General features: G+C 43.0%; 1 protein-coding gene across 2 annotated transcripts; it reads left to right on the top strand.

The window, feature by feature from the left end:
- Nucleotides 1–29,445: 29,445 nt before the first annotated feature.
- CDH17 (cadherin 17) lies at nucleotides 29,446–100,272 on the top strand. 2 transcript variants are annotated; one of them, XM_046022033.1, is made up of 18 exons: nucleotides 29,446–29,529; nucleotides 47,562–47,632; nucleotides 52,728–52,826; nucleotides 59,561–59,695; nucleotides 60,607–60,745; nucleotides 62,853–63,011; nucleotides 63,121–63,320; nucleotides 65,761–65,892; nucleotides 66,193–66,343; nucleotides 70,435–70,650; nucleotides 74,719–74,795; nucleotides 76,688–76,879; nucleotides 85,784–86,028; nucleotides 89,230–89,360; nucleotides 93,338–93,577; nucleotides 96,784–96,900; nucleotides 97,004–97,117; nucleotides 99,384–100,272. In XM_046022033.1, the coding sequence occupies exons 2-18, from the start codon at nucleotides 47,585–47,587 to the stop codon at nucleotides 99,482–99,484; spliced, it is 2,496 nt and encodes an 831-aa protein (XP_045877989.1). In that variant the 5' UTR covers nucleotides 29,446–29,529; nucleotides 47,562–47,584; the 3' UTR covers nucleotides 99,485–100,272. The 2 variants fall into 2 exon arrangements, with proteins under 2 accessions (XP_045877989.1, XP_045877980.1); XM_046022024.1 differs by lacking the exon at nucleotides 29,446–29,529 and adding an exon at nucleotides 38,197–38,329.
- The last annotated feature ends 43,907 nt before the right edge of the window (nucleotides 100,273–144,179 follow it).

Below are 144,179 nucleotides of genomic sequence, written 5' to 3' on the forward strand. Positions count from 1 at the left end.
TGAAAGGTGTTTGCAATCTTATATACATATGCATACACAGACCCGTATATACAAACGTATGCAACCAGACCTACGATGCACGTGGATGGGTACACACACACACACACACACACACACACACACGTCCACATTTACTCCAGCCTCATTTAAAGGCAGGGAATACTCATAGTACAGATGGCAGGGGTTTGAAAATAAAAATCTGAGGAGGGAATTACAGCCCGCTCGGGAGCATTGACAGAGGCTGCCTTACCAGGCGTACCAAAAGACACAAATGAGGAGCACGTGTGCAAATAGCAGAAAATGGGTAAAGCACAGGGTTGTGAGGAGTACAACACCCGCTGTCAGTTGGGTTTTACAGGACTGAAAAAACCCATCATCAGATGTACTTAAAAGCAGTCATTTCTTTTTTTTTCTTTTCTTTTTTTTGGTTAACGTCAGACCAGAGAAGGCCATGAGGTAGAAGTGGAAATCCTATTAAAAAAGTCCAAAGGAAATCGCCTTGTGATTCATCTATTTGATTATGAGATGGAGCTGGTGACTGGCCAGGATGTGTTCTACAATTTGGAAATAGCAGCTTGGGGGCTTGGGTTATCTGAGGGATGACTGGGCAGAAGTAGTTCTGAGCCTAGATTGGGGGTGGGGGTGAAGGAGGTAGGGGTGAGGGGGGTGGGGTGGGGGAATAAGTGAAACCAGTCCCTCCAGATGTCTTCCGGATGTGAATGGCCATGAATATGCAACACGAGTGAGCTAAGTAGCGAGGGGCCCATTTGAACTGATTCTCTGAGCCACGGCCCAAGTGGAGTATAGGATGCCTGGTAGGGAGCCGCAGTTCAGAAACAGACCACAAGAGAAATTGGAACAGAGCTTTGCACACGTCTGGACGAGGCACACAGCACAGCAGGCCTCGAGTGGCCACTTGGGGAGTCAAGGCAGGTGCAGATAGAAAGAGAGGCAGGTCCTCCTCCCCCGGGGCATCTGCCTTTATTAGCGTTTTATTAGTCTTCGGGGTTCTGAGCTAACCAGACTTGGCTCTTCTCAGGACACCTATCAAAACATACTTGGCTTAGGCTTAGGCTTCCGGCGGCTGAAGGAATTGTGTAAGAGGAATTGTGTTGGTAAGTCTAAATATCTTCCTACGCCTTCGAGTTAAAAGGCTTGGGTTCTAGCCCTGGCTCTGCTAATGACTAGTGAGCTTTAAATCAACTCACATATAAAATAAGAAAAGTGATACCAGCCTCACAGGGTTTTTAAGATGACAACATGTGCCAAGTAAAAGGGATTTTTAATCCTAAAGAGTATTCAAATCTCCGCAGGGTTATTAAAGTGTTGTGCACGTGGCATTAGGACTTGTTTGCCCATCAGTGACTTCGACAATGTTTGAGGGAGAATTTCAGTGTGACCGGCACGGAGAAAGGTCTTTTGAAGAAGGTGGGTCTCTCACTGCCCTCCCACAGGCTTACCTCTTGGATCCCAGCCTACAGACACTCACCTACTTTGCTGATATATTGGGCTGGCCCTGATCACCGTCTCTTGGAATGTATAAAGCCAGTTAAAAAACATAAGCGGTTGGGAAAATGCCAATGCTATCTCTTTTGGCAGCAAAAGAAGGGAACTGTTAATTGGATTTCCTTAATCGTGTCTTTGAGACTTTCTGTACAGACACTGGGCAATGAGAAATGCTACTTTAGGTGTTGAAGATGAGGACGTTTGACTCATAAAAAGATTGGGTTGATCGTGTCCTTGTCTGTTCCCCTGCTTTTACGTGGATAAGTGCTCCATCCAACCGATAAATGGGACTTGAGGGTTTCACGGGTGTTTCTGATTGTCCTTGTGTGTATGAGGAAGAAGACGGAAGTGGACACAAAGAATCCACCTCCTTTGTGCACGAGTGGGAAGGGGCAGAACGTGCAGCCCTGTGCACCAGTGGCTGGAAAGACGGGGTGAAGTGGGCAAGAAAACTGTGGGTTCTGGAATCCGGTTGCCTGGGTTTCAATCCTGGCTCTGTCTATTCCCAGCTGGGCAACCTGGACAAGTAACTTAATCTTCCGTAGGCTTAGGTTTTTCATCTGGATGCAGAAATTGAATAAATGAATTAAAAATTTATCTACTTCTTAATTGTTGTTTAACAGGAAATGGGAAAATGCACACAAAGCCCAGTCGCCGGCCCGTGATAAAAGCTCCAAAGCTCTTAGCTGTGTTTTTTTATTTTCTTTAATCAATTGAAAACCAAGAGGCTTCAGAGATGAGTTTTAGGAGGAAGCCTGGAGTGAGGGAGGGGCTATTTAACAAGAGACTTCTCTACCACAGGTATCCTAAATTACCATCTTTTTGTTGGGCAGTCTCGGTGCCATTCTGGTGAGTAATTCTGCCTGGATCCCCGGGGCAAAAGGGGGCCCAAACTCCCTGCCAAAGGAGATCCACTTAGCAGCTGAGAACAGGCTAAAATTTCAAAAACTTTTTTTGAGTTCTGAGGTTGCTAAGCAACCTGAGTTCTGCACATAAACAGTAGTCTAGAATGGTGGGGGTAAGCCCTGGTCCCGGGAGTGCATGCTAGGGCGCGTTGTCTCAGGCCTCTGCCTGGCTTTCTTGTTTCCAGCCTTCGGTACCTGCCTCCAAGAGAGGGTTCCTCTACGTTCTCCGGCTTGGGAACTGCCTCACGGATACCTTGATCTCAAGACCTGGAGAAGCAGATGCCTCCTGTGTGGCCTGCTGCTGAAAGCTTTCCTTCTCCATCCTGGTTTCCTGACATGAGGCCATCTTCCTTCCCTAGATGACTGGCCCACTTTTTCTTCCCTGTGTTAGGGGACACCCTTGCCCTCCTCCACCGTGGGATTTTATCCTCGGAAGTCCAGCCATACTGTGACATGCCAACCTTTCCCCAATTATGTTCTCTGGGACCCTTGCTTTCTGTGGTGGTCTTCTGAGTTCTGGGGAAAGGGAGAATTCCAGGCCACATACATCCAGGGAAAATTTGCGTCTAGGAAATGAGATAGGCTTCTTTTTTTTTTTTTTTATTGGGATGAAGAATAACACAAGGTGAAATTTACCATTCTAAACACTTTTAAGTGTAGTTCGGTGGCATGAAGTATAGTCACATTGGTGTGTGGCCATCACCACCAGCCATTCCCAGAACCTTTCCATTTTCTCCAGCTGAGCACCTGTCCACATGTGCAATGCCATGCCATGCCCCTGTGGAGGTGAAGAAAAACAGGCTGTACCCACCCCAAGTCTAGCCTTGACATAAGTACAGCCATCTTGGCCCCGGCAGCCATCTTAGGTCTCTGGGACTGGTAAATGACCCCTCGCTCCAGGAAGACTGACTGGAGCAAACACAATGATCAATCAGGAATAGGATGGCTTTCGTTGTAATGACTCATGTCAGGAATAACATGGCTTGACGTTCTAATAGATCATGTCAGAAAGAAAAAGGGAAAAACAGGAACAACATGGTTTGACATTGTAATAGATCATGTCAGAAAGAAAAAAAGAAAAAACAGGAACATAGGACTAGGAGTTGTGGCCCAATCACCTACTGACATGCCCGCTCTGCCTTTAAAAACTCTGACTGTAATCTGGTTCGGGGTCCAAGTTCCTACTCCGCTGTGTCGGGTATACTTGGGCCCAAGTTTAAGTTTGCTGAATAAACCCTCGTGTGTTTACATCGGTGTTGGCTCCTTGGTGGTCTCTCGGACATGAAAACTTGGGCATAACATTTGGAGGCCCACCGAGATCTGGAAGACTCTTAGGACCCCAACCCGGATGGTCTTACGCCGACTGGTGAGTGCACATTTTTTTTATCTGTTTGCGTGCATACCTTCAGGGAGCTCCAATCTGCACTTTTACCTGTAGGAATTCCAAATCTGAGTACGGGAGTCGACATTGGCTCAAGTGGATGCGTGGCGGGCCGTCGATCGGGGGTCTTGGGAGATTTCCCTTTGCTCCTGCCTGGAGGCCTTGCTGCTGTTGCGGTTGGGGCTTAACTTCCTTCCAGTTTTGTCTTCACAGCCGCGTCCGATCGTATGTCTTTGTGAGTGTGTTTCTGTTAATTGTCGTAAGTGTATTTGTCTGGTTGTGGACTGAGGACGTGATGGGACAGACACAGACAACTCCTCTGTCTCTGATGATTGACCCCTTCTTGGACGTTAGGGAAAGAGCTCATAACCTGAGCACGGACGCACGAAAGGGAAAGTTTTGGACTTTCTGCATGTCTGAATGGCCATCCCTTAATGTTGGATGGCCCCGGGAGGGCCGCTGGGTCTGCGGTTGTTTTGTCCTGTCTTTTTGTTGTCTGTTGTGTTGTTTGTTGTGTTTGAAGAAATGGGGCAAGCAGAGAGTAAGGGGACTCTAACTTTCATCTCTCCGTTCCTCCTAATAGATGTGGGACTTCTCCCTTACTCATTTCTTGTGTTAATGGCTGGCTATACCTGGAGCCAACTGGGTTGGTCTAACTCGAGACAGAGATCATAAGGAATATTCCCAAGCAGCTGCCAAAACCCCCTTTGTTTCGGGAAGATTCCCTGTTTTCTCTGGCCGGACATGGACTGCCTCACCCCTTCCCCCTTGCTGATGGAAAAACATGGCATCTGCTCCTCTGTTGGAGTTGGTGAGCTCTAAACCCAGGAATCCTTTCTCTGCCTTTTGGCAGTGCTTTGTTCTTCCGTCTCCCCCTTCTGTTTCTGCACCAACATGCGTGCGGCCTGCATAACTGGCCTCTAGACCATCCTTGGCGCTTCCTGCACCACGGCTCCTTCTCTCTTCACTGTCAAGGAGCAAAAAGAGCACCCTTGGACCTAATACCCACCACTCCAGATCTTCCCACCGTGTCTCAGGTAAACATTCAAAGTGGAGTGGGCCCAGGTGGAACGTAAATCAGTATTTGAACTAAGTTAAGTTTGTTGGTTTAATTAAGATATACATGTCTTTTAAGTTATCAGCAGAAAACAGGAAACTTCAAAGTCTACTGAAGGTCAAATAAGCTCATGTTGTTTCTTAAAATCTGTTAGCAAAGAGATGACTAAATTGATGGTTAATTGTCTGTCTCAAAGTTGTAATGGGTAATTGCTGAGATAGCTTTCAAAGTCTTTGGTAACCTGAAAGTTTAAAGTTTTGCTTGGATGACAAATGGAATTAAATTTGCTGGACATCTAGGTCTTTTCCAAAGAGGATAAAATGCTAAGTCATTGATTACCGAACATAGGTTTGTGCTTTTGACTTCTTACAGCAAAGAAACTAAGAATATTTAAATCTGTTGGTAAACATGTTTTGTGTTTAACTGATTCATAAATTGGCATCTAAAGAATTCTGTTATAACCGTTCACAATTGGTTAATAACTGAGTGGAGGTTAAGGTGTTTCTAAAAGTACAAAATTCTGCTAACTGTAAGACTGACGGAAATAAAGAAAGCAACTCTGTATGTAGGAAAGTAAGAAATACGGAAGAAAGGAATGGAAATGCCTTTTGTTGAAGGTTTAAAAAAAAAGAAAAAGAAAAAAAGAAAAGCAACCCTGGGGCCACTGTCTGAGCCAGACCCATTCGTAAAGAATGGAAGGGGAGACTGATCACCTCCCATTAGCCAGGGATACACAGAGTGGGGGTGTCCAACCTGTTTGAATCTGAAGAGTGCCTGGCTGCGTGAATCTGTCTGTATGGCTTTGCCGCTTCGGCTACGGAGTCTGAGTGGGCTGCACCCTGAGTCGTGGGGCGTCATATGGCATCACGGTCATCTACTCCACAGAGCAGCCTGGTCCGGGGCTTATACACAGACCTTAGCTAAGACGCTCCTAAGTTCCCACAAGGGACGCAAACAGGACAGCATCTGAAAGATCCCCCTCCCTTTGTCTGCGACATCATTCATGATGGGAGAGAAACCCAGTAAACCCACTATCTGAGACTGCATGCTTAAGAATAAAAAGGAAAGACACTGGTATTTCAGTGGGTTAAAGCCTCTGCTTTCAGCTCAGGTCATGATCCCAGAGTCCTGGGATCAAACCCCACATCAGGCTCTCTGCTCAGCAGGGGGTCTGCTTCCTCCTCTCTCTCTGCCTACTTGTGATCTCCTTCTGTCAACTAATAAAAATCTTAAAAAAAAAAAAAAAAAGCTGGTTTTCTCTCTGTTTAAAAGGGCATAGTTTTCTTAGGTTAATTGATCTGTAAATGGTTTTCTCTTTGCCTGCCCAGAGTTGTAAATGAGGTCTCTTTGACTCATAAGGCTTTTCCTTGATATGCTAAGTAACTCAGGGAGGAGTACTGCTAAACCAATGATAAACCTTGGGTTACATTTGGGTAAATGCTGTAACTACTCTAGAGGTTCTATACATTTCCTAAAGTTTTAATGTTTTGATAGGGTCATCACCTGGTAATTTAGCCATATCTATACTGAGTTTTTGTCATTTGTAGTTGTTTTTTTTTTTTTCATTTGTAGTTGTTTTAAAGCTGCATTCCGACGCAACCAGAATTAGTAACATGGAACTAGATGAACTGAAAGATTGTAATGTTGTGTCTCTTAATGTTTTGTCTTATTTTAAGCATTACTGGTTCCGTAATGTTTACTCCTCCAGACTAGGGAAACTTTTTTCTTAAGTTATCTGTAACTTACAGATATGTAAAAGTATTCATTTGTAAACAAATCAAGGCATTCAACTTTTCTCTCTATCTGAACCCTCTGAAACAAAAAGGTCTCAGCAAGTATTCTTTCTTCCATGGCAATCCGTCATTTGCATAAGTTCAATAAGAATCTGTTCTCCTTGTAACAGGACACCATTGGAAACACTGGTTATTTTACCAAGGCTTTGACTGGAATGTCATATTTGAAAAGACTCAGATATGACCAGACGGCTTTAAGGAACTAAGGTTGACTTTTTGAAACCTGGAGCCCTAAAGCCCTTTGGAACTGTTGGCCTGATACCTTGCTTGAGTTCCCAGCAGCCTCACCAGGTGAGTAAAGGATGTCACTCCCTGGCAGGTGCAGAGCCTCAGGATACTTTGGGAACCTCAGGGAGAGGAATTCACCCAAATCCGACATGTATTGCAGGCATGTCTGATGGCACGTATGTGGCTTGACTTTTGGCCCTGAGAGGCTACTAAAAGTTCCACCTAGAGATTCCTTATAAGAAGTTCCAGCAAAGCAGATTCTAAAAGATCTATATGATCACACTCACTGTTCTTGCTGAGCTTATGTAAATCATTAGGCCAAGCTTGTTAAAACTGGACTTGTTTTTCAAATAAATTAGTCCTGATTTGGCTATCTCTGGAAATGAGGGTTATTTTAGAGAGAAAAATTATGTTTTAATGACACACCTTTATGGGCATTAAATTCTAAATTTGAGTGTTTTTATATGTTTGTTTACCTAAGCTAGACAACTTGAGGTAAACTTCAGAGAAGTTGCACCATAGCTCATTTAGATGATCTTACTTTTGCCAGTCAGTTAGCCCCAGATATAAGGAGCATTTTGGGAATTACAAACAGCCTTACTGAGTGCCCCAGCATTGGCCATCCCAGATGTTACCAAGCCCTTCCACTTGTATGTGGATTAAGAAGCAGGGGTGGCCAAAGGAGTTTTGACTCAGACTCTGGGGCTTTGACAAAGGCCAGTAGCCTATCTTAGCAAGAACCTAGATCCAGTAGCGGCTGGGTTTCCCCTTGCCTCTGCATAATTGCTGCCATGGCCTTCTTGGTCAAGGATGCAAGTAAATTGACTTTGGGTCAAAATCTCATCTTGACCACCACTCACGTTATCGAGGACCTTCTCCAGACTCCACCAGACCGGTGGATGACAAACGTCAGAGTGATGGGGTCTCAGGCCCTCCTCCTTAATGATGACTGATCAGTCTGTACTCCAGTCACTACAGGCATTACAGTCTGTCTAGCCCATGCAGGGATCCTAACTGCCCACACTGAGACGGAGATGGAGCTGGAATCACATCCTTACCAACCCAGGGACTGGATTTGGATGCACTGCCGCCAAGTAGAAAACATAGAGCCTCACTGGAAGGGACCCTACATCGTGATCCTGACCACTCCCACCGCTCTCAAGGTCAATGGGATTACTCCCTGGGTCCACTGCACCCACATCCGGCCAGCTGACCCACATGCCATTCTCAAGGACTTTGTTCCAGAATGGAAGAACCAGCTGGACAAGGACAATCCCCTAAAGCTGAGACTGCGCCCCTCTCACGTACCCCACTAATGTTACTTACACTATGCCCTCTTCTTACATCAGTGTGGGGAGTGAAAAATAACCCTCATTATCCCCCTTCTCCTCCTTACCTTTGGGCCCTGCATTATCAATAGATTAGTTACTTTTGTCAAAGACAGTCAGTACAGTTCAGCTCACAATACTCAGACAGCAATACCAACTGCTGGACCTTATTACTGAGGCCAACTAGGACCCATGGTTGGGTCCTTCCTTAGTTTCCTCTGAGGGGGGAAATGTGGAGGCCAAGAAAAACAGGCTGTACCCACCCCAAGTCTAGCTTTGACATAAGTACAGCCATCTTGGCCCCGGCAGCCATCTTAGGTCTCTGGGACTGGTAAATGATCCCTCGCTCCAGGAAGACTGACTGGAGCAAACACAATGATCAATCAGGAATAGGATGGCTTTCGTTGTAATGACTCATGTCAGGAATAACATGGCTTGACATTCTAATAGATCATGTCAGAAAGAAAAAGGGAAAAACAGGAACAACATGGTTTGACATTATAATAGATCACGTCAGAAAGAAAAAAGGAAAAAACAGGACCATAGAACTAGGAGTCGTGGCCCAATCACCTACTGACATGCCTGTTCTGCCTTTAAAACCTCTGACTGTAATCTGGTTCGGGGTCCAAGTTCCTTCTCTGCTGTGTCGGGTATACTTGGGTCCAAGCTTAAGTTTGCTGAATAAACCCTCGTGTGTTTACATCGGTGTTGGCTCCTTGGTGGTCTCTCGGACATGAAAACTCGGGCATAACATCCCTTTCTCCCTGTCTGTGGGCCACCTTCTCACTTTATAGTGTCATCTGCTGCACAAACATTTTTAATTTTGATGAAGTCCAATTTTTCTTTTCATTGCTTATGCTTTTGGTTTGTAGCTAAGAAGTCATTGTTGAAGCCAATGCTCTGGAAGGCTTTCCTTCTAGAGTTTCTTTGATCTATTCTTCTAGAGGTCTTTGATCTATTTTGACTTAATTTTTGTATATGGTATAAGGTAAGTTTCCAACTTCATATTTTTGTGTGTGGAAAATGGGTCTCTGACATCATCTAGAGTTCATTGGTGGCAAGCAACAGAAACTGAGATAGGCTAATGGGAGTAGTTCTAGATCATTCATAGAAATTAAGGGAAGGGGCACCTGGGTGGCCCAATGGGTTAAAGCCTCTGCCTTCAGCTCAGGTCATGATCTCAGGGTCCTGGGATCAAGCCCTGCATCAGGCTCTCTGCTTAGTAGAGAGCCTGCTACCCTTCCTCTCTCTGCCTGCCTCTCTGCCTCCTTGTGATCTCTGTCAAATAAATAAATAAAATCTTAAAAAAAAAAAGAAATTAAGGGAAAATTGGGAGGGCAAAATCTCTGGAAGTAAAGAATATGTCTCTGCTCCAACAATCTTTCGTGTGTGTATGTGTGTGTGTGTTGAAGATGAGGCAGCATGGTCACTGAATGGTTGCAATAAACAAGACTGCATGAAATGTAGGCTTGGGGTGGGGCAAGTGGGAGGGAAGGAGTGTTTCCCCAAAGGTAAACTAGAATGTTGTTATGAGAGTGGGGGAGGGGTACTGGGCAGGCCAAACAGTAAATGCCCACTACTTTTCTCACTGAAAACTTTCTCAGAGCTGTTGATACTGCACTGTGAATCTCACTCAGGTCCGGAGGACCAGAGTGTGTGATGTTTCTCACAGCATTTGCCCAAGACCACTCTGGCACATTTTACAGAATTCATGTTCCACAGAGTGATTTGGGAGATGCTCTCATCTGCTAATAAAAATAACTCTGTACTTTTATTAAGAGTAAGTTCAGTCCTGGTTGAGTCTTTTCTTTAGTGTGTAAATTAGACCCACCTTATGCCAAGGGCACGAAGACACGTACATACCAGTGCTGAGCTGCAGTGGATTTGAACTTCCCAAGCTCATGCCGGGAAACTAGGAATCAGAACTGAGTAATTCTTTCATAAACTCACAGCTTGAGTGATGACCTCACAGAAGCAAGCAGAAATACAGCTTATGACTTTTGATAGACAGGCTATCTGTGTGATGGGTACACATTTCTCTGTGATGCTGAGATATGAGGAATGACGCATTTGTTTATTTTTTAAAGGAAAATTAATTCTTAGCCCAGGCCCTCCTCAGCTAGGGCTGGCCTTTTTGGGGAGACCTCCACGCCTTTGGACTATTCATGACACCATGGGATTTCTGGTCAGAAGAGCTGGCTTTAAGGGAATGGCTACTTTTATCACTATTGTTCTTTTTTTTTAAATTTTTAAAAAGTTTTAAACATTTTTTTGGAGATTTTGTTTGTTTATTTGAGAGCAAAAGAGAGCAAGTGAGCATGAGCAGGTGGGAGGGACAGAGGGAAAGGGAGAAGCAGACTCCCCACCGAGCAGGGAGCCCACTGCAGGACTCAATCCCAGGACCCTGGAATCATGACCTGAGCCAAAGGCAGATGCTTAACCGACTGAGCCACCCAGGCCCCCACCGTGTATTGGGCTGATATTCTGGGTGGGTTCCTGAGATGACCTCTTCTCTATTCTTCTCCCCTGACTTCAAGCTCAGCACAGGGCTCTTCATATGGCTCCCCAAATCTCTGAGCATCCTGCCTCTGCGGACACCCATGAAACCAAACCCACAGTGAAGTATGCCGGCCTGTGGGGTGGCACGGCGGAAGGCTCGGATCACCCTGCAGGAGCCCCATCTCCTCCACAAGCTCTGGAACACCAATTCCATTTTACAGCGAGTCATTTCTGCTTCTTACCTCCACGCATCAATGCCTCTCTGCCCTCTTGTGGAACATAGAGATCCAGCACGACCCTCGGGGTAAGGGCAGTGCAGACCATGAGTTGGACTTCAGTCCCCCAGGGGGTTTTAGAGATCCCGGGGCCCTGACCTCAGAGGCTGTGCCTCAGTGTCAGAATGGGGCCCAGCACCAACTCCCCAGGAGAGGCTGATACAGTACGTCGTCTGACCACACTTTGAGCAGTGTTGGCCTAGACCTGGGGACAAAGGCCTAACACATCTCCCGGGGGTAGAAAGAGCTCAGTCTTTGAAACTCCACAGCTGGTCTCCCAGCTTCCGAAAATGGAGTACTCCTTTCTTCTAAAGGAGCAACAGCATACAGACAATACAGTTCAGTTTTCATCTTCTGATTTAGTTTGCCATGCCTCACCCCTGTGGAGCTGTGCTTTGGAAGTCCCTGTAAACCTAGAGGGGAGAGTCTGGTTACTGTGGCCTGGCAGGTGTCGGCATGACCTTGGCGAGTCTCCTGGCTTGCTAACTCTTGGTGTCTGACAGGCTTATGGCTGAAGTGATCAGGGGCAGACAGATGTGGGGGCTGGCAGGGGCTCATCTTCCCCAGGGCATAGCTGGGAATCCCGTCACCAAACTGGGACTCTTTTGTGACTTTCAGAACCAGTCCCTTTTATTTTCTGGTGCTTTGCCAAATTCCACGCAGGCATCCTTGTTTCAGTCTGTCACAGATCCTGGTGTTCCAAAAATAAGGGGCTGTTCACCAGGACTACAGCAACCTCATCAGTTCCGGGTATGGTGGGAATGGCTGGTTTTTCAGCCCAAAACTTAGGGCCAATTGGCCTGGTGATTTGGGGCCGTCTGTAGACAGGTGTCAGGAGGGAGTGATTGGGGCGTTGGTAGGAACCTCTCAAAGCTCTGACCAGCCTCTATTTCAAGGGGTCAGGTTTAGGGATGAAGGACATGCATGCTGAGGGTAATAAGCTAGGACCAGTGGGAATGGGCAGTGGGAATGTTCCTGGTGCTGAGAATGGAGGTCTCTAGAATATGAACCAAGAGGCAGGAAGCTGGAGACAAGGGACCTGCTGCTTCTTCCACGAGTGTTGGGTCACGTCCTCTGAGCGTCAGGGTTCTTTCTTTGGTCAAGTGAAGAGGGTTGGGCTAAATCTTTTAATTAAAAAATAAACATTTACTGAGCTTTGATTGGGCACCAGGCTCTGTGCTAGACAGATGTGTCATTAAATAGAGTTCATGTCCTTGTGAAGATCTCTTGTGTGAGTCTAATAAGGCCTGGCCTGCAACTGCCGCCGCACACCATGCTTTCACGCGCTGTGTGACCGTCGTCCTTCCCACCGCATGGGAGTCGAGTGACTGGTCTAAGGTTGCATGGCTACAAAGCCACAGAACTAAATATGACTCTAGATCTTCTGGTTCTCAGTCATGGGGTCTCTGCTCTGTGACCTGCCGTCTCTGACCTTCCTTACTGTCCATGATGCTCCCACCTCCCAGTTTTTTCCACCCAGTGGACAAAAGCTCTCATTTGCCAAGCACTTGCCTTAGGTCCTGCCACCTGCATTCTCAGGGAAATCTCACAGCAACCTCATCAGGTTCTGTTTTTGTCGTCTTACAGAGGAGGAAGCTGGCCAGAGAGGCTGAGGCCTCGTGTGAAGCGGGCGGCATGTCTGTGGAATTTGGTTTCAGGCCTGTTCTGGGGGCGCTGTGCTGCCCTGCCTTCTGGGATGGTGGGGAGAGAGCACTGGGAGTCCAGCGGGTTCAGTGCTCTCCTGCAGAGCTGAAGGCCGGTTGGGTCCTTCCTGGGCTCCCACTGGAAGATGGGGTAAGAGCCAGAAGGCTCCAGGGAGCTGGTTGTGATGAGGCCTTGTCCAGGGCCTGCTTTTGGTGACAGACTTCAAAGGCCTCAGGGACCTCCCAGGTCCCATAGATGCAGATGTTCTAGTAGGAATCAGCAGAAAGGCAGGCGCCCTGCCGTTTTCCAGAAGAGATGGTGTGCACCGGCTGGGGAAGGAGACTCTCCACCCCCACTGTGCCCGCCACCCCAGGCTCCCTGCTCCCACCCTCAGGCCAACTGCGAGGACTTTCCTCTTCTTCAAGCCTGCGGGTGGTGCTCTCTGTCCCCCCAGCCCTTGGAAGTCTGAAGACAAAGACTCTGTGACTGGGCGGTGCCATCAGCTTGGGCTCCTGCCTTGCCTGGTGCCATTTAGGAAGGCTGAAAAATAGTGGGGTGCACCCCTAATGCACAGATGGGGAGTGTAGGTTTAAAGGAGTGAGAACTTGGTCCCCTCATGAATCACTGACAGGGGGAGCTGGGCCAGAAGCCTTGACCTTATGGTTTCCAAGGGCAGGGTGCCCAGCTGGCCCAGCAACAGGGGAAGCGTCCCTCACACCTGTGTTTGCCTTTTGGCACTTTATCTTAAATACAACAACCCTGGGAGGTAGGCGGGTCTCCACTCGACAAAGGAGGAGCATTAAGCTTGGAATGGTTAAGTAATTTGCCCAAGGCCAGTTGGCCAGAGGGCAGGACTCAAAGTCAAGACCTCTCACCTTCTCCCCCTTTCCCGACCTGTGATTCTTCAGACGTGTGGGGTTCCAAGGAAGGCTGAGTTTCCCAGGGGAAGTGAGTGAAGCACAGATCGTCTTTTATGGTGGGTAGCTGGTAACTGGGGTCCTATTTGTCCGTCAATAGCTGACCCTCCAGGCGCCGGATTTTAATTATCTTGCAAGCTGCTGTGATAAGCTCAGACTCATTTGTTAGCAACAGGAAGTGTGTGGGATGTGCAGAGGCTCCAAGGGACCTTTTAAAGTAGCCAGCAGCTTGGAAACGGTTCTGGGTTGACTAAGCAGAGAGCAGCCCAGAGATGAATACACAAGCGGTGGGGGGCTTGGAAAAGGGGCCTCAGAAGGCTGGTGAAGTCACCCTCCGGTGACAGATGCTAATGGACCACAGTCAGAGCCTCTGCAGAGATGGGTGTGAGGCAAGCATGTATGAGTCACTGTGGAGAGGCTCCCAGGCACTTTCGGCAACTGGGGGACCCTAACCTAGCTCTCACCACAGCTGCCCTCCCATGAAATACGTGATTAACGATGATGAAACCTTCTTACAAATGTGAGGCTTGAACCTGGTTTTGCATTAGTGTGAGGAGGAGGGCTGCTTCACATTCAATTAATTTTTTTTTTTAAAGATTTTATTTATTCATTTGACAGATAGAGATCACAAATAGGGAGCGAGGCAGGCAGAGAGAGAGAGAGAGGAGGAAGCAGGCTCCCTGCCAAGCAGAGAGCCCGATGCGGGGCTCGATCCCAGGACCCTGAGATCACGACCTGAGCTGAAGGCAGAGGCTTAACCCACTGAGCCAACCAGGTGCCCCACATTCAATTAATTTTTATCTGACCTGCCTGCTCTCCTATGGCAAGGCTCTGTTCCTGCTCGAAGGATTACATTCTCTGCCAGGACCTGAGGGGATAGTTGCTCCGGATCCTTCCAGACTGGAGAGTGAGTGTATTTGTGAGGTGGGCGAGCAGAGCTGATTGGGGTCTAATGAGCTTAACTCTCCTCTTTCCCACCCCCTGTCCTTTTGGAATTTGAAAGAGAAATCAGGTGGCACAGTTTTTTCTCAAGAAACATAATTCTTAAAGGAGGAAAATTCAAGTGTACATGGATGATTTTGACCCTGCGCTGGCAGAGAGAGAGAGAGACAGAGATAAGCCATTGATGGGACTTTTTCTGGATGCCCCATATTCCCTGTGCCCCCGGCTTTAGCGTGCCCACCTTTTGGTTTTTCCACCTGAACAATGCGGAGGGTCAGTGAACACATCGAGTGGGTGCTTGAGGCTTGGTTCCAGCATCGCAACCCCGCACCAGCTCTGGGGAAGCAGTGCCGCACCTTGGGACAGGATTAGATCACTGGAGGGAGCCTGGACGCCGAAGTGAGTTCAGGCTGCTCCCAGCTCCCCATCTGAGCGCCTGGTCCCCCCAGGTGGTCACAGGGACCCCGAAGCACTAGCTCTGGCTCTAAACAGGGGGGACTGGAGCCATTTACTGGAAGGAAAAATCCCAGGGGACTGCTTGGGGTGGCATCTGAGTGGGACGGGAGGATTTAAATCTGGGGTTTGTTGTCACTTTACCCCATCTTCAAGTAAGGCCAGCGGGCCACGAACGGCCACGTCCCTGGCAGCCTGGAGGCTTGGAGTTTTAGGAATAAGCGCTCAGAGTTCTCACCACCTAATTACCCAGAGGGCTCTCAAGTCAGCCAGACCAGGTTCCTCCTCTTCCCTGCTGAGTCATCTTGGGGAGGTTATTTCACCTTGTAACCCTTAGCCTTACAATATGAAAGTCACAACCATCTCCCGGTTAGGGTGATGTGATGGAATGATAGCGACAGACCCCTGAGTCTGCTAAAGGTGTGCTCCTGAGCCAGCCATCCTGCCGTTTCCTCTGGTAGCCCCATGGGCTCCCTTGAGGCTCTTCCACATTGTTCCATCTTCTTCCTTCATAGCTCTGAGTTCTTGGTGGGGAGGAGGAAGTTTTCTCCTAATGGCTCCCCACTCTGATTTCCTGCTTCTGCAGGATTCCCGAGCCCCTCTACCCCTCCCCTGCTGTGACTGTCCTCCTGTTACTCACCACCCCCGCCCCTTTATTCACTAGGAAAAGTGTCATTAAGCAAGGTGCCTGTGTCTACTGTAGATGTGGGCCTCCCTGGGGCTGGTGAAAGACGGTTTACAGCACAGACCAGACAACAACCTAGAACTGAGGGTTCGATATCAATCCTCTAGAGGCCTTCCCTTGTGCTGAGGGCCAACCCGAGCCATCTGCATTAGTTAGCTGTTGCTACATAACAAATCATCCCGAAACGTTGTGGTCACAGTTCTGTGCCTTAACAGGTGAAGATCAAGGACATGGTTCTTCTGGTTTCAGCTGCATTCTCATTTGGATCTTGAGTTAGCTGTGGGTTGTTTTGGTGATCTCCGCTGAGCTCTCACACATCTGGCGGCTGAGTGGGGACACGTGGGCTCTCTTTCATATGGTCTCTCAGCTTGCAGAAGATCACACTAGGCTCACGCACATGGTGGTGAGTGGAAGCTTGCAAGGTCTCTGCCATCTGGGCTCACCACAGGCACTGTGTCACTCCTGCTGCCTTCTTCAGGTCGACACCAGCCACAGGATTGGTCCAGATTCTAGAGCAGGGGAAAAGGACTCTCTTTTTGGAGGAGGGGAGCTGCAAAGTCGTATTGCAAAGGGTGTGCATCTGGGCGAGAGTGTCGTATCCATGTGTTGTAACCCAGAACACCACCCTTTCCCTCAGGGTCTCGCCCGCTCTCTTGTGGGTGGATCTCTGGTCTTTTCTTCTGGACTGTCTAGATCTCCTTCCAAATATTCCCTTCTCTCAGTTCTAGTGTTCCCAACTCTTCTTCCTACCTGAAGAGGACTCCAAAGTCTCCTGCCTTTCTAATGCAGAATAGTTTTTTTCTTTGTTGACATCTTTTCCTTCCCAGTCACGTTCACACCAAAAATGGTCCCAAATGTGCTGATTAAAGTAAACCAGTGGTTCTCAACCTGCCTGGTGTCAGACTCACTGGCAAAGCTCTTAAAAATGACTGATGCCTGGATGTGAGGGGGACATCTGTCACTCCATTGACCGTCGTGGTTGATTTGGCTGGCCGGTTGGATGTCCCCTCTTCCCTCATTCATCCTTGTTCATCCCTCCAGAAGCTGCGTGCTTGGTCCAAGAGGATGACCTTCCCCAGTAGACGAGGATTGTTTTATGGCCAAGGGTATATGAGTAACTGGTGCTCCCCAGCTAGAAACGCCAAACAAGCTCTCAGGGTCCATTTGTAGGAAAATGTAGAGTAGTCAAGTTTCCAAGACTCCAGGTGCCTCCAAATAAGGTGTTTCATGTACTTTAAGTACTGATCATTATGAAATGATCTCTCCCCCAGTTGATCTCCCCCATATTGACTTTCTGTGTCTCTCTACTTCTTGATCCTACTAAATTAATTCAACAAGGGAACCAGTAGGCATAAGCAAACCAGAACCTAAGCCTGTAATGAAACCCTAGGGATAACCAGTCACAAACAGCCAACTATCCCAAAGCCTAAAAAAAAAAGATGAGTGATTTAAAAAAAAAAAATTAAAAAATTTTCCTTTAAAAAAAATTCCTTTCTTTAAAAAAAAAAAAAATGAGTGGTGCCTGAGTCCCATTCCCAGAACTTTGAAGGTAGGTTTTGGATATTGCGAGTCTTTTTTCTTTTTAAATTTAAAGGAGGCTCCATGCCCATTGTGGAACTTGAACTCACAACCCTGAGGTCAAGAGTCATGTGCTTTACTGATGAGCCAGCCAGGTGCCCCTGGATATTGGTATTTTTAAAAAGCTTCCAGGTGGCTCTAATACATAATGAGGATAGAAAACCACTGGAATAAACAAAAATACCATGTATCTCTGAGATAAATTTTGCTCCTTCCCTAAAATGTGGACATTTTAGAAGCTGTTTCTTTTTTATTTATTTGTCAGAGAGAGAGAGAGAGAGAGTGAGCAAGCACAAGCAGGGGGAGGGGCAGTGGCAGAGGGAGAAGCAAGCTCCCTTCTGAGCAAGGAGCCTAGTGTGGGACTCGATCTCAGGAGCCTGGGATCATGACCTGAGCCGAAGGCAGACGCTTAACCAACAGAGCCATCCTGGCATCCCCAGAAGCTCTTTGTTTGTTTGTTTTAATGAGCAAATTCCCTCTTTGTATTACATTTGTAAAGTGCCCAGTGCATTGCACACACTCACTAAATATAAACTATCATCACTGTGACTGTTACCATCATGAGCACCCTAGTGCGCTGGTAAGGAATGTGGGCTCTAAGAGCACTTCACTTCTCTGCCTCAGTTTTCCTATCTGTAAAATAAGGATAATTAAAATTCCTACTTCATAAATAGTACGTATTTTACAGTATGATCATAGGTATTGCTTAATATGTCTTAATGATTGTACTTAGACACAACGTAAGTGTTCAATAAATGGAAGATAGTATAATTATCATTGGATTTATTCAGCACCCCATAGTTTACTCACCCCTGGTTTACTTTCTCTTTGATCCAGTGTCCAAATCAAATGAGATGACAATCGGCAGTGAGAAGTGGTAGTGCAGTACCACTTGAGCATACTCATGCTGGACGAAGGCAAAGACAGACATTTCCATTGCTTGGAGGAGTGCTCAGCTCTGCCAACTCCAGATTATTAAAAGCATTAAGAAAATTCTCTGGCACACTTGGGTATCTTTTTTCTTTTCCAAGCAGAGTTTTCTTCATCCCAAACATTCATTTTAACAGAGGCAGCCTCAAATTTGTGCAATTACTTGAGTAGAGCATAATTGGCACATTTAGCTCAATTTGGATGTCCTGGAGATAACGGATGCGAGCAGGGATGCCAAAATCTGGCAGCAGTCTGGGTGTGGTGGTGGTGGGGGGTGGTAGAGAGCACAATGAGGGGCACGGGTGGGACAGAGGACATCTTGGAATCACAGAGTCAGAGTCAGGAGGACCCTTTGATATCTAGACCAACATACAAGGAAATAGAATTCTAGAAGAATCAAGAATATCCAAAGTCGCATGACTGGTGACTGGTAGAACTCAGACCATGGAGAACCATGGGGATTTTAACTTTCATTGTGTCCCTCCTTGTACTGGGCTTGTGTTGGGTCTTTATCTTTATTATTTAGGTATATCTTCTAACTCCAAGAAGTAGGGATTATGGGCTCCTTTTTGCAGTTGAGAGAATGGAGTCTTCAAGAAGTTATGATGTCACGGCAACTAAGAAGTTAGATCACAGCACAACCTATGACACCATGAGAGCAGTTTAAGGCATTGGAATGGCATTAAAAAAAAAAACTCCTATAAAATTTTTATTCACTTTGAAATAGATTGTTCACCTGTTGCCAGAGGTCAAATGAGATTATTTCCGTGGTATGGTTTTAGAAGACCCTAAGTAAAAAAAAAAAAAAGAAGAAAAAGAAAAAAGAAAAACCCACAAACTTTCTAAAAAATGAAATGAGAAAACCCACTTACTTCTGTTTCCTGTCATCTTACTCACAGATATGTGAAAAAGAAATTAGAGCTCAATGAAACAACGTAGTATGGTGGAAGGATCTCATATTTTACATAAACAATTTAGGTCAAAATTTGACCCACCACATATATGGAAAATGCTAGAGGAATAGCACAGACAAGAGCTTATTTGGTGGAAAAAAAAGTCCAAATTATGAAATAGTTAGAAAATACACAATTTTACTATAGTTTCTATGAGAAATACATGTGATATTATAATGCAAAAAAAGTGAGAATTAAAAAATGATAAATCCCAACAGTCCGGATAACTGTCTCATAATCACAAAACAATCACAAAGCTAGAATGCGGTGTAGCAGAGTGGTGGGTTATGGTTTTCAACTTGGGAGTCAAACTTCCTGGTTTTGAATCCTGGTGGGACCAACTTTACTAGTTTTGTTACTGTGTGCAAGTTTACTTAACTGCTCTGGACCTATCTCCTTACCTAGAAAAATAATCACAAAGACTATGGAAGTACCTCCTGGTGTCATTTTGAGATCTGAATGTGTCAAAGTATTATTTTCTTCTCTTTGTAGGAATCCGGGTATTACCTTATTGCTAGTAACATGTTTTTTGAATGAAGGCAACCACTTTCCTGGTTTCTGGTCATTATCGTTGCATTGGACAGTCTGTTGTTATCTCTCATCTCCTCTAATTTACTACTTGCACGTGGCTTCCCTGGGGTGGACTAACAGCTCTTGCATTGTTTTTCACATTAGCCGTGATTTTCAGAGCTTTGGCAAATGTGCAGGGACTGGCTCACTGTTTGCTATAAGAGGCACCACAGAAGGAAAGGAGTTTCTCCTTTCTGGTTCTCACTCTCACTAGAAGTCGGCCATGATGGATGTGCCTTGCCCTAGATGCACCTGTTGGGTGATACTCTATGGATTGGCATGTTATTTTTATGTCTGTATCTGGATGGCATGACTGTGGCTCTGCCTAGCACTCAGCCTCTTGTGCAGTCCCCAGGCTCCCAGTCTTACTTGAGATCAGGCACTGAACAAAAGCAGGAGTAAGTTTGTCTGGGGGGCATAGGAAGAAGAAACAGATTTCTTTTTCTAGCCCCAATACTAACACACACTTTAAAAAGCAAACAGCACAAGGATTATATTCCAATCTTCTTCTTACGATTCTCCGGCTTGGTGTGTTCACTCTTGGAACACCCAGCCATAAACTAGGGTGGATCTGAGTGTGAGCCCAAGATGTGGTTCCCCAAGGGGAGCCCTGGAGTGGGTCACCAGGGGTGCTAGCAGGGGCCAGCTAGTAATCAAAGAACAGCCTTGCCACTGGCTGCCTGTCTCTCAGCAGCAATTTGGAATAGCTCTGCCCAAACTGTGAGCCATCATTAGTCTAAGTTTGGGGTTGGAGGAGATAAGAGACCAGCAAATGGCTGATGTGGGCCTTTCCAGGGCCTCAGTGAGAACCTGCAGCAGGTGATGGTCATCAAGTGGGTGTGACAGATTGGGAAATATGGGTGTGTCTTGCTACCAAAAGCATCTCTTTAGATGATGAGGTATAGGGGTCCACCTGTGTGGCTCAGTCGTTAAGCATCTGCCTTCAACTCAGGTCATGATCCCAGGATCCTGGGATTGAGCCCCTCATTGGGCTCCCTGCTCAGTAGGAAGCCTGCTTCTCTCTCACCCTCTCCCCCTGCTTGTGTTCCCTCTCTCCCTGCATCTCTCTCTGCCAAATAAATAAATAAAAGTTTTTTTTAAAAAGAAGAGGAGGTTTTCAGTCTATTGGTTTTCAGTCTATTGGCTTGGATGTACATGTGCATGAGCGTTCCTCCCCACAACTCCCCTAATCCCACATGAAACCATGGAACCACATATAGTGTGACAGACTGACTCTCACAGGTTTCTTCTGTTACAGGCATTTTGTCTGCACTTCATGCTTTCCTTACTTCTGGCACAGGCATAAAGAGAAGTCACAAGTCATATAGAATTTGCAACTCTGCATTCAGACTTAGATTCTTCTATTAGCTGATAGCTGCTAAGGCAAATCACTTAACTGAAAAGAGGTTCTCCGTCTATAATTGGGAACATAATATTTAGCTCATGGGTTTGAAAAATAGTATCTTAGATAAATCATGCCTATTTTCTCAATCAATGGATTGTTTTTCTCATTAGAGAAGAGATAAAATCATACCCTCGAATTGATGCAGTGATGTTCTCATTGGACACATGGTTTCTTTGGAGGTTTCTACAAGAACCTTGGTGCTTGGGGCACCTGGGTGGCTCAGTGGGTTAAAGCCTCTGCCTTTGGCTCAGGTCATGATCTCAGGGTCCTGGGATCGAGCCCCACATTGGGCTCTCTGTTCAGTGGGGAGCCTGCTTCCTCCTCTCTCTTTCTCTTTGCCTGCCTCTCTGCCTACTTGTGGTCTCTCTCTGTCAAATAAATAAATAAAATCTTAAAAAAAAAAAAGAACCCTGGTGCTTGACATCACAACCTAGATGCTTCCTTCCTCACTTTGGGATGAATCTTGCTCAAGATATAAGAGAAATGTATGTGAGTGAGTGAGAGAGAGAGATTGTGAGGGTTAATTTTATGTGTCAACTTGGCTCGGCATGATGCTCAGATATGTGGTCAAACAATACTCTGATATTTCTGTGAGGGGGTTTTGGGGTGAAATGAGCATTTAGATCAGCGAACTTGAATAAAGCAGATTGTGCTCCCTAATGTGGGTGGGCCTCGCTCAATCAGTTGAATGCCTGCATAGAACAAAAGACTGATTCTTCGCCCCCACCCCCTACGCCCCGACCCCCAAGCAAGAGTGAATTCTGTCAGCAGATGATCTTTGGACTTGAACTGTAGCATTGGCTCTTTCTGGTTCTAAGCCTTTTGGCTTATCCTGCAGATTTTGGATATGCTAGCCTCCATCATTGCCTGAGTCAATTCTTTAAAAAGAGATCTCTTTCTGTATAGATATACATCATATTCTCTTCTGCTTTACATCAGCTGAGGGACTCCACTGGACAACCCAGCTCACAGCATGTTCCCAGGAAGATTTTGCATTTTAGGGACGGTCTTTTTGTTCTTGTGCCTGCTTTATGTGTATTTGCTTATTTGGGATAAATGAAAAGCAGCAAAGGAGGAATAGCATGGTGGTTATTAGATTGCACTGTGTTCAAGTGAATCTGAGCTCAAGCTAAGACCAAATACATACACTCACTCCTCTTCTGAGGGCACAGCCCACTTTACATCCATGTAGTTCTATTTTAAGGACCTACAGGAGGTGTAGTAAAATATTAATAATTCTAACATGACAATAATAACCATAGGTGTCAGCTAGGAGCCCTTACCGATTATGCACATACATAGGACTTTACGTATATTATTTCCTTACACACGATAGATTTGGGAGCCTCCCCTTACGTACTGGGCAATCATTTTCTACCATATTCTTTCCAATTCAGTTTTAAGTCTGTTTTCTCCAAAATCTTCATGTGATGGAGTAAATATTTTGGTGGAAGTCATATTTGTCTAGATCCAAAGGCAGGAAAGCCAGTGTGGCTTGGACAGAGAACATGTTCTTCTGGGGAGTCGAGTATTCTGGATATGTAGATTTCACATTGCCGTATGCAGCTGAACATTTATCAGATAAATTTAATCCAATATGAGATATATAAAGCTCTGCCTCTCTGGAATATAATTGCATTTTGATGAGTCATAAACCTCTTCAGGACATTTTGCTGCCTCTGGGTCATCTTTACGGCAATCAATACTCATTGTATCATACCCCTCCTTTCTAATCAATATGATGCTAAATAAATGAGCTCTCACTGCCTTACTTGCCACAGGGGAAAAGGGACTGCATCTGTCTTTAAAAATATCATTCATGATCTATTTAAAACTGATATAAGGGGATGGGGAAAAGGAGATCTGAGATATAATTCCTTTTTATTCACTGCTCGCCAGCACCCACCAGGCTTTCAGAATGCTTTTGTCCTGGATTTGCCGCCTAGATAAATGACCGAGGCCATGAGTTGTCTTCTGAACTCATTTGCCTTCTGTAACAAGATATTCATCCTGTCCCAGGCAGTGCTGTTACCTTTATTTCAAGGGTTAGGATTTTTGCCCAGGAAATGCTCTGTGAATGACCCCGGTGCGGACACCTGCCATCAGTATCCACCAACTGCTGCCCTGGGGCCTGCCAGACCCAGACAGTGGAGAAAGGGACATTAGAATTTTCCTGTTTCATTCCTTCACCCCCACTCTTTAGAAAGAACCGGTTGTGTCAAACAGGTCCAAAAATTCTCTTAAATTTGTTTCAATCTATAGGCTTCTTCTCCCTCCTCCACTTCCCTTTTTCAATTTAGACACAGAAGAACAAGAATCATTTGTCCAATAGACTCTCATATTTCATAGTTTGCAACCTGAGATGTCATTTCATCCCTAACCTGTTCTCTGACCAGCATTTCCCGCAAACAAGTTGTTAGACTTACATTCTAGAATTGGAGATTTGATCTGAGGCATGTACAAATTTTCCTTGAGAAGTCTTCATAGGTGGTATCACAGAACTTCTCTCAGAAGGCACATAGAGACCAGCTGCCTGTCTGTTCTAGGTCATCATCATGTGGAGATCCAGTATTTCAGTAGGGGTTGCAAAATGAAAATATTCCTTCATTTATTAGCTTAGAAGACTTCTCTAAAGAGAAGCTTTTCCTTGAAAAATATTTGGTTACCCTGAGACTCAGTTGTATAGGAAGTGCAGGTTAAATCCTTGATTCTTGCCCTGTATTTACATGTTTTCAGAATAAAACATTGGTTCTTTACATCTTCTGAAGGTGATGAATACATTTTTTTTGTGGATCTTACATATTTCATGTGATTCATATTGTGGTCATTATTCTTACTGGTTCTCAAAATTTTCCATCTTTTGCTTGTGAGAGCTTCTTGCTGTTGGCTTCTGAATCTTTGATACAACCACTGTAGTTTTTGATAACTTCCTTGCTGTCTGCTATGACAAATTTTCTAGGCACATTTTGTAGATTTCTTGCTACAAACCTAGAATCAGCAATTTCTCCAAGGAGGCTTAATTCCTTTTGGGAAAAATGATATTTAAAGATCACAAACTGGTTGTAGGGCTGGCCGTTGCTTACAAGTTTGTCATTGTTCCCAGGCTGTTTCAGTAGACAGAATGATAAAAAATATTTAGCATAAAATACATCATGAGTTCCAGCTAATATTTTTGAATTTGGATTTAGTGAGAAAGGTTTTTTATTTAGCTTCTTTGATTTTATATTTGCATATTTTTCTCTCTTCTGCCTAAAATCCTGGTTCCAAACAATATTAACATAATTACTTTCTGCTTTACTATGTTTCAGAATAACAATAATAATATCATTACTAACAGTATGATGTCTGAAACAGTTTAAGATTCTTTAAAGTTATTTTTGTCCTTAAGATCTATCCCACTAGGGATACATAATCAAATGAGTGTTTTAAAATTACTTGGATTAATTCCTTTCAGTGTTTCTGTTGTCAGCTCAATACAAAAGTGAAGTTCATTTGTTTCATTTGCTTTCAATTTTTAGGAATTGCTTTCTTTTCATTTTGATTTAAGATTATTTTTTAACTGTGTAAAGAATTGATGTGATTCTGATGTCAAATCTATACACTGAGTCACACCGAGAGAATTTCTAGCTCTAATTCTGCACTTTGATCCCTCTCTTCCCTGATGGTAACTATTTTTGTAAGTTTTTAAAAACATTTTTATAAGTAATCTCTACACCCCATGTAGGACTCAAACTCATGACCCTGAGATCAAGAGTCCCATGCTCTTCCGACTGAGCCATCCAGGTGTACCCCTATGCCATGGTAACCATTAAACAAATGTGGTTTATTCTTCTATTTTCTAAAGTACAGATGGTTCCAGACTTATTCTGGTTCAACTTAATGATTTTTCAACTTTACAATGCTGCAAAGGTGATACACATCAGTAGACATGGTACTTCCAGTTTTGAATTTGGATTTTTTTCCTGATATGCAGTTCGATCCTCTCATGATGCTGGGCAGAGGATGTCACAGCTCCTAGTCATCCAGGAAATCATGGGGGTAAAGAGCCAATGTACTCACAACCATTCTGTAACCACTCAGCCCTTCTGTTTTTCATTTTCACTACAACAGTCAATAAATTACATGAGATATTAACACTTGATTATAAAATAGTTTTTTTTGAAAATTTTTTTTTTTTAGATTTTATTTATTTATTTGACAGATGGAGATCACAAGTAGGCAGAGAGGCAGGCAGAGAGGAGGAAGCAGAGAGCCCGATGTGGGGCTTGATCCCAGGACCCCGGGACCACAACCCAAGCTGAAGACAGAGGCCCCAACCCACTGAGCCACCCAGGTGCCCCCTTTTTTTTAAACTTTATGAGTGATATGCAAAATTTTTAAATAAATTAATATTAAGTTTCTCAATGTTTTCATTGTTGTTTCTTGTTTTGAGTTAGGAAAGTTTTTCCATTTCTTGGTCGTACAGGAATTCACTTTCTAGTACTTATATGGTTCTTAAATTTTTTTTAAAAGAAAGTTCCGATCTATTTGAAATGTATTTTGGTGTGTGGTATGAGGAATGGATCTTTGCCATATTCATGCAGGTTTTTGATCAGAAGTGGGTAGCAGCCACCAGGCAAAGACTCAGCTATTTGATTTGGACCTGGAAGGTGGTTATTCTGAGTTGTTAATACAGTCTTTTCCACTCAGGAAATTCTGTGGTTCAGAGGTAGAACTCACAAACTTCTGTGGTTAAGAGCCAAACTCACCAGTGTCTGCAGTTAACAGATGAAAGTTCCTCAATGTTGTCTACCACCACCTAGAGATGTTAAAAGTAATTTGTATGATGTTGAGCACAAATAGAGGTGGAAAAGGCTCCAAGAATCCAACTGGTCTGTAAGCAAAGGAGCTTCTATACTTCAAACACCAGTAGTCAGGCAGAGGGCAAAGCTGACAGGATTTTACCAGCCTCGCCTATTATTCTAGGTAAGGGAGGACCTTTCTACCTTCAGGAGAGTTGACCAGAGGACTGTCTCCAGACAAGATCACCATTTTCTTTTTTCTAAGAAGCTGGTTTGGATGCTCTGGGGTGGAGGATCACGTGGTTCAAGGGAGGCAGAAAAGAAACAAGGTTGGACATGAGGTGATCATTGCTGAAGCCGGGTGGTGGTCCATGGGGTTCATAACATTATTCTCTCCACTACTGTCTTTGTTTGAAATTTTCTATTACAAAATGTTAAAATGAAAAAATTCAAGTCACACACAATGGCCAGGATGAAGCCTTAGGTATCTGACTATAGACTACAGATACTTCTGTGGACCTTCTACAACCTTCTGTGAGTCAAATTAATCACTAGGTGGGATTTCATTAGTTTAAACCCCTGCAGAAAAGCCTTTATTAAATTACATTTTAATGCTGTATCTTTTGCTTTTGTCAATGGTGGTTGTAAAAGTTATCTTTATAGAGAATGTTACTGTATCTTCTATGCAATCAATGCCAAGAGAGCTTACATTGTTGGCTCTACACTCTAAAGTAGGAGGTTTGGTCTAATTCAGGTACATTTTTTTTTTCAACATGAATCCTCCATAGACAGTATTGCATACTTCTACCAGAAGGCATATGGTGACCAGTTTATCTCTTTGTTATTTGCCTATACTATTCCAGTAGGGTTAGCAAAATGGTAAGATCTGAATTCTATCACTCATTTCATTTATTTATTAAAAGATGTCTATAAGAGAAACTTTCCCCTGTGATGCTAGCGTTCTTCCCTGCCCAGCACAGCAGATGTGACTTAAGTTTGGAAAATGCTAAAGGAAGTGACCACCAGTTGTTACCACCTCAGGAGGATCTTGGTGAGGCCAGGAGGCTTCTGAAATGGAGAGCTCTGAATTTGGATAGAGTACTCTAGATGAATTTATATAAATATGTCCTGGCCAGAATATAGGAGCATATGAATAAATAGGACTGGTTTAACATTGCCTACTTAAATATCAGAGAGTTTGCCCAAAGCAACAATTCTAGTTTTGGCATAAATTCCCCAGAGCTGCTCTTCAGATTATTAGAAAACAGAGCTGGGTGTATACTAAGGCCTCTTCCTGTTAGTGGCAGAGGAGTCACTGCAAGGCCAAATGATAAGAGAAAGGAAGTGGTCATGGTGTCCAGAGTAGAAGCTGTAACTAGGATGTCCCTGTAAATCAGGAGCAGTGTCCACAGTGGCAAAGATCTCAAGTTACCACATCCAAGTCCAAATGGTGGCTGGGTCATCTAGCAGCTATGTGTCTGGAGCAAGATATTCGACTCCACTGAGTTTCCATTTCCTCGGTTGTAAATGGGGCTTGGAGACCGTGATCTACTTTTCAGACTTGTGCACATTAGAGATTACATAAGCCAAGCACTTTGCCTGATGCCTGGCACAGAATAGATAATTCTCTAAACAGAGATAATCAAAATAGCTGTTTAGTTCTCAGAGTAAATAGTGAAACAAGAATCGGGGCTCATCCTAAAATCCAGTAGATGAACATGTTTGAATTCAGTAGATGAACAGACGGTAAAATAACTTGTGGACGAATCAGATGGGTGACATTTGAAAGTTGTGCCAAGTTCCTCAAGGGGAGAATTGTAGGCTCCACAAAAGATGAAGCTGTTGCTACAGGGCTGTAGAATCAGGGCAACTATCCAGTCAGCTACTGATAGAAACCAAGTTCCCGCCATACTTCCAGAAATCATTTGGTGAGAAATGCTACGTCCAGATTATGTCTACTCTGATGTCTCATGATTCATCTCAAGCTTTCTCACCAATGTGTGTTGTATTTTAGCTATTTTTTAAAATAGATTAGCTTTTAAAATAGAACCTTACACGAAGATTTGAGCTTAACTTTCTGTGACTTCCTTCGTATTTTGTTTGGTGTGGTAAAGACACCAGATTTTAATTTTAGTTGTCTAGCAGTCTCTGATACCACAAGATAGGGTGACTAGCCTCCTAGTTACTTAGGTTTGTGACAGATGAGGCGAATTGTTCTTGGTTTCTGGTCTGAGTGTGGTTGGCAGGAGCAGATGCTTAAGGCAGGTGGAGTAGAGTTGAAAACCTCCTTAGAAAAGTCACTAATGGGGGCGCCTGGGTGGCTCAGTCATTAAGCGGCTGCCTTGGGCTCAGGTCCTGATCTCAGGGTTCTGGGATCGAGCCCCGTGTCAGGCTCCCTGCTCTGTGGGAAGCCTGCTTCTCCTTCACCCACTCCTGCTGCTTCTGTTCTCTTTCTCGCTGTGTCTCTGTCGAATAAATAAATAAAATCTTAAAAAAAAAATCCCTTCTTTAAACAAACAAACAACAACAACAAAAAAGTCACTAATGTAAAATGTTGGGAATCTTCTCTTTCCACCTTCAACATACACTTAAATATCATGGTACCATTTTTAGACAGAGTTCGGAGCTCTCTACAAAGACTTCTAATGCACCTTAGTGTTTCACCCCTTTGACTGGGCCACTGAAGTGATGAGCACAGAGTTGGGTATCAAGGGTCTAGTCTAAGATTTCCAAATTCATGCTAGTGATGCATATAGAAGTCAAAGAGTAGCATTTGAACTGGATTCAGATCCCAACTTGCCAGTTTCTGAAGTCTGTCCTCTTGAAAACTCTGCCTTAAAGAACAGTACACTAATTTATCATGGAGTTGGAGAAAGATGGGGAGAAATAAGCTCTTACTGCCTGTGCCAGGCTTGGGAAATGTGCTACTGACCCTGTGACCCCAGGACGAGTTCCCTGGCAATCTTCTCCACATTCCTTTGCTTCATGACCAAAAAAGAAAAGGACCAAAAAGCTTTGTATTCCAAAGAGAGAAGAATATTAATTTTCATAGCCCAAGGTCCCTGTAGACTCATGTTAAATTGAAGAACGAAGGTCCACAAGTCATCAAGGCTGTATTGGGAGCCACACAATAGTCTAATAATGGACAGAATATTCAGTCACTGAAGGGAGGGTAGCTTTTAGAAAGCCACGAAATCAGAGGTAATTCAGCTGTTGCTGGGAGCAAGAGGGGCCTGGCATTATGTATAACTCTGAGCGGTATTGGTCACTAGGCTTGGCTTGTGTGAGCTGAGCTACAGTAAAGCTAACCACTTCCTAATTAGTTCTGGGAGAGGGGAACTTCCTCCAGAGCAGCTGAAAGACAGAGAGACTGAATGCGACTGAATCCGAGCCAGCCAGGTGATGGTAGTGTTCCACGACAAGGGGGACCAGGAGGAATGCTGAGGCGTCAGCGGGGAGAAGATTGGGGTGGAAAATGCTCTGTGAGACAAAGTGGTCAGTGTTACTCTTAATGGGAACGAGCCCTGGGCAGGTTGCTCAGTGGTGACAGGATTCCTGGTGACGTAGGAAAGGGCACGTGGGATGGGCAGCTGATGGGAGCTGTATTGGGGTGCAAAGGGCTGCTATTTCGGCTGTGGATCTGCGGGCTGATCCGGCTGCTTGGTGAACTTGAACCTGTCTGAGTTCTGTACCTTGTGGGTGAGTAGAGCTGGGCAGAGATGCTGTCTGCAGGTGGGAACAGTTAGCTGAGGGTAGCTATTAATTGCTTGGATTTTCTTCTTCTATTCTTACCTGGATTTAAACCACGGAGAGTCTATTTTTACCTTCTTTGTTCCTCAATTTTTTTATTTGCACAGTAGTAATAATAATAGCCATCTCAGGGTTGTTGTGAAGATTAAGTGAGCTACTAGAGAACAGTTAGAAAAGGGCCTGGCATGTGGACATGAGACCCATGGGGCTCCACTCAGCAGGGCCTGGCACCACGGACGACTTTCAGGATGATTGCTGGCAGCTTTCACCCAAGACCCACCCATCAGAATGCCTGCAATTCTCAGCAGTCGGGTGTGAGAACTCCTGAGCTAAAAAATACTTTTTTTTCTTTTTAAAACTATTTATTTATTTGAGAGAGGAGAGAGAGAGAAAGATGGTGGGGGGAGGGGGACAAGCAGACTCTCCAGCTGAGCTCAGAGCCTGCCATGGGCTTTCATCCCAGGACCCTGAGATCATGACCTGAGCTGAAATCAAGAGTCAGACACTTAACCGACTGAGCCACTCAGGCACCCTAAAATTTATTATTTGTATTCAGATAACTCTTTCCAAGATTAAAAAAGAATGGTGAGTTTGGGCAGACTTTTTGTCAAGCCTTGTGTTCTTCTACGTTTCTGGTTTTCTTTTGTATAAAGTGGAGACTTAAGGCAGGTACAGCTACCTCTGTCTCATAAACCTGCTTGACTATAGTTCTAGTTCCAGACAATTCCCTCTCTTTCTCATGTAGAGGCAGCAGCCCTGGGAGGATTCAGGAGTAAAAAGCCCATTTGGAGCAGCCTCTGTGAGATGCTGGTCAGGCCATTCAGATTTCAACCGAGGGCAGCTGGGGAAGCGGGCTCCAGCCATTTAAGATGCTCTGCTGGGTCTCCCCCATGCTTTGCTAGAAGGGTGACCTGGCGCCCTGAGCACTTGCTGATGAGGCCAGGGACTCTCCAGTAGATTCCATACTTATCACTTTCCCTCCACCCCCTCCTCTGCACTGTGGGTTGCTTCTATGCACCCAGTTTCCACAGGGCCATTCAATGGATCACAGAGGTGAGATTTTGGTTCCTGTATTTCTCATACAGAAACTGGGAAATTCCAGGCTTAGGATAATAGTGTTTTTTCCCAGCCATTCTAAGTTGTTAGTGAGACTAGACTTAGTGTTATCCTGAGCGGAAAGACCAAAGAGAGGAGAATTTTTTCCTCTTCGTCTCTCGAGTTACTAGGTTTAGTAGAAAGACAATGGTGAGGTCAGAGGTGTATCTAGTGTTGAACTGGCTGAGCCGAAACCTGTTAGATCCGTTATTAAACGAAATGAGACTGGGGCGCCTGGGTGGCTCAGTGGGTTAAAGCCTCTGCCTTCAGCTCAGGTCATGATCCCAGGGTCCTGGGATTGAGCCCTGCATCGGGCTCTCTGCTTGGCAGGGAGCCTGCTTCCTCCTCTTTCTCTGCCTGCTTCTCTGCCTACTTGTGATCTCTGTCTGTCAAATAAATAAATCAAATATAAAAAGAAAAAGAAACGAGACTGAGACAAAGTGAAAGTTATTTAAAGTTTTATTTTATGATAAGTATTAGAAGTTAGACTGATCGGTCAGGGGGATGAGACTGAGACAAGGTGAAAGTTACGCAAAGGTCTATTCTATGTTAAGCATTACAAGTCAGACTGACTGGCCAGGGCTGTCTCTGAAGAGAGCAACCATCCCCAGCTTACAGGCTCAAGAATTGACTGACTGGCCGGTCAGGGCCGCCTCCGAAGAGGGCGACCCCTCCCCATCTTACAGATTACCTTTTATAGAGCAAAAGTCTGGCCACACATAGGTGGCCAATGAGATTGTAGTCATGTTAGGTCACACGCAGGTGGCCAATTGAATTACAGGTTAACCTATAGTAGCTGTTTGACCTAACCTATTACTCTGGTCAGAATTGGTGCTCAAGGTTGGTGCCCAAATGGCGGGGTTTACATTCTTTGTTGGTTAGGGAAAAAGTATGTGTGTTTCTTACTGATTGGATGTCTCCACCTGGCCAGACTCGTCCCTATATTCTGGGCTCTGTTTTCAGGAACTGGCTGACCTGGCCTTGTATTCTGGGCTCTATTATTAGGAACTAGCTGACCATATTTTACTGGTTTCCCAGACTTACTTCTAAGTAAGTTTCTCTGGGGGGAGGAGGGCAGGGTCAGTTTCAGTTTTATTGCACAAACAACAAAATGGCTTTTAACCAAGAGGTTGCTCTGGCTAAATAGGTCCTTACAAAACTCTAGGAGATGGAACAAAGTGCCCTGTGGGGGGAGATAAAAGGGGAGATAAAATAATAAGTAAGACAGATATACGTAAATGAGAATAAAATAATTTTAAAAATTCCAAAGTATCTGTGATAATAGAACACAAATAATCTGTTTTTAAGGGACTGGATTGAGGTGACAGAAAATGTTTAGCCTATGTCTTGAATATTCTTATTAGGGTGGGATTGATTGCAGGGAGTACTTCCTTTTTTTGGTAACATATTTACTGAGATAAAGTTCATATGTCATAAAATTCATCCTTTAATGTATAGAATTCAGTAGTTTTTAGTATATTCACAGAGTTGTGAAGCCATCATTGCAAAGAATTTTAGAATATTTTTATCCCCAATAAAAGAAACCCAGATCCTTTAGTTATAACCCTCCAACCTCCTACCCCACCCCCTGGCCCCAGGCAACCATTAATGTACTTTCTACCTCTATGAATTTGCCTATTCCGGACATTTCATATGAATAGATTCGTACGGTGTTTGACCTCTTAGGTTTGACTTCTTTTACCCAGAATAATGTTTTCAGTGTTGCTCCATGTTGTAACCCACATCACTACTTCATTCTTTTTTGTGTATGAATAATACTCTGTTTTCTGGGTGAACCACTTTGATCGAACCAGTCATCAGTTGATGGACACTTGGGTTGTTTTCACTTTTGACTATTATGAAAAATGCTGCTATGAACATTCATGTACCAGATTTTGTGTGGACATACAATTTCATCTTTTGTGGATAGATACCTAGGAGTGAAGTCACTGGGTCGTATGGTAACTCTATGTTCAAGTTTTTGAGGAAATATTCATTCTTGTTTCCCAAAGTTGTTGTATCATTTCACATTCCCTCCAGAAGTGTATGAGGACTCTGACTTCTCTATTTCCTTTCCAATACTTGTTATCATCTGCCTTTGTTATTATGGTTACCCTAACGGGTGTGAAGCAATAGCTTACTGTGGTTTTAATTTCCATTTTGCTGATTAATAATGACATTGAGCCTCAGTTCATGTGCATGTTGGCTATTTGCATAACTTCTTAAAAAAATGTCTGTTCAAATCCTTTGTCCAGTTTGATTGGGTTTTTATTGTAAGATTTTTTTTTTAGCATGTTCTAGATTCAATTCCCTTCTTAAATAAATGAGTTACTATATTTTCTCCCATTCTGTGAGTTCTTTTCATTTTCTTAATACTGTTCTTTGAAGCAAAAATTCTTAATTTTCTATATGTTCAATTTTTTTTTCTATTGTTATTTGTGTGTTTGACGTCATATCTAAGAAACTACCCATTGACAAACCCAAGGTCATGAAGATTTACCACTGTTTCCTTCTAAGACTTCTATAGCTTTAGCTCTTACATGTAGTGCTTTGATCCATTTTGAGTTAGTCTTTCTGACTTGTGTGAAGGAGGGGTCCAACTTCACTTTTTTTGTGTGTGGGTGTCTAGTTGTTTCATTACTGTCAAAAAGACTATTTTCCCTCCCTAGGAAATACTTCCTAAGGACGAAATTTTCAGAGGCAGTCCCAACATTCTGGTGCCTAATGAGCAACCCACCAACAGAGAATGGCAAGTGCAGATTCAATGGGATAGAGGAGGCAGAAGCCAGACCCTACGGTCTGAAGGTGAACCGAATGTGAGCAAAGGTTCATATTGGTGAAATCTGATAAGGGACATAGAGATAGTTCTCGGGAAACCAACAAGGTTATTGTAATTTCTTGGAATTTAAAGAAAATCTGAGGTCTAATACAAAGTTCCATAGACCCAGAAAAAGTGTCGGAGAGAAGATGTGCATATTTGGATCTTCTGGATCCAATCTGTAGGTATGATATCAAACCAACTGCATCACTGTCTGAGACAGAATCTGCAGAAATGGATCCTAAATCGTAGGGGAAAATTGATCTCAAGTATGGGCTTTGCTATCTATGGACAAATAAAGCACAGGATCCCTAAGCATGTGTTTCTCACACAAGGGGTCACATGATCACTTGCATCAGAATTCCAGAGTGCTTTAAAAATGTCCACTCCTGGGATGCCTCCCAGACTTAGTGAACTAGGATTTGATGGTGGAAGGCCCAGTTTTAACAAACTCTCCAGGTTTAGAAAGCTCTATAAGACCTTTGTCCACTGTATGGCTGATGATGGGGATGTTTACTAGTCACTCCATTCATAGGATTAGTCAGCCATTTCCTGACACGGTAACTAGAGCCTGATTAAGGACATCGCCTGTTGGGCCGTTGCCAGGAGCAACCAGCTACAGATGGAGTTAGAGTATTCTTGGAAGAAACAACTATAAACTGGGTCCATGTTTGTCCAAGTAGTGAGGGGAAATACCCCAACCTCTGCTAGCCTCAAACTGTCTTTTTTCAATATTTTTAGGATGAGCACAGGTGACTGCCAATGAAGTTTTGCGACAGCACGATGTATGGTTTAGTGTTTCTTACTTGGAATTACTGATGTATTTGAGCTGAGTCTTAAATCATTTAATAGTTCCTGAAAGTGTTCTGCTTTGGAAAATTGCCCCCCTCCACCGCCACTGTAAATAGCAGTAACAACACAAAAATCCAGACTCAAGCAAACCTAGACACAAGTATCCGAGCTATGTGAAGCAGACCTTTGTTGCTTGAGTTTGTCAGAAAATGGACGCTGTCCTGGTGAAAGTAACCAGGGAAAATCTTGCTTCTCTGCCTAAAACATTCACTAGCAGAAAATTAATTTCACCTCGTTTCACTAAATAAATCTGAAATAAAGGATGTAAAATATTGGTTTGAGGGGGTGTGAAATCCTTTACTTGTTTGGGTTCCTGTGAGCCTGCATGTAATCCTGACTCTTTAAAATTATTGAATTAAGCAACTGAAATGAGTTTGATTCTAAAAAGTGTTTACTGAGTGCCCGTGGAGGACAAAGTTTGTGCCATCATTAAGTTACCAAGAGCAAGACAGATATTAAATAAGTAACTGAAAATATTCTTGTACACTTCTGTTCGTGAGGCCTGTGTGTTGATAAACTCATTATAAAATGCTCCCAAATACAGGCTATATAACACACAAAGTAGATGTTAAAATGCAAGTGCATGAAAGATGGAGAAACTTAACATTCCTAGATCTCTTTTACTTTGAGGTGTCAAGAGTAAAAATATTAGAAATGTAACATACTTCGAATTTTAAGAATAATTCCAAGTTTTCCTGGAGTTTTTATCTGGGATGCAATCTTAGCTTTATTCCCTGCTAACTCACATTGTCAATAAATTACAACATTACTGATATATTTTCTAGGGCTAATGCCACAGGAACAGTTAAAATGTTAGACAAAAGTGGTTAAATGTTTTAAACACCATGCATCAGTTAGAAGCATCTGCCCAGATCTTTTCAACTCTTCATTTGTTTCTTTCATATATATCATTTATATCTCCTTTGCTTCGATAAAGGGAATCAGTAATGTACCAATTAAATTTTCTTTATTCCCATTATTCCTGAGTCTGTGTTAAGCTATTGAACTAGCAATGTTTCATTTTTGCATGAAAATGAATTCCTAAAATGCAGTGGTGTTCATCCTGAAACACAAGGCAGAACATATGAAATGATAAGATCCAGACAATTTTATAAATTATAAATATGTATAATTCATAATGGTGAAACACACAGCTCTCAGAACCATGCTAATCCTTTATCCTGGAGAGCAGAGGAAAAGCCTTTTTAATTTAGAGATGTGATCACCTGTGGATTTTTCTAATGGGTGCGTGGTTTTGGCCTTTTAGAGATCTACCAACCTGCTTCTTTGACTTGGAAGCTAGAGGCTGGAAGTAGCATAAAATGTACAGGGAAGCCCAATTTAGGATCTTGGCTATCTTACATCAGGAAAGGTGCTATATAGGGAACTTTCTTCCTATGGATTTCCTTTTCTTTTCTTTTTTTAAAAATTTATTTATTTATTTGACAGAGACACAGGGAGAGAGGGAACACAAGCAGGGGGCGTGGGAGAGGAAGAATCAGGCTTCCCGCTGAGCAGGGAACCTGACAGGACCCTGGGATCCTGACCTGAGCCCAGGGCAGACACTTAAGGCCTGAGCCACCCATGCACCACCGCCCCTCCCCCCAACCATGGATTTTCTTATTACTCAGACAGAACTAGAGGGACGATAATTAGGTGGATTCTATAGTTGTGGTGAGTATGTTGGACTCTGAATCGTCTAGACTGACCAGGACTGGAGTCCTAATTCTGTAATCACAGGCTGTGTGACTTGGGCAAAAGGTAAAACTTTTGTTTTCTCTATATAAGATGGAATCTACTTTGTGAACATGTAAAGATTAAGTGAGAAAGCATATTTTTAAACTGATAAACCTATTACTCAGCTATCAGAAAGGACAAATACCCATCATTTGCATCGACATGGATGGAACTGGAGGGGATTATGCTGAGTGAAATAAGTAGCAAAGAAAATCGATTATCATACGGTTTCACTTATATGTGGAACATAAGGAATAGCACGGAGGACATTAGGAGAAGGAAGTGAAAATGAAGAGGAGTGGGGAAGTCAGAGGAGGAGATGAACCATGAGAGACTATGGACTCCGGGAAACAAACTGAGGGTTTCAGAGAGGAGGCGGTGGGGGGACCGGTTAGCCCGGTGATGGGTTTCATGGAGCACTGGGTGTTGTGTGCTAACGAAGAATCATGGAGCACTACATCGGGAACTAATGAAGTGCTGTATGGTGACTAACACAATATAATTAAAAAAAAAACCTGATAAGCCAATATGCCATGAGCATAGTTGTATTATTATTGCTAAGAAAGGATGACTAAAAGTGATACATATATATACTTTTAAAAAACACTTTATAAAGGGGCACAGAGTGGTTTAATTGGTTAAGCATCTGCCTTTGACTCAGGTCATGATCCCAGCCTCCTGGGATCAAGCCCCCTCCTCCCCTCCACCATTGTGCTCCCTGTTCAGTGGGAAGTCTGCTTCTCCCTGCTGCCTCCCCTACCCCTGCTCCTGCATTTGCATGTTCTCTCTTTCTCTCTCTCAAGTAAACAAATAGAATCTTTAGAAACCACATTATAGATTTAAAAGTTCTTTTTTACATACATCATTTAAAAGTTTCTAAAGAAGCAAACTCCTTTTAGAGCAGTGCTGGTGAGAGTCTTGTCATTGATTTCAGGAAGTGAAACATACAAGGGAAGATACTTGATTTTACAGAACAAGGTCGTTTTATTTAACTAATGGGTGGGTCGAGATGTTGTGAATTTGCGAATTGCTTAGCCTCGCTGATCTCATTTCCTTATACAGTTATGTTGGCTGTGAGACAAAGGAGAAGGATTTTTCCTAGACCTGTGATCCACTGAGTATGCTAAACCATTGGCATATGACGAGATGGTTTCACTTTCGAAGTTCTCAAGATAAATGAAGCTTAGAGCCATTGGGGCTTCTTAAGAGATTTGAGAAGGAAGTTCATCTAGACAGTGGGTTGTGCTCTTGTTCTTTCCCTGTGTTATGCACACCCAGACACAAATGGAAAGCACAACACAGCTCAGGAGAAGCCCAGAAATGAGTATCAGGTCAACAGAATCAGGATCAAGTGTGACACATTTGACACAAAAGTGACATTGATTCTCCAGTGTGAATTTCCAGAGTGACTGAATGATGGAAATCAGAAATCAGTCTAAAGGACAACTTGACTTAAGAAATCTGGGGCTATTGGCTTCTATTGTTTAATTGGAAACCTCATTTTGAGTGGAAGAAGTAACTTGCTTTATAGGTAAATCTCTTCTCAGAATTGTGAAGAGAATTGTGAAGGACTTGTTTGTGTTTGGCAGCGGGGGAGATGACTACTGGTCGTTTCACACAGACTTTGAAGAGGACCCTTGAATTTCAGAAGCAGGAACTACCAGATTGCATCTTTGGCTACACCTTCTGAGTTATTTCTTCTGTCTTTCCAGGCTAGTTATCAGTGAACTGCTTCATTGCTCAGAAGTAACGCCCTGCACTCTGTGTTTGAGATGGAATTTACAAATATTTGTTAATTGTGTCTTCTAGGCAGACACTATGCTAAATGCCAGGTGTATAAAATATGGCAAGCTGTCTTGATGTCATGGAGCTCAAACTCTAGAGGCAGTTGGATCCATAGAAAGTTTGTCCACTTAAATTTCTTTTTGTCTCTAATTTACTTCTCTGCATTCAAAAATTCAGACACCTGCTTGGAGATGTATTGGGTGTGAAATGGCTTCTTTTGGGACAAACCCACTTCTTTTCTGTAGTGAATATAATGATAACTTTTATGACATCTGATGGCTCCTGAGAATCAATAAACCCAGTTGATGGTTAATGTTTGACCGAAGGTGAGGGGAGAGGCTGGGCCAACAGCAGTGCACAGGGAGTGTTCTCCGGGGAGATTCTCAAGTCCCAGCAAGAGTCTCAACAGCTGAATGGAAGAAAATAACTTTTAAAACCATTTTGTTATTTACTTACAGAAAGGTAAGTGTTGGCATGTCTTAACTATGTTGTTAAGGTACTTCTTCAAGAATGACAAAATAGATGGTGAAGGCAGAGTACTTAAGAAGTTGCTGGACAAATTTATTTCCTTGAAGGGTGCTATGTGGCTGCTAAGGGAAGGGAAGTTTATTCTTGGTGTGACAAGTTTTACCTATGGAGCACAGTTTCTTTTTTGGTTTCTTTTCACTAGTCTCCCCAATTTATACATTTATTTAATGAAGTGGCTTCTTTGGATCAAGGTTGACAGTGGGATTAAAGGAAAGATGGAATTTGGGGATGTTGAAATGAGTGTTATATCCATTCCTTGCTATTAAAATCTAGAAGTGCCTCGTGCTAAGATGCCCTGGGGCTCTAGATTCTAGAAATCAGAGCTGGAATCTCATTCCTACAAAGTGTCATCTCTCAGATATGGTCTTCAACAAATGAACATTCTATCTACTTCTCAGAGAATGCGATTCAATTTAGGGTTGTTAGGACTGTCTGGGACCCAGTGGGGGAGGGGAAATGCATAGAAGAAAAGAAACCCTTTCTTTTTTTTCAATATTTTATTTATTTGACAGAGAGAAATCACAACTAGGCAGAGAGGCAGACAGAGAGAGGAGGAAGCAGGCTCCCTGCGGAGCAGACAGCCCGACGTGGGTCTCGATCCCAGGACCCTGGGATCACGACCCGAGCCGAAGGCAGAGGCTTCAACCCACTGAGCCACCCAGGCACCCAAGAAACCCTTTCTTTAAAGTACTGGATGTGAGAACTGAAACCAGAGAGACAGACCTGCCTTCCTACTTGGGAGAGCAAAACTTGCTGTGTGTGTTGGTCAGCTTTTGGTGGATGTTCCATCTACTGACAAGTGATCGTTTTGAGATGTCAAGTTGTGTACAGCTCATTGTGTCTTTAAAGCTCCAGGCTCTGCCTCGGTCTTGGTTGTTTCTTCATTATGGGTGACCTTTTGGGGGACTGATGCCCTCTGCCATGGTGTGGTAGGGGTTCCTCAGCTGTAGATTGGAAGGACAATGCATTCTCTGAAATTTTCTTGATCTAATTTTCTTTAAAAACTTAGATGGCAAGTGAAAAATAGTTTAAAAGAAAAAGAAAACACATTTAGGTGACAAGGAAAATGGACAATATTCAGCTCTCACCAGGAAATGAAGTATCTTTAGCTGAGTGAGGGTTTATTGCAGACTGCAGGGTGTAGAGTTTATGAGTCTTCAGGGCTGGGCAGATGGGTTAGGTCAGTTTCATCATTTACTGGCCCGTGGGCACTGAGCCGATTGCTTAAGCTCCCTGAACCTTAATTTTCTCATCTATGAAATGGAGATACTTGCTTAACCAAACAGTTGTGAGAATAAATTAGATATGCTTGTAAAAAGTTCAGTATATTGCTTGCCATGGGGTAGATGTTCAATGAATGTTAGCCCTCCTCATCTTTAGAAAGTTCAAGTGTTAGGGGTGCCTGGGTGGCTCGGTTGGCTAAGCATCAGACAATTGATTTCAGCTCAGGTCATGATCTCAGAGTTGTGAGGAGATGGAGATTTTGTTTTCTCCAGCTTACATTGTTGTAAGAATACAATATATAATACATATAACATAGAAAATATGTGTTAATTTGACTGGTTATGTTATCAGTAAGGCTTCCTGTCAATCGTAGGCTATTAGATGTTAAGGTTTTGGAGAGTCAGAAGTGTATGCAGACTTTTGACTGCACCGGGATTTAGTGCCCCTAACCCTTGAGTTGTATAAGGGTCAACTGGAGAAGTCCTCCGGTGAGGTGTGGGTGTGGTGTCCTTTGAAACTTACCTGGATGACCCCTGGGAAAAGTCATTGCTATTCAAGATGAAGGTTGCCTTTCCTGTGCCTCCTCCCTTCTTCCTCTTTTTTTTTTTTTTTTTTTTTTGAAGATATTTTTCATTTACTTTAGAAAGACAGAGAGAGAGCACTTGTGAATGGGAGTTGGGGCAGAGGGAGAAGATGGGAATCCTCAAGCAGACTCCCTGCAAAACGAGGAGCTCAACAAATTCGAGGACCATGAGATCATGACCTGAGCCGAAATCAAGAGTGGGACGCTTAACCAACTGAGCCACCTGGGCACCCCTTTTTCCTCTCTTTTATAAAAAACAAAATATATGCTGGCAAAAACTAAACTTCCTAATCTGTTGTCAAAAGAACTTTCTGGAAAAGAGAATGTGCCCCCACTTTTCTTCCATGTTAAGAAAGATGACTCTGAGATGGAAAGCTGAGCATGAATCATCATACCCCTTTCTCCAAAGGCCTACATACAGGTGCTTTTATGAGTCTTAGTTTACATGGATAGGCATATATAGATTTAATTGTTGGCTTAAGATTGGATTCATTCAGAAATCCCTTATTTCAAACTTAGATTGGGGCTCATTCTGTGGTCTACTCATTGATTCAACAAGAGAGAAGCACCTCAGTTTGCTACAGGAATATCTATCTACCTATTTGTTACTTGTGAGAACAAACAGAAATGTTTATGGAGGTACACTAAATATAAATGTAATAAAAACATATATACTTAATGGTTGAAGTATTAAAAGAGGTTGATTTTTCACTTAAGCATATATCACAGCCCAAGCTCTACCTGGTTATTATGTATATGGCACAAAGAAAACTCAATTTCTCTTAAAAGATTCTGGAAGACTCCCAACTATCATTTTGTTCAGGGTTGTGCACTCTGTGTGGCTCTGAGGGGAGCTTCCTCTTCCCTCACTCACTTCTAGGGAGTGTTGGGTGGAATGAAAGCTAGCCAGTATTAAACTTAAACACAGGTCTCAAAATATTCCTTAGAGCTCCTTTTTTCTTTAATAAGAATAATTATGGTAGTAATTTGTATTTAAATTGATCATATAGATTTAAAACTTTTTAAGTCCTGTTGGTGGGGGGGGGGCATACATGTATCTCTCATGAGCCTGTTCATCTGACCATGAACCTATCGATACAACAAATAATCACCCTCAATTTTGTATGTGTGTAAATCCAGATTTGCATATACCAAAAAATTGGCACATCTGTATTAAAAAAGCTTAGTGAGAGACCAAAGTGCTTACATTTGTGTGTTGGGGTGGGGGACCTCCTTCCCTTCTTGCCTTCCTTCCTTCCTCCAAATTCAGTCTGAAGTACAAGAGAGCAGACTTGCTTTTATGCCTGCCTGTTTATTTCTAACTTATTAATGGCCACTCTAATTGGGTCTCTAATTTGTCAAGAGTGCAAGTTGGTCAGATCTTCCTATGATTTTTCTAAACTGTAAGAGATGCAATTGGTGCCAGAGATTTGTGAGTGAGACCCAAAAGATGGGCATGATTGATCTGACCACTACTTGATGAACAATGGTGCGAGCAGGCTTTTTAATCTGATCTTTATTCCTATCTGGACTTGCTTTATAATTTATGCTGATGTTAGCAATATGCAGTGCAGAGGTACAATAAAGGGTGCACAGGGTATGTAGTGCTGTTTGGTCCTGGTGGTATTATGAATTCTAGTCACATCCTCTCCTGCCCACATCACCTATGATATTTGAAAATAAATTTTCTAGTCCTCTCCTCCTGCACCTTCTTTGTTCTTTGGAAATGCATAGTTCAACCTTTGAGCAGGGTAAATTACTTGAATTCAAAGCCCTTAATGCCTTCTATTTTTTTTTTTTAAAGGATGAGAGATGACTAATCTTTTTAAGGTTTGCCTATCATTGAGCTTTTTGCAACGGGGAGAAAAAAATCGATGCTTGTGTGTTGAGTTATTGAAGGTTTAGAGACCTGGGATATAGGAATTCCATGTCCTTACTCAGATAAATGGGGAAATGACAAGAGTGTCTAAAAATGCCTCTTGGAGGAATCGGAACCCAGCAGGAGAATTAATCAAGGTTTGAGGGGACCCCTGAGATGCCATGGGCATTGCATGTGTGATAACTGAACCCCGCCCTGTCCCAGGTCACCTCTATCCTACAAGGGCGGTGTCTTTCTCACTCAAAACCAAACTTCCTTGGGGTAAGAGTTTGCTAGGGCTGGTGTAACAAAGTACCACAGATGGGGGTGGCTTGAACAACAGGAATATGTTGTCTCCCAGTTCTGGAGGCTAGACAACCAAAGTCAAGGTGTCAGCAGGGTTGGTTCCTTCTGGGGGTCACAAGGGTCTGTTTGTGGCCCCTCCATCCTGCTCGTAGATGGCTGTCTTCCCCCATGGGTCCACATTGTCTTCCCTCCCAGTGTGTCTCTGTGTCCAAATTTCTCCTCCTCAGTGGGGAGTCGGCTTGTCTCTCTCCCTCTGCCCCACTGTTCATGCTCTCTCTCTCTCTTTCAAATCAGTCAATCAAATCTTTAAAAAAAAAAAAAAAGGGTTGCCAGGGTGGCTCAGTTGTTGAAACACCTGGCTCTTGATTTCTGCTCAGGTCATGATCCCAGAGTCATGAAACTGAGCCCTGTGTTGGCTCCACGCTGAGCGTGGAGTCTGCTTGAGATTCTCTCCCTCCTTCTCCCTCTGCTCCTCCTCTACTCACATTTTCTTTCCTTAAAAAAAAAAGAAAAGAAAAAAAAAGAAATAAAGAAATAAGAGAAACATTTTTTAATTTTTGGAAGGTGTGTAATGAATAAAGTGATACCAGATGTCTTGTTATTTTTATGAATAAGAGCACAGGTGTAGAACTAGCCAGGCAGTGTGATCTGAGGCAAATCTCTCAACTTCTTTGACCCTCACCTTTTGATTTTTGCTCTCTAAGAGGCAGACGTTTCCATAGTCCCTGGTTCATAGGGTTCTCATGAGAAATCAGTAAGGTAACACATAGAGAAGTCGCAGCAGGTGCCAGGCAAGTCGTTTTCAGTGTGTGTTAGCTGCTTCTGTGCTGTTGTTCAGGCTGGACCCAGATGCAGGGTGCGGGGAGATGTGTGCTTTGTGGGTTGTGGTGAATCAGGGGCATCTGCCGAAGCAGTAAGGCCAGCAGCCCTGACTATGTATTTTTCAGTGGTCCACAGTTAAAAGCAAGTGGAAGTGGCTTTTCAAAATCCCTTCCCCACCCCTCAAAAACCTTTGACCTATGTTGCTAAGGATGTGCTTGGCCTCTCAGATAGTTGCCATAGAAACTGTCTGAATTCAGTCCTTGTGCCTGAGGGAAACCCCAACAAACAGCACAAATTCCTAGCAGATGGTTGTACCAACCATTTCAGGGAGTTCAGATAAAATGTCACTGAATTATCTAGAAACATACTCCAGTCCTTTTCCAAGTGATGTTGGGGAGGAAATCCACCAAGTGCGGGTGGCTTGGTGATTAGGCCATTTCAGTCACAAGCTGTGCTTTCCCTTCAGCAATAGTATGATCCAGGATGTGACACCCATTAGTGGAATGATGTCCATGCAAAGAGGAAATAGAGGCAAGACCTGTTTAAGAGGCTAAAATTCCCTTCAGGCATAATCCCTGCATTAGCGTGGTTTGCCCATATGCCTGGAGATAAAGGCTTTGCCTCACTGCTTCACTGGGCCATGAGGACTTGCCGCCATGAAGACTGCTTCTTGGGTCGTCTCATTGTCAGGGCCACTGACAACCAGGGACTATGGAGGGACATTCCGTAGGACAATGTTCAAAGTTCTGGCGAAGCACACAGGGGTGGCAGATGAATTTTTATTTAATAAACACTGTTCAAAACAGGAACTCATTGGACCCCATAAATCTCACAGGGAGGCACCCTGAACATCCCTGCTTAAGGATGAGTAGACACAAGTCCATGAGGGAGCCAACTGGTCAAACCCCGGGATCTGTGCTCCCAGTGGTACCATGCTGTAGAATGTTCCGCATATGAATCAAGGAAGCCTAGGTGGAAAAAGCAATCACCACCATTTCCCCCTGGAAACCCCTCTGTGAGGGATGAGACTAACTGTAAACGACCAAATAAAGGAGAAGTGCATTGCTATGTTCACTTTTCTGATTCCTTAAAACATCCCAGATGGTGGCCTGAGCATCTGACTAAAATAAGGCATTTATTGTATCTGTATGTGTTTTTCTATCGCTCAGAATATATGTCTTTGGGAGATTAAAAGCACTGAAAAATCAGTTCCAGGAGAGATGATATATATCAACCAGTTCTTAACCCATTTACTGCGCAGAAATCTGTTAGCATATTTAAAAGAGAAGAGACCCTTTTCATCGACAATAAAAATCTATGACTTTGCATCAAAACAAATCTTTAAATCTCAAATTAGTTTCCTTGAACATTTTATGTTTATTCTGGAAGCTCTTAAAGACTGGGTAAATTCATAGACTATCACTGTTGGATAATTAAAATGTTTTAGAATTTAACAAACATCTGTTGAGGGCTTAATATACGCAAGGCATTGCATGACAAGCTGCGAGAGGTTCAAAAAACTTTTTTTTTTTTTTAATTTATTTATTTTTATTTGCTTATTTACAGCATAACAGTGTTCATTGTTTTGGCATCACACCCAGTGCTCCATGCAGTACGTGCCCTCCCTATTACCCACCACCTGGTTCCTCAACCTCCCACCCCACCCCACCCCCTCCCACCGCCCCTTCATAACCCTATGGTTGTTTTTCAGAGTCCATAGTCTCTCATGGTTCATCTCCCCTTCCAGTTTCCATCAAAAAACTTTTTAAAATAAGGCCTCTGCCTTGAAGGATTTTGCTTTCTAGTGCAGGTGATAACACAGATACATAAATAAATGTTTTTTAAAAATGCCGGTATGAGGGGCTTCGAGAGGAAGACACTTGTGGCTGGAAATCAGGAAAGATTTCATGAAGGAAGTAGGATTTGGTTCTACCTCCTTGAAGGCAGACTCTGTACCCCTTATTTGGTTATCCCATGGCTTAGCACAGAGAAGCTTTTTATAATAATTCAATGCTTTTAAAAATCAAAGAACAAGTTGGACCGAGGAGGTAAGGTATGACAAGTAGTACGCATAGAAGTGAGGAGGGACAAGCTCAGTCCCACTTCCTGATGCAAATATTGACGGTGCATCTCTTCCAGCTGGCCCTGTGTTGGGTGGGGTGGGCAGCAAGTGTCAAAGCAGGGAGGCTGGAAGGCTCAGGGTACAGAGTCCATCTAGTAGACCGGGTGACTGAGCGCGGGGAGGGAGTGGGAGAGAAGGCTGGAAGAGTAAGTTGGGGATCGGTATTTGAAAGCTCTTGAATGCCGAGGAGCTTGAGAAGAATGAGCCCCAAATGTGCCATTAATGTCTCTATTCCTACTTCTCTTAGAAGCTAATTACGTGTATTTTGCAAGGTCAGAACAAAACAAAACAAAAACAAGTTAGACTGAATAATTTCTTCATTTACATATTTCATACTGCAGTATGCTAGAGCCTGGCATTGTTATTTATTTTCATGTGTCTCTACACTATATCATCAGCAGTCGAAAGCAGTAGAAAAATGTCTTGTTTGTGTTTAAGATAATGAGCCAATTCTGAAATGGTGTTTGAACGCAACGACCAAGTTAATTCTGTTGCAAAAGCTAATTTCTAAACATTCACAGAATTTATGAATCTGACTGTCCTGAAGGGTTTTAACCCTAGCTCTTCCTTAAAATAGTTAGAGAACCTTGGGAAAGGTTGTTTCATGGACTTAGCATGTAGAAACAATATATACATTTTACATATCTGTTTCTCTTTGCCCACATCCATATCCCTGCAGCTCCCATACTATGTACAGTACCACAGAAAGAGTTCAAAGAGGTTTGGGTCTTTGGGATCTGACAGGTCTGGCTGGAAGCAGGGCAACGTCCCTTCCTACTTATGTACTGAGCGAATCACTTAACTTTGAACCTCCATGTCCTTCTATATAAAATAAGTATAACATTTCCTAACTCACTGTTTCTGTGAGAAACTTACACATTTATTATTGAGCAACTGGTATGTATTTTCTGTTTGAGGAACCTGAGGCACGGGGAGATTAAGTGGAATAACCATGGCAGCACAGCTAGTGAAAGGCAGAGCTGGGTTTCTGGTCCAGGCTTTCTGACTCAGAATCCACTGACCATATACTATTTGCGAAAGCCCCTTCCCATATCTACCTCATAGCTGATACTTAATAAATGCTTTATTTCTATCTTTATCTCCCAGGGCATTTGTGGCATTCGTGCAGCTAAAACGGGATGAACTTTTTCAAGTTCAAATATAAGCTATTCAAATGTAAAGAATTAAAAAAAAATTTCAAGGGCTACATTTTTAGAGTGGTTTGAAATACAGTAACCATTTACCACTTTTTCATGCTGATTGTATCAGTAAGTTAAAGGAGGGCATATTTTGCCTGCAGCACTGGGTGTTATACACAAACAATGTATCTTGGAACACTACATCAAAAGCTACTGATGTATAGTGACTAACATAACATACTAAAAAAAATTCAATGTAGAAAAATGTAAAAAAAAAAAAAGAAAGAAAGAAAAAGATGAAACAGGATTGTCCTTAATCCCTAGAGATAATGAAGTGATTGGAATTTTAGTGAAATGAGTGCATTTCTCATTTTGTCGATTTTTGGTATTGTTTTGGCAGTCCAGTATTATGAGAGGCAACAACCTTGCTTTATAGCCCATGTGGAAAATTTATATCAGAGCTTAAAATCAGTTAGTCATGATGTATCTCAGGGTGAAAGTTATAATTTCTAAAAAATGTGAAGCCTCAAGAAAGAAAAAAATAATACTGAGCAGAAGAGAATAAGGACAGAGTTTGGATTCTTATTTGGTTGCTTTTGGAGTAATATGATACACTTTTTCCTCAGGAGTATTGCCTAGTTAACAACAATGTTTAGAAGACCTAAGTCTGGCTGGTGAGGTCTTTGAATGAAGGACTCTGAATATTCTTGTGTTCTTTCTGCTTGAGGAATCTCATGTATTTGCAGCTTTGCATCAGAACCACTAAAATTTCAGGATCTAGTTATTCTGGCATTTGCCAAAACATATCTTTCCCATGTGTATAATAAAAGTAAAGACTATACTTCTTTTCTATCATGTAAGACCTATAAATGGAGAAGATTATAATAAAGTGAAGCAGTTAAAGAAATGGAATTTCCATGAGCTTCCTTTGAGATGTTGACTTGTGGGTTCCTGCACATGAGGTATCGTGAAGCTTCTGGAAGACTGGGTTATTCCCTAAAGAGAAGAAGCTGTCTTATAACTGGATATTGTCCAGTGATCCTTTCTGGCTAGAAAGATGTGATTTGAACAGACTGGTAACTAATTGCTTTTATTCTCTGGTTTATTCACAGGAGTTTCAGTACAGAAAACCATAATGATGCAAGCCCAACTGAATTGCTTGTGTCTCCTTATGCTTTATTTGGTAAGAAGATGTTCTTTATTTAGTTATTAGAATATTTTCTGACCTTTTACTACCTCATATCAGGGAAACAATAATTATTATGACTTAAAAAAAGTCTGTCAAAATTAAATTGTATACAAAGGACCCGTAGTTTATCCTAATGTGGTATTTACAATGAAATGGCTACAAGTCATATGTCTATCCTTCAACCAGGGAGGTACTTCTTTTCAGCTCTTAAAAGCCAGTACCACTTAATGGGCCAGGTTTAAAACAAATCTAAATCATATTTAGACCTTCATGTACAGCTGAGAGAACTAGAAAGAAAAGTATACTGAAGCATAAATTAGTATTTGTATGTGTATTTGTATATATAGTCTATGTATGTATGTGTATATTAGTTTATTTCCCTTAATCTTGGCTTTTTTTTTTCCTTTGACCATGAAAAAGTACCACTGAAATATTAAGGAAAGCATTTTCTCTATTTCCAACCCTGTTCTGCTCTGTGCTTTTCTTCCCATATATGGTTTGGAGTTTTCTGGTCAGAGTTGTCTTTAGCCGTTTGTTGAGCCAACCCTCTCAATGACAGTCTTCTACAGGTTGGAGCTGGATGGAACCTGGAGAGACCCAGCCCTCAATCTTGGGTAGATAGTGGGGTGCCAGATTTGTTTTATTCATGAGGCTCAAAAGATCATATACTTGCCCAACAATCCATTGTGTTTTGAAGCAAGCTTATGGGGAAGGATTTGGTTCTCTTAGAAGGAAGTTACTAGATCCTCACACCTCAAATCTTGGCTCCTTTCTTCTGGGACCCCAAAATAACATTGAATTCTGAGTTCCTGAGAGCCCTCTAGATCCCTCACTGTTTAGAATATTTATAGAATGAAATAGAGCCAAACTTGTCAACCTACCAGAGCCTTCCTCCTGGGGGTGGGGCAGGGGGCTACAGTTCAAATTTTATGAACAAAGTGCCTCTGCACAGACTGGGGGCTCAAAGCTTGTCACTAGGACTGTGTACGGACTAGGTCAAACATCCCCTCTTGACTTCTCTCCTTTCTCATCCCTCAAATGTCCTTTGCTATCTGTATTATCACAGCGTAGTAGCGAAGTCAGTCCTGGGTACAAAACTGGCTCTGCCGCTTCCTAGTGATAGGAGCTTGGGTGAGTTACTTACGCTCCGAACCCCAATTTTCTGCCCTGTGAAATGACTCTAATAAGAGTACTTGCCTTATTGGTTGTTGTGGCAATGAAATGAGACAATGCATCTAGAAAGCCCTTGGATCAGTGGCAGGCACAGTCTAAGCACTGGAAAAATATTGACTATTATTATTATTGGCTGTTACTATTATTACTATAGCATTTTACCGTTACTTTTTTTTTTTAAAGTAGGCTGCCTGCCCAGCATGAGCCCAATGGGGACTTGAACTCATGACTCTGAAATCGAGATCTGAGTGGAGATCAAGAGTCAGACACTTAACTGACTGAGTCAATCAGGCGCCCCGTACTGTAGCATTTTAAGTAGTCAGTGTCTACACGCATATGGACTTTGACTTCCATGAGGAGGACTATCTTTCAGTCATGTTTTGTAGCCTCAGCACATAGCACCATGCCAGGGGGAGGGTAGAAATTCAATACATAATTATGGACTTATATTAGGAAACAATGAGATCTAAGAGAAGATTCTGTCAAAATAATTTGATATTAGTGGGCTTATCTTGTCTGAGAATGGGACATGCGTTGTTTTTTTTTTTTTCCTGGTTAGAAGATGGGATGTAATTTTTCCTTCTCTCTAATCTCAACGCAGTGGGACTTCTACCTAGAGAAAGAAATAGTGTCCAAAGCCCCGCTGGCAGCAAGAGCCTTGCTCGGGACCTAGCCATGTGTGCAGATGTGTCTGGTGGTGGGGAGGGGGTGTTGTTAGCTGTGGGGTGGGATCATAGGGGCATTAGGATGGAGTCACTTCTCTCTCCTGGCTCCAATCACCCCTGCTCCCAAGCCCTCTCATATGAAGACTGGAAGTCTAGTTGGAGCTTTCCTTCAGCATAAGGCTTTATTCAGTAGAGATAGCGATGTAAAATGATGACCAGTCTTTTATCCCATACTCCCAGTGGCTCTCCTGTTCTTTTCTGAGCACTGGTTTCCACGGGGTGAGAAACACTGCTTGAATATATTGCAAGGGCACTAAAGAGAAAGCGAGAGTGATCCGGGTTTGGGAAAGGGTGCTGAATAGGGAGGCAGAGAAATCCAGGAGAAGCCACCTACTTTAGAGTTTTGCCTGGGACTATACTTTTTCTAGAAGGAAGAAGAGTTTGGCATAAATACTTTTTTTTTTTTTTTTTTAACAGAGAGACAGAGAGAGCACAAATAAGCAGAGAGGCAGGCAGAGAGAGAGGAAGGGAAAGCAGGCTCCCGCCCAGTAGAGAGCCCGATGTGGGGCTCGATCCCAGGACCCCGAGATCATGCCCTGAGCCGAAGGCAGAGGCTTAACGCACTGAGCCACCCAGGTGCCCCTGGTGTAAATACTTTCTAATCCCTGCAGAGAAGTCTTGCTGGAGAGTGTGATAAGGACGGCTACCAGGTAGGCAGATCTGGCAGCCGCATGTGTCCTTTGCTGGCCAGGAAGGCAGGGTAACAGTGTGGCTCAGGGTTGGGGCTTGGTGGTTCAGCAGAGCTGGTTTCATCCCACATTATCTGTCTCTGCTGTGGGACTTCTCTGGAGATACTTGGAATCGGAAGAAATGATATGTGTGTGTGTGTGGCGGGGACTGGGGGGGCATCTAGTCGCATAGCTGTGGCACAGGAAATATTAAAAAGTGTCAGTTCCATTCCCTTGCCTTCCTTTTATCTCTTTGTGCAAGATGGTGGGCATTATCCCTCCAACTCCCGCATGGATCCTCTCTCTCTTTTTTTTTACAAGTTCCCCCCACACCGTCCTTCCCAGTTCTGGCAGTATGACTTGATGACTCATGACACGCAGGCGCATTTTGAAATCTTTATAGCTCAGATAGCCACGTTAATGACAAGAAGGGAGATTTGCTGCTCTGTTATGAGAACTCAACTTTGAACCTTGCCACTGAGAGAGACTGACTAATGCGGGTTTTGTCCAGATGCCATCGCTGACTGGTGTGAACTGCTGAATGACTGGCCCTTGCTGACGTGAGCTGAAAGCTGACGAAGGCAGTTTGCTGTTAACTAGTGGCCTCACAGGAAGGGCCATCCTTGTCTTGTACCAACCGTGGCAGTGCCTGGGTATCTGTTCCCAGCACTGTGTCCCGCCCTCCAGAGAAGGCGTGGAAAAGAAGTACAGGGGAGAAAGAGACCCCAGAGCACAATAGTCCTTAAAAGGAGTTATGAGCTAGAAGTCTATAAAATTATTTTGTCAGTTAAGAATACTTTTGGTATAGGCAACAGGAAGTTCAACTTTGGAGCAGCTCTAGTAAGGAGAGTTCATTTTCCTCAGATAACAAGAAGCCACAAGTGGGCAGTCCAAGGTGGGTTTTGCATTTCTGTGATATGACCAGGGACGTGAGCTTCTTTCTCTTTGCTGCCCCATTATTTGAGCTGATTTGTCCCCTCATGGTTTCATGATGACCACCACAGCCATAGACATGAGGCCCATTGTCTGAGCAAGAGCAACAGGGAAGGGGGTGGCAAATTTAGCCATATCTGTCCTTCTTCATTGGGAAAATAAAAGCTGGACCAACCCTCCCCACCCCCCACCCCACAGCAGATGTCACCTTTTGTTTCATGAACCCAAACTGGGTCACTTGGCTGCCCTGACAGCTGCAGGGGAGTCTGGAAAAGAGACCTCTTGGCTTTTCAAGGGAGGGGAAACAAGCATCAGGTATGGGTGCTGAGTCCTTCATTCTAGAGGGTATTCTCTGTGGGTGGGTTGATGGCTAGCTGAGCACCCCCCCCCCCCCCGCCCTGCCACCGTGTGCTGCCTGTCATGTTCAGCTTCACTTTAGAGTGACAGTTGTGGTGGAAGAGGGAGGGTGGCAGGAGCTGCTGTGGTAAGTTCCCCATCCTCCTGGGCTGGGAACAGTGGGAGTGATGCCCCTGTATTCCTGCCAGGTTGTCCTGGCCATTTTTTGCTCTCTCTGGTGGGTAGTGAGGCATGGCGGCAGAGAGCACCCATAGCAGAGTCATAGGTTTGAATCCTGCTTCCCGTCCCCACCTGGGCAAATTGCTTCACCTCGCAGCATCTTGGTCTCATCGCCTGTAAACCAGAGCTAACAGTAAGAATGTGTCTCCAGGCTGTTGTCAGGATTAACTGCTTAGGACTGAGCATAGCACATACCAATTTCTGCTCTCCCTGTCCCAGCCAGCACATCTGCTACTCCAGCCTGGATTTGGGGGTCTGCAGAGTCTGCTTGCCTGTCAAGTTCAGGGGCTTTGGGCTTTAGAAACATCGTAGGGCTACTGCTTGAAGTAAACGTTTTGTTCTCTTTTTTTTCTTCCTATATGAGTATAAATTGCTAATCAAATGTTAAAACTGTGTTTCTTGAAGTCACAGTTCAAATTCAGGTTCAGATTTGATTAAAATCTACCATGTAACAGTGTGCTGAGTAAGCACTGGGCTCAACACATCTACCTATTTCTCTCCCTTATAAATTCAGTTGTTCTTGAAGTGACTGTGAACTGTAGGTTGCTGGCAATCTGCCAGAAATGTTCTTATAAACCAACAGGAGTAGAGGAGAGGGGATTGAAGGAGCTGGTATAAAGCCATTGGGTATGTAGAAGGCAGAGTGGCAAACTTCTTTTCCGTCAGATCCCTGTGTGTGTGTGCCCCATCAGCCACTTACAGAATTTATTTTGGGCAAGTAGCTTCACTTCCATGAGCCTCACTTGTAATATGGGAGCATTAATATTCTCCCCACAGGGTGATTGCTGGAACGGTTGAATGAGAAAAACAGCACAAGGCTCATGGCAAGCCATCTTGACATAGTAGAAGCTCAGTAATATCCCAAATCTCTTTCTACCTGTTTTGCATTGTTTTGAGCTAGGTTAGAATCGTGTGTTTCCTGTATCAGTCCTGGAAGCAGGAGGCATGTGTCTATTCATAAGGATGGGTGTGCCAATTTTCTCTTTGTCTTTCCTTTTTTTTTTTTTTTAACAGACAACTGGATATAGCCAAGAGAGGAAGTTTAGTGGACCCCTGGAACCCATGACCTTTTCCATTTTTGAAGGCCAAGAAGCGAGTCAAGTCATATTCCAGGTAATGGCTCCTCTTGATCACTGTTATCTTGATTTTACAGGCTCTCACAGTGGACTTTACTCCTTAATCTACTGTATAGCAGGAAATAAAATAGAGGCAAGCCAGATCTCATTATAAAGAATGATTTCAGAAGCTCAGTTAAACAGAGAGATGGGTGGCCTCGGTCTTGTGAGAGGTTGTGCATGACATTCTCGTTCAGACTTCTTCAGTTGTGTCTGGGGGGAGTGCTCCCATCCCTGGGGTGGGGAACTTGATGCCTCTAGGTTCTGCCTCTCCCCTAGGGTGAGAGTGAAATGGCCATCTGACTATCTGTCCAGTGAGGATGCTGCTTAAAGCACTGGAAGAAGCAGGTTCTTTGGATTAGCCCTGGAATGGTGAGCTTTTCCTTACTCGCTCCTCTGAACCCATCCCCGGGCCCTTGCCTATGGGTTGACCATGCTGGGAGGTGGTTATCTCCTGTAGTTAGAAAACTGAGAAAAGCATCAGATTGAGGGGTGGCCTATAGATGGGAGTAAGAGACCCCAGCTTTCAAGGACACTGAAAAAATCCTGGAAATATCATGGGGAGGGAGAAAAACATACTCCTGAATTTACCTGAAGTTTGCTGGGAAGTTCACTTGGACTTGGAATGGTTGAGGATGCTTTGATGAGCCTTTGGGTGCCCATGACCTCCACTCCAGGTACTGTGGGAGCAATGGAGGGTTGCTGGACTACCTCCTAAGGGGGATGCCTTCAGTTAATGGCCAAGCATTTGTTTTGTTGGGCAGTTCTGTGTACAGAGGAGAGACTGAAGCCTGCCTCACTCCCTTCTTTCATTTGGTACCAGATTAGTGCTGGGGCCCCCAGAGTATGAGCTGGAGTGGTACACATGTGCCTCTCTCCACCAGGCCCTGTAGCGTATTAGAGAGGCCTTGACCTCTCCACTCAGGGAAGTCACGCACTGAGGGTATAGCAATGCTTCGAGAGCTCTGGAGTCTGAGAGGAATTCACTTGGTGAGGAAGGTTGAGAAGCGGAGCTCAACAGAGGCACCGCGTGGACACCTGCTGTGTGCTGCCAGAGGGAAAAGCACGTACTGAGGATGGGGAGTATCGAGTAGGAGTTCTGTGAGCACAGGTCCACATTCTAGGGAACCGAATCAGGACCACAATGCCCCAGTCACAAATCTCACAGACCTAGTAACTGGCTGGATAGCATGATTTCAGTCTCTGAGGATCCCATCCCTTGGGCTGCTTTACTTCTTTTTTGGTTCTTTTTCCATTAGCCACCTTACAAAGCCTATCTCTTTTTGGCCAGAAATGATAGCCCAGTTGCCATGGCTGAATGTTTCTTATTTATGGGTGAGTGTGTTGGAGTAGAGGAGTAGGAGATGAAGGTGATTTCCTTCCGAAGATCTCAGAATCTCTGCATTAGAAAAGACCGAGGAGACTTTTGGTACCAACTGCTTGTTTTACAGATAGGGAAACTGAGGCTTAAATAAGTTAACAGCAGAGCTGAGGTTAGAACACACCATGCCCTGTCCATCTTTGTATGGGGAGAGGATGCAGCAAACCCAGCCATGGTAAGATGTGTTTTGAACTCCTCTTTACAGTGGTCGGGGGAGTTGTATAGATCCCCTCATTTAGCACCAGTATTCTTGCCTGGAGTTTGGGAGACACACAGCCAGCTCATTGCCCTGTGAGACTGGTCCTTGGGTTAGTAAGAGATCTTAAAAAACAAAACAAAACAAAAGAACTAAATAGCCACAGACTTCCTTCATTGAGGATTTACAACTGACTTCAGCTCAGTATTCTAGGCGTTTCCAGATCATAAGATAGCGTAATATAAATCTGAGCTAGGTCATTTTTCCCCCTCTTTCTAATGAGATTTAGCTTATACATCATAACATTTACCTTTTCAAATGCACAAATCATTGATTTTTAATATATCATGAAGATGTGCAACCATTAACACTATCTGGTTCTAGAACATTTTCATCAGCCTCAGAGTAACAGTGCCCATTCTCCCCTCCTCCTCGCCCTGGCAAACACAAATCTACTTTCAGTACCTGTAGATTTGCTTATCTGGACATTTAATGTAAGTAGAATCATACATGTAACATTTTGTGTGTGGTTTCTTTTCCTTAGCATGTTTTCAAAGTTCATCCATATCATAGCAGGTATTAATACTTCATTCCCTTTTTGTAGCTAAATAATATTCCGTTGTATGGAAATATACCACATTTTGAATAGCCATTTATCAATTGATGAACATTTCTGGCTATTCTGAATAATGCTATTATGGAAAATCATGTACAACTTTTTGTGAGGACATGTTTTCAACTCTCTTGGATATATACCTAGGAGTGGAATTGCTGGATCACAGTTAACTCAATGTTTAACTTTTTGAAGAACCGTGAAACTCTTCTTCAAAGCAACTGAACTATTTTACATTCTTGCCAGCATTGTTTACAAGTTCCAATTTCTCTACATCCTTGCCAATGCTTGTTTTTATCTGTTTTTTTTTTTTAAAGATTTTATTTATTTGATAGAGATCGCAAGTAGACGGAGAGGCAAGCAGAGAGAGAGATGGGGGGAAGCAGGCTCCCCGCCGAGCAGAGAGCCTGATGTGGGGCTAGATCCCAGGACCCTGGGATCATGACCCGAGACTAAGGCAGAGGCTTTAACCCACTGAGCCACCCAGGTGCCCATTTATCTGTGTTTTTTAATTACAGCTATCCTCATGGGGGTAAAATAGTATTATTTTTGTCTTTGTGGTTTGGGTTTGCATTTCCCTAATGACTAATGATGTTGAGTATCTTCTCATGTGCTTATTAGCTATTTATTTATCTTCTTTGGAGAAGCCTTTTGCCTATTTTTAAATTGAATTATTTGTCTTTTTATTGTTGCAAGAGCTCTTTATATATTCTTCATACAAACTCCTTATCAGATACAGGATTTGCAAATATTTTCTCACATTCTATGGATTATTGTCTCACTCTCTTGGTAGAGCCATTTGAAGCACAAAAGCTTTTAATTTGGATGGGATGTTTTTCCATTTATTTAGATCTTTAATTTCTTTCAACAATGTTTTATAGTTTTCACTTTACAAATATTATATTTCTTTGGTTAAATTTATCCTGAAGTATGTTATTCTTTTTGTTTGTATTAAAAGTGGAATTGTTTTCTTGATATCATTTTTCAGATTGTTCTTTGCTTGCCTATAGAAATACAACTGACTTTTTATATTGCTATTATATTCTGCAAACTTATTGGACTTATTTATTAATTGTAATAAAATTTTTAGATTCTTTGGGATTTTCCATATATAAGATCATGTCATCTGTGAACAGGAGAGTTTTACTTCTTTCTTTCTAATCTGGTTGCTTTTTATTTCTTTTTCTTGCCTAGGACCTTGAGTATGGTGATCCATAGAAGTGGCGAGATTGGGAATTCTTTTCTTGTTTCTGATCTTTGGGGGGAAAGCTTTTATTTTTTTATTTTTTTAGATTTTATTCATTCATTTGACAGACAGATCACAAGTACACAAAGAGACAGGCAGAGAGAGAGAGGAGGAAGCAGGCTCTCTGAGGAGCAGAGAGCCGGATGTTGGGCTCCATCCCAGGACCCTGAGATCATGACCTAAGCTGAAGGCAGAGGCTTTAGCACCCACTGAGCCACCCAGGCGCCCCTGGGGGAAAGCTTTTATCCTTTCACCATTAATTATAAGATTTGCTGTGGGTTTTTGCAGACACCTTTTATCAGGTTGAGGAAATGACCTTCTGTTCCTAGTTTGTTGAGTATTCCTTTTTCAATCAAGAAAGAATGTTGCATTTTGTTAAATGATTTCCTGCCTTTATTGAGATATTCATTTGGTTTTATTCTTTATTCTATTAACATAGGGTATTAGATTAATTGATTTTTGTATATTGAACCAGCCTCATATTCTGGAATAAATTCTACTTAGTAATGCTATATAATTGTGTTTATATGTGGCTAGATTCAGTTTGCTAGTTGAAGATTTTTGCGTTTATATTCATAAGAAATATTGGCCTGCAGTTTTATTGGGTTGTCTCCTGATTTGCATATCAGGATGATACTGTCCTCCAATTGCAAGGTCTTGCAATTGGGTGAGTGAATTGGGACATATTCTTTACTTTTTGGTAACATTTGTGAAGATTTGGTATTAATTTTTCTTTATGTGTTAAGTAGAATTTGCCAGTAAAGCCAATTGGTACTGGGCTTTCTTTTGTGTAAAGTTTTTTGATTACTAATTCAATCTCTTGTTACAGTTTTATTTGGATTTCCCATTTATTTTTTAGTCAGTCTTGATAGTTTCTGCCTGCCTGAGAATTCATCCATTTCACTGAGGTTGTCTCATTTGTGGGGAAATAATTACTTATATTCTCATTAATCCTTTTTATTTCCATAATGTAGGTAGTGATGTCCCCTTTTACATTCCCAATTTCATTTATTTCGATCTTGGTTTTTTCTCATTTTTAATTATTGTTAAAGTTTTCTTTATTTTACATATATAGAGAGAATGTAAGCAGGGGGATAGGCAGAGGGAGAGGGAGATTCAAGCAGACTCCTCTCTGAGTTCAGAGTCTGATGTGGGGTCTAATCTCAGGACACTGAGATGATGACCTGAGCTGAGTTGGATGCTTAACCAACTAAGCTGCTCAGGCACCCCTATATTGGAGATTTTCAATGCCTCCTAGGGTCATCTTACATCCCAGATGAACTCTTTAAGTATTTTGGTCAGCTTCTTGTTTGTGTCAACTGTTATCACTGCCTCAAGCAACTGCAATTTTAAACAATGCTGATGATTATTTTTGACAAATTTACCAAGAGAAAAACTGTTTGCAGTGAGTGAACTATGAGGTCAGATAAAGACAAGACCTTTGAGTAGGTCTTTCCAGGGAACTCTGGATAGGTCAGATAATAACAGTTGTCTGGGAATGGGGATTTGGGGAAATTCCAAACCCTTTCTGTCCCCTCCATAGTACTGTGGCTGTGAAGCTGTTGGATTTCAAGGCTACTGCATATCTTGAGAAAGGACAATGGAATTAGGGCAAGTCAAAGTAATCACAATGTTTGGTTCTTACTCATCATAATTTTCTTAAATAAATACTCCTTGGGTCTTGCAAACATTTGGTTAATTTCCAAGGTTCTGAAAATGTTGATATTTATTTACAATTTATTTTCCAGTTTCTCATTGCTCTTATGGAGGAAAAGTTTTTTTCAGATCGTCATTCCATCTTTCCCATATCTTTAAAACACAAAATAGTAACACTTTTATTTATTATATAAACAATATAATATCAACAACCAAACACAAAAAAGTATTCACCCAGTTCTACCCACTTAACAGATTAACTATTATCTTACCCATATAACCATCTAACCATATCTTACCCACTGACATGACTGCTTTTGTTACTATTACAATCATAGTTTAGATTTACTCTTACAGTCCTCTTTTGTTACTTTCCATAATATCATTTTTTCTTATGCTGCTTCATAATTTATAGAATAAACATTTTAATGATTAATGTTCTATCGACTTTATGTGCTGGAATGATTTTTTTCACCTTTAGTTTTTGATCATTCAGGAGTTTTCAACTTTCCAGTATTATAAATAAGGCTACTTATACTACGAGCATGTAGTTTACAGTTTGAAAAAATATTTCTTTAGGATAAATTCTGCTTAGTGATGTTTGCTATCAAAGGTTACATTCTATACCTCAAGTGATTCCCAAAGGGAACTTTGTATTAATTGAAATTTCCTTTAATAATATGTTCTTTACATCTTTTACAACATTGGTTGTTATTGATTTTTATTTATTAATAACAATTATAACAATGTATTAAAATTATTAATGAGGTTGAACTAACTTTTATGTCTGCTCTATTTTGTGTGAATTTTCTATTCTTGTGGTCTTAAAAGCACCATATTATTATTCCATGAGTAATTATTGAAATTTTCCTCCCTTCTGAAAAAGTAACTAAGAGATTGTCATATAGAATTTTATCAAGTTAAAGACACTTTTAAATTGCTTTCCTTAATATTAAAATGTCTTAATCTTTGTCAAAATATTTAGAAGTATCAGATGACATTTTTCAATTTTTATTTTTTAAAGATTTTTATTTATTTATTTGACAGACAGAGATCACAAGTAGGCAGAGAGGCAGGCAGAGAGAGAGGAGGAAGCAGGCTCCCTGCTGAGCAGAGAGCCCAATACGGGGCTCGATCCCAGGACCCTGAGATCATGACCTGAGCCAAAGGCAGAGGTTTAACCCACTGAGCCACCCAGGTGCCCCTCAGATGACATTTTTTATCCTAACAATAAAGTTATTTCTTTTCATGTTTCTTAGAAACCAGCAATGTTAAAGCTCTCAGATATTCTCAGAAAAATCTCATCTAACTCCAGCTACAACTTAAAGCATCAATTGGCTTTCGTCAATGAATTAAATTATACCATACATTGTTTCTTGAGGGAAATGTATTTTAGAGGTTAAAGACCTGAGCAGGGAGCCCAATGTGGGGCTTGATCCCAGCTCAAGAGCATGACATGAGCAGAAGGAGATGCGTAAATGACTAAGCCACCCAGGCACCCCTAGAATGTATCACTTTAAGAGCTCAGATCCTACTTAGTGATTATACAAATGAAAACATTACCTGAAATTTGTGACATTCTACAAATTCTACAACATTGTTTTTCCTTATAACCTAATCTGATTTTTGCTTTTTCCCAGTTTAAGGCCAAACCTCCTGCTGTGAATTTCAAACTAACTGGAGAGACAGATGGCATATTTCAGATACAATCAGATGGACTTCTGTATCATAACAAAGCCTTGGATAGAGAAACAAGAGCTGTCCACAGACTCCAGGTGAATTGAGAACAGAAAAAGGAACCTAACTCCAACCTCTCTGGGCACCCTTTAGCATTGTCCTGGAAGTATCACTAGTACCTTCATCTCTTTCATAGAACCCCTGAGAATCTTTCATAGAATCCATCTCTCTTGACATTAATGGCATGCATTGCAAATCTTATTTGTTCATTTTTTACCAATGATAAAGAGATACCCTTTGGGTATGGCAAAAATACCTTCTTCTTCAGGCTTTTTAATCAGAGTAACCTCATTTGAATTGCCAAAGCCCTCAGATGGCATTGTTTGTTCAAGTATGGCCATGATCAAGCACTTGGATCAAACCAAGCCAATACTTCTCTGATATGTCGGTGGTATCTCCTTGTGGCTATTGTGTGGGCTTTAGACCCATAGAGAAGGCAGCATCAGTATGGGGATGGAGGTCCTGGGGGTCTTGCAAGAAGCAGAAATATCCAATGTTCAGAGACTCTAACTAAAGAGAACTTCTCCCTCTTTGTCCTCCTTAGTTTTTCGTGGTAGGCATCTGAATACACAGGAATGGTAGGGAGCTAATCGTAGAAAAAAAGGAGCAAGCAAAACTTTCCATCTGGTAACTTCTATTGACTTTGCAGGTTGACATGCACTTCCATAGCCTTCCATAGTCAAAATGTTCTTATTTCTCTATTTAGAAAAGAAGCATGTCCAGTGTCTAGCATACCATACTGCTGAAAAAACACAGCCATGATAAACAGAGTTTAACTGATTGGGTCCCTGTTTTAGTAACTCCCAATGTGGGGCTTTTATGGGTGTCTTTCTCCCCTACAGTCACCAGGTTATTGGCTTTTTGGCTCTAATTTCCTTCAACTGGCTTTTTGGTATGTGATAGGAAGTTCAGACTTATATAGGTGGTTTCCTTTTCCTTTCTACACCAGGTCTCAACCCTGGATGCTCAAGGAGCTACAGTGGAGGGCCCAGTGCCCATCACCATAGAAGTGAAGGACATCAATGACAATCGACCCATGTTTCTCCAGCAAAAGTATGAAGGCTCAGTCAGACAGAATTCTCGTCCAGGTAAAAGACAGTATTCCAGAGCTATTTATGGAAAGATGGAAGGATTTCAGGCAGAAGAGCAGATTTGTGTGGCTACAAGCTGCAGCATCACTCATTTAGCACTTCCTGTCATACTTAAATTTCACAGCAGTTCCCTAGGAGTTATTATCCTCATTGCTCTAAGACATGGTTTCTCAGCTTTGGCCCTATTGACATCTTGGGACCAGTAAGTCTCTTTTTGTCAGGGGCTGTTCTGTGCATTGTAGGGTGTTTAACAAATTCCCTGACATCTACTCACCAGATGCAACAACGAAAACGCCTTCAGACATTGCCAAATGTCACCCTGGGGGAGAAATCACCCCAGTTGAGAACTATGATTCTAGAACAAGCTTTAGAACACTTTAGAGCTCTAGGACATTCAAGAATACTCTGGAAAGGTGAGCTCACTTTCCAAAATTCTCTCAGAAATCTTCATGCTCCTGGTCACTTTGGGCTCCCAGTTCGTTTTCTTCTCTTACTTACAACTCCTACTTACAGCTCATCCCTTCACTTTGCTTCTACCCTTCATTTCCATAAAAACCATGGGTGTGTGACTCTGTTGAAGATTTGGGGAGATGAAGGAGCATTATGTTTTGATATGAATATGAAGAAAATAAATGTGAATATCAGACTTCGGAGTTCTCAGAAATACTCTTGGCCATTTCTACCAACTCACTGTCAAATTTCCTTCTATTTTACTTAATCTTCTCTCTCTCTTCAATGCCCACTTTCAGTAACTCAGGAAGAAAATTCCTTCTATTTTATTATGTAGAGCATTTCCATTCCTGAGCTTACAACCAAAGACTCACTTATGAATTCTGCTAAATAAGAATCTTTCAAGTCTTACCCTTTCTCTCTTTACTAATAGGCTCTTCTAGATCAGTGGTTTCCAAACTTTTTGGTCTCAGGGCTCCTGTGTTTTTTTATTTATTTATTTTTAAAGATTTTATTTATTTATTTGACAGACAGAGATTACAAGTAGGCAGAGAGGCAGGCAGAGAGAGAGGTGGAAGCAGACTCTCTGCAGAGCAGAGAGCCGGATGTGGGGCTCGATCCCAGGACCCTGGGACCATGACCTGAGCCGAAGGCAGAGGCTTTAACCCACTGAGCCACCCAGGTGCCCCTCCTGTGTTCTTTTAAAAATTATTAATAACTCCAAAAAACTTTAAAAAATATATATGGGTTCTATCCAGTGATATGCTGGTAAATGTTTAATAGCTGTCTCTCTGAGGAGAAAAGCTCTGATCTGTAGGATTGTCCAATTTCTGTGGTATAAATATTGCCACTATGGCTTATTTAAGCTACCAATGGTGTTAATAATTGGCTCACAAAAATTTCTGGAAATTCAGCCATTGGCTGTCATGAACTGACTCCAGCACATCACTAATTATGTCTACTGATATTTACCTCATTAGATTTAAAAAAATTTAATTTGTGTAAGTAATTATAAACACATTTTAGTGAAAATAAGTATTTTCAAGACAAAAGGAATGATTAAGAATGGCTTTGTTTTAATCTTTGCACATCTCTTTAATGACTAGAGTAATTAACTAAGAACAATTGGATTCTTGTGTCTTTTTCTTCATCCATTCTGTTGCCATATTGCTGTTTGGGTTGAAGCATATGAGGCAAAACCGGCCTCACATAGATATGTGGTTGGAAAAGGGAGGAGTATTGTAATAGCATTTTCAGATAACTGTGGATATTCTTTGATACTATACCAGAACTTAAGAAGTGGTGGGTTCTTAAAAGCTGGTGACAATGTGAAATCTGAAACTATATCAATGCCTTTTTTGGATATTCCTTTATGTTAAAATTCATTGAATTATATTGTGCTGCAGTGGATCTTTTTACACATGCATGAATTTTGACTCCATCAAACCTAAAAATAATCTCAAAGATGCCTACAAGGCCCTGGACCATACTTCGAGAAACCATCTTAGTGAAAGGAAGTAGAATAAAGATTTATCTCCCCACTAGTATAAATTCCCCCATTCCATCCCTGCCTCTTAGAAGATGAAAGTGTCTATGGTTGGTCTGGATTTCAATTAACATCTTTTTCCCCCTCTGGGGATATTTTGTTAAACAGGAAAACCCTTCATGTATGTCAATGCTACAGACCTTGATGATCCAGCCACTCCCAATGGTCAGCTTATTTATGAAATTGTCATCCAGCTTCCCAAGATCAACAACATCATGTACTTTCAGATCAACAACAAAACGGGGGGAATTTCACTTACTGTAGACGGTAAGTCGAGCGACGCCCTCATGGGACTGTCTGAGTCAGAAAAAGGAACCTAGATCTGTGTTACCTTTGGAGACGTTTCTTTTTTTTTCTTCTTTCCTACATCCCATAGGATCCCGGGAATTGGATCCATTGAAGAATCCTTCCTACAATTTGGTGGTCTCAGTGAAGGACATGGGAGGCCAGAATGAGAATTCTTTCAGTGACAGCACATCCGTGGATATAATAGTGAAGGAGAATATTTGGAAAGCACCAGAACCTGTGGAGATTATAGAAAACTCAACTGATCCTCACCCCATCAAAATCACTCAGGTAGTGCCCAAGGAGTGCTTTGAGGTCACTAGATAAATGGCCTTACTTTGTGGAGGTCCACTCTCATGGTCTTCAGTGATATATTTATTTGGTACATTTACATAGCATAATTATAAAACAAACTAAGTAGACAAAGTCTCTGGCCCCAAGACTCTGGAGTTTATTAGTTTATTATCATGGGTAAACTCTGGTCTTTACCAGCCTGGGTTCAGATACACACACACACACACACACACACACACACACACATGCATGCGCGCATGTCCACGTGCACAAACTTTAAACTTTAGAACTTCACTCCCCTTCCCCTTCCAAGTAAATACCACTAATATTTGTTTACTGTCAGTAATATGGTATAGTCAGTAATATAGGATATGGCTGCACTGGGGTGGGTTGTATATGGTGTACAATGTATGTACATATGTATACATATTGTACATATATGTACATATATATGATTTGAATAGAAATTTGTAAATATTTTTGAAAGTTTGTTTCTTATTCTTGTGAGAAGACTTTATCCAGTAGACCCATGCGATCATAGACTGAGGGACAGACATATGACTGGCTAAGAGCAGGAGTCAAGTAGGCAACCTGTACCCTTGGTACCATCCTCCCACAACTCCACCTCTTATGTGCCCCTCCTTTTCGTTCACATGTCTCCCTCTTCCCACCCCCATGGTGGGAGCTCTTACCCTGGGTCCCCTCCTACCTTCCATCCTAGAAATCCATTCTTAGCTTCACCCAGCTCTTACCTCTTCTGGAAGATCAGGAAGCTCCTTGACATGAAAGCTGTGGGTTAGTGAAAGAGCACTGATTTAGAAGCAGATGACCAAAACCATGTGCCTGCTCCATTATTTTAATGATTGATCATAAATAAGCTATTTAACTCTTCTGAGACCCAACTTCTCATCAATAAAATAGGGATAACAGCACCTCTCTGGTTGTTGTGGAGATTAACTCAGAGGTAATATCTGTGAAAGTAGATAAAATGTATCAATGTTATGAGTCTCAGTTTGTAGTTCTCCTAACATTTTTCTGAATCGGTGTTGTTGTTCAGGGGGCACTGGAATGGCCCATCCCATCATATCTATTGTCTATCTTAAAAGGATTTTTAATTGTTGAAATGTTGAATTAATCAACTTCACTTTAAGGGCATGGGTCGGGGGGAAGAATGAAAGCAAGAGGTATTCTGCTTTACCAGCTAAGAAAATGTGTCAGGACTCGCAGCCATGAGAATTTCAGACTTAAGCCTTTACTAAAGTCTTATTTATTATTTAGGTTATCTCCAGAAGGACTAATAAATGCTAAAAAGAACAAACATATTTATTTGCTCTCAAGGCTCTTGAAGTAGAGAAATAGTAAGGTGTTACACTTGATATTTAGGCCTGGGGGAAAGTGCTTTGGGTGTCTTGAATCCCAAGAAGAAGAATGGAGGGGGACAGCTCAAGAGAAAAGAAGTCAGACTGGATTTTTAGGATAAAGGGGAACTCCCTTAGAAGCAAGAACACAGTCTTTGGCTTGGACAGAAGTTGGTGCTTAAATAACTAACAATGGACCAGGGTGGCTCCTCGATACCCTTCCTGAGCTGGTCTAAGAGACTAGTTCATTCAAATAGTTGTAGTGCTTGGGGAAGTCACTTAAACATTGTGGCCTAGGTTCCTCATTCATTAAATGGGTATAACAACAGTTTCCATCACTCTACCTCACCGGGCTCTTTGAGAATTTAATGAGATAATACTTAAAGGTGTTTAGAATTGTATCTGGCTTGTGGCAAACCCCCAATAGGTGTTATTATTAGTATTAGAGTATCAGAGAGGCTGGGCTTCTGTCTCTAGCAAGTGGACTGATCTTACTATTGAGTTTACTTATTTTTGCCAAGTTGTTTACAAACAACACTAGGGGTTGGCAATTATTCTTACCTCTGAAGTCTTTAAGACTAAATATTCAGGTGAGGGATGCACTTTCCTTAGGTACAGTTTGTCTTGCTTAAATCATGGCATGGAGACAAGGTTAGAGTGTCTCCTGTTGTTCTGATCATCTTCACTGGGGAGTTTCAGGAGCTTGTCATGCATCTCGGCTTTGTTCTCAGATAGTAGCAGCTGCAAACTACATTTTATTTCTTAAATGGATGTTTCATGGATAGGAAGTCTCCACAGTCAGACTTTCTAAAGAACAACCTACAGCCCCATTAGAGGGTTCAAAAGGAATTTCTTTAGAGAAGAAAAATACTCCTGTATTATTTTTTTGAGCACTATAACTTGGTAAAAGAAGAAGAAGAGGCTTATTTTTAGTTGAATATGAAGTAGTTATAGAAAACCACAGATATATAAACAAGATTTTTGGAAATTTCAAATTGAGAACCAGAGAAGTGTTTCTTCCTTTCCAGTTCTCTTGGTCCTGATATGTCTCTCCTGACCACTCACTGTGGGCCTTATAGGTGCAGTGGAATGAGCCAGGTGCACGATACTCCCTAGTTGACAAGGAGAAGCGGCCAAAATTCCCATTTTCAATTGACCAGGAAGGAGGTATTTATGTGACTCAGCCCTTGGACCGAGAAGAAAAGGATTCGGTGAGTAGATCTGGGAAGAGTTTCACGGCCAACAGAGGCAAGACTCCTGTGCCCACAGACAGCTCAGGGCAAAATTGATTTTACTTAAAAATGACAACAAAAACCCCAAACTGTGTTCTGAACCCCAGCACATGATTGCTTTCAAAGATAAGAGAGCACCCCGCAGACCTGACCCATTTTATCTTGTTTCCCAGTTCAAAGTAAATTGAAAATAAAAGGGTAGATTAAATAGCTGTTTTCTATGCCTTTTAATGAGAATGATGGAGGAGTCCTGTCTTAACACTGATCTTCCTGTTGTAGTATGTTTTTTATGCTACGGCAACGGATGAGGGTGGAAAATGGCTTTCAGTACCACTGGAAATTCGTGTGAAAGTTAAGGACATTAATGATAACCCACCAACATGTCCATCTGCAGTGACCATATTTGAGGTCCAGGAGAATGAAAATATAGGTAAGATATGGCTGCTGCTCAAAGCCATGGACAAAGCATATGGACTATCCTCTATATGTTACCTCTTCAATCCCCTTCTTGTCTCTACCAGGTAAAAGATAGGGAGGTAAGTGTGATCGGGGATCATCTGTGCATGTCTGGCACAGCAGAGAGATTTGAATGCACTCTTGGAACCACACAGGTACAGTATTTCGGCTAAAAAATATATCTGGGAAGTGTTCTTAAATTGGAGCTTTTGAAACTACTACCACCGCTCTGCCCATCATTACTTCCACTACTATTATTGTTACTAGTACTACTACTACTACTATTATTACTTCTGCACCCTTACCACTACCCCTGGTACCATAACCACTTATGCCAGCATCTTGTATACATATATAAGGTTATCTCACTTGCAACGTTTCCCCGTAGATTCTTATTTGCCTTCTAACAATCTCAGGAACAGATAAAATCTCATCAAATTTGCTAAATAATTCAGATAAATATTTATATCCAATGTCAGATACCCTGCAGTAAGCAAGCACCGAAAATGCAAGTTGACTTTTGACCCTTGATCTTCCCTCTCTAGGAATCAAATTAATAGTTCAGGAAGCTAGTTGACGAAGTTCGAGTCCTACCTCTTTTTGTCCTTGCAAGTCTTTTTGACCTGCTTTGTTGGGTGTCGCATGGTAGCTACTATGAGAGCCACTCCTAGGGCTCTGCTGTCCTTCTGAGTAGATCCGTCCTCCCATGCCTTGTGGACATTCTCACCATTTTCTTTTGATCGTTCTACTCTTCTTCCTACACATTTTTGACACAGTGGGTGCTGCTCTGACTGCACCTGCTTCTGTGGCTTGTCTGCTCAATGTGCATGTTTTAGTTTGTTTTGCTTTCTTGCTGTCAGGAGTCCTATAGAGGTGACCTGTTGTCAGTGTGTTCTGTTTAGGGCCTGTCTTTTTCATTTATTCTAATGCTCACAGCAGCAGGAAAGGTTACATGACAGCTTGAAGGATTTTAGTTAATTACAAGGAAGAATCTTCTAACAGTGATGTTGTGCAAAGATGGAGTGAGTGGCAATAGCCAAGAAATACTTGTGGCATCACCCCTTTTGAAAACCTCCCAAATTTCTGGTCTACCATGCTGAATGAAGGCAGAATTGAAGAACTTTCCAGATGATCCCTCAAGTCTCTGTGTATAGGGCCCAACATTTGGTATATTCGTTATCTATTGTTGCATAGGAAACAGCCCCCAAACGTTGCAGCTTCAAACAAACATTTATTATATCACAGCATCTGGGAGTCAGGAATCAGAGGGCAGCTCAGTTGCATACCTTTCATTCCGAGGGAGAGCTTAGCGGGAGTAGGGGGCTGGCAGAGAGATCTTGAAAAATGGTGAGCAAGATGAAAGGCAGTATTTTTATAACCTAATCTCTGAAGAGGCATCCATCATTTTCACCATATTCCATTGATTAGAAGTGAGTCACTAAGCCCAGCCCACACTCAGACAGAGGGGGTTACACCAAGGAATCAATTTGCGGGGGATCACTGGGAACGATTTTAGAAGCTGCCTACCTTTGGGAAGAGGATAGTACTAGTTTTCTGAGACTGGTGAGGAAGTCATTGTGGTAGAATAAATTGTATAGGGTCCCAGAGAGCTATTCGCCTCTCTGAAGGTGAGAATTTATTTTGTGACAATGTCTCACCAAGTGTCGAATTGTAGACTTCATGGGCCAGGAATTCTCATAAATCAACAGAGATTGAGTCTATTCTTTATAATGAGCCTAAAAGAAGTACAAAACCAGGACGCCTGGGTGGCTCAGTTGCCTGGGCTCAGGTCATGATCCCAGCATCCTGGGATCGAGTCCCATATCGGGCTCCTTGCTCAGCAGGGAGCCTACTTCTCCCTCTGCCTCTGCCTGCCTCTCTGCCTACTTGTGATCTCTCTTTCTCTAACAAATAAAAAAAAAATCTTAAAAAAAAAAAAAGAAGTACAAAACCATGTCCCTGTCCTTTGGGGGCTTACTGTCTAGCTCAATAAAATATTAAGTTATTCCCTAGTGTGTTGATATTCTCCTCTTTGGTGTCTTTTATTAGCCAAAACCTGTGGGACTCATGTTCCCAAGTTTTAGCAGTGCCGATATTAATTCTGAAATGCCACTCATTACCAAATCTTATGTGTTCATACATAAAATTTAGCTTCTCATAAAAACCCCACATCCTAAAAGTATTTCTGAGTGCCCCCAAGGGATGCTGTAAATACCTCTGAGTCAGTTTGGGTTGCCACTCGTTCCCAGCCTTTGTCCCTCAGAGACCTGGCCTTCCTTTTACTTCTGGCCCATCCAAAAAAGTTCTCTGCTCCCTTGGGAGGCAGCCTCCCCTGGATTTTCCCTGGTCACTGATGTCAACAGTCCTCATGGTGCCTCTGGCAATAGAAATTTTCCTGAGAGGTGGGAGAAGAATGGTGTCCTCTGTGTCACACTCACTTGCTGAGAGGAAAGGTCCAAAGCAGGGCTGCTCCGACTCCAAAGGATCACAGAATTTAGTAAGACGCTCTTTGATCCCAACACAGACCCTTAAGGGCAGGTGCATGCCACAAAGGTGACATGGTTGTAGTTGATTCAGCAAGAGCAGCTGCTACTGTTAGATAAATATCTACCTGTGCCCTGTTGACCATTATGCTCCCTCCCCAGCCCACAGGACACATCTCTATGGCTCCAGCTCCATTACAGACATAACACAGGCACTTCCTTACCTCCACCCTCAAAAAAAAAAAAGCCTCCAAATTTCCACGTAAGGTAGTGAATGCAAATTGACTGGGGAAGGGATGAAACCTAAATCCACAACTGGGATATATTCACGTTTTAGCCCCACGATGGGATTCTTGCTGCCTGTTGGAAAACCACAATTGTCATTTCACAGAGCAAAATGACCCAGAACCTATTACAACTCATCCAGGACTGGGAGGAGCCGTGAGTCATAGCCTCTGCCTTCTGGAAATCCCTGGACCGAAACACTCACACGGATAAAACACATGGGGCCATAGACCACAGCAGGCAGGGGATGTATGCCTGTTCTTTGCCCTATGTCATCTTTGGGCTAGGGTCAGTCCCTGCAGTTGTTGCATACAGCTGCTTAGAAGCAAGCCACAGTTGGCTTTTCCTCATCTAACACCAATTGTCTTATCTGTCAATGTCCAAGGATGGCTGTAACAAATCACTACAAACTTGGCTTCAAACAACAGAAATGTATTCTCTCACAGTTCTAGAGACCAGAAGTCTAAAATCAAGATGCTGGCTAGTAGAGAATTCTTCCCAGCCTCTTCCAGATCCTGGTCGCTCCTAGCATTCCTCGGCTGCTTATGGCGTAACTCTGGTTTCTGCCTCCTCCTTCCTGTGGCCACTTCCTCTATGTGTGTCTCGTGTCATCTCTTCTTCTAATAAGAACGTCACTCTCTAGATTTAGGCCTACCCTAAATCCAGGATGCTTTCGTCTCAAGATCCTTAATGAATTACATCTGTAGAGACTTATTTCCAAATAAGGCCACATTTGAGGTTCCAGGTGGACATGAATTTTTGTAGGATGCTATTTGTTATGGGCTGAATTGTGTCCGCCCCTAAAATGCATATGGCGAAATCCTCACCCTCAGTACCTCAAAGGGGGACTATTATTGAAAGTTAGGGTCTTTAAAGAGGTGGTAATTTAAAATACTGTCACTAGTGAAGGTTTTAATCCAATATGACTAGTGTCCATCTAAGAAGAGAAAATCTGGACTGGACACATATAGAGAAATGACCATGTGAAGACACAGGGAGATAGCCACCTACAAACTGACCTCTTGATCTTAGACCTTTAGCCTGCAAAAACTGTGAGAAAATATATTTATGTTGTGAAATCTACCCAATCTATGGTACTTCGTTATGCTGGTCCTATCAGACTAATAGTATACTGCTCAACACACTACATTATGGAAAAAGAAGAACCAAATAAATGTAAGAACTTGAGTGACTCACAGCGCTTTCTAGGGACATGCTTATCCAGTGAAACCCTTTTGAATACAGTGGATTAAATAGAATCTGTAATGGATGGATTCCTTCTATTCTTTCTCCACAGGGAGCAATATTGGGACTTTTATTGCCCACGACAAGGATGAAGAAAACACTGTCAACAGTATTTTAGGATACAGAATTGTGGATCAAATCCCCAAATTTCCCAAGGAAGGACTCTTCCTGGTCCAAACCTACTCAGGAGTGTTCCAGTTAGCTGCGCAGTCCTTGAAGAAGCAAGACACTCCGCAGTACAACCTGACAGTAGAAGTGGCTGACAAAGGTTAGTGTCACATTCGCTGTCAAAAGTGGAGATCCCTGTTGTCCTTCTAGTTGTGCTTTGTTAGGCTGCCCTGGTGCTGGGCTGTGTTACAGGATGCCATCCGAGAGCTCTTGCTTCCTTTGTAAGACACACATGGAGCACAGAGGCACTTGGTCCAACATAGTGAGGCCAGACTTACAGCTCAGGCAACATTATTGTGTTGGTTCCAGTCCTCTGAGAAGCAGATGCTAAGAGGGGATTAAATGTATAAAGATTTTATTAGGGGGAAAAACCCATGAGAAAAAAATGGGGGGGGGGTGTCTGGAGAGGGCTGGGGGAACCATCAGACCATGGTACAAGCCTAACCCTGAGTGAAGGAAGTCTGGTGGGAGTACAACAGACCACTAAGAGTTTAAAAAAAAAAAAAAATTGGCCAAGGTCACTGGGAAGTCCAAAGTTGTCCATCGAAGGAATCTCTGATCTCCTAGAGCATGCCTGTCTTGGTCTGCCTGCTTTGCTCAGACACTGGCTGGGGGCAAGCCATGGAAAGAAGGCCTCCTTGCAAACATGTTGCTGGATTTCAGAGAAGAGTAGGGCGGGGGGCATTGTCAATTAAGTTCCCTGTTGTTGGAGGTTGGCAAGGCCCATTCTCATGGCTGCTGTGATCATGAAACAGAATATTAATTGTGTTTTCCAATTCTCCCTTTTGGACTCTAAGGACCCTATTAGATGAAAGTGGAGGAGAAATGCATCTTTGGGGGAGTTCTGTCTTCTATCAGCTCTCAGTGGGCCATGACTTCTATACAATTTCAAAGCAAGTGTTTCTTAATCTTTGTTAGGTCACAAGACCCTTTGAAGATCTGATGAACACTGCATTCTCTAACGAATGCACACATTTTAGGACAGTTGTGTACAGACATGCAAAAACACATGTATTCAGAGCCAGATTGATTTTAGGGACACACACACTCCTAGGTTAAGAATCTTTCTTTGAGTTAACAAGCACCCAATCTTAGATGACCAAATAGTCAGTAATCATTGTGCTAGGAGTCACAGATTATATAGGTAGGAAGAAGAAAAGAGCATCATTTCACATCACTCCTCCCATTTCCCCCTTCAAACAGATGTTGACATACTGAAGATAACTTTTTTTTTTAAATTTATTTGACAGACAGAGATCACAAGCAGGCAGAGACAGAGAGAGAGAGAGAGAGAGAGAGAGAGAGAGAGGAGGAAGCAGGCTCCCTGCTGAGCAGAAAGCCCCATGTGGGGCTTGATCCCAGAACCCTGGGATCATGACCTGAGCCAAAGGCAGAGGCTTAACCCACTGAGCCACCCAGGCACCCCGAGAACTGGGTTTTAACAGGCTCCCAGTACAGACTTTGGAAGCTAGTAATTTGGCAAATAGTGAGGGCCCAATATATGTCTAGAATTTTGTTAAGAGGTACAACAGAAGTGAGTATAAGTCATCCCCTCTTATGATGAATGAAAATTTCACACCACTAGCCAACCATTCTTTCAGCAAATAGTTACTGAGCACTTACCTTGCATGAGACACCATTCAAGCTATTGAAGAACACAGGTGAATAAGACCCAGGGTTTTTCCTCAAGGAGCATTCATTGTAAAAAGGAGATGGACATGTGAATAAATAAATTACAAGAAACATGTACAAGGTAGCCTACGAAGGAAATGAGGGACTCAGTGGAGGGAGAGAGCAGGTCAGGCTTTCTGGAAGAGGTGTCATTGAGCTGAGTTTTGGGGGATGAATATGATGTGTTACAGAACAGTGCAGGGCTTATGGAGGAGAAGAAATTCTGTCTGCAAATGCATGGAGACCTGAAGTAAGGTGAGGCTCTAAGAGCATAAGGTAGAAATCAGATTACGAATTGTCTATGTTTGTGAGTGTATCTATAGAAAATAGGGAGCAAATAGATTTATACATAAGTATATATGCGTGCAGAAGGAACTCAACATTCAGTTGTACACTACTATAGCCTAGAGACTGGGCTTAATTAATACAGTTTTACATAAAATCAGGGAGGGCTCGCTACCCAGGAGGCCACGTGACTTACCCAAGTGAGTTTTTTTGTTTTGTTTTGTTTTTCCCCAAGTGAGGTTTTTTTGTTTTTTGTTTGTTTGTTTTTTTAAGATTTGATTTATTTATTTGTCAGAGAGACAGAGAGCACAGGTAGGCAGAGTGGCAGGGAGACGCAGGAGAAGCAGGCTCCCCGCGGAGCAAGGAGCCCGATGTGGGACACGATCCCAAGACTCTGGGATCATGAGCCAAGCTGAAGCCAGCCACTCAACCGACTGAGCCACCCAGGCGTCCCTCCCCAAGTGAGTTTTGTGCAGAGCAAGGAGCCAGTGAGTTCAGGTCCTGGAAACCTCTCCCAACCCCCAACCCTGCCCTGACCCTTGTTAGTCATTCTTGTTCTGAGGACTGACCCCTGCTTTAATCAGCATCCACTATTATAATTCAATTAGATCACAAGCCTGGCCTCCTGTCTGGTGCATTGGACACCATCTCTGGAGTTAGACTGCCTGAGTGCATCTGTCAAGATCCCAGCAGGAAGCAGTTCCTCAAAAGGAATAACCAAGAAGAGTTTAAAGAAGGGATTTGTAAAGGTTGTAGGCAGGGTTAAGGGAAACCAAATGGAGGTGTGAAGTGCAAAGGACAGCTTCCCTCCACTGAGGTGTGAAGGGACAATCGAAGGAGCATTCCCCAAAGGAACATGCCCTCTACTTTTGCCTGCAGAAGAGGCTGCTGGGGGAAACTACCCCTAACCTCTCTCTTCCTGCCCCTCCTCCCATCTCCTGGTTAGGGCTACCACTGGCAGCAACCAGGATGTCCAGATGCAGTTACTTGGGTTAGTCTCCAGGGACACGGAGTGGGGTTGAAGGGTGGAGAGTGGACAGAGAGGGCAAAGGGAGCACATGGATTTGAATTCTGGCTTGACCACCAGTTAGTTGTGTGACCTTGGTCAGGTTACCTAACTTCTCTATCCTGTACTTCCTCATTCATGAATGAAATGAGGATGATCATAGTGTCTAAGTCATGAAACTCGTATGACAATGAAATGAATAATGCTAGTAAAGCACTTAATACAGTGCCTGGTACACAGAGAGTGCTGACAATTTGTATTAGAACAGGAACCCCAGTTCTGTTGTTATCTACATTTTATAGATAGACTAAGGCACAGAGAACTCAAATGACACACAGTCTGATAAGCTCTCAGGTGTTTGGTAAGTGGCAGAGACAGAATTCAACAGTGGGACTCCTGAGCCCTGAGTCTTAGCTATTATACAACACAGTATATCATGGCTTAGAGCCACGGTGACCCCCAGAAAGAACCTGTGATGTTCTTTCTCATTCTGGATATTTCCCTGGGCACCCCATCCCCACCTGTATTTTATGCACATCTTGGACCTAGCTTGAACCTGCTCTCTCCGACTAGATCTTTGAATTGTCAAACTCACCCCTCAAAGCCTGTGTCATTTTCTATGAGCTCCTTCTGACCCTCTCTTGCCTCCCACCATCTGGGTAGCCAGGCCTCTTCAAGGGGGTTAACTGTATCGCTTCCTCCCTCATTTGGAGGAATAGGCACCCAACCTTCCCAGTGTAGAGGACAGAGGAGATGCAGCATGGTAAGGGCTGGAAGTGTTCAGAGAAGGAAAGACAGCTGGCTGGGTGACTCAGGGAAGGCTTTCTGGAAAGGCATTTTGCATTAGGTTTTGAAGGCTACATAAGTTTCACTAGTTAGAAAAGAGAGGTTGCTTCATGGGAAAAACAAAAACAAAAAACGAAAACAAACAAAAAAACCTAACCAGTCTTGATGAGGAACAAGCCTTACCTGGGAAGGGGCGGATGCCCAGGGAAGCTTCTCTTAGAGCTTTTCCAGCCTCCTTTTGCTGACCTGCTTGTGGGGAGCAGGTGGGGAGCAGAGAATCCTGTCCCCACAAACACTGCATGTCCATGGCAGAATTGTGGCTGTGACTGTCACTTCCCTTGCCAATGTGTTTCTTATAGATTTATTGTTTTAACACACAATGTTTGATGAAGATTTTTGTGCTATGACTTTGATTTTCAGATTTCAAAACCCTCTGTGATGTGCAGATCCATGTTATTGATATCAATGACCAGATCCCCATCTTTGAAAAATCAGATGTGAGTAGTTTTTATCTGTTGTTTTTTCTTTGTTCATATTACTTGACCCTCACTTCTGGGATGAAGTCACAGTGAGTAGTTAGGAAAAATTCCAGAATTTAAAGGTAGCTTCAGTCAGTACAGTGGTGACAAACCCAGACACCATCTTCAGTGGAAATCTTCAGGGAACAACAGTATTCACTGTTAGGGTATCTGGGAACATCTGCTTATAAACTTCTACCAATGGCTCATTTCTTCCAAGGGCTTGCTTAAAAGCTGCAATGGCCATCTTTGTCAAATTTAAAGGAATTGAATGGCTACTTGCATTTATAATTTGTGACAGTGAATGGATTACCGCTAGGTCTCAAACAAGCATTTGTAGTCAAAAACTTAATATTTGGAATACTGGTGATTTAAACTCTTTTTGCAATAACTGGGTAAGAAAAAGAGAGAGGAAAAATTGACCTCTCGGTTAAGCCAAAGAAGAATGTGCTTAAGACATTCGCAAGAATTAGGAAAATTGGGCAGAAAGAGTAGGAGAAAAAAAGATCAGTTGAGAGAACATCAAGAAAAACATTCTCTTATTTTGATGTGGGTCTAAAACTTTGGATGGTTTTACCATAGCTTCCCTTAAAAGGGAGGTCTCTATTTCTTCTGGAGCAGAGAGAAACCCATTTGACTAGATTGTTATGTCATGTTTGAAGTCATTTAAGGGACAGCCCAGAACCTTGTGATGATGATTATAAATCAAAATAGGGACAATGCTGTGACAAAGAAAGGGAATTGATTTATGAGAGCGTTTGGGCAGCAAGAGGTGTGACTGAACGTCAGGGGTTGCAGGTGCTGGGGCCTCTCGGGTATGAGCTAAAGAGCCCATGCCTTCTCAGTCTCCATGAGCCCTTCCTTGGCTTGTGGTTTTCTCACGTTCCATCAGCATAGTGGTTTTACACTGAGCATAAGAATATCCTGCTTTGGGAGTTGGAAAGCAAATTGGGCCCTAGAGAGAGCAGGTAGGCATCTGTCATTGCTCCAGGCGTCCCTCTGGGCCCTGCCTGGTAACATCTTTAAGATCATGATGCCGACATAACCTGGGGGATTTTCAGTGCAGTGGTGGGCGTTGGTGTGGGCCAATGAACAAGAACACAGGCTTTGGAGTTGGACCAGCATGGACCTGAGTTCCAATTCTCAGCCTCACTAGTTGTGAGCTCCTGGCTGGGGTTTACTTCTCTAATCCTTTGCTTTCCTGCCAAATGGAGATGACTTGATAGGGTGCTTTGTTGCTTGTCTTTCCTGAGTCCTTATTATGTGCCAGGCATTCAGGAGGGTTACCTGCTTTATCTCTCTCAATCACCCCAGCAAACAGGATGTTGGTTGTATTGCTCTTATTTCCATTGAAAGATGATGAAACTGAGACTTGAGGAAAGGAGGTGACTTACTTCAGGTCACCGGGCTACTAAGTGGCAAGCCGAGAGTTCATCCCCAGGTTGTTTGATTCCAAAGTTCAGGCTCTTAACCTCTCTTCCTTGGTGGGTTACAAATTAACTGAAAGAATATATATGTGAAGTGTCTGTGCAATTTAGGTACTCAGTACATAGTAGCTATTGATTTATATCATCACTAGTATAATAATTGTAGTTAATAAACATATTGGATATGAGAAGGGGAATCTGTATTAAAATCCTACCAATAGCTCCCTGAGATATGTTTCTTGGTGCAATGGATATCAGTCTATGAGGATGACTGATGTCAAAATCAATGGCCACATATTTATCGGTAAGAAAACATGCTTGGTAAATGTTAATGCAAACTATGATTTGTGTTCATTGTGAATCCAAAGAGACAGTTTTGCCCCTTGGCAATTATGTTTGATGACCATGGACATTCTCATTTCCTTCCCCTATTTTTTTTCTTAGTATGGAATCTTAACCCTTCCTGAAGACACAGCTGTTGGGTCTACCATCTTGACCATCCAGGCCACAGATGCTGATGAGCCATTCACTGGGAGTTCTAAAATCCTATACCGTATTATACAGGGAGACAGTGATGGACGACTGGGGGTTGACACAGATCCCCAAACCAATGCTGGATATGTCATAATTAAAAAGGTAAAGAGCCCCTTTAATGGATTTTCTTCTTTATTATAAATCAAGTTTCTTATGATGGTGCAAGGATCGATAAGCAGGGGTAGTGGATTAGCCTTAACCTCTCAGGTGTGGTGAGGGACTCCTAGCAAATGCATTCATTCTTGTCCTCCTGAAAGACAGGCGGCCAAAATTCTAGGTCTGGGTCTGTTGCTAACTGAATAAGTAACCTTTCCGGAGAGAGGTAGTGTTGCCATATAAAATAGATAAAATATAGGATAGACAATTTAAAAAAACTGTTTTTTACCTAAAGCTCAAATTTAACTAGGTGTTCTATACTTTTATTTGTTAAATTCTGGGAGTGGGGAGGTTTTGTTGAGGGTTTTACTTCTCCTTTTACAAATGTGGGGGTATTAAACTGGATGAGCCCTATGAGCCCTTAAGGTTATAGACCCTCTGTTCTAATGTGCCTTTAATAATGACTGGAAATTGGTAGATCTCCTTTCAAGGTTTAATAGACTTATCCTTTCATCCTGTCCTTCCTGCCAACCCTGTACTTTCATCTTTTAGAAAGTTGCTCAGTTCACTGGCTCTCACATTATCTCACCTTCTGTAAGGACTAGGAAGTCTAGAGCCAAAGTCTTGATTACTATAGTACATGCTTCTTTGTGCAGTATCTTTCTAGCCCTCCCTCAATCTACTCCCACTCCCCACCATACACCTCTAAATATTGACCTTTTTCCCCATGGCTGCCTCATCTATGCTTTAGAACATGTAAATGGTTTACCAGATGACTCAACAGGAAGCATTACTCAATGTCATCTGATATATTCAGAACTATAAGGGGTCAGAGTTATAGCAATAGTGGATCTGTAGGCATGGTTGGGTGTTGAAGGTTTATAGGGCAGTGTGCTAGAGGCTGCAAAAAAGGCTCAGGAGGAAAGTTTTGGTTCAGAATCAAGGAAAGCTAATAAAAAATTTAATAAAAAAAAAAAAAGAAAAGCTGAAGAAGAAGACAAAGTAGAATAATTTCACAGAAGATGGATAGAAACACGGGGAGAAAAGTGTTAGTGCCAAAGTAACCCAGGGGCAGAGTGTTGGGTTCTGATCCTATTATTACCATAGACGTCACTTCCAACAAAGGTTTCCAGTGGTGAGGTCTGTGTGAGGACCGACTGAAACTATTAGCATCCTGTGTCAGTCTGACATTTGGAAAAGGACCGGGGATCACTCCCCCATCCTGTTCACGGCTATCTACGTGGAGAAGAATTGCAGAAGGATCAGATAAAGGAAAGGGCAGTTTTCAGAGTTGGCAGTGGGTGGTCCAGGTAGCATGCTGGATCCTTTCCCAGAAGGAGAGGCAGACAGCTCCCAGTTTCTCCCTAGACCAGAGTTCTCTAGTCAGCTAAGAGAAGATGAGACCTGCCCATCTCAGTATGAAAGATTCCCATATGTCAACATTTTCTTGTGGTGGCTTTTGTGAGCCAGCTTAAGTTAATTTGACCACTTGTGACAAATGGGCACCTTTAGCAAGATGTTGTGACCCCGAATGTTTAGTGGTGGGTGCAAGTTGTGAGTTGCCTTCCACAAAACCTTGACATGAGGAGATATGTTACAACTGAGCAGGCCTCTGACCAAAATCCTTGTCACATCCTTATTGTTTTGTGGTTGTATTCCTAGTATCTAGAATGCGGCTGGGCATATAGTAGAGTTTGATAAATATTTGTTGGCTGAATAAATAATTGAATTCTATCCTATACACAGTTATTAACAGACAGGCACAAAAACGGTTATCTAACTTGTGCTTTGGGTCTGTAAAGTCCTAGCTCTCTGTCCTTCGGGCACTGTGATAACAGTATTCTAGTGAGAGGATTTGTCTGATTGTCCAAAGAAAAGGAATCCCGGACAGAGACAGAACAGAACTGAAATTCTAGAACTCTGAAGGGTACAGACTGCTGGACTAGCCAGATGCTCACACTCTCGTTCAGGTGATGACTGAGATTATAGTATATTTTAAATCAAACCCACGTCTTGGATAGCACCAATATCACCACGTCCTCTCTTTGTAAGATCACTCTGCCCATGAACAAACCTTATAGTGCTGCTTGAGCCCGTTGTAGCTCAAGGCCTGCTGTGGCTGCCTCTGGAGTGTGTGCATCACTGATTAGGATCTCTTCCACACGAAGCAGCAACTGGACCTAAGGTGTGGATTCTTGATTAGGATACCCCCCGTGTTAACCACCTGCCCTTGGGATGTCTGTATTCACTATGACAGATGCATGTGTTTATACTCTTTGTAGTGTTTTTCAATAAGTTAGACTCTATAATATGGTTACTGTGTATGACTTAGCTTCGAATTCCCTATCCATTTGGCTGCTAGGGGACCACCATTGCTTTGAACCATTGTGTTAATGACTTTTTAATGTTTAAAACTAGTTTAAAAACACCACATAACACAAAATCTATTCTCTTAACCTTTTATTGCGTACCTTCCCTTTAAGCACACTGTTGTAGAACATCTCTGGAGCTCTTTCTACTTGCATGAATGAAACTCCACGTTCCTTGAATGGCAGCTCCCCCTGTCCTACCCTCCAGCTCCTGGTGATCGATCACCTTTCTACTTTTTATTCCTTGTAAGTTGGACTCTTCCAGGTAGCTCAAAGAAGTGTAATCAAACCTCATTTGCCCTTCTGTGACTGGCTTATTTCACTTAGCTTGATGTCCTCAAGTTTCTTCTGTGCTCTAGCACATGGCAGGATTTTCTTCTCTTTTAAAAAAGGCTGTAAAATTTTCTACTGTGTGTATATACCACATCTCCTAACCCATTCATTTGTCAGTTGACCTCTTGGTCGTGTCCACCTCTTGGCTATTGGGAATAATGTTGCATGATCATGGGAGTGCAAATATTCTGTTTTCAGTTCTTTGGGGTAAATATCCAGGAGTGGATTATGGGATGATACAGTCGTTCTACTTTTCAGTTTTTGAGGAACTCCCAGGCTGTTTTCCACAGCAGCTGTACCACTTTACATTCCTGCCAAAGGTGCAGGAGGGTTCCAGTTTCTCCACATCTTCGCCAGCACTTGTTTCTTTTCTTAAATTTGATAATGGCCCTCCTAGTAGGTATGGTTTTGATTTGCCTTTCCTTGATGAGTCGTGATGTTGAACATCTGTTAATATGCCTGTTGGCTAGTTGTATGTCTTCTTTGGAGAAATGTCTATTTAAGTCCTTTGCCTAGTTATTTCTAGGCAAAAATCAGGTTATTCTGGTTTTTTTTTTAAATGCCAGTGAATTTCAGGAGTTTCTTCTTATATGACGCATATCGCCTCTCATCAGATATATGGTCTGTAAAATAATTTCTCCCATTCTGCAGGTTGTCTTTTCATGCTGCTGCTGATTTCCCTTGCTCTGTAGAAGCTTTTCGGTTTGACATAGTGCCGCGGTGTACTTTTCCTTTTACAGCCTGTGCCTTTGGTGTCATATCCAGAAACTAAGTTTCTTAGTCACCTTTCTATAGACAACTGTTCCCCTGAATTACAAATGTGCGAATTGCAGGTAAAATTTGCCAAGGAAGCCATATTGCCCAACTGTAGTCAGCTCCGCTTTATGGAGCATGTCTGCAGACCTTCTCCTTAGTGGCCCACCCTGACTCCAGCCAAGGCAGAATTAAGCTCCGCTGTATGGATGAGGTTCAGGTCCCCCAGCCATGGCAGAGCTGGGAACTTGACCCCAGGCCCCTGACTCCTCTAGGAAAATGATTTCTGTTAAGGCCTGTTGTTGCCACCTACTAGCCCTGTGACCTTGATCATATGCAGTCTCCTCTCAAAACCTCAGTTCTCCCATCTGTAAAAATAGGTAAAATGGTAGAACCATCTTTTTTCTTTTTTTTTATTTTAAAGATTTTATTTATTTATTTGACAGATCACAAGTAGGCAGAAAGGCAGGCAGAGAGGGAGAGGGAAGCAGACTCCCTGCTGAGCGGAGAGCCCAAAGCAGGGCTCCATCCCAGGACCCTGGGATCATGACCCAAACCAAAGGCAGAGGCTTTAACCCACTGAGCCACCCAGATGCCCCAATGGTAGCACCATCTTTATAAGGATGTTGGTAGATTAAATGTGAAAACACATATACAGCTCTTAGCACAACACCCAGAAAACAGTAAACTTAATAAATGTCCAGCACTATTTCAATTCTGATTAATTCAAGCTAGGGTGGAAGCCAGGTTTCTGCCTGTGGGCAGATGTGCTCTCCCCTCTTGCTGAGGGGGCCAAACCTGCCCAACCCAAGTGTCCAAGGGTGTGGACCAGGGACTGCTGACTCAGCCTCTTTAGGGGAGGGCCTGCGAATCAGTCATTTTAATATGTGCTCAGCAAAGAGGAGAAGCCCTCCTGTTTTTCTCCTTTACTCTCCTACAGCCACTGCACCTCACTTCTGACACGACATGTGTGCGCTTTCCACACCAAGCAGTTCTTTGACACCAACCTGGAGTCCTGTGATTTAACTCTATTCCTGCATTACCCACCTGGAGACAAGGCAGACTCCTCAGGTTGAAGGCTCAGTTCCATGAGACTGCCTTTTCTTTAGAAGTCAATTGCAAATTGCAGGTTGTCCCCTGTACTTTGGAGCCACTGGCTCTAAGTCAGCTCTATGACTCCCTCCTTGGGTCCCACCACTTGCTGAAGCAGCTCACAGAACTCAGAAAAACATGGACATTGATCAGTTTATTGTATTGTGGATATGATAAAGGATATAGGGGGACAGTTAGATAAAAAGATCTATAGGGCAAGGTCTGGAAGTGTCTTCCGGGCAGGAGCTTCTGCCTACTCTTGAGTTACGGTGCCCTACTCTCACACAACATGGGCTATGTTCACCAACCTGGAAGCTCTCTGAACTTGTGGGATTTTTATGGAGGCTTCATCATATTGACAGGGTTGATCATTAACTCAATCTCTAGCTTTCTCTCCCCTTCCTGGGAGGTGGGGGTGAGGCCGGAAGTGCTTGGTCTTTCTGGGGAGCAGCCTCCAGCCTGAAGCAACCCAGGAGCCCATCAAGAGTGGTTTCATCAGAACAAAAGGTTCTCCTCCCACCCTGGAAATTCTAAGGGATTTAGGAGCTCAGTGTCAGGAACCAGGGACAGAGAACAATATATGTATTTTCTATTATTTCACATGCCAACGTGATGCTGAGGATGAAACAAGTTTTGGAAATGCTGTCCTCCTCAGTATTTACTGCCACCCAGTGCTCTGGATGCTAGAACATGTTGGTCTTGGGGCCAAGCAGGTATCAGAAGCAGGAAGTCTATGCCTTTGAGTCCTGCTTGGCTTATCAATAATTCCCTTGGGATCCCCTTTTTGAAATTTAGCTTTAATTTCTTTAAATGAAAATGCCTCCCCAGTGTCCATAGCCTGGGGAGGCGAGGCGAACCATAAGAGACTATGGACTCTGAAAAACAACCTGAGGGTTTTGAAGGGTCAGGGGTGGGAGTTTGGGGCAACCTGAGGGTTTTGAAGGGTCAGGGGTGGGAGGTTGGGGGAACAGGTGGTGGGTAATGGGGAGGGCACGTTTTGCATGGAGCACTGGGTGTTGTGCAAAAAGAATGAATACTGTTACGCTGAAAAAATAAATAAAATGGAAAAAAAAATGAAAATGTCACTTCTCTATCATGGCTGGTCTTTTTGAATTCTCAGACCCTGACCTATTTTTATTTTTTTCAATATTTTATTTATTTATTTGATAGACAGAGATCACAAGTAGGCAGAGAGACAGGCAGAGAGAGAGAAGGAAGCAGGCTCCCTGCTAAGCAGAGAGCCAGATGCAGGGCTCAATCCCAGGACCATGGGATCATGACCTGAGTCAAAGGCAGAGGTTTTAACCCACTGAGCCACCCAGGCGCCCCAACACTGACCTATTTTTAACTAGCTTAAGAGTCATTTGGAAAAGTAATGCACACCCTTTTTTCTCATCACTGATCATTGGTGACAATGTTACATATCCCCGGTCTCTACTCCTCTCCCTCTGCATTTCTATCTCTGCCTCCAGGTTGAATCTAAATCACTGAGTTTGACCTTTCAATCAGTTGTGTGAAGAATTATTGCCCGTGCACGTTTTGATGAATATGTCTCATCAGATGGGACCCACAACCATCCCAAGAGGCCATAATAAGTCTCTTGACTTGGGTTTGCAGGCAAATCCCTGTGTTATGAACAATACACAGGGTTTGAGAAGGCTTTTCCTTGATTAAGTTCTGCTGATGATCATTTGCTAATTCAGCATCTTTCATTTCTGATATTTTTCCCTATAAGATCTGGCTCAGTGTTTTTCCTTGTGTGAAAGTTAGGCACTGTGATCAATGGAAGGCTGCTCCTTTCTCATTTGTTCTTCCATTCAGTATGTGGAGGAACACTGACACCCCCTCCTAACTGGTCTCCCTGTCGGTGGTAGGGACCCTCACGTGGCTGCTCCCAGACTTACTTTCCTAAAATGCAAATCTGACCTTGTCATTCTTGTGACCCATGCCTTTCTCTGTTCCTCAAGGATTGAAATTCCAGCTCCTTAGCTGGATGCACAGTCTTCTCTGTCATCGATTTTTACTCTCAGCCTCATGCATTCTCTCTTGATGACACAGGTTGCTTTCTCTTTGCAGACATATTGTCTCGTTTCTTTATCCCCCACCTCTGGGGGCCGCAGTGATGGGATGGGAAAGCCGGGGATGCTACTGAGGCTGTTTGGTGTGAGGATGGGATGCATATCCTCTACCTGAGTACACAGAGAGTGGAGCTGTCTGCCTGGGCCTGGGCTTGGCTGGACCAGCAAGGAGCAGAGAGGGCATCCTTTGTCCACAACACAGGCTTCCTCCAGGGGCTGCTGACTTTCTGTCCCAAATATCAGGCTTTCTTGGTTTGGTACCTCTGCCTTCATCCCCTGAGATGAAGAGTACGGAGACCTATCAGACCAGTTGGTGGTGATCCTAAGAGCCTCATGGAACCATGGCCTGCAGACAGTGGGTGCTTATTTCTGGGAGCAACCTCTTTTTTACATCTCATCTGGTTTAGAAAATTTTATATCCTTAATATTTTATCCTGTCAGTTGCTTCTTATTTTCTATCTCAAATGGCCTTGAGTCTTCATAATTCTTTTTCTTCCATATGATTGACCTTTCTATCATACTTTCTATTGAACTAGATATTGGGTTATGATGTTGTGTGTGTTTGTGTGTGCATGGAGGAAAGGGGTTTTTGGAGAATAGGAATTTTCTCCAGAATGTCTTTTCCACTGGAGCCCTTAAGGGCCCAAGAAGACTGAGTTCTTCTGATCTTTCTATCTCTTGACTGATATACAATGTATACTGTGTGCCAAGAAAGAGAGGAGACGCAAAGATGAGTGTAACATAATTCCTTGTCTCAGAGAACTTGTGCTCAGTAAGGATCTAAAATAGAAAACCAAGCAATTAAAGATTACAGAGGACATAGAGCTTGTCCATTTGGGTAGGAGGTGGAGATCAGATGTAGAAAGGACTGCATTGAGCCAACTCCTGCCTGAGGGGGAGAATTTCAGATGTTAAGGAAGGGTAGGCCAAGCTAATGCAATCAGGTGTCAAACTCTCTGTGAGTTTTTCTCTTCGTGAGTGGATATTACCATTTCCATTTAAAGAATGAGAAACTGATATAAACTAAAGTTAAAAGACTGACGGTTCACCAAGAGGTCCTGGGTCTTACAGGCCTGGGAGAGTGAATCAAATAGTGTAGTTTCCATAATCCATAATGCACTTTTTGGGCTTCACTTTGGTTTCTTTGTTTTTGAGGTCCTGGGTACCATTGAGACAGTGACTATATCCTCTCCCTAGGAAAAACTCACATGTGCGCCTAATATAAATATTTAGATTTTGGTTTCTAGGGCTTCGAAGATTCCCAGCAGACTTTTAATCCCAGATGAGAGGCCCAGCTTTAGGGGCTATTCTTCTTCAGCAGGCCTTTGGACTAGGATTTTTTTCCCCTCATAGAATCATGGACTCAATGCCTTGAGAGAGAACTTAAAAGTCACATAAAACCAGTTGCTGAAACGCTACAGAAGTTCTTTCTATGCTAGCCTATCACGTGTTGTTTAAGCCTGTTCTTGGAAGCTACCAGAGTTGGGAATTTACTGTTTCTTGAAGCCACTCCTTCTGTCTTGGGTAGCCCTGTCAAATTCTTCTTCAGAGTACACTCACTTGGTTTCTTGATTCTTGATTCCTGGCTCTGTCCAGCATGGTCTGTCACAAGAGCAGATCCGCTATCTTTCAATTTTCTCTGCTAACCTCTCCTACCCTTTAGGCAGATAAGTTCTTTATTTTGGGGTTTGGATCCTGAGGTCCCCTGGAAATCATTCTCTATACATTGTGGATGTCTCTATATAAGCCTTTCCCCAGTTGTCTTCTGAGAATTTTCTTGAGAGAATTAGTAAGTTTCTGCTGAATGAATGAAGTATCCTAGGGTTACGTAAATTTAAGGGATGCTGCATTGATTTCCTCTCCTAGGAGAGTCATAACGCATATAGTATTTTAAAGTCTCTGATAAGTCCTGCAGTTCCAATACTATGGCTCTGTTATCATTTTGAGAAGTAGGTTTTTGCTGACACCAAACAGAGAACTGCTGTGCTATTAAAAAAAAAAAAAAGTATTTATTTATTTATTTATTTATTTATTTATTTATAGAGAGGGAGGGGGAGGGCAGAGGGAGAGGGAGAGAGAGAATCATAAGCAGGCTCCACGCCCAACGTGGGACTCAATCTCACAACCCTGGGATCATGACCTGAGCTGAAATCAATAGTTGGACGCTTAACTGACTCAGGCACCCCTGTTAGGAAGCTTTTAAAGGACTGTTGGGAATGAATCTTTTAAGGGTGCTAATCATCCCCCAAATTAATTTTTCCTCTTTTTTTCTCCTCCCTATACAGCCTCTTGATTTTGAAACTGCAGCCATTCATGATATTGTGTTTCAAGCAGAAAATCCTGAGCCTCTGGTGTATGGTGTAAATTACAACACCAGCTCCTCTGCCACGTTCAAGCTTATTGTGACAGATGTGAATGAAGCACCCGTATTTTCCCAGCGCATATACCAAGCAAAAGTCAGGGAAGATGTGGCTGTAGGCACTAAAGTGGGCAATGTGACTGCCATGGATCCGGAAAATCTGGATATAAGGTAGAGGAGAGCAATGCTGGGCAGGGCTAACTGTGCTGGGACTATGGCCAGTGGGGAGGAGGGGGGTTGGGAGGGATAGAGAAGCTGGTCTGACTCCAGGGCTCTCCCCTGAGAAGGCAGTGATCCGAAGCTGTATCCCAGGGCATGTGGTGAACTTGACCTTGGTTCCAACAGTCATCAGTACCCAGGGGGCATCAGTGAGAAATCAGGCTCAGGCAAATGGGAAGCATGTCAGCTTCAATCCTAGCCCACTCACCACAAATCCCAGCTGAGAGCTGTTGAGTTCAGGGGATGGGTCCAAAGATTGGGCTACCCAAAGCCAGGCTCTGTGTCTGTACCAGCCATTGGGACCAGGGTTGGGGGGAGAGTTGCAACCCAACCCCTAAAGTGGACTGAAGTTCTTTCTAGACAGGGAGAATGAAGCAAAAGCCCAACTGGACAGACTTGCCCACCTGATAGGGTTAAAGGAATCTTCTGGATGTAGACTGTCTACATTACTTGGTTCTCCAGACAACAGGTCTGGGGTGACAAGACTCATTCTAGAGCCCATCCCTGGAGAGGCTAGTGTTCAGACTGAGGTTGTTGAACAAAATGTGCAAATATTTCCATCTTAGCAATTCTCAATCATTTTTTCCCAGTGCAATAAGACCTACACGGATTTGTCTTAAACATGCACAATGATAATTTGTCCATATCGGAATCAATATCTATAACCTCTTTAATGTTGTATAGTTAATAAGCACCTAGATAGGGTTTGAGCCTGGATCTTCAGCTTCTGTTTTACCACCTTAGCACTACTGTCTGTGGCGTAACAAATACTTCAGCTTAAACCATTGAATGTGCTTATGAATAACAATTCCTTAAATTTCTCAAACATTTGAGGGAAGTATTGCTTCCTGGTGAGCTGTCATTTAGGTACTTGGAATCACCTCTAAGACCTTTTTCTTTGTCTGTCTGAGAGTGAATTTCCCACTTGTTTCACTCTCTATGTCCCATAAAGACAAAGGTAATAGAAAAAGAACAGTAGAGGCTACGCTGTGTGGTTTAGTGTAGATACTACTGTATACATCAGAGTCACAAAGTATGATGGGGCACACAATGTTTATAATTTACAACCATTTATTTTGTAATAAATGCTTCTGCCTTTTTCATGAGAATGCTATAAAAATCACTAGTCAAAGACAAGTGAATAAAAATTTGAGTTAATGAGTGGGGACAACAAAATCATTTAAGAAAAGTTCTTGGATTGAGGAAAATGTATACCGTAAATACTATTATATTGAAATCAGGAAGATAAGGGAGAAGACACAGAAGGAGAGTGTCCTGTAAGAAGACAAATGAGAAGAGTGTTTCAAGAATGAGGAATAATCGATCAATAGTTCTGATTCTAGTAATAAGTCAGTTGAGAATTAAGGCTGACTCCCAAGTTTTTGGCCTGAGTTCATTCTTTTTCTCTCGGCTATGCAAACTCATAATCCATCAGCACCCAGTGGTGCTTTTAAATAGTAGATCAGATCACAAGACTCCTCTGAAAACCCTCCAGAGAAAAATCCCAGATATATAGGATTTCTTCTTCATCACCCATACACATAGCTTAATAGTACAGAGCATACTAATATGAAAAAATTAATCTGATGAATGAACACATACTGACTTTTTAATCATTCTCTTACTTCTGGGCAAGTAGGTTTTCTTCCAGTATTTTTTTTATTACATAAAATATTTTGAACCTATGTACGCATGTTGTTCTTTTCTAACTTCAGTTAAATTGTTTTTTATTTGGGGACAGTTTCCAGAAGTGGTATTCTGTGGTCTGAAGACATGGACAGCCTTATGGCTATGTTGTTTTGCTTCCCAAAAGGCTGCCCGGATTGATTTTCTGGTGGTTCTAGGCTTATCGCAGATCTATCTCTCACATGCCTGCCAATGAGTTCCACTGAAAACACAAATGTGACTAAATCACCTTCCTGCTTAACAGCATTCTATCACTGCCCATAGCTTCCCATGATCTGGCTCCTTCCACCTCCCTGACTTCATCTTTTGCCATCCACTGCTTCCCATTTTTATCCCAACACAGCTGGAATGCCTGATTACCCCACACCACCAGGCTAGTCCTTGGCCTCTCTGCACTAGTTCACACAATTGCTCTTGCTTGAAGCACCCGTTTTCTTGCCTTAGTTAACATCTTCTGTTTCAGAAAGTGTTCTCTGGGAGACCTTAAGGCCCTTCTCATTGTGTTTGCTACATTTTACTGGCACTCTCTATTTCTGTGTCTGTCTCCTCCACTGGCTTAAGAGCACCCCCGCCGCACCCTTTTTCTGGTAATTTCCACTCTTGTTCTTTTTTTTTTTTTTAAGATTTTATTTATTTATTTGACAGAGAGAGAAATCACAAATAGGCAGAGACGCAGAAGGGGAAGGAGGCTTCCCCATGTGGGGCTCGATCCCAGGATCCTGAGATCATGACCAAGCTGAAGGCAGTGGTTTAACCCACTGAGCCACCCAGGTGCCCCTCCACTCTTGTTCTAATGCCTGATATTTGCGAAGCACTCGGTAGATGTTTGTAGAATGAGCAATTCAATGGGCCACCAGCAGCCTCTGAGTTCCCACCCATTTACCTAACATCTCCACCCCTGGGGGTTCGAGTTTTCTTCGAGGGAGTGGTTGGCTAATCAGTTTTAAAAGATGCTTCCAGGTTGTTTTAATTGGAATCCTTTGATTTCCAGAAAAGTTTAACTCTTTTCCTCTGGAGTTTGTGACTATATCTTTTTTTTTTTTTTTTAAGATTTTATTTGTTTACTTGACAGAGATCACAAGTAGACAGAGAGGCTGGCAGAGAGAGAGGAAGGGAAGCAGGCTCCATGCTGAGCAGAGAGCCCAATGCGGGGCTCGATCCCAGGACCTTGAGATCATGACCTGAGCTGAAGGCAGAGGCCTTAACCCACCGAGCCACCCAGGCGCCCCGTGACTATATCTTTTTGATAAAACAAATAAAATTACGACTCTGTAAGGATACACTAATCCTCCTTTTGAAGAGGGACAGTATGCCAGGAAAGCATTAATCATATAAAATAACCCTTAAATATGCTCTAAGTGATATGCAAGGGATAAGGCTGATAGAACACCGTAATGATCTTAAACCAGCTTCACATCTTCACACAGAGTAATGTGGGTTTTCTTTCACTCTTTTCACCTTATGAAGTTATTCCCTGAGAGACGACAGGAGAGGCTGGCTTAAAATTGACCCCGTCACTGGCCAGATCTCGACTAGGGCTCTGCTGGACCGGGAAGCCGAGAGTATGCATGTGGTGCACGTGGTGGCTACCGAAATAGGTGAGGAAAAAAAGTAACAAATGATGAGGGGCTACATCGACAGACATGGGAGGGAAGGTAAGGTGGGTGGGAAACTCTACTGGGTCCAGTCGTCAGAATATCTTCCAATGGAAGATGATAAAGGTACCAAAGTGGAGGGAAGTGCTCAGACCTTCCTGGTTTGGTGCAAGGTGGGATCCACTGGCGCCTCTCTGGCAGGGGCGCACCTGCAGGTTGGCTAGGCGGCAGGGCTGTTGCTGCTCACTGTTGTTTCCTGTGGGGGCTACAGCTTCCGGGAAGGTGCCTGCACCCCTGCTGAACTACCTCCCCTTCCTCCAAAGTGGTTGTGGGTTTTCCCTGAGAGCAGGGCACTGCCCTGCTGACCTAGACCGTGACTTGCTTCTTCGGCCTTAAATTGCAGGGGCTGGGGTCTGACCTGTTCTGAAACAGACATGTTTTATGCCATGTTCTCAACTTCCATATGTGCTGGAATCACTTGGGAGCTTGTTCAATTAGATACGAGGAGATCATCTCTGGAGAGTCTGATTCACTAGGTTTGGGTAGCCCTGGGTATCTCTGTTTTGCTGAAATTGGGTGAGCTTTTGAAAGGAAAGACTTATTCCATAGACAAGCCAAGGATGTTTGAATCATCCTGTATAATCTTTGCATCCCATTTAATCCAGTTGTGGTGATATATATTCGCCTCTGACTTTGGATGTGGCATTTCAGGGAACTTGAAAAATTAAAATAAACATACACCCATAGGAATAGTATGCCTCCCAGTGATAAGTCTGGCGATTAAAACATAAGGTTTCTTTGCACTTAAATGGAATTTTCCAACTTAGCATAGAAATTCTGTTGATTTTATGCTGGTTGAAGCCTCTAATTAAATAGCAAATATATTTGCCTGGTTTACCAAAAAATGAGAATGGAACAAATTAGGACTAAATAAATACAGTTTTAGACCAAAAAAATAAACTTTCAAATATGAGGCCCAGGATTGGGGGGTGAAATGGGGAACATTCCAGTGGATGGGAATCATAAAAATGGTCCTGCCTGTGAAAGGATCAAGAAAAACAGAAGTGTCACAGTCAAGTTAAGCCAATGAGGGTAGAAATGCGAAGTCTGTGCCAAATTTGGAACAGTTGTGTGCAAGCAGACACGCCTTGGTGAGGCGGGTGGGGGACTTGCTCTCTCCCTTGCTTGTTGCCAGAAAAGCACATTCCACTATCACATTGTATACATTGAACTCTTGATTTAAAAGCTCCTGATTAATCAGTAGGAAGTTTCTGGCTGAGCCTTTATGCTACGCATTCCACTACAACATACTGGGGATCAACACTTCACTTTGGATGTGTCCTAGAGACCGCTCACATTTTAGAAGTTCCATGAATCAAAACCAGGATCCAAAGCCCTGTTTCCCTTTGTTGGCTCTGAAATGATGCTGATAGATGAAATGACTTAAAGAGCACAGTGGCTTTACCTCCTTTGGTTAAGTGTGGTCAGGGCTAGGGAAGACAGTTGAAAAGCAAAGCAAGAGGACGAGATTCATTGGAATTAAAGCAAGATGGGGTCAGAAACTGTAGAACTGGTCTCTGTGACTGATGTCAGCGAGAATGAGAAGAGTCTATGTTTATACTGCACTGGCAGCCCTGGTTTTAAGCACTTAGTGTAATAGCTTAATCCTTATACAACACTATGGGTGGGTGCTATTCTCGACCATATTTTATGGATGAGGAAATCAAGGCACTGAGAAGTTCAGTAACTTGCTCACGATCACACAGCTACCAACTGTTAAGACTACAAAGTTTTAATCTTTCACCGCTATACCATAGTAAATAACATTTGTGCAGTCCTTTACTATTTTCAACAAACAGTATGTGTGGGGTCCTCGCAAAGTCACATATTATATAGCTGAAAAAATGATGTGTAGAAAACTTAACAAACAGTGTTGAGGAGAAATTGTGGGCTCTAGAGTCAGACTTCCTGGGGTGGAAACCTCTCTACTGCTGTATGATCTTGGGCAAGTCACACAACTTCTTTGAACCTCAGTCTTGTCATCAGTAAATGCACATTGGAGTTGTTGTGAAGTAATGTATACACAAAGCAAGCTATACATTCAATGCAATCCTGATCAAAATACCACCAGCATTTTTCACAGAGCTAGACCAAACAATCTTAAAATTTGTATGGAACCACAAAAGACCCCAAATAGCCAGAGCAACCCTGAAAAAGAACAAAACTGGAGACATCATGATTCTGTATTTCAAGCTCTATTACAAAACTGTAGTCATCAAGACAGTATGGTATTGGCACAAAAACAGACACATAGATCAATGGAACAGAATAGAGAGCCCAGAAATGGACCCTCAACTCTATTATCAACTAATCTTGACAAAGCAGGAAAGAATATCCAATGGAAAAAAGACGAGTCTTTTCAAGAAATGGTCCTGAGAAAACTGGACAGCCACATGCAGAAGAATGAAACTGGACCACTTTCTTACACCATACACAAAGATAAATTCAAGATGGATGAAAGATTTAAATGTGAGACAGGAAACCATCAAAATCTTAAAGGGGAACATAGGCAACAACCTCTCTGACTTTCACTGTAGCAACTTCTTACTAGACACGTCTCTGGAGGCAAGGGAAAGAAAAGCAAAAATGAACTATCAAGATAAAAAGCTTCTGCACAGCGAAGGAAACAATCAACAAAACTAAAAGGCAACTTACAGAATGACATTACTTGCAAATGACATATTGGATAAAGGGCTAGTATCCAGAATCTGTAACGAACTCATCAAAATCAATTGCAATTGCACTACTAGGTATTTAACCAAAGGATTCACAAGTGCTGATTCTAAGGGACACACACACCCCAAAAACAAATAATCCAGTTAAGAAATGGGCAGAAGACATGAATAGACATTCTCCCAAAGAAGACACACAAATGACTAATAGACACATGAAAAGACATTCAATATCACTCATCATCAGGGAAATACAAATTAAAACTACAATGAGATATCACCTCACACCTGTCAGAATGGCTAAAATGAACAACTCAGAAAAGAACAGGTATTGGTGAAGATGCTGGGAAAGGGGAACTTTTCGTACTATTGGTGGGAATGCAAACTGGTGCAGTCACTCTGGAAAACAATATGGAGGTTCCTCAAAAAGTTAAAAATAGACCCAGTAATTACACTACTAAGTATTCATCCAAAAAATATAGAAATGCTGATTCAAAGGGACACATGCTCCCTAATGCTTATAGCAGCATTGTCAACAATAGTGAAATTACGGAAAGAGTCCAGATGTCCATCAACAGATGAATGGATAAAGAAGACGTGGTATATATATATACAATGGAATATCACTCAGCCATCAAAAAGAATGAAATCTTGCCACTTGTAACAACATGGTTGGAACCAGAGGGTATTATGCTAAGCAAAATAAGTTAGTCAAAGACATATGTCATGATTTTCCTCATATGTAGAATTTAAGAAACAAAACAGATGAACATAGGGGAAGGGAAGGAAAAACAAAGTTTAAAACAGAGAGGGAGGCAAACCATAAGACACTCTTAACTGTAGGAAACAAACTGAGGGTTGTTGGAGGGAAGGCGGGGGTCAGATGGGCTAAATGGGTGTTGGGCATTAAAGAGGGCACTCACTGGGATGAGCACTGGGTGTTATATGTAACTGATATATCACTAAATTCTACTCCTGAAACCAATACTACATTATCTGTCAACTAACTTGAATTTAAATAAAAAATAAAAAAATATTAGCACATAAATCTTAGTTATTATTATTATCATTGAGACAGGAAATGAAACCAGGTCTGATTCTGAAAGCTTGTTATCTTTCTACTACCTCAGTAAACCCAACTGTTTGAACTGTGTGTGTATGTTTTTAAGAAAAGGAAGTATTTTTTTTTTTCCCCTTAAGAGGAAAATGAGAGACCTGACACCATGTTTCAATCTCTCACTTCCTTAGGTGGCTCCTACCTGAGCTCCATAGCCAGTTTCCACCTGACCCTCTCTGATGTGAATGACAACCCCCCTCGGCTAGCCAAGGACGACGCAGGCTTGTTTCTGTGCCATCCCCTCCAAACAACTGGAAGTGTCATTTTCGAGGCCACCGATGATGACCAGCAGTCATTTCTGGGTCCACAGTTTACATTTTCCCTTGACAGTGAATTTTTAAAAAGCAACTGGGAAGTTTCCAAAATCAACGGTGAGTTGTCAAAAGTACATCGAACAAAACACTGATCTATGATTAAAATGAGCTTTTCTTTGCCTTGGTGCGCTTGCAGCCACTCAACACAGAGCTTTCTCCCAAGCTGCAGGCAGGAAGTTCATGCTCTGAAAACTTGTAGAGAAGAGCTCATTAGAGGGAAGAAAACCCTGGGCTTTGGAGGGAGAAAGATTAGCACACCCCATCCCCTATAGTGTACGTTGGACAATTGGATAATTGCATAATTTGAAAAGCATTTGCAAAATTTCCAATGGCAGCTGGGAAAACAGCCTCATAAATACAATTGTCATCAATAAACAGCCCATATTTGTAGCATACAATTTTATAAAAATTGATAAGTATTGCTATCATTGAAGCCATCAGCACAATAAGGATAAGAACACTTTCACCACACTCCAAGACTTCTCATGCTCCAGTTGTAAATCCCATTTTCTACTCCACGCTGCCCATCCTCCATCCCCCATCCCCAGGTGACCACTAATCTACTATCTGTCACAATTAGATTAGTTTGCATTTTCAAGAATTTTATTTAAATACTGCAATACAGCATGTACTCTTTTTTTTTAATCTGGCTATTTTCACCCAGCATCAAGGAAAGCTGCTATAAGCATTTGTGAACAAGAATACTGTAAGAGCATACCCTTTCATTTTTCTTGGTTGAATCCCTAGCAGTGGAATGGTTGGGCCGTATGGTAGCTGCTTGGTTAAATTTTTAAGAAAATGACAAATTGTTTTCTAGTTTGTAACATTCTCCATTACCATGGGTGCATGAGAAGTCTAGTTGCTCAACGTTCTCCCCAACACTTGTGATGTGTAGTCTTTTTTATTTTAGGCATTCTAGTGGGAGTGCAATAGCATTTCTTATGGTTTTAATTTATGTTTCCCTGAAGACTGACGGTCTGGAGCATCTTTCCATGGGCTTATTTGCCATCTATATATTTTCCCTAGTGAAGTGTCTGGTCAAATTTTGTTCCCATTTGAAAAATTTGGCTGCTCAGTTTCCATTGTTGACTCCAAGCATTCTTTCTATAGTCGAGGTACAAATTCTTTGTCCGATAATATGTTAATAGATACTTCCTTATAGGACATGGCTTGCATTTTCATTTTGTAAGAATGTCTTTTGAAGAACAAATTTAAAATTTTTTATGGTATCTGAGTTTTTTATTTTTAAATTTTATGTAATTTGTGACTTTTTTGGTGTAATATTTAAGAAATCTTTGCCTAACTCAAGGTTACTAAAATTTTCTATTTTTTTCCTCTAAAGGTTTTACAATGTCAGCTTTTACATTTAGCTCCATGGTTCATTTCAAGTTAATTTAAAAAAATAGATTCATTTATTATTTTTAGAGAGAGAGGGGAAAAAAAAACTGCGGGGTGAGGGGAGGCAGAGGGAGAGAGAAAGAGAGAATCTCAAGTGAACTCCCCACTGAGCTTAGAGCCCACCATGGGGCTGGATCTCAGGACCCTGAGATCATGATCTGAGCTGAAATCAAGAGTTGGATGCTTAACTGCTGAGGCAGCTTGGTGTCACTCAAGTTAATTCTTGTATGTGGTATGCAGTTAAGGTCAACTTTCATTGTATTTAATAGGACTATTTAATTGTTCTGACACTATTAATTGAAAATATCCTTTTCACATTGAATTGTCTTGGAAGCTTTGTCAAAGATCAAATGACCACACATATATGGATCCATTTCTGGACTATCCTGTTTCACTGATCTCTTTGCCTATCTTTATACCAATACTACACTGTTTTGATAACTGTTATACTAGAATAAAACTTGAAATCATGTAGTGTAATTTTTTCCCACTGTGTTCTTTTTCAATATTTTTTTCATCTGTTCTAGGTCTTTTGCATTCCATATGAATTGTATTTCAGTGCTCAGATCTTTATTATGTCCTTCATTCTTCTTATTTTATATTTGATTCGTTGTTCTTGTTCCATTTTTATTAAGTGGAAGCTATGGCAATTAATTTGGAAATTTTTGCTTTGTTAACATGGAGATTTGGTGCAATAAATTTATCTCTTAGTATCATGTTAGCTGTGTTCCACAAGGTTTGATGTATTGTGTTTTCATTTTCTTTCAGTTCAAAATTCGTTCTATCTTCCCTTTACATTTTTTCTGTGACCCCTGGGTCATTTAGAAGTATATTGTAGGGGCGCCTGGGTGGCTCAGTGGGTTAAAGCCTCTGCCTTCGGCTCAGGTCATGATCCCAGGGTCCTGGGATTGAGCCCCACATCGGGCTCTCTGTTCAGCAGGGAGCCTGCTTCCTCCTCTCTCTCTGCCTGCCTCTCTGCCTACTTGAGATCTCTGTCAAAGAAATAAATAAAATCTTATAAAAAAGAAAAAAAGAAGCACATTATACAGTTTCCAAATATATGGGGATTTCCCACATCTTTCTGATTATTGATTTCTAACTTAATTTCATAGTGACCAGAGAACATTTGACTGAAACACTTTTAAATTTATTGGGACTTTTGTCTCTCATGCTTTAAAGATATTTTTTTCTACTGTGTTTTGGATTGCATTGTTCTTCTTTTTCCCTTGAAAGTAATGTATCTTTTTTCCTTTTGAGATTTTCTTTTCCACTAGTTTTAAGCAATTTGATTATTACATGCTTTAATGTAGTTTTGTTTAGTTTTGTTTGTTTTTCTTTTTTCTGGGATTTACTAATCTTCTTTGATTTGAGGATTTAGAGTTTTCATCAAATTTGGAAAAACAATTAGCAATTATTTCTTCAAATGTTTTTTCTCTGTCTAATTCAGTGTTTAACTCAGTTTAACTTTACAGAACATCACTATATGGAATAATGATAACCAGCTATATTCAAATATAGAGAAATCATGATCAAATCACAGGATGCTTTGGTATCTTGTTTGACATTAGGGAAGGTACACGTAGAGTGGTCATTCTTTGGGTAGTTTAACTCAAACTTACATTGAATCATTTCCTGGTCAACTTTTGTATGTATGCAAAGATGAGCTTTACTTATTTATTTAATTTATTATTATTTATATATTATTATTAATATTAATATATGTTATACATTATTTGTATATTATTATTAAATTATTATTTATTTAATACATGGTATTTATTTAATACAAGCTTTATTTATTTATTTAATACATGATTCTGAGGTTGTGTTTTCATGTCATTCATTTTTTCCCCCTATTCTGTCAGGAACACATGCCAAACTTTCCACCAAGCACACAAACTTTGAGGAGAAAGTTTACAACGTCCCAATTCGCATCAAGGATGGTGGTCGGCCACCCTTGGAAAGAGTAGTCTCTTTACCAGGTAGGTATTTTCCCAAGAATTGAGAGAATTCTTGTCTTTGATAAGGAATTCTGTAACTGTTTACTTGAAAATGTGTTTCACCAAATACTATTCTGCTTTTCAGTTATTTTCTGCAAGTGTGTGGACGGAAGCTGTTTCCTGCCAGCAGGTCACCACTCTGGGATGCCCACTGTGGGCATGGCAGTTGGTGTACTCCTGACTACATTTTTGGTTATTGGTGAGTATAATTTCTCAGATTCAAGGATTCCTGCTCTGGGCCTTTGAAACCCTTACCTCAGGATCTCTCTTCAGGGCCTGTCTGATGGCTGCTCACTGGCAATCTGTGCCAAGTCAGGAATAGAGATCACTAGCAAACTATCAGACGTTCCCAGTTGAGAGCTGCTGCCTTTGTGCAACACTTTACTTATCACTGACTTGTTGGCTAGTTTGGGAGATATAACACAAGAGGCTTTAAAGCATAAATTGTTATATTTTGGGTCTAGTTACCAAGGTTTGTGATGAAGGAGAAAGAAATGCAGTAGCGGTGCCCCTGATATGTGCCAGGCCCTATGCTCGATATGGGGGACACAGCGATGGGCAAGAAATACCAGATCCTACATTCACAGAACTTGCAGTCTAGTCTGCCGTTGTTGGACTAGGTGGAATCAGCCTTCCAGTGGAGATGCTCACATACCTGAAATGTTACAGAATTTCCCTTTGCATATTTTCATGACTGTAGACTCTGATTCTTTATTACTCCAGAACAATTCTAGCTCATCACAGGCCTTACTCTGCCTTGGCCCCCTGGCCAGGGAGGCATCAGATTCCCCATTCCTAGACATCTTCTTTTTTTGTGAGGAGTTCAAGGCTTACTGTGGTAATTGTCCTCTTCCAGCTGTAGTCCTCACCCTAAGTTAAATTTTAGGGATAGATCCTTCATGAGGTCAGATCCACTTGACTGAGGGGTTTACACCACTTCACATCCTTTCTCTTTTAAAAGGAGGGCTGGGATTCTTCTAAGAATTCTTCATTTTTTTCCTGGCATCTGGTCTTTTTAGCCATGACGCAATCTGTCACATTGGACTCTGATTTACCAGTCTAAAAGAGATCTCATTTCCTTATACATTCCATCCAAATTCCTCATTATTGTGACAGGGAAAGACCTATGTGACATAGCCACAACCTATCCTCACATGTGCACAGGGTCATCTTTCCTCCCTGACCACAGGCTGGTATACACCTTTCATACTAATTGAGCTGGACTTTTGAGTTACGACTCATTTACCAAGCTCCCTTCTGGCTTCTCTGCCTTTTCTTCCTCTGTCTACCCTCCCATCTTAAAAGGAATTTTGAGTTTATGCACCAAATAATTTTCTCCCATGACAGTTTAATCCCATAATTTTGCCACACATTAAAAATTGAATGAGTCTGGGGATATCTAAAAATAGAAGTAATAGGATCTTAAAGTTTCATACCTTACTTTTTCCAAATAGGGTTGGGATAAGTGGAGGATTCTTTTAAAAAAAAAATTTTTTTTTAAGATTTTATTTATTCATTTGAGAGAGAGAATCAGAAGAAGAGCACAAATGGGGAGAGGGGCAGAAGCAGACTCCCTGCTGGGTGAGAAGCACAACATGGGGCTTGATCCCAAGACCTGGAGGTCATGACCTCAGCCAAAGACAGATACTTAACTGACTGAGCCACCCAGGCACCCCTTAGTGCAATATTCTTCATTAGTCTCTGAGCATCCAGTCTCTTCTGCCATGATTCCTCCTGTAAATTTACTGCCAGGTTGATTTCCTTAAAACAACTCCCCTTTTCCATATTGGTTTCCATATTGGTTCCATAAAACATTTCCCTTTCCATATTTTCTATTGAAAAAAACCAACATTTTCCACTTGGTTCCATAAACTCTGGTTTATAGTACAGTTAGTGCTAAAATGCACAACGTAATTTTGTAGGAGTTCAGAAATAAGAAAAACCAGAAAGGTTAGGGAGTCTACTAGAACTGGAGCCATGAGGAAGGCCCCAAAGATAAAGTGGTATCTGGTGTGGACACACCTAAGCTTTAGGTAGATGAACAGGTCAGAGAACAGCTTTCTGGTTGTTCTGATGGACTCTTTCCTCTAGAGAAGAGGAAGGACTGGAATAGACTTTATTGAATAGGTCAAAAGGTCAGGAACTCTATCAGATGCTTACACACTTCGTCTTCAGTATGCATTAGGTCCTATATTCCTTGGTAAAGACCCAGTGAGAGCTAACAGCTTAGATATGATTTGGGAGTTGATACATACTTACTTACAATAAGATAAATGATAAACTTATGAATCCAAGGAAGCCAATGCCTAGAATGCCTTTTTCACCAGGACGACAAAACTTTGTTGAACCACAAAAAGAAATGAAGTCATATGAGTCATTTTTTCCTACAAGAGTACTACTTTATAAATGAATGTGATAGGACATTTTAAGATTCCATCTCTTTGACCCTGTGTTTTCTCTTTTAGGTATAATTTTAGCAGTTGTGTTTATCCGAATAAAGAGGAATGGAGGCAAAGATAATGTTGAAACTGCTCAGGCATCTGAAGCCCAACCTTTGAAAAACTGAATTTGAAAAGGAATGCTTGAGTTTATATATGAGTGCTATTTCAGTAATACAACCATTCAATCCCATAATTTTACTTTTTTTATGCAAAATGTGCATTACAGTTTTTTACAGATATACCCTCTTGCCCTTTAATATTTTATTACTCTTTGATATTCTGTGTGCTATAGACATTAGAGACATTTCCCATTTTCCCACGACACTTTACCCTCTGCAAAAGTTTTAGCTATTTATCCAAAACAAAAAAATGTATGTGTTTTTTCCCTTTAGGGAGAGATGGACTGATGAAATATTCTGTTCATTTTCTCCTTATCAAGATTTATCAGTCATCCACCACAGAACTTCCTGGATTCCATTTATACTTTCCTAATTTCGTCCTGTGTCTCCTTCCTCATGTCTCACTTGGTATTGCACTAATTTTAAAACATTTGTTGGAGAAAAGAACAAAGTGAAGTTGTAGGAAAAAAATAAAATGGGAACCTTATCCATTGATGTGAACAGAAACTCTTTGTGTTATTAGCCTTCTTTAGCTCACTGTGGCTCCTATCACTCCTCATTTGAGGTTCTCCCACTTGGAAATGGCAAAAACCTACCACAGGCCACACAGGCCCACTTTTATAAATTTTGGTGCAGAAACCAACCCCTGACCAGATTTACTTATTACCTACCATGCTTATGTTCTGCACATGTTTTCCTTACGTGTATGTTAATAAAGGTTGTTGCTGTATATTTAACAGAAGAAGTAGTGACAAAAATCAACAATAAATGTTGACTTTGGTTTTGTTTCTTGGGCTCTGGCTCTGCTTCCTGCTTCTTTGCATTTGTTGAGGGGGGATCTGATTAATAACAATGGTTACTTAACCTTGATCAGAATTGCCTCCCATATAGAGCTGGTCTGTAAGGAGACATCTACAGTGAAATAAAATTCACTGCTTTCAGGACCATTCAGGTTGAATAAGAGAACCTTAGGCATTTGGAAGGATATTTAGGTCTGGAACCATGGTCTGGCTCATGCTTTGATCCTTGAAAACATTCAACATTACAAAACCATTCAGAATTTTCAAGAATTTTCTGAAAAAGAACTTGTATCTGAAAAGGTGCTCTTACAATGGCAGCTGAAGCAGGCCATAGGTTCTATTTTTCATAAAAAAATTCTTTTTGTGGATTTCTATTATATTTTTATAGGCAGGAAAGTAAAACAAAAGAAAATATCCAAAGTCTAAGATCACAGTATTGCTTTCTTATGTAATATCTTGTGCTTCAGACTCTTTTGCCTGTTTTTTCACATGAGGCTCATTGAAAGTCTCATAATGGATAAGGTTCTCCATTGTCACACGGTACATTAAAAGACAAATAAAACAAAAATCCAAGAGCGCCGAAAGCAAAATTTACTTCACAAATTATACCCCAACCCAAAGAACAGTCTTTCTTAGTAACTTTTATTGGTATTTTGCTTGTGTGGTTTTCTTTTTTAAAGATTTATTTATTATTTTTAAAAATATTTGTTTATTTGAGAGAGAAAGAGAACACAAGTGGAGGGAGGAGCAGAAGGAGAGGGAGAAGCAGACTCCCTGCTGAGCATGGAACCTGACATGGGACTCAATCTTGGGACCCTGAGATCATGACCTGAGCTGAAACCAAGAGCTGGACACCCAACTGACTCAGCCACTCCAGCATCCCTACTTGTGTGTTTCTGAGTGGCTATGATGTGACATTTACAGCACATAAAAATGCATCATTGCTTGCCCTGCTTATTTTCAAGAAATCCTATTATCATTATTAAAAGACCAATGTAGTCCCAAGGCAAGTCTGCTGGGGTAGGTTCAGGGGTCTATCCTGCCTCAATTCAGTGTTGTTCTCTCTAGACCAACTTGTACCACCTAATAATGGGCTGATCACACAGAACCTTCTCATCTACAATCATTGATTAGTATTCATATTTTTCTTACTATATTTTTTCCCTAGGGTGGGCCTTTTCTCTCAACATTCTTTCTCTTCCACAACCAGATCTTACCCATTCTTAAGGTCTTAAAGACCAGATTAAATACTGGTTCCTTTGGGAAACCTTCTCTGATTTCCTGCAGGAGACCAGGCCATTATCTCATCTAAACTTCCATGTTGTGGTGAGAAAATTTCAGTAACATTATTTCAGTAACACAACTGAATACAATTATTTCAGTAATACAACAACCCTGTTTGGCCAGGATTCATTTTCTCCTCTGGTTCAAGTAGTTCTATTTCTACTGGAAAATACTTCCTCCACCCCTCACCTACCTGTATTGTCTGGGTAGAGCCAACACTGTTTCCTCATTCTTCCAGCATTAGAGATAGGCATTTTATCTCACTAAAACTTCTAGAATTCTAGTTGAAACTCTTAAAAATATCTCTCTTTAAGTGGAATTTGCTAAACTAGTAGGAAGTAAACTTAGAGCATTCTGATCACCACAAAAGGTGAGCCTGCCCTTGAATGAGGACACAGAGGGTCAACAGCTAAGAGGAGAAAATTCGAAAGATGTTGAGTACCAAAATCCAGATGTGTTTGAAGGCAAACTTACCCTGGAGTTTTTTTTTATCTCATGAGCCAGTACATTCCTTTTTTACTTAAAGCTCAATGGATTGCTTGCCCTTGCAACAAAAAGAATAGTATTTGAACCTTGGATATGGTGCCTCTCATGTTCTACAATTAGAGACCATTTGACCTCTGCAACTAGTCTGGGACCTCTCAGAATCCTTTCAATGCCACTGTGGCAAGTCTTGGCCCATAGTACCTCCTCTATAGTTTTCTGAAGAACACATGAATGAAATAGTTGGTTCATCTTGACCACTTATACCATCATCACTTAAGTGTCACCCACTTAACAAAACTGGAACAAATTCATTCTTTGTGTTCACCTACCATATCCTCAAAGACACCTTAAACTCCCACTTCACCACCCTTCTTCCCCCTACATACAAACCCTGAGGCTCCATGCAAATGTCCTCAGAGCTGGCTGGTCTGTGAATTAAAAATCCCCTGAGGATTTCTGCATGGTTAAGAAATAGCTGTGAGACTGAGAGTCTCAGTGGTGGAGCGGGGAGGAATAGGGGGCAGCTTTTATGAGCAGCTCTGTGGAATATATGAGAGATTTCTGGGGAGCAGTAAATTAAGAGTGGAGATCTCTAGGTATTGCTGCAAGGTCTAAACGACCCACAGGCAGGAAGCTGAGATGACCTCTGATGTGTCTAATGCAAGAAGGAACCGATTCACTCCCAGGATTCTGTGCAATGCTATACGCATCATGGGAGCTTGTTAAACTTGGAACACTAAAAGTCATCTGAAAAGATAAAATATCTTACAATTCAACTTCTTAAAAATCATTTGAACCATTTTTAAGTGTACAGTTCATTTGCATTAAGTAAATCCACATGGTTGTGCAACCATCACCAACATCCATCTCCAGAACATTTCCATCTTCCCAAATGAAACTCTACCCATGAAACAATAACTCCCCACTCCCTTCCTCCCCTGAGCCTCTGGTAACCACTATTCTAACTTTTGGTTTCTGAATTTGATTATTCTAGGGACCTTATATAAATGGAATCCTACTATGTTTGTCCATGATGTCAATGTTTTAAAATAGTAACAGGGGAAAAAAAAAAGAAAATAGAATGCAAATCTCAGAGTTATCTCAGGAGGAGACTATCTCAAGACTAATGTTATTTTTTATTTTGCCTATATCCATATGTGTCACACACATTGTATACACTTAAATATACACTTTACACACATGTGAAGATATCCATACAGTGGATCTGTTTGTTCCCTAAATACCACATGCACTGGCACTGCTCCTAAATTTCTCCTCACAAGCCTGTCTCATTCGGGCTGAGTCCCAAGAAGTGTGGTCAGCTGTTGGATGACCAGCTGTCTACTACAGGGCTTCTCAGTGGATGCATGTTAAAATCACCTGGGACAGTTTTTCAAAAATACTCATTCTGTGGTTAAAATTAACAAGTCAGGAGATGACAGATGTTGGTGAGGATGTGGAGAAAGGGGAACCCTCCTACACTGTTGGGAATGCAAGCTGGTGTATCTACTCTGGAAAACAGGATGGAGGTTCCTCAAAAAGTTGAAGATAGAACTAACCTATGATCCAATAGTTGCACTACTAGGTGTTAATCCAAAAGATACAAACATAGAGAGTTGAAGAGGTACCCGCACCCCAATGTTTATAGCAGCAATGTTCACAATCACCAAATTATGCAAAGAGCCCAGATATCCATTGACAGATAAATGGATAAAGAAGGTGTGATACACACACACACACACACACACACACACACACACACACGATGGGATATTACACAGTCATCAAAAATGAAATATTGCCATTTGCAATGATGTGGATGGAACTAGAGGGTATTATGCTAAGTGAAATAACACAGTCAGAGAAAGACAATCATCATGTGATCTCATGGATATGTGGAATTTGAGAAACAAAACAGAGGATGATAGGGGAAGGGTGGGAAAAATAAAATGAGATGAAATCAGAGAGGGACACAAATGTAAGAGACCCTTAACTATAGGACACAAACTGAGGGTTGCTGGAGGGGAGGTAGATGGGGGGATGGGGTAACTGGGTGATGGGCATTAAGGAGGCACGTGATGTAATGAGCACTGGGTGTTATATGCGACTGATGAATCACTGAACTACCTCTGAAACTACTAATATAGTATATGTTGATTAATTGAATTTCAATAAAACGATACTCATTCTGGGGCCCCATCCCCAAATTAACTAGGATCTCTGGGCAGAGGGCCATAACTTTAGTATTTAAAAACACTCTCTCTGAGCAAATCTTAATGTGTGACCCTGGCGGAGAACACTTATTCCAGCATAGTCAGTACCGGGGTGGTGAGGAATGTGGTCATTTTTAGGGTCTGAATCAGTGTTCTTCTGCAGAACCTTGGCTCCCCAGTCCTTCCAACTTTCTGAGCACCTTTAATCCTAACCAGCCCTGCAGAGACCCTTTCCCAGGTGCAAACACAGACCCTGACCCAGAGATCAGGGAAGGGGTTGGGGGTGTTGGCACTGGCAGGAGAGCCCTTCCCTGGCCCACAGAGACCCTGCAACTAAGAGCAGCCCGAAGGGGCCAGACCCAGATGACTCTGCCATCACATGGGAGTCCGAGAACCCAACAGAGAAGCTAAGAAGAGAGAAGCAGATTCAGCTGTAAGAGAGCAGCCCAACCCATAGGCCAGAACTGGGCAGGGAGCACCAATGCCTCACTTTTCACCATAGATTAATCTCTCAAATATTACTCTAAAAAGGCATGTCTGCCTAAAGTGACCCTCTCATGTCTCTGCTTGGAGCGTTGGCTATGTAAAGAAACATTATCAACCATGTAAATAACAAAGGACTTTTTTTTAACAAAACAAACAATTACTTTCCATTTTACCGGTTTTCCATTTTTACATAACTCGCAGGGTACAGGCTCCATCTGACATTTCAGAATGATTTCCTGAGCACCTGCTATGTGTTAGTTGTTTGTAAGCTATCCGGACTCTTCAGGCACGGAGGCCTCATGAGATGGTGATTCTTCTAGTCCAGGCCTAGTAAGTCACCCGTGTAGGCAGAAGCCATCCTTGAGGCCTCCTGAGTTATCTGTCGACAAAGAGTCATTGGTTTCTTTGGATGGAAACCAAAGCCTCCTTTTTTCCTGTGGTCCTCATCCTGAGAGAGGCAGCCGGGTGGGCAGTGAGACAAGAAGGACAAGCAAAGAAGGGAAAGGCCAAAGAAGCAAATGTTCATCTGATGCAGAGAAAGCATATTCAGTATTTCCATCACAACAAGGGGGCTGATGTGTTAGTCCAGGATTTGAGCAGCTACATTTGGAAGTGGAGGATGGTGTGCTCACGTGAGCTGCAGATAAAAATAGCGTGTGTGTTTACCTAGCATTTTTAGTTACTCTTGAATTAAACACAGGAGAGGGAGGAAACAGAATCTATTCTTGGTAACAGAATATAAAACTGGGCCTCTTGGGCTCCTGGCCAAGAAAAGATCCCAGCGACAGAATTTCTGGTGGCTCTGCTCAGACACAACCCAAGGGAGGCATGGCCTGGTTGGTGGAGGACAAGAAGAAGCGGGCGATTATTCTTGAGGTTTCCAGGTCCACAGCAGGGCAGGGGGACAGAGGCTGTGGCCAACGTTCCCTACTTAGTTTTGCCTTTCACAGGGGGATTTTGGACAGCCTTCCTGGGGCCTCCATGGGGGAAGGGATTTTCCTCAGGAAGCAAATGTGGCATTGTAGATGCTCGCTACAATCCTGGCCTGTGCAGAATGGCATGGAGATAAGCCTTCCAGTGGGTTGGCGTTCTCCCTCGGCTATTCCACATCCTCTCAGCTCAGCTTCTTGTCCTCTGGTGGCCCAAACCATGCTTGTCTAGGCAGGAAAGGCACGTGTGTCGCTTGGGTCCAGGGAGGCACGAGTGTGCTCTCCAGGAAACCCTCTGCGAAGCCAGAGGCCAAGATGGAATTAGACAAGGAAGAGACTGGTGGGAGGACAGGCCTGTGAGGGATAAGAAGAGAAGGCAGGGGAGCCCCAGAGCAGAACAGAAGTTTGATAGCTGTTGAAGAAGAGAAGGAAAGAAGAAAGACGGATACAAAGGATGTCAGGCCCCTGCACGGTGAGGCTCTGAGATTTGGGGGGCAGGGTGGGGGAAGGTGTTGAGTCACGAAGAAAAGACTCTCTATCGGAGCTCTTTTGAATCGGAACGACCCAGCTTCAGAGCCCCTGTTGTCTAGGTCACTGACTGGTGGTGTGATCCCAAATGTGGGGGCGGAGGCAGCCAGTTGGGGTGCAGAGCTGAGCCTGTGCTCCCATGGCTGTCAAGGTTAGCTTGCCCTTTTGCTTATTCATCCGATCTTTATAGAGCCCCTGTCTGGCCAACGAGGAACACAAGTGACCGTAGCTAATGATTCTACAACAAAAACACTAAAATGTGCCAGGCACTACTTTAAACACCTTATAATGTATTAAGTCATCGGATCCTTCCAACTACTGGGTGAGGGAGATACGGTTGTTATTCTAGTGCACAGATCAAAAGGTTCTGTAATTCGTACAAGGTCACATACCAAGTATGAGACCCCAGCAGTCTTTTTCTAAAGCCCGAAGCTAGCATATTTATCTAACGTGAGGTGCCATTTATTTAAGACACACCGTCATTTTATGTGCTAAGAAAAGAGCCCTGTCCATTAAGATGCATCCCCATGTTCAGAGACATTAAAATGTGAGAAAAGGTGAACCTTGAATTGACAGTTATTACACAAAGGCACTGCCTCCATTCCCATGGACCCCACAGCCCGCAGGGGAGACAGATGACTGCCATATACCATGGTAAGCATTGAGTGTCCCCAACACGGAGCACACACATCCCCGCAGAGAGTGGGGTGAGTCATCGCTTTCACTCAAGGTGTCTGAGAAGCCATCCCCTGGCCACGGCACCCAACTGGGGCCCAGGATTTTTCCAAATAGAAAAGGGAAAGATGGAATTGGGAAACGTGGCATATTTGAAGGACCGTGATTGCTAACACTAAGGCTAATAATAAATTAACAAGAGCTAATCATTTATTGAGGGCTCGTCATATGCCAGGCTCTGTGCAAAAGGCTTTTCATGCATTGTACTAATTCATACTCACAGAAGCTCTAGGAGAAAGTACCCTTATTAGGCCCTTCTTCCAGGAAGGGGATCTGAGGCTCAGGGGGTGAGTGGATTTACCCCACAGTGCACAGCTTGTAGATAAGATAACGAGCTGGGATAAGAACCTCCAGACTTGCACCACACTGCTGGAACACCTCTGAGAAGCAAATTAGTTTGATAATGCTGTATTGTATAATTGAAATTTGCTACAAGAATAGAACTTAAATGTTTCTGGAGAGCACGCTAGCACCTACCTGTACTCACAGTTCAACTGTTGGGTATTTGCTGGAAGTTCACCCTAAGCAAATGTCCATGCTTAGAGTTAAGGGGATCACTGAAGGAAGCCCTGGACTGAGCACCCACTGTTGAAGGAATGAAGTATAAGGTTGGGTCCATCTATAGGCTGGTCGGGTCTGCCTCCCGCCCCAAGCCTCCAGCTTCATCTCCTGCCTCCTCCCCCTTGCTCACCATGCTAGTCACACTGACCATCTGCACTTCCTTGAGGAGGTCACAGTCCTTCTACTTCAGTTCCTTCTGCCTGGAATATTCTCCCACCTCTACCCCTTTTATGGGGCTGGCCTTTGCTCTTGCTTTGGGTCTCAGTGTAAAGGTTGCCTCCTCTGAGATGTCCTGCCCATTACTTTCTATCATAACACCTGTTAATTTCCTTCTTAGCGCTCTTCATGGTATAATAATTGTGTCCTTTATTAGCCTGCCTCTTTAGGGGCAGAGACCTTGTTCACTGCTGTGTCCCAGCACTGAGCACAATTCCTGGCCTAAAATAGATGCTCCATTTTTGAATGCATGAATGGCTTAGCTTAGTACCTGGTTGCAGAGCCAAGGTCTATGTCTGGGACACAGAAGAGAGTTAGCTGCTCAGCTGCTTGATATGTGCATTGAACAGGATGGGCAGAATTCAGAGACAAGGATGGCCATGGAGGAAAAACTAGTCAGGGGGGAAAATCCAGTCTGTGGGAGGACAAAAAATAGTTTTCTCTTCTCTGCGGGTTTGAAGCACCTTCATTTTCAGTATCTGGAATCGTCCTAACTTTCCTTACACCGTGGGCTCTCCTTCTACTTGTTGGAACATGGGCTAAGGTTCCGATGGCCGGTTGTCCAGGCTTCTGTCCCTGGGGTGTTTTGTGGAACCCCTTGGGAGACTGAACACAATATTGGGACTGAATTTTCATTTGGCTTCTCAGCCTAGGAATAGGGATGTTTTGGGGGAAACATCATGGTTCTTGTCCTCATCTTTACTGGGCATTATGGTCCAATGATTCCCAGTGTCCAGAAAGAACCTCAATGCCCATATTTTAGAATTCTTTTGAGGATTTTAGAAGTAGGGGTAGATCTCACCAATTATAGTGTCTTCAGTCAACTATTCCTGGTTTTTTTTCCCCACACAGAGATATAATAGAGCACATAATTTGATTCACTCACTGAATTATGTACTTTCAGAACTTTGAATTTCATTGATTTCCATGCCATACACTTTGAAGGTATTTTAGATCTTCATGGATTAACGACCTAAATGTGAGAACTGAAACCATAAAAATCCTAGAGGAGAGCAAATGCAGTAACCTCTGTGACATCTGCTGTAGCAACTTCTTTCTAGGTATGTGTCCTGAGGCAAGGGAAGCAAAGCAAAAATGAACTATTGGGACTACATCAGAATAAAAAGCTTCTGCACAGTGAAGGGAACAATCAACAAAACTAAAAGGCAACCTACAGAATGGAAGAAGGTATTTGCAAATGACATATCTGATAAAGGGTTAGTTCCAAAATATATAAAGAACTGATAAAACTCAACACTCCCCAAAAAACAAATAATCCAATAAAAATGGGCAGAAGACATGAACAGACATTTTTCCAAAGAAGACATCCAGATGGCCAACAGACACATGAAAAGATGCTCAACCATGCATCATCAGGGAAACGCAAATCAAAACTACAATGAGCTATCAACTTACACCTGTCAGAATGACTAAAATCAACAACACAGGAAACCACATGCGTTAGTGAGGCTATAGAGAGGAAGGAACCCTCTTGCACTGTTGGTGGGAATGCAAACTGATACAGTCACTCTGGAGAACAGTTTCAAAAGTTTAAAAACAGAACTACCCTATGACCCAGCAATTGCACTACCTGCATTTACCTGAAGAATACAAAAATACTAATTCAAAGGGATATATGCACCCTGGTGTTTATAGCAGCATTATCAATAATAGCCAAATTATGGAAATAGCCCCAGTGTCTATTGGCTGATGCATGGATAAAGGAAATGTGGTGTATAAATAAACACAAAGGAATATTATTCAGCCATTAAAAAGAATGAAATCTTGCCATTTGCAACAATGTGGGTGGAACTAGAGAATATTATGCTAAGCAAAATAAGTCAGTTACAGAAAGATAAATGCCATATGATTTCACTCATCTGTGGAATTTAAGAAACAAATGCAAAGGGGAAAAAAAGAGCAAGGGAAACCAAGAAACAGATTCTTATCTATAGAGAACACACTGATGGTTCTCAGAGTGGAGGTAGGTGGAGGAATGGGTGATAGGTAATGGGGTTTAAGGAGGGCTCTTGTGATGCGCACTGGATGATGTATGGAAGTGTTGAATCACTACATTGTACACCTGAAACTAATATTACACTCTATGTTAACTAACTAGAATTAAAATAAACACCTTTTAAAAAGAATGTGTAGATAGAATTAATAGATGTTAGAAGGAACAATAGAAAAAAGAAGGTGGGAATAAGATTATGATATTACATGTGAAAATAAAGGGAAAAATAAAAACACACGACTTGTTACCATTTTATACATGTCCTGCCTCAGGTTCAGCAGACATGTTTTTTTTTTGGTTGTTTTTTTTTCTTCTTAATTTTTTATTTTTTTATAAACATATAATGTATTTTTATCCCCAGGGGTACAGGTCTGTGAATCGCCAGGTTTACACACTTCACAGCACTCACCATAGCACATACCCTCCCCAATGTCCATAACCCCACTCCCTCTCTCCCAACCCTCCCTCCCCGCAGCAACACTCAGTTTGTTTTGTGAGATTAAGAGTCACTTATGGTTTGTCTCCCTCCCAATCCCATCTTGTTTCATTTATTCTTCTCCTATCCCCCTAACCCCCCATGTTGCATCTCCACTTCCTCATATCAGGGAGATCATATGATACTTGTCTTTCTCCGATTGACTTATTTCACTAAGCATGATAACCTCTAGTTCCATCCCGTCGTCACAAATGGCAAGATTTCATTTCTTTTGGGGCGCCTGGGTGGCTCAGTGGGTTAAGCTGCTGCCTTTGGCTCAGGTCATGATCTCAGGTCCTGGGATCGAGTCCCGCATCGGGCTCTCTGCTCAGCAGGGAGCCTGCTTCCCTTTCTCTCTCTCTGCCTGCCTCTCTATCTACCTGTGATCTCTCTCTGTCAAATAAATAAATAAAATCTTAAAAAAAAAAAAAAAGATTTCATTTCTTTTGATGGCCACATAGTATTCCATTGTATATATATACCACATCTTCTTTATCCATTCATCTGTTGATGGACATCTAGGTTCCTTCCATAGTTTGGCTATTGTAGACATTGCTGCTATAAACATTTGGGTGCACGTGCCCCTTCGGATGACTACATCTGTATCTTTAGGGTAAATACCAAGTAGTGCACTTGCTGGGTCATAGGGTAGTTCTATTTTCAACATTTTGAGGAACCTCCATGCTGTTTTCCATAGTGGTTGCACCAGCTTGCATTCCCACCAACAGTGGAGGAGGGTTCCCCTTTCTCCGCATCCTCGCCAGCATCTGTCATTTCCTGACTTGTTAATTTTAGCCATTCTGACTGGTGTGAGGTGATATCTCATTGTGGTTTTGATTTGTATTTCCCTGATGCTGAGTGATATGGAGCACTTTTTCATGTGTCTGTTGGCCATCTGGATGTCTTCTTTGCAGAAATATCTGTTCATGTCTTCTGCCCATTTCTTGATTGGATTATTTGTGCTTTGGGCATTGAGTTTTTAAGTTCCTTATAAATTTTGGACACTAGCCCTTTATCTGATATGTCGTTTGCAAATATCTTCTCCCATTCTGTCAGTTGTCTTTTGGTTTTGTTAACTGTTTCCTTTGCTGTGCAAAAGCTTTTGATCTTGATGAAATCCCAATAGTTCACTTTTGCCCTTGCTTCCCTTGCCTTTGGTGAATGTCCTGGGAAGATGTTGCTGTGGCTGAGGTCGAAGAGGTTGCTGCCTGCGTTCTCCTCAAGGATTTTGATGGATTCCTTTCTCACATTGAGATCCTTCATCCATTTGGAGTCTATTTTCGTGTGTGGTGTAAGGAAGTGGTCCAATTTCATTTTTCTGCATGTGGCTGTCCAATTTTCCCAGCGCCATTTATTGAAGAGGCTGTCTTTTTTCCATTGGACATTCTTTCCTGCTTTGTCGAAGATTAGTTGATGATTGAGGGTCTATATCTGGGCTCTCTATTCTGTTCCATTGATCTATGTGTCTGTTTTTGTACCAGTACCATGCTGTCTTGATGATGACAGCTTTGTAATAGAGCTTGAAGTCCGGAATTGTGATGCCACCAACTTTGGTTTTCTTTTTCAATATTCCTTTGGCTATTCGAGGTCTTTTCTGGTTCCATATAAATTTTAGGATTATTTGTTCCATTTCTTTGAAAAAAATGGATGGTATTTTGATAGGGATTGCATTAAATGTGTAGATTGCTTTAGGTAGCATAGACATTTTCACAATATTTATTCTTCCAATCCAGGAGCATGGAACATTTTTCCATTTCTTTGTGTCTTCCTCAATTTTTTTCATGAGTACTTTATAGTTTTCTGCATATAGATTCTTAGCCTCTTTGGTTAGGTTTATTCCTAGGTATCTTATAGTTTTGGGTGCAATTGTAAATGGGATTGACTCCTTAATTTCTCTTTCTTCTGTCTTGTTGTTGGTGTAGAGTAATGCAACTGATTTCTGTGCATTGATTTTATATCCTGAGACTTTACTGAATTCCTGTAAAAGTTCTAGCAGTTTTGTAGTGAAGTCTTTGGGTTTTCCACATATAGTATCATATCATCTGCAAAGAGTGATAGTTTGACTTCTTCTTTGCCGATTTGGATGCCTTTAATTTCCTTTTGTCTTCTGATTTCTGAGGCTAGAACTTCTAGTACTATGTTGAATAGCAGTGGTGATAATGGACATCCCTGCTGTGTTCCTGACTTTAGCAGAAAAGCTTTCAGTTTTTCTCCATTGAGAATGATATTTGTGGTGGGTTTTTCATAGATGGCTTTGATAATATTGAGGTATGTGCCCTCTATCCCTACACTTGAAGAGTTTTGATCAGGAAGGGATGCTGTACTTTGTCAGCAGACATGTATTTATCTTACTTGTCTAGAAGGATGTCTCTCTATAGAGTATCGAGTCTTGTTTTATGATTTATTCATGTGTTTTCTTCCCCCACTCAACACAGCACACACTCTCAGATCCTTTAGGACAAGAGACCACAGTCATTATTATTGTGATTCTACTGACAGCAAAGAATCTTCAAGCAAACAAGTTCTTGGCAAATGTTGAATTAAACTGAGGAGTTCCAAGACCTTCTGGAAGTTTGGTTCTCTGTTCTTTTTAGCAGATCAAGTTGCCTCAATTCACCTAAGTCCAAGGTTGTTGCCTGTTAACCATATAAACCAAAATCCATGTCCCCCTTGTCAAAGACTATTAGAGACTAGACTATTAAAGACTAGAATTCTCATTTTAGCCTTAACTGATCTGTGACTTAATTTGAGGAGCCTCTCCTTGCTCAAGATTAGACATTATTGAATAAGAATACAAAAGAATGAGCTAAAAATAACTTTATGCCAAAATGGAACAACAATTTAAAAATCTAAGCAAAATTCTTTGCCACAAACCTCAACCCTTTAAGAAGCTTCTAACTATTTCAGAATTTCAAGGGAATATTAATCGCCACATTTCAGCCAAGGACAACACCATGTGATGGAGCTAGGAATGAAATCATTTGGGTATGTATTTTCTGTGACCCTGCCCTGAATAGTTTTCTTCTTGACATATGTCCAGCTCTTCAAAACAGCTTCATGTTAATAAGGCTCATAGCTTTTTGAATAAAATCCTGTCTAGAATATGAAAGAAGCATGGCGAATGCTCAGAATGAGGGAGAGAACAGGAAGGAAGGAAGCATTTGTTGAGGGTGAGAGAGCATTAACTCTGATTGTGCCCGATGAAGCTGATCTGTCAATGAAAGCCTTATCGGAAGAGTCCTCCTGGGAGCTGACATGATATGGACTCCCAAAATTCAGATGCTCTGAATTTATCTAAGAATTGTCTTCTTCAGATTCATGCATTATTCGCAAATGACTATTTATTATTTCTTCATCCCTAAGAAGCCAGTGGAAAATCGTGGTAATATCTACTACAGCCTTTTTTCCTGTGGCGGCTTCTCTGTTAATCATCTCACTCAACAGAATCCTGTCAGGTCTTCTGAAGGTGTTTTGGACATTCCCAGACTCTGGGCTTCAGGACTCTTCCATCCAATGATGACTAAGCAAATGTTTACTGTAATTTTACCCATCTAGGGTCATTTCTGTCTCTGTTATTTTACCATGATCAGGACCTGATCCTAAGATCAAATGGAAAACATTTTAAGAAAATAAATGGTATGAAAACCCCTTCTTGAGGCCAGATCTGTGGTGTTATGGAGAGACAGCTGGGAACAGTCAGCCAGAGAGTGCTGCAGAATTCATAAACCATGTTAAGAGTTTTGGTGCCCTGGAAAAACTCTGAAATGTTCCAATCATTAAATTACTTGACTGAAATCATTTTCAGATGAGCAAATTCAGGACAAACATTACCAATTCTTTCAAGTACATCATATGTTCCAAAAGCAAGATGGAAAACAATGAAGTGGAATGGCCTGTTTTTACCCCACCTGCTTATACAGGTGATTTCAGATTTAATACAGAAGTGGAGTCAAAAGAAATCTCCGGTAGGTTTGTCCTCAGAGCCAACAATGTGAATCCAGAAGCCCTGGGCCACTGATTCAAAGGAGTTTCATCTGTAAACGATCCTGGCAGTTAGAGTGGTTAATGTCAAGACCTCTAATACATGGTAGATGTTCAGGAAATGGTCATCTCAGTGATGCTTCCATCCTCGGGTAAATGACCTCTGATGAAGAGAATCACTGAAAACTTGAAGTTTGGCAGAGTAACACAGAGCTGGGAAAGAAAATAAAAACAGCAGCCAAATAAAGGTAAGACAACACCCTGCAGACTGCGGTGTTGACAAAAATTAGAGAAGAAAATTTTAAGAAGGAGAGAGCCTGGACAAGGTCAAATGTAATCAGGTGCTTTGGAAACCAGACCAATAAGTGTCAAGGGTGTTAAAAAAACAAAGGGGAACCTTGATGGTAAGAGTTATAGCTTGCATCCGAGACTCATTCAACAGGCAGTCTCTGAAATTATCTGCACCTCCTGGTATTCACATGCTTGTGTGTCCCCTTGACCATGAGTGTGGGCTGGAGTTAGTGACCCAATCCTAGACGATTGAATCTGGCAGAAAGGATGGACATTACTTCTAATATTGGGTAACAGAAATTCGGTGGCTCTCAGGCTGTCCCCTCACTTTCTTTCTCTCCTCTGCTTGTTCTGGAGGAAGCTGCATTGCGAGCTGCCCTGGAAGGGAGTGTCACATGACAGGAAAACCTGACGTTTCTGGCCGACAGCCAGCGTGGACCTGAAGCCCGCCAGCAGCCATGTTTCCAAGCACATTCCTGCAATCACTTACTATGTTAAGAGTATGCATTAATGGACATGGGTTGCTTTCATTTATCTCAAGAAATACCACTACGTCATTGCTGAAGATCACTTTCCAGCCAGTGTCTCACCTAACAGCAAAGAGTGGTGGCCCTATAGACTTAAGGATGGACACAGAAGACACTCACTCTTAATGACTGGCCGACTTAGCTTTCCTTCTTCAAGCATGGTGCTCTGTTAGCTCACTATTCTTTTTTTTTTTTTTAAGATTTTATTTATTTGACAGAGAGAGAGATCACAAGTAGGCAGAGAGAGGGGGAAACAGGCTCCCCGTTGAGCAGAGTAGCTCACTATTCTAACTGACTTCTTGTATAAAAAGAAGGACTCTGGCATCATTCGGCTCCACCTCTTACCAGGTGGCTCTGCGGACATTGGGGAAATAAGTTAAACAAGCTCTGTCTCAGTTTCCTCACAAGTAAAATAAAGACAATAATGGCCCCTCCTTAAAAACAATAGTAATGAACATCTATTGAGAGTTTACTGCAGACCAAACACTAATTTTTAAAAAAGATTTATCTATCCGTTTTACAGAGAGAGGAAAAGATCGAGAACGGGGAGGAGCAAAGGGGGAGGGAGAGAGAAACTTCAGCAGACTTCATGCTCCGTGCAGAGCCCAATACAGGGTTCGAACCCACGACCCTGAGATCACAGCCTGAGCCAAAACCAGGAGTCAAATGCTCAACCAACTTCACCACCCTGGCGCCCTGCATACCAAACACTATTTTAAGCACACTAAATATGTCAAACTCAATGGCATAGACTTTATTATTATTATTTCATTTCATGAGAAAGAAATTGAAGGGGTAAGAACACTTCCTTTGGTCACACAGTGGTAAGAGACAGAGACTGGACAGAGGGTTATTGTCAGGACAAAAGGCCATAATGGGTGTAGGTGAAACCCTGCTGGGCACGTAGTAGGTGTGTGCCCTAACACATGCTAGGTGTTATTTCTAGGTAAGCTTCTGCCCATGTTAGCACCTTAGAAATAATTACAGAAATCTGTTGGAGGTCATAAGCGAGGAAAGTAGCACAAATGAGAACATGGAATCTTTCTATTGCAACCAAGTTAGTGGGATAGTGACATGCCAAAGGGGGCAGTGATGGGTTTTCGAGGAAGTGGTTGAGGAGAAGCAGCCAAGCGAGACAGGCTTGGAGCCAGTGTGGAGGGACAGCTAAAGGCAAGCTCGGGAGAGGAACGGACGCTGAGTTCTCACAATGGCTGGAAAGGTCTAAGAGAATGTGAAGGGGATGACTGTGCAACAGACTTCCCCACTTCTTTCTAAAATTAATCTACAGTGGTCTAATCTTTTTGTTTTTCTGTTTCATAACTGGAGAGTCTTTGGCTTTCTTTCTGCCTCCCAGATAACCCCACTCTATTAATATGGACTCTTGGAACATTTTTTCCATTCCCCAAGATATACTTAATGTTAACCCTGCTCTTGAGTTCATCTGTAGCCAAACTGAATTTTTCACATCTTTACTTGTGTTGCTTCCAACCCTGTTTAAAACTTGTCACTAGGTGGGGTGCCTGGGTGGCTCAGTGGGTTAAAGCCTCTGCCTTTTGCTCAGGTCATGATCCCAGGGTCCTGGGATCGAGCCCCGCATCGGGCTCTCTGCTTGGCAGGGAGCCTGCTTCCTCCTCTCTCTCTGCCTGCCTCTCTCCCTACTTGTGATCTCTGTCAAATAAATAAATAAAATCTAAAAAAAAAAAACAAAAAACTTGTCACTGAGTTCCTATTTTCTCAGAGATGTTTCCTGCAACCAAAAAGATTTATTCTTTAATTGAACTTCCATGGAAATAATTTTAACGGTCTTTTCCCCCTTTTCTTCTTTATAACTCTTCAACATGGATTTCTGTTTGGATGTTTTTCAAAAATGGGACCTTTGGGGACTGTCTTGTGATTTGTGATGTCCTCAAAACAATGACTCTTTCTTTTCACAGAGGCTTTCCTTCTCTGACCAAGGTTAACTCCCTACCCGGACCCTTGGTTCCATCCTCTCCTTCTTCCCCCTTGAGTCTACTCTTGTTTTTCTGTCTCACCATCACCCATTCTCCTTCTCCTTTGTTCCCCTCCCACAATATCATTGACTCCCTGTCTCTTCTAGTCTTGCTAGGCCCTGAACTCTCTTCCTCTTTCCTTCCTGTGGTGGTCAAGTCTCTCCAACAAATGGTATCACTTATAGTTTCACCACCTCGGTCCTATTACCCTCTAAAAATACCTAGTCCTTGCTGACCTATGGCCTCCTGATCATCAAAGCCAATACATTTCCCTGATTTTGTCCTCCTCAATCTCTGGGTAGCATTTGGTATTGTTGACCCACCACACTCTTCCCGAATTTCTTCTCCTTCTTCTGGTTTTCCTTCCTGGAAGTAGTGCTTCTTCCAGGCAGCTATCTCTGATTTCCCCGAATAAGATGCGACTTTTTCCTCCCCACAGTTTCATGTGTCTGTGTCACATCTTCATATCTGTTCTAACAGATTATAAATTCCCTGAGAAGAGTGACCTTACTTTTATGCCTCTTCCCACACACATGTATACACATACATCCTGGAGCTAATACAGTGTCCTGCTCAAGCCAAGTATTTAGAAAACACGAAGTACAGATATAAACATGGTCTCAAAATTCAGAATGCAAGCTGAATGCAGCCCAAAGATGAATTTAATTTGGCCCACTTAGTGATTTAAAAAGATTTGAGTTAAGGATCAGCATTTAAAAATTGAAATATTTAAAAAACTTTTTTTTTTTTAAATTGGGATATTTCACATAAACAACTAGGATGTCTTGGTCATTTTCTTTGGCAAGTCTGATTTAATCTCCTGGGTCCCCATTCTTACATGGTAACAGTTAGTGGGATCTGAGCATCCATAGCCCCCTTGGGTGGGAAATATGTGTCCCAGTTTTTCACTTTATTCATTGACATTTTCTTTATGGTCCCTCTAAACACTTTTGTTTTATGAACTCTTGACAAATGAACCAAAACAACTGGATTAAGGAAAAACAGACTCTTTGGTATATCCATCAACTTACCTATCGGTTCTGTTATCTGTCTACCTGTTAAGAATTTAAAGGGGATGGAAAACTGAAAATCTCTCTGAAGTCTTTATAACTGGCCTGGATCTGGAGATACTGCTGGTTGCTCCTGCTGATACAGAATCTCCAACCTCAACACACACACACCTTTGATATATGGTTTAACTTCAGTTGCCTATTGTCAGTGTTTCCCCTACACACACCCTCAATGCATCTTGGGGTCTAGTTGCCTTTATTCATATGGTTGTGAACTTTTGGTTGGTGAACAATGGAGGAGGAAGAGCCTTGGTGTGGGCAGGGAGAAGAGGAGGAGGAGTCTGAAAGGGATAATGTGGTATCTGTTCTTCTAGGGCTGGCCCTTTGGACTGAGGGTACTCCATGGTGAAGATGGAGAATGCAAAGCTGATGTGAGTGCCTGGAAGGGTTCTAGGTACAGCCACCCAGATGCCCCAGCTGATGCAGAGTGGCCAGAATTGTGAAAGAGTCCTTTCTGGCCTTTGCAAAGAACTTCGGGATCTCTCTTCACCCAGAAGCCTGAAGGGTTTGGAAGTGGATGAGATACTACTCTTGGCCTGGTTGGTGGCCTTCTTGTGATGGGCTGTGGCTGTGGCAAGGCTTGCCACACTGAAGGCAGTGTTGATGACAGGGAGCAGAAAGGGAAGAACAGACCAAGTGTGCATATCCACAAACTGGTTGTAGGTCACTTGTGAAACCTTTTTTTTTTTTTTTTTTAAGATTTTATTTATTTATTTGTCAGAGACACAGGCACAGCGAGAGAGGGAACACAAGCAGGGAGAGTGAAAGAGGGAGAAGCAGGCTTCCCTTGGAGCAAGTAGCCCGATGTGGGGCTGGATGCCAGGATGCTGGGATCATGACCTGAGCTGAAGGCAGACGCTTAATGACTGAGCCACCCAGGCGCCCCCGTGAAGCACCTTCTGAGTGCTGGAGTAAGTGGAGAACATCTTGTTGAGGTCCTATCATTGCATGGATGGGGCTACTGAGTTTTAGACATTGGTTTACAGGTATTTGTGTTCACAACTATATTCATTGGGATATAAAGTTGGCCTCTTCAACAAAGAGACCTAAGTAACAGTGATTTAAATGAAAAGTTGGTTCTCTTATGAGTAAAAAGTTCAGGGAGATGGTCCAGGGCTAGAATGGCAGCTGCATCATCAGTGCCTTATCTCCTCCTATGTTGCTGCTCTGCCATACTTTTATTTTTTCCCCAAAGATTTCATTTTTAAGTGATCTCTATACCCAACTTGGGGCCTGAATCCACAACCCTGAGATCCAGAGTCTAGCTCCACCAACCGAGTCAGCCAGGTGCCCCTGTTCTGCCATCCTTACCATGTGGCTTCACTTCATGGTTCTAGATGCACCCACCCACACACACGCACACTCCTGCCATCATGTCTGCATTCTAAGCAGTGGGAGGGAAGAGAAGGGGAAAGGGTAAGGACATTGCTTCTTTTTAAAGGCACAACAGGGAAGTTGCACAGATCATTTCTTATATCCCATTGGCCAGAACTTTGTTATGAGACCATCTTTAGCTTCAGGGGAGGCTGAGAGATATAGTGTTTAGCTTGGTAATCATGTACCAACTAAAAAATTCAATCTCTCTAGAAGAAGGAAAAGTGAATATTGGATTTCAATCAGAACTCTCTGCCATAACCTGTCTCTACTAGACTGGAAGCTCATTGATGACCAGGTCTTTGGCAACCCTTATTCTACCAAGTGCTGGCATAATATGGATGCCTAGTTGATGGTTCACAAACAAGATTGCCATGAAATCTGCTCTTGCTACCCTTGCCATATAGCAAGTCATGGAGTTAGTGCCATCCCGGGGCAATGTCAGGGAGGGTCTCTACACAGAATTTCCCAATACGCATAGCTGCTAGTGAAGACAACAGAGTAGCTCTGGGTGGGTGGGTGCTTGCTTGAGGAAACCCAATTTATAATCATCTTCATAAACAGCCAAAGAGAACCTTCAACCAGTAATATTAGGAGACCAACATTTTGAACTTCTTCACTGGTTTATGACACGGGTTTCCTCCAGCATGGCTCCTTTGCCAGTTACCCAGAGAGGTGGATACTAGGAATGTCTTCTTCCACGGCCTAAGGGTACTAGTGGAGAGCAAAGAGCTTAGCTTTTTTTTTTTTTTTTTTTTAAGTAGGCTCCACACCCAGCGTGGAGCCCAATGTGGGGCTTGAACTCACGACCCTGAGATCAGGACCTGAGGTGAGATCAAGAGTCGGATGCTCAATGGACTGAGCCACCGAGGTGCCGCCAAAGAGCTTTTCAATTAAAGATAAATGCACTGCAGAATTCTAATCCTGCAGGAGGTTTGGCTGAAAGGCTCATTGCTTGAGGTTTCCCAAACTTCATTAAAGGCCTTCTTTCTAGACAATAAAGATTCCTGGCTCCAGGGCTGAAGTGCGCTTGGGAACTCTTGAAGGGTGGGTGCGCAGACCTCCCTCTCACTCTGTCCTTACATGAACCATGCAGCCACTATTCCCCAAGGTGTCACCAAGGATTTTTTTTTTAAATTACATGTTCTCAAGCATGTCATCTGTAAGAATAAGAGTCATACTGACAAACACAGTGACCTGGGAAGAGCATGGATTTAGAATCAGACTTTGTATTAAGCTGCCACTCAATCCTGTAGGTGAGAGACTTTGGGCAAATCCTGTAACTTCAGAGCCTCGGCTCCCTCATCTTTAAAGTGGGATACGTGCCTCAACAGGATCCTTAGAAGAATGAGATCAGCTAAACTTGTGTATGAGAAAAGCATCTTGTACATAGAAAAGCACTGTGAAAATGCTATTTGTGGGGGGGGGGGCGGAGAGATAATGTCATTTTTAAGCTAGTGTGTTATGCTGTTCTGGCTGATTAGGAGGCTCTGCCTCAGAGCCCTACCTCTGTGTGGTGAGGAACATGGGAAGAAGAATCATATTTGTTCCCTTCCGCTGTTGCAGTGCCCCCCACCCCCGCCCACAAATCTAGCTCATTGTTCCTGTGCCTCTCCTCCACAGCCATGAATGGCTCATTCTCAGGTCAGTCAGCAGATTAGAGCTTGACATGAGAGTCAGAAAGACCTCATTTTGAAGTCTGCTCTCCAGTTCTTGATTGAGTTACGTAGCTCTCTGAGTCAAGATTTCCAAGTGGGAAAATAGAGCAGTGTATCAATCGGGACCCTTCTGACTACAAGTAGCAAAACAATCCAATTCATACTGGCATAAACAGTAAGGCCACTGATAATGTTACATAACAGGACGTCCAGAAGAATTCAGGTTATGGGGCTTTTTGATTCAGCAATTCAATTGTACTTTCAATGAAGTTGGTCTTTGCTTCTCCTGGCTCTGTCATCCCCATGCCGGCTCTGCCCAAGCTGTTAGCTGTATGGTGGCAGCTGATCTAAGCATCAAAGATGAAGGAAACCTTTCTTTCTTTCTTTTTTTTTTTTTTAAGATTTTATTTACTTACTTGATAGAGATCACAAGTAGGCAGAGAGACGGGCAGAGAGAGAGGGAGGAAGCAGGCTTCCCTCCGAGCAGGGAGCCCGATGTGGGGCTCGATCCCAGGACTCTGAGATCATGACCCGAGCCGAAGGCAGAGGCTTTAACCCGCTGAGCCACCCAGGTGCCCTGAAGGAAACCTTTCTAAGAAGTTTCCCAGGAGCATTCTCCTCTCAACTCACTTTCTAGATGAGGGGTCTCTGATTGGGTGGGGACCCCCAAATGTGGGGAATCCAGTGGCATGGGTGGTGAAAGGATTCACATGAGGCCAAACAAAGGAGCTAGAAGTTTACTGAATCCACTCACAAGGGAGCAGTGGGCAGGACAACAGAGGAGAGGCTGTCTGCTATGAGGCCAGTGGAGGGGCTGTTTTTAAAGGAGAAACATGAGTGGGTATGGGGATCTGTGGAATTTTCTCCTTTTTGGTAACTGTGCCTGGTTGTAAGTGACCCATTGTTCAGTTAGGGCTAATGGCTATTTTGAGGTGTGTCGCCTGCTGGGCCTGTCTGTCTTCAGCCAGGGGGCTGGGGTCACTGTGGGTCCTTTTACCTTTCTCAGTTTCCGTTGTTCAAGCCTTTTGCCTACAAGTGACTTCTACAGGAGACATTCCTGAACCAACCTCGGGAAGGGGATGGGTTTACTCAGACAAATCAAACCCCTCATTGGAGCAGGAATGCATTTGGTTTTCCTGAGGCTGCTCTTGGGAAAAACATGACACTGATAAAAGAAAGGGAAAAATGGGGGGCGCCTGGGTGGCTCAGTGGTTTAAATCTCTGCCTTCGGCTCAGGTCATGATCTCAGGGTCCTGGGATCGAGCCCCGCATCGGGCTCTCTGCTCAGTGGGGAGCCTGTTTCTCCTTCTCTCTCTGCCTGCCTCTCTGCCTACTTGTGACCTCTCTCTCTGTCAAATAAATAAATAAAATATTTAAAAAAAAAAAAGAAAGGGAAAAATGGTTGCTGACTGGTCAACCAAGCCTTTCCTCTGCCAGGATTCCATCAGCGCATCAGGGTTTGTGAAGGTTAAAAGAAATATGGAAATGAAAAGGAAAACACCTGTTTGCTTTATTCACTACTCACTGAATCCTTCTGTTCTCTAATTCTTAGCAGACACCAACTGGATGTCCTAAAAATTTAACTCCATTCCAATCTCTTGGCCCTATTTACCTGAAGACAGTGTCAGATCTCACAGGTCAAGGGTTCAGTTGCACAAGACTGTCCCCAACCCCCACTTTGAATGCCAATCAGCAGTGCAGGTTATCAGTACCTCTGGACTATAAATCTGAGGGTCTCATGCTGACCTTCTCAGGTTTGATAATTTGCTAGAGTGGCTCAGTGAACTCAGAAAAACATTGGTTATCATACAAGGATATAATCCAGAAACAGCCAGATGGAAGGGAGGCAGAGATTGATAATGTATGAGGGAAGGAGTGTGGAGCTTCCACGCCCTCTCAGGGCTCACCACTGTCCCAGCACCTCCATTTTCAGCAAGCTGGAAGCTCTCTGAACCCTGTACTTTAGGGATTTGAACAGAGGTTTCATTGCATAGGCATGATTGATGAAATCATTGGCCATTGATGATTAAACTCAAGCTCCAGCTCCTCTCCCCTTCTGGGAAGTGGGGGTTGTGTAGGGCTCAAAGTTCCAACCCTCTAATCACAAGGTTGGTTTCCATGGCAACCAGCCCCCCCTCCTCTTGGGCTTTCTAAAAATCACTTCATTAACATAAACTCAGATGTGGTTGAAAGGGGCTTGTTATGTATAACAAAAGATTCCCCTCTAGCCTTTATAGCACTTATCACTTAGAAAATTACAAGGGTTTTTAGCAGCTCTTTGTCAGAAAAGGAACAAAAACCAAATACATATTTCTTATTGTATCACAATAGCACAGGTAGTGAGTGCTAAATTAATGGTACCCATTAGCATTACTGCTCTTTTTTTTCCTTCTCCCATCAAACTTTCTTTATTCTGGGTCTAGCTGGTTCAAGATCCAGATGTGTGACCCTATGGACTTTCCAAAAAGGTGGCAATTTCTGGTATCAAGCAGCACTGGGGGACAGGACTTCAACAGAGGGGACAAAAACCCTGCATCATAACCATCTCAGGACCTTGCTTGGGCACAAATGTCCTTGAAGCAGCCCTGGGGGGCCTCTTGCTATGTTCGCTGTGTTTGGGGAGCAGAGGGCCTGGCAGCAGAAGTCATTCTGTAGCTGCAAGAGCTTGGCCCAACAGCTGGCAAGCTCTCTGCTTTCATCACCACCCCCAAGGCCCTCACTCCTCTTTCTTTGCTAAATCCAGCAAATGAAACTGTGTGCTCATGATTCACAAAATCCTTTTTGGTGAAGTTATCCTGGGCAGAACTGCGAATGCAACAGGAACAGTATTTTGAAAATATTAATCTGATACAGTTTTCATTTGCCTATAGTTCTTGAGTCATAAGTCTGATCATTAGACTTATTACTCAGAGAAAGAGGGCGGTTGCTTCTAAAAATAGCAAAATACAGTTTTTCATAATCCATTCTTGGGCATGGGCTTCCACTTGAGAACATTCCAAAGCATAGAATGGGTTATTTTTTAGAAGGCCATCTGGCTCAAATGCCTGCTCTTAAGACACGTTCCTCGTGTTTCCCAGTTGGGAGTAATGGAAAACAGCATCCCATAATACTCCTTAATGAGGGGCCTCTTATTTCCCCACAGTAGATTCCTTCACTCTTCTCTCTGGTCTCGTTGTCTTCTCATCCTATTCTCTCCATCTGTCTTTGTGTTCTCTTTACCAACCATTTTTTCCACGCTTCCTTCAAGATGCAGCTCAAAATTCATCTTAAGGACATCTTTCTTGAACAGCCTCAATTATAGAGTCATTTTCTCACCAGGTGAACCAGGGACAACCTCGGCCCTGAGACCTCCACCAGCCCATCCCAGTGATGTCTCTGGAGGCTTCTGGTCTTGTTGCAAGAGAGAACTCGAGGACAGACCAGACACCGTGGATGAACAGTGCAAGCAGGGAAGTTTATTAAAATGAAAGTACACTCGGGGTGCCTGCGTGGCTCAGTTGGTTAAGTGCCTGCCTTCTGCGTGGGTCATGATTTTGGGGTCCTGGGACTGAGCCCTGTGTCAGGCTTCCTGCTCAGTGGGGAGTCTGCTTCTCCTTGTCCCTCTTCTGCTGCCCCCTGCTTGTATTTGCTATCTCTCTCAAATAAATAAATAAAATCTTTTTTAAAAATGAAAGTATACTCTTGAGACGTGAGAGCCGGTGAGCTCAGGGGAAATCTGAAAGAAGATGTCAGTTGTGCAGTTGTTTAGTTCTGCCATATTTATCGATTCCCAAGACAACAATATAGTAATTGTACAGGCAATAAATAGAAAAAAACGTAGGTGTAACCAACCTTATTGATTGGACATTTCATTCTAATTACGTAGATGGTATTCTAGTGAGTACGGAAGTATCAGGTGACAGAGAGGAGGTATTCAGAAATCTGTTGCTTCCTTCTTAAATGGAACAAAACCTACCAACGAACCTACAGAAATTCCAGTGGGATATGTTGCTTCCAGGGGTTCCCTTGCGGGCAGGTCTCTGTGGCCTTTGTAGTTGATCACTATGGTGACACAAATCCTCATGGTGTTCTGACCTGGTGTATCACTAGCCAGGAGTATTGGTTGTAGAGACAAGGATCCTCTTGCTTATCTAACACCATGCTTAAGAACAAGCCCTCACACCTGTAGGGGATGCTTAGAGGCATGGCAGCACCCAGAACGCATCCTCGGTCCCAAAAGTCCTTATGACAGGCTCATTAGCTTCCCCTTGGGGTGTTCATTTAGATGTAGCTAAGTAACCTTTTAAACTCAATAAATATAATTGGGCATATATGTACATTTGTACATGCATTTCAGTTATCCAATCTTTTCAATATTCTCAGAAATTCCACAGAATTACAGTGAGTCCACAAAATTGAAACAAGACACCAGCCATTTCTAAAGCAAGCACTGAAGATATATTATAGTGAATTGATTAATTCACAGGATTTGCTCACCAAATCCAAGAGGTGGAGGGGCACCTTAGAACAGCTGAGATTATGAGATGCTGAATTAGCCGATAATAGACCTCTAATTGAGGTTCAGTACTGCTTCCACCCCAGACATTAGTAATCAGACTAGCATTTTTGGATTTGGTCCTTTTTTTAGACAGACTTCATCTGTCCTTCCTACAAGATTTTCCAAACCACCCATCTGCTGGGACTTTTTATCTGATATTTTAAGTTTCCTTTTCTCTTAACCAAACCTTTAGAAGGATACGACCTTCTCAAGTTTTAGCCTTTTAGTTTCTTTTTTCATATACTTCTTAGGAGGAGGTGTTTTTTTTTTAAAGATATATTTATTTATTTGAGAGACAGAGAGCAAACACAGGGAAGGGCAGAGGGAGAGAGAAAGGGAGAGAACTAGACACCCTGCTGAGTGGGAGCAGAACATGGGCCGATCTCACAACCCCAAGATCATGACCTGAGCTGAAATCAAGAGTCAGAGGCTCAACCCACTGAGCCAGCCAGGTGCCTTTAGGAGGTATTTCTTAATTTTTTTTAAATTTTAAATTAGTTTTTAAGAGTTTATTTGTCAGAGAAAGAGAGAGCCCAAGCAGGGGGACCAGAAGGCAGAAGGAGAAGCAAGCTTCCTACTGACCAGGAAGCCTGCTGTAGGACTCAATCCAGAACCCTGGGATCATGACCTGAGCCCGAGGCAGACGCTTAACCAACTGAGCCACCAAGGAATCCCAAGGAGGTTTTTTTTGTTGTTGTTTTTTTGTTTTGTTTTGTTTTGTTTTAATGTCAATTCTGTAACGCTTTTCATTTCTTTAGGCATTTAATGTAATTAATAGTCAATAACTTCCTATTAGGTAAATTAGTGACCACTTCATCCCCTCCACTATAAACACTCTTGTAAGTGGTTATGTCTTAAGAGATTGCTCCATAAATAATTCATGAAAATTAATATTTTTTTGAGTATTGATGAACATGTTTAATAAGAGAATAATGTACATCACTTCACCCAGTTCTCTCCAAAGGTCTACACAGTAGCCCTTAGTCAAGGGACCCTTCCTTCTTGTCTCGCCTCGGCTCAGGGAAAGGAGGTGTGCCAGTGGCAACTGGTATAAGATTCTTTTTTTTTTTTTTTAAAGATTTATTTATTTGACAGATAGAGATCACAAGTAGGCAGAGAGGCAGGCAGAGAGAGAGGAGGAAGCAGGCTCCCAGCTAAGCAAAGAGCCCGATGCGGGGCTCGATCCCAGCACCCCGGGATCATGACCCGAGCTGAAGGCAGAGGCTTTAACCTGCTGAGCCACCCAGGCGCCCCTGGTATAAGATTCTTATTTGCAAGTTTCTTAAACTTTTGGGAAAGAAATACTGGCTTACTGTTGGAAATGATCATGAATTTGGATCCAGGGTTTCTGGGGTCCAATGAACAGTCTAGGGTCAGTTGGATTTCAACCAACACTTTGTATGCCTGCAAAAACCGGTCACTGTCTGAGATCACAAGACAGATATGAGGCAGAAATAGTGGAATATGGAGTTATTTGGAAAATAATCGCCCAATCCAAATTGTATTCTCTTACTCTTTCTCAAAGTGCACTGTCTTTTTCAACATAGCATTTATAATAATTTTAATGATGTGCTTGAGTTTTTAGTTTGTTAATGTTCATCTCTCCTGCCCATCATGAAGCTCCAAGAGGGCAAGGAACCATATCCTTCACTATTATTATTATTTTTGAGGTATTACTTACTTATACAAACATACACAAATCTTAAATACATAGGTCGATGGAAATTTCTATGTGCATATACACCCATGTATCTACTACCCAGGTTAAGATATAGACCATTTCCACAACTCCAGAAAGTTCTTTTTTGTCCCTTCCCAGTCAATATTTCCATTTTATATCACTATAGATTAATTTTGCCTGTTCTTGAACTTCATTAGATGGAAACATATAGTATGCATACTCTCTTATGTCTGACTTTTTTCTTTTTTACTCAGTGTAAGTGGTTTTTTTTTCCCATTTTATTTATTTTTTTCAGCATAACAGTATTCATTGTTTTTGCACAACACCCAGTGCTCCATGCAAAACGTGCCCTCCCTATTACCCACCACCTGTTCCCCCAACCTTCCACCCCTGACCCTTCAAAACCCTCAGGTTGTTTTTCAGAGTCCATAGTCTCTTATGGTTCGCCTCCCCTCCCCAATGTTTTGCACAGCAAAGGAAACAGTTAACAAAACCGAAAGACAACTGACAGAATGGGAGAAGATATTTGCAAACGACATATCAGATAAAGGGCTAGTGTCCAAAATCTATAAGGAACTTAGCAAACTCAACACCCAAAGAACAAACAATCCAATCAAGAAATGGGCAGAGGACATGAACAGACATTTCTGCAAAGAAGACATCCAGATGGCCAACAGACACATGAAAAAGTGCTCCACGTCACTCAGCATCAGGGAAATACAAATCAAAACCACAATGAGATATCACCTCACACCAGTCAGAATGGCTAAAATTAACAAGTCAGGAAATGACAGATGCTGGCGAGGATGCGGAGAAAGGGGAACCCTCCTCCACTGTTGGTGGGAATGCAAGCTGGTGCAACCACTCTGGAAAACAGCATGGAGGTTCCTCAAAATGTTGAAAATAGAACTACCCTATGACCCAGCAATTGCACTACTGGGTATTTACCCTAAAGATACAGACGTAGTGATCCGAAGGGGCACGTGTACCCGAATGTTTATAGCAGCAATGTCTACAATAGCCAAACTATGGAAAGAACCTAGATGTCCATCAACAGATGAATGGATAAAGAAGATGTGGTATATATACACAATGGAATACTATGCAGCCATCAAAAGAAATGAAATCTTGCCATTTGCGACGACGTGGATGGAACTAGAGCGTATCATGCTTAGTGGAATAAGTCAATCGGAGAAAGACAACTATCATATGATCTCCCTGATATGAGGACATGGAGAAGCAACATGGGGGGTTAGGGGGATAGGAGAAGAATAAATGAAACAAGATGGGATTGGGAGGGAGACAAACCGTAAGTGGTTTTTTTTTTAAAGATTTTATTTATTTATTTGACAGAGAGATAGAGATCACAAGTAGGCAGAGAGGCAGGCAGAGAGAAGGAGAAGCAGACTCCCTGCTGAGCAGAGAGCCTGATGCAGGGCTTGATCCCAGGATGCTGAGATCAGGACCTGAGCTAAAGGCAGAGGCTTAACCCACTTTGGCACCCAGGTGTCCCTATAAGTGTTTTTGAGGTTCATTCACACTCTCCTATATCTTTAGCCTTTTCCCCTACTAGTATGTAATATTCCATTCACTAATAAATCGCAATTTATGTACCATTCTCCTGTTAATAAAGTTTGGCGTCATTTCTAGTTTTAGACAATGAATAAAGCTGTTACAAAAAATCTTGGAGAAATCCTTTAGTGATGTACACATTCATTCCTCAGAAGTATATGCCTAGAGTAGACATGCTAGGACATAGGGTAAGCATATGTTTAACTTAGTATAAACTGCTAAGCAGTTTTCCCTAATAACTGTACATTATTAAGGGTGTAACATTACACAGTTCCCCCAGTAACAACTGAGAGTTCTAGTTGCTATACATCCTTGTCAGCACTTGGTGTTGTCATTCTTTTTGGTTTTTGCCATTCTGTTTGGTGTACAGTGGTATCTCACTGGAGTTCCAATTTGTATTTCCATAATGAGTAAGTATGTTGAATGAAAATCTCTCTCAGGATAATCCTTGCTCTCCCACAATCTGAAAACGAAACTATTTCTTGACTAAGCAGAAACTAGTTTGACTAACTATAAATGTAGCTATAATTTCTTAAGCTCAGCTGGCCCAGTTGGAAAGAGATCTCTGTTCACTTTAAAAGCACAGAAACTTTACCTTTAATTTCTCTGACATGTAGAGAAATAATCTCACCATAAGGCATTTTCCACGTACCATTATATGTGAATTGCCTCAGAATGCTGGCCAAACTTGCCCTCTTAAAGGCCCCTGGGGAGACTACCTGAGCACTGGCAGATCAGGCCTGCAATGCCCCTAGGCCCTAAACTGAAACCTAGGTTGGGCTTCCAGGCTCCATCCCCAGAGGCCTCGCCCCCAAGCCCTTCAGACTGGGGACCCCTGAACCACAACCCAGGACTCCACCTGCCACCCAGGAGGAAACCGAGTTGTTCGGAGCTGTGCACAACCCTCAGAGCAGGAGAAAGCAGCATGCACCCTCTGAGGCCACCCCCTTTGGTACCTGATGCTCAGCCTGGCACCCTCCCTGAACTCTGCCCCCAGCGAGCGCCTCTCAGCAAGGGCCCTCAGGAAAGCTGTGTGAGCCTGGCCTGTGGTCCCTGACAGCCGGACGGTTGCAACATGCATCTGGCGAGATATGCTCCCAGCACCGGGCAGGCGCGCAGTCCGAATCACCGCCCAACGCTGCCCAATTCTCACGAGCTTTCTGCCCAAATCAATACTGATTTGGGCAGAAAGCTCTTAAGAATTGACCAGAACCCCCAGGCGAACTCACTTCTGGTGGCAGGGGCCTTCAGGAGACCCGCCTGGGCCTGGCCCAGGATCCTGAGGGGTCGCAGACGGAACCCTTCGAGGAAGCGCTCTCAATGCCAGGTGCACGCATGGCCCAATCCCCTCAGAGCGCAGGCCAAACCCGCCCTGTACTCAGCACCACCAGGAGCCTGCCTCACCCCTGGCAGGTGGGGCCACCCGAGCCCTTGAGCCCTAAACTGAACCCTAGGTTGGGCTTCCAGGCTTCTGTCCCCAGAGGCCTGGCCCCCAGGCCCTCCAGACTGGGGAACCTTGAACTACACCCCAGGATGCCGCCTGCCGCCCGGGAGGAACCTGGGCTGTTTGGAGCTGCACAGAACACTCAGAGCTGGAGAAAACTGCATGCTGCCCCACCGGGCCCCATCCGGACCTCCTCCCTCACCCTGCCACTGGAAAGCTCCCATGCGCTGGGCCCTGCGGGGAGCCTCCTTGGCCTGGCGTCTGTTCCCGGATGTCCACAACAGCAACTAGCGAAAAAGTGCTCTAGACTGCGGATACCCGTGTGGCCTGAATCGTCACCCAACGCCGCCAATTCTTACGACCTTTCTGCCCAAATGGATATCAATTTGGGCAGAAAGGTCATGTGAATTGGCCGGAAAACCCCCGGTGAACTCACTTGCGGTGGTGAGGGCCCGCAGAGCCACCGCCTAGGCATTGCCCGGTCCCAAGTAGTCGCACCCAAACCCTGTGAGAAAGCCCTTTCTGAGCCAGGTGCTCGGGTCAGCGACCCTCTCGGGACTCACCCCTGGGGTGCTCGCCTTGCCATTGGTGGATCAGGCCTCCTATGTCCCTAGGCCCCAGCTCTAACCCTAGGTTGGGTTTTCAGTCTTCTGTCCCCCAAACCCATCAGATTGGGGATCCCAGAGCCATACCCCAGGAGTCTGCCTGCCACCCCCAGGGATACTGTGCCCTTTGGAGCTGTGCAGAACTCTCAGACCAGGAGAAACCTGCTGGCCTCCCTGAGGCCACCCCCACATTTGGTGGCCTTCTGGCCACAAACTCAGAGAATGACGCACTTCCTGACCCTCGTCCTTGACTCAGCCCCAAGGGGAGCCTGCTTCAGCACCGGCAGATGGTGTCTACCATGCCACTATGCCCTAACCCTAACCCTAAAGGGGGTGTGCAGACTTTTGTTCCCAGAGGACTGGCCCCCAAGCCTGCCAGATTGGGGACCCCTGAGACTCACCCCGGGACTCCACCCGCTGCCCAGAGTGAAATGGTGCCATTTGGAGTTGGGCAGAACCCTCAGAGGGAGAGAAACCTGCGTGTCGTCTGAGGCACCCCCAGCTTCTGCGGAACCCCTGCACAAACCAGAAGTCTGTCATGCCACCTGATGCCCACCCTCAACTCAGCTGGTGCCTGCCTCAGCACTGGCGGATGGGATCTGCCATGCCCCTAGGCCCTAACCCTAACCCTAATTTAGGTTTTCAGGCTCCTATCCCAAAAGGCCTGGTCCCTAAGCCCCACAGATTAAGGACACCTCAGTGACACCCCAGGACTGCGCCTCCACATGGGAGGAAACCATGCCATTTGGAGCTGTGCAGAACCCTCTGAGAGAGAGAGACACCGGCCGGCGTGCCACCCTGAGGCCACCCCAGCTACTGCAGCCCCTCCCTCCCCCGACACAAACTCAGTCTGACAGGTCGCCTGTCAGCCCACCAGGGGGCCCACCTCAGCACTGGCAGATCCAGCCTGCCATGTCCCTACGCCCTAACCCTAACTCTAGTTTCTATTTTCAGGCTTCCATCCTAAGAGGTTTGGCCCCCAAACTTCCCATATTAAGGACCCCTGAGCGACACCCTAGGAATCTGATCACCATGCAGAAGGAAACAGTGCTGTTTGGAACTCTGCAGATCCCTCAGAGAGGGAGAATCCTGCATGCCCCCCTAAAGCCACCCCCACCATCAGTGCCCCCCCCAGCCACAAACCCTGATTCTGTTGCACCACCAGATGCATTCCCTCAACTCAACCCCCAGGGGAGCCCGCCTCAGCACTGGCAGATCAGGCCTGCCATGCCCCTAGGCCATAACCCTAGCCCTAAGTTGCATTTTCAGGCTTCCTTCCCCAGGGGTCTGTCCCCCAAGCCCTCTAGATTGGGAACCCTGGAGCCACACCGTAGGAGTCCGCCTGCCACCCAGCAGAAAACCAGTCCATTTGGAGCTGCGCAGAACCCTCAGAGCTGGAGAAACCTGCATGCCCCCCTGAGGACTTCCCCACGTCTGCAGCCACCCGCCCGGCTATAAACCTGGAGGCTGATGAGCCTCCTGACACCCGTCCTTATCTCAGCCCCTGGGGCAACCCACCTCAGCACCAGCAGTTTGGGCCTGCCAGGGCCCTCCTCAGGGACCCCTGTTAGCTCTAGGCAGCCATGGAACTCCCCTGCCTGCTGCAAAGCTCTAGGATCCCCCCTCCATCTTCTAAATTGACACTGGCCCAGGGCTTGCATGAGAAAGGGAGAAGGCTACCTCCTGAATACTTAACACCGCCTTTCCTCTTCTGCCCTATTGCTCTCCACTTACCTTTGTACCTGGGCAAACTGGAAGTAACATATCAATGGAACATGGACATGCTCTGAGATCTGAGTCTTTCACGGCAGCTTTCCGAGGACTCCTTATGCAATCAGAAACTCATGTATCCCACCATAGTGTGTTTGAAAATGACCATCTACAGAACAGGAGAGTGAAAATCACTCCATTTTTACCTCACTCTTCATGAAGTAGGACATGGTCATCTTTTCTTCATTGACTTCAATTCCAATTCTTTTCCATGCAGTGTTAATTCCTTTGCTTCAGGGGTGGGATTTCGTGATTCCTCACCTGCACAGAACAGCCAGAGCTCATCCCAACAAATGCCCTCCCTAATAGCCATCACCCATTTAACCCTTCCCTTCACACCCCTGACCTCTAGCAGCCCTCGGTTTGTGCTCTAAGGTTGAGTCTGTTTCCTCATTGGCCTATCTTTCTCCCCTCACTATGTTCATCTATTTTCTTTCTGAAATTCCACAGGAGTCAAGACACAGGGTATTGGTCTTTTCTTACTGATTTTGCTTAGCTAAATCCACTCTAGATCCATCCACATCCTTGCAGATGGTAAGATTTCATTCTTTTTGAAGCTGGCTCCTATTCCATTCAGAAGATGTGGGAGAGAAAAATATATATATAATCACTCATCAGTGAATGGACATTGGGACTCCCTCCATAGTTTTGCTATGGTTGTTAATGCTGCTGTAAATATCACGGTGCTTGTACCCCATTGAATGTGCATTTTTGTGCCCTTTGGGGAAATACCTAGGAGGGCAATTGCTGAATCCTAGGGTTGTTCAGTTTTTAGCTTTTGGAGGAACCACGAGACTTTTCCAGAGTGGCTGCAACAGCCCCCATGCCCACCGACAGTGCAGGAGGGTTCCGCTTTAAGCAGAACATTCCCTGCCAGCAATTGCCTAAGGAGGAAATGGAAAACCTGTGGGATAACCTGACTTACCCAGTGTCAGGCAAGCAGCCACAGAAATTCACGCCAGGGTTCCTGACGCCAAGCCCCTTGAAGCCACCAGGATGTCTCTACCCAGGGGAATTCCCAAAGACTCTCCTTCTGACTTCACCACCCATGAAATTTCGGAGAAAATACGGCATGTCCAACTATCTAGATGGTCCACTGAGTGAAACTAGGAAGTCAAGCTTCCCTTTTCAATCGTCCAAGGCTCCTTGGAATCCTTGTGAATTTTCCCTCTGCCCTCATTGGAATTCTTTGGATGAAAAGATGAATCCATTAGGATACATCACCTTTGACAAAGGACAAGACATCATCCAAGTCTCTATCTGACCACAAACACCTACCTAACTCTAGATACTGGCCACTCCACCACAGCGTAGACCCAGTGGAATAAACACTGTTAGGTACATTCTAGGTTCAAAACACACACTGAGGGACGCCTGGGTGGCTCAGAGGGTTAAAGCCTCTGTCTTCTGCTCAGGTCATGATCCCAAGGTCCTGGAATCGAGCCCTACATGGGGCTCTCTGCCCAGCAGGGAGCCTGGTTCCCTTCCTCTCTCTCTGCCTGCCTCTCTGCCTACTTGTGATCTCTGTCTGTCAAATAAATAAACAAAATCTTAAAACACACACACACCAAGTCAATCTCATCTTCCCTTTCTAATCCAAGGGATTGCCTGGAAAAGAGATGTTCCAAATACCGTTGTAAGCCAGAAATAAACAGAGAAAATGAGATCTCCTGCCATCGGCTCCCTGCAGGGAAACTCAGAAACTCTGGCACCCACTCTAGATTGCTGACAGCTTCTTCAATTTGACTTTGTGACTGCACTGGAGACAGGAGAATAGCCCAGGAGGTTTGGTGTGAAAGAGAAGTTTTACCTCCCATCCTGGCATGGATGTGACATTGCACGCAATGGGTCTGCTGTCTTCTCTGAATGCTTATGTCCTGGGACAAGCTATATGACTGACTCAGAGGCTGATTTCCAAACTTCAGGTCTCATGGAGCCAGAGTGAAGAAGGTCTGTCAGGTGAGGACAAACAGGCACCTCCCACCTAAAGCCTGCACACCTGCTCCAATTCCTGGGATGAGAGACACATGCTTGTTTCTTATGTGGTAATTAACTTCCTTCTAAAGCCAACCAATGCCCTTGTCCTTTTTGGAGAAGGAAATATACTCTTCCAAACAAACACTCAACTCCTCAGTTCCAAATGCACCATGAGTCTGGTTTGGATTCCCGCCGTCCCCGCAGCTCCAGACACCACCGGGAGGACCGTCCTGAACCATCTGACAGCACATTACCAGCAAAGCTGGGGAAATGGGGCCCAAGGCTGAATGGTGGCCTGACTCCAGGGATTACCACCACTCTTGAGCCTGGAGAAACAGAGACTATACAGCTCACCACTCCTTCCTGTAAAAACAAGCTGCAGTGCCTCACCTTTCAGGGTCTCTCACCCAGCACCCCACCACTGCCCTCAAAGCAAACAGGCTGCACTGACTCCTCGTCCCCCAAGTTTCCCACTGCAGCTCGCCACTGCCTCCAGTGGTGGCAAGCAGCATTACCATGCCTTCTAGGGACTCCGCACCACAGCTCACCACTCCCTCCAGTGGCGTGAACCGGCACTGCCAGGTCTTCCAAAGACCAATGCAGCTCACAACCCCTCCACAGGTCTAAAGCCACACTGGCAATGACCATCCAGATTGGGGACCTCTGAGCCGCACTCCAGGACTCCGCGTGCCACCCAGGAGGAAACTGTGCCATTCAGAGCTGCACAGAACCCTCAGAACAGGAGAAATCCGCATGCATCCCTGACGCCAACTGCACCTTCGACGGCAGCCCCTGGCCACAAACTTACAGCCCCATGCGCTTCCTGACCACCAACCTGGACTCAGCCGACCTGGGGATCCTGTCTCAGCACCAGAAGATCGGGTCCTTGGCCCTAATCCAAACCTTAGGTTGGGCTTTCAGGCTTTCATCCCCAGAGACCTGGCCCCCAAGCCCTCCAAAATGGGGACCCCTGAGCCACACCCCAGGACTCCGCCTGCCACCCTGGATGAAACCATGCCTTTCAGAATTGCTCAAAAACTGGGGGGGGGGGGGGGAGACGACTGCATGTCTCTCTTGAGGCCACCCCCACCTTCGGTGCCCCACTGGGCTGCAAACACGGAGGCTAAGGCTCAGCCAGGTGGCCCTCCCTCATCTCTGCCCGTGGAAAGCTGCCCCATACGGGGCCCTTGTAAGAGCCGCAGGAGCCCAGCCTGAGTTCTTGAATGGCCCCAACACGCACCTAGCGAGAATGCACTCTAGACCAAGGGCGTTAGAGCGGCCCTAATCACACCCAACGCCAGCCAATTCTCAGGACCTTCCCGCCCAAATCAATATAGATTTGGGCGGGAAGGTCCTGAGAATTGGCTGGAAAACCCCCAGGGGCGAAATTGCTACCAGTGGCACAGGCCAGCAGGGTGTCGCCGGGGCCTGGCCCAGGGTCCCGAGTGTTCGCGCAGAAACCCTGCGAGAAAGCCCTCTAAGGGGCATGTACCTGCGAGGCCAAGGCCACCCCCTATTTAGCCCTCTGGGGAGCCCACCAGAGATCTGGCAGGTGGGGCGCGCCATGCCCCTAGGCCCTAAACCGAGCCCTAGTTTGGGCTTCCAGGCTTCTGTTCCCAAAGGCCTGACCCCCAGACCCTCCAAATTAGGGAACCCTGATCCATACCCCAGGATGCCACCAGCCACCCAGGAGGAACCCGTGCCATTTGGAGCTGCACAGAACCCTCAGAGCTGGAGAATCCTGCGTGCTTTCCTGAGGCCAGCACCTGTTTGGCTTCACCCCCGATACAAACCCGGAGCCTGATGTACTGTTGGGCCCCTGCCCTCAACTCAGCCTCCCAGGGAGCCCATCTCATCGCTGCCAGATCTGGCCTGCCATGCCCCTATTTCAGCTCTCCTGCGGGACTCCTGTCAGCTCTAGGCAGTCCTGGAACTCCCCTGTCTGCCCCTGTTCCCCCCACTTCTTCCAAAATTACATCAGCCCAAGTCTTTCATGAGAAAGGGAGAAGGCTATCTCCTGAATGGTTAACACGTAGTTTTCCCTTCTGTCCTATTTCTCTCCACTTACCTTTCTAGCTTGGCAAACTCTTCATAACATGTCAATGGAACATGAACATGCTCCCTTCTGAATCTTTCACTGCAGCTTCCTGAGGACTCCTTATGCAGTAAGAAACTAGCATGTCTGCCACAATGTGTTTGAAAACTACCATCTACAGAATAGGAGAGCAAAAATCATTCCATTTTTACCTCACTCTTCATGAAGTAGGACATGGTCTTCTTTACTTCACTGACTTCAATTCCAATTCATTTCCATGCAGTGTTAATTCTTTTACTTTAGGGGTAGGATTTTGTGATTCCTCACCTGCATAGAACAGCTAGAGCTCATCACAAGTGCCCCCCTAATAGCCATCACCCATTTAACCCTTCCCCCCACACATCTGCCCTCCAGCAACCCTTGATTTGTGCTCTAAGTTTGAGTCTGTTTCCTCATTGGCCTATCTTTCTCCCTCACTATGTTCATCTGTTTTCTTTCTGAAATTCTATAGGAGGTCTTTTCTTACTGCTTTTACTTAGCTAAATCCACTCTACATCCACCCACATCCTTGCAGATGATAATATTTCATTCTTTTGAATCTGGGTCCTATTGCATATATAAATAATATATATATATATACATATATATATGTATATATATATATATACACACACACACTCCATCTACAGAATAGGAGAGCAAATATATATACATACATATATATTTATGTATACACACACACACACACACACACACACACATATGAAATCTCCATCCCATACCTTCTTTCTCCATTCATCAGTGAATGGACATTGGGACTCCCTCCATAGTTTTGGTATTGTTGATAGTGCTGCTATAAACATCACAGTGCTTGTATCCCCATTGAATCTGCATTTCTGTGCCCTTTGGGTAAATATCTAGGAGTTCTATTGCTGGATCCTAGGATTGTTCAGTTTTTAGCTTTTGAAGGAACCACAAGACTCTTTTCCAGAGTGGATGCAACATCCCCCATGCCCACAAACAGTGCAGGAGGGTCCTGCTTTAAGTAGAACATTCCCTGCCAGCAATTTCCTAAGGAGGAAATGGAAAACCTGTGGGATAACCTTTTTTTTAAAAGATTTTACTTATTTATTTAACAGAGATCACAAGTAGGCAGAGAGGCAGGCAGAGAGAGTGGTGGTGGTGGGGGGGAACAGGATCCCTGCTGAGCAGAGAGCCTGATGCAGGGCTGGATCCCAGGACCCTGGGATCATGACCTGAGCTGAAGGCAGAGGCTTTAACCCCCTGAGCCACCCAGGTGCCCCAGGAATAAAGGTTTTAAATGACACACTGGACCAGATGAACATCACAGATATATTCAGAACATTCGATCCTAAAGCAACAGAATACACATTCTTCTCTAGTGCACAAGGAACATTCTCCAGAATAGATCACATCCTTGGTGACAAGTCAGGTCTCAACTGGTACCAAAGATTGGGATCATTTTCAGACCACAATGCTCTGAAGCTAGAATTTAATCACAAGAGGAAAGCTAGAAAGAACTCAAATCCATGGAGGCTAAAGAGCATCCTACTAAAGAATGAATGGATCAACCAGGAAATTAAAGAAGAATTGAAAAAATTAATGGGAGCAAATGAAAATGAAAACACAACTGTTCAAAATCTGTGGGACAGAGCACAGGGAGTCCTGAGAGGAAAGTATATAGCAATACAAGCCTTTCTCAAGAAATAAGAAAGGTCTCAAGTACACAACATAACCCTACACCTAAAGGAGCTAGAGAAAGAACAGCAAAGAAAACCTAAACCCAGCAGGAGAAGAGAAATCATAAAGATCAGAGCAGAAATAGATGAAATAGAAACCAAAAGAACAGTAGAACAAATCAATGAAACCAGGAGCTGATTCTTTGAAAGAATTAATAAGATTGATAAACCCCTGACCAGACTTATGAAAAAGAAAAGAGAAAGGACCCAAATTAATAAAATCATGAATGAAAGAGGAGAGAACACAACCAACACCAAAGAAATACAAACAATTATAAGAACATATTATGAGCAACTATATGCCAGCAAATTTGACAATCTGGAAGAAATGGATGCATTCCTAGAGACATATAAACTACCAAAATTGAACCAAGAAGACATAGGAAACCTGAACAGACCCATAACCAGTAAGAAGATTGAAGCAGTCATCAAAAATCTCCCAACAAACAAGAGCCCAGGGCTAGACAGCTTCCCAGGGGAATTCTACCAAACATTTAAAGAAGAATTAATACCTATTCTACTGAAACTGTTCCAAAAAATAGAAATGGAAGGAAAACTTCCAAACTCATTTTATGAGGCCAATATGATCTTGATTCCAAAAATGAGACAAAGACCTCACCAAAAAGGAGAATTACAGACCAATATCCTTGATGAACACAGATGTGAAAATTCTCACTAAAATAATAGCCAATAGGATCCAACAGTATGTTAAAAGGATTATTTACTATGGCCAAGTGGGATTTATTCCAGGGCTGCAAGTTTGCTTCAACATCTGCAAATCAATCAATGTGATACAATACATTAATTAAAGAAAGAACAAGAACCATATGATATTCTCAATAGATGCTGAAAAAGCATTTGAAAAAGTACAACATCTTTTCTTGATCAAAACTCTTCACAGTGTAGGCATCGAGGGTACCTGCCTCAATATCATCAAAGCCATCAATGAAAAACCCACAGCGAATATCATTCTCAATGGGGAAAAACTGAGACCTTTTCCACTAAGGTCAGGAACACAGCAGGGATGTCCACCATCACCACTTCTATTCAACATGTTTAGAAGTCCTAGCCTCAGCAATCAGAAAACAAAAAGAAATAAAAGGCATCCAAGTCAGCAAAGAAGAAGTCAAACTCTCACTCTTTGCAGATGATATGATACTTTATGTGGAAAACCCGAAGACTTCACTCCAAAACTTAGAATTCATATAGGAATTCAGTAAAGTGTCAGGATATAAAATCAATGCATGGAAATCAGTTGCATTTCTATACACCAACAGCAAGACAAAAGAAAGAAATTAAAGAGTCAATCCCATTTACAACTGCACCCCAAACCGTAAGATACCTAGGAATAAACCTAACCAAAGAGGCAAAGAATCTGTACTCAGATTCTGTACTCAGCATATAAAGTACTCATGAGAGAAATTAAGGAAGACACAAAGAAATGGAAAAACATCCCATGCTCATGGATTAGAAGAACAAATGTTGTGAAAATGTCTATGCTACCTAAAGCGATCTACACATTTAAAGCAATCCCTACCAAAATGCCATCAATTTTTTTTCAAAGAAATGGAACAAATAATCCTGAAACTTATACAGAACCAGAAAAGACCCTAAGTAGCCAGAGGAATGTTGAAAAAGAAAACCAAAGTTGGTGGTATCACAATTCCAGACTTCAAGCTCTATTACAAAGCTGTCATCATCAAAGCAGTACGGTACTGGCACAAAAACAGACACATAGATTAATGGAATAGGATAGAGAGCCCAGAACAGACCCTCAACTCTATGGTCAACTAATCTTCGACAAAGCGAGAAGGAATGTCCAATGGAAAAAAGACTGTCTCTTCAACAAATGGTGTTGGGAAAATTAGACAGCCACATGCAGAAAAATGAAACTGGATCATTTCCTTATACAACACATGAAAATAGACTCAAAATGGATGAAAGACCTCAATGTGAGACAGAAATCCATCAAAATTCTTGAGGAGAACATAGGCAGCAACCTCTTTGACCTCAGCTGCAGCAACTTCTTCCTAGAAACATTGCCAAAGGCAAGGGAAGAAAGGGCAAAAATGAACTATTGGGATTTCGTCAGATCAAAGCTTTTGCACAGCAAAGGAAACAGTCAAAAACCAAAAGATGACTGAGAGAATGGGAGAAGATATTCATAAATTACATATCAGATAAAGGGTTAGTATCCAAAATCTATAAAGAACTTATCAAACTCAACACCCAAAGAACAAATAATCCAATCAAGAAATGGGCAGAAGACATGAACAGACATTTCTGCAAAGAAGACATCCAGATAGCTAAAAGACCCATGAGCAGTGCTCAATATCATTCAGCATCAGGAAAATACAAATCAAAACCACAATGAGATACTACCTCACACCAATGAGAATGACTAAAATTAACAAGTCAGGAAACAATAGGTGTTGGTGAGGATGCGGAGAAAGGGGAACACTCCTACACTGTTGGTGGGAATGCAAGCTGGTGCAGCCACTCTGGAAAACAGTATGGAGGTTCCTCAAAAAGTTGAATATAGAGCTACCCTATGACCCAGCAATTACACTACTGGGAATTTACCATAAAGATACAAATGTAGGGATCTGAATATTTATAGCAGCAATGTCCACAATAGCCAAACTATGGAATGAACCTAGATGTCCATCAACAGATGAATGGATAAAGAAGATGTAGTATATATACACAATGGAATACTATGCAGCCATCAAAAGAAATGAAATCGTGCCAGTTGCAACAATGTGGATGGAACTAGAGGGTATTATGCCGAGCAAAATAAGTCAATCAGAGAAAGACAATTATCATATGATCTCCCTGATATGAAGAATTTGAGAGGCAGAGTCAGGGGGTTGGAGGGTAGGGAAGGGAAAAAAATGAAACAAGATGGGATTGGGAGGGAGATAAACCATAAGAGACTCTTAATCTTACAAAACAAACTGAGGGTTGCTGGGGTGAGGGGGAGTGTGGAGAGGGTGGTCGGGTATGGACATTGGAGGGTATGTGATATGGTGAGTGCTGTGAAGTGTATAAGCCTGACAATTCACAGACCTTTGCCCTTAGGGCAAATAATACTTATATGTTAATAAAAATAATTAATTTAAAAATTCCATTTCTAGGGTTGAGTATAGAATAGGGAAGCAAAAGCCAGTTGACTCCACATGAATCACAAAAGGATGAAACCCAATAATGTACAGAAGAGGAGCCTAGTCAAGGGCCTGACTGAGCACCAAGAGGTACTCAGTCCATCTTGGGCCATTTTACCACCAGCCCCACCCCTTCTGTTACCACTTGGGTCTCTACTTCCCGTGTCCAAGTCTCATAAAAGGCTCATAAAAACAATGAGAGTGAACTTCCACAGTGAATCAGGAACAGACCAAAAACGAAGCCACTCTCTAAGGGCACATCCTGGGAATCCAGTCACTGTTGGCTCCAGAGAGTGACAGGAAACAGGCAAGGCTGATTGATTCCAGGTGTTCCCCTGTGCCAACTTATTGACATTTCTTAGAGTGCATGCTTCCTGTCTGATTTTCAAAACATGTGCTCTCTCTCAAATGTTTCTCAGGGATCCTTGAGCTTCTGGCTTATTACAAGAAGTATTCCTGCTATTCCAGAAATAATTGTTTTTTCTAAGTGCCTGCTAATAGTTGAAACTTGGTCTGTGAAGCAATGTTGGACTACGACTCTGGAAAATTCTGTAACAGTGGCCCTTTCCCTGATGCTATGGTTATTTAAAAAACAATTATTTTTATTAACTTTACAAAAGGATATGGAGGCATTTTATTAAAATTAGAAGTCAACAATGGACATTGGGGAGGGTATGTGTTATGGTGAGTGCTGTGAAGTGTGTAAACCTGGCGATTCACAGACCCGTACCCCTAGGGCTAATAATGCATTATATGTTAATAAAATTAGAAGTCAACAAGTAAAAGGGAGAAAACACAAAAAGTAGTCCTACCCACCTAATTAAGAGACTAGTTCATAATCTTCTAAATATTTTTGTCCTTTACTACAAAGAGCTCATACGATGCAAACCATTTTGTGATTTGCTTTTTTGCATTTAATAATATTCTACTAAGTGTTTTCCTATGTCTGCCAATACAGCACTATATCTCATAGTTATATAATAGCATAGTATTCCATTGTGGGGGCAGCTACTTCCTAGTTAAGTAAAACAGGGTGAATGTGGTAGGTGCGATATGTTCTGATAACTTCATACCAGAACAGACATTCAAACACTTGGTTGAAAGAACTAAAAAATTAAAATAAAAATTAATGGTTGTTTTCCTAATAGAATATGAAAGAATTGGTTTGATTACTTTGTCCTCTGAGACCAATGCCCTTCTTCTTACTGCATTAACTTGATTGGCTGGGAGCTCTGAGGTTCTGTGTACAGATCCTAAATGCTCCTGAAAAGCTAAACAAAAACTGATAAACTGATAAACATTTGATGTAGGTTTTCCTGCAGACAGAGCGGTGTGCTTTGCTCTCTGCAGGCCTGGCTGGTCCTGACAGGGACCCTCTGGCCTTGTTTACTGATCCATCCTCTGTGTGTGACATCATTGGATGTGGGAGGAAGGCATGCCCCAGTGGAGACGCACTTACATCCGCTGATCTTCAGAGGGCTCTCCTCTGGAAAAGACTTTATCTTATCACTGAAATCATCTGTTGTCATTTGTAAGGAGACTCCCTGGCAGTACTATTGAGAGGTGATGCCTTCCTTGATTTCCTTTCTTGTTCAGTTTGTAAGATCCTGTTCCCTTGCTTGCCACAATATTCTTAGGCAGTCGAGGGGGTTGGGAGAGAAAACAGGAAAGGGTGTTTGCTAGAGCTTTTGGTACAAGAACGATCATCTTCCCATTAAGGAGATGCAGGAGGTCGTTGCCCCCCAAGGTCACACCCCTGTGACAAGACAGCTTTAACCCAGTACCCCATGATGCCGCAACGCAGGAGATGGACCTTGGGAACTCTTTCCCCGGCCTTCCAAGTGTGTGCTGTGAACCCCTGCACCCCCTTTCTGGAGAGTGCCTCTCAAACAACAGAGCTACAGCTTCCCTGGAGGTCTCGGTTATACTCTTGACCCCAAAGACCGTTCTCATGTTGGTACCTCCGCCTGGCGCTGGCCGGTGCGCAACATCCCCCATCCGACGTGGGAACCTCCCCTTCAGATCCACTTGAGAGCTTTGCCTCCCTCGTCTTTAGCCTTCTTGTGGTGAAGGAGATGACTCGGCAGTGGGGATAGAGCTGACTGTTGGGGACAAAACCGATGGACCAATTCAGAGACCGAGGCCAAGTGAGGAACCAGACGTGCTCTTAAGGCCAGCTTGCCCGAAACTCTCCCCTCGAGCACACTGCCCATTATCAGGAACTAGAGGGTTATTTCTGGCCTGGGTCTCCCTCTGGCTGATGGGTCTCAGCCTCTCCCTACACGTCGAACTTCCATCCTGGCTTCTCTTAGCTCGGAGGCTTTTGTTCTGCACTCTACAATTTCCTCCGGGTGATATTTCAGCAACTGCCCTGGACTCTCTCCTGTGTTTCCCTTGTGTCATATTTGGCCGTTTGTCATCGCCACCTTTTCTGACCTGTGGCCACTTTGGCCTGCAACTCCCAGCTCCTCAGGTAGAGTCCTTCACCTCCCAGCCATATCTGCTAGACATCCCACTCTCTGCTGCTCTCTAGTCGT

Source organism: Meles meles, chromosome 1 (assembly GCF_922984935.1).
Source record: "Meles meles chromosome 1, mMelMel3.1 paternal haplotype, whole genome shotgun sequence".
Lineage (NCBI taxonomy): Eukaryota > Metazoa > Chordata > Mammalia > Carnivora > Mustelidae > Meles > Meles meles.

What these genes read in the sequence shown, in the direction of transcription:
- CDH17 (XM_046022033.1), top strand. Translation starts at nt 47,585, where the DNA reads ATGATGCAAGCCCAACTGAATTGCTTGTGTCTCCTTATGCTTTATTTG. An exon ending in AATTTCACTTACTGTAGACG is followed by an intron (nt 63,012 to 63,120) that starts GTAAGTCGAGCG and finishes TACATCCCATAG; the next exon opens with GATCCCGGGAATTGGATCCA. An exon ending in AGTAGAAGTGGCTGACAAAG is followed by an intron (nt 70,651 to 74,718) that starts GTTAGTGTCACA and finishes TTTGATTTTCAG; the next exon opens with ATTTCAAAACCCTCTGTGAT.